At 35.6% G+C, this 144,179-nt stretch overlaps 4 protein-coding genes and 1 long non-coding RNA gene across 7 annotated transcripts in view; all 5 read left to right on the forward strand.

The window, feature by feature from the left end:
- The window catches only part of LOC142354401 (uncharacterized), a 10,378-nt gene extending 6,395 nt beyond the window's left edge, over nt 1-3,983 (forward strand). The window contains exons 2-3 of the long non-coding RNA XR_012761084.1: nt 1-711; nt 3,300-3,983. The exon at nt 1-711 is cut by the window's left edge and continues 322 nt beyond it. This is a non-coding gene — a long non-coding RNA (uncharacterized LOC142354401). The remainder of the gene's footprint in view (nt 712-3,299) is intronic.
- Nucleotides 3,984-8,746: 4,763 nt separating this feature from the next.
- On the forward strand, nt 8,747-37,272 carry LOC142354773 (atos homolog protein A-like). 2 transcript variants are annotated; one of them, XM_075407157.1, is made up of 6 exons: nt 8,747-9,074; nt 26,169-26,962; nt 27,270-27,508; nt 35,161-35,348; nt 35,801-35,935; nt 36,298-37,272. In XM_075407157.1, the coding sequence occupies exons 2-6, from the start codon at nt 26,758-26,760 to the stop codon at nt 36,452-36,454; spliced, it is 924 nt and encodes a 307-aa protein (XP_075263272.1). In that variant the 5' UTR covers nt 8,747-9,074; nt 26,169-26,757; the 3' UTR covers nt 36,455-37,272. The 2 variants fall into 2 exon arrangements, with proteins under 2 accessions (XP_075263272.1, XP_075263271.1); XM_075407156.1 differs by lacking the exon at nt 8,747-9,074 and adding an exon at nt 11,394-11,568.
- Nucleotides 37,273-40,749: 3,477 nt separating this feature from the next.
- On the forward strand, nt 40,750-73,053 carry LOC142354295 (uncharacterized). The gene is made up of 14 exons (XM_075406558.1): nt 40,750-40,946; nt 41,399-41,533; nt 41,896-42,016; nt 44,584-45,381; nt 45,706-45,824; nt 48,765-49,069; nt 53,349-53,847; nt 58,657-58,798; nt 59,073-59,354; nt 62,695-62,774; nt 63,878-64,163; nt 67,120-67,236; nt 67,531-67,599; nt 72,315-73,053. Exons 1-14 carry the CDS (start codon nt 40,789-40,791, stop codon nt 72,744-72,746), a joined length of 3,543 nt encoding a protein of 1,180 aa, XP_075262673.1. The 5' UTR covers nt 40,750-40,788; the 3' UTR covers nt 72,747-73,053.
- A 22,714-nt stretch (nt 73,054-95,767) lies between these two features.
- On the forward strand, nt 95,768-105,421 carry LOC142354339 (uncharacterized). Of its 2 annotated transcripts, none has more exons than XM_075406612.1 (4): nt 95,768-95,887; nt 101,010-101,123; nt 101,536-101,756; nt 105,184-105,421. In XM_075406612.1, the coding sequence occupies exons 1-4, from the start codon at nt 95,885-95,887 to the stop codon at nt 105,395-105,397; spliced, it is 552 nt and encodes a 183-aa protein (XP_075262727.1). In that variant the 5' UTR covers nt 95,768-95,884; the 3' UTR covers nt 105,398-105,421. The 2 variants fall into 2 exon arrangements, with proteins under 2 accessions (XP_075262727.1, XP_075262726.1); XM_075406611.1 differs by lacking the exon at nt 95,768-95,887 and adding an exon at nt 95,931-96,065.
- A 7,626-nt stretch (nt 105,422-113,047) lies between these two features.
- Nucleotides 113,048-122,705, forward strand: LOC142354168 (uncharacterized). Its single transcript, XM_075406430.1, has 6 exons — nt 113,048-113,071; nt 113,489-113,625; nt 117,426-117,528; nt 118,172-118,261; nt 120,255-120,481; nt 122,421-122,705. The coding sequence occupies exons 1-6, from the start codon at nt 113,048-113,050 to the stop codon at nt 122,662-122,664; spliced, it is 825 nt and encodes a 274-aa protein (XP_075262545.1). The 3' UTR covers nt 122,665-122,705.
- Nucleotides 122,706-144,179: the final 21,474 nt, after the last annotated feature.

Below are 144,179 nucleotides of genomic sequence, written 5' to 3' on the forward strand. Positions count from 1 at the left end.
GTTCCAGCAAATATTCTTGAGTGTTTGAATAGCCGGTTTAATTGGAAATGCTTTCAGCTAAGGATTTATTGTCATTACCACGTGAAATATCTGATAGAAGAAATCTTAAAGTACTCGAGCATTTTTCAAAATCTAGAGCTAATACGTTTTGATCACATTTCTACAGCTGATATGGAAGACTTCGTCAATTCTGGTGTGAAATCGTTTTTTTCTCCATCGGTAAATTTTCTAGTATTTTTTCCTGAGGGCTTTGAGTACCGGACGGTTCACCCGTTCGTTGCTGAGAGAAGTTACGAAGTGGCCTTTCGCACGTCAGATCATATTCAGTGGGCGCTCGAAGCGAGAAAACTGGGAAAGTCTGCAATGCAATCTGACCAAAGAATCAACTTGACTGCTAAGTTCAATAATCTAACAACGCTTTGGCTTTTCTGCAGACTTCCGGTCAAATATCGTGTTTGCTTACCTACCGTCAAAAATCTGTTTGTGCGAGATTACCATTTTCATGAAAAGAGTTCCCCAAGATTTGGTTTGTTTCTATCTGCAACTTTTCCCAATGTTATGTATCTGGACTTCTACGTTGGAGCACAGTACTGGTTTGTCACAGGCGATGTTGTCCTGCCTTCATTGGTATCTCTTAATACTGATTGGTATGTGCTTCAAGCGTTCCAAAACTGTACTAATATTCAGCATTTAAAACAGAGGAACACACAGGTGTCGTAAATAAATAGTATTGGACAGCCGAAAAAATATATAAAATGCAAAATTCGACTTGAATTCTAAATTTCTCTCGAACGAAGCTCGTAGTAGCTATTATAAACGTGTTAGTCTTTTTTTGTGCGAATTTTTCGCTTGACCATTTTGCGCTTTTCTTCTGGAATTATCTTTGACTTCTCGTGTGACTTTTTCACGCTTTCGTTCTTCATTTTTGAGTGATCTCTATTGCTCTCACTCCGAAGTAAAGCTTGTTGCTAAAGTAAAATTGATTGCAAATCGAATCAATCATAGCAAATCGAAGGGCTTGAAAGCCGAGTGGGCAGTGTTTTTGGTGAGCGAGCGGGAGGTCAATGGTTCGAATCCCGGCGTGGTAAACTATTTTTGCACCCGTAAAGCCCCTGAATTAAATTACATCACCTGTCGTTCGAGAGCAGTTCTTCCGACATTAGTCGGTTTATGTTTAATTGCTCTTGAACGAAGTTCATAGCAATTATTGTAAACGTGTGTGTCTTTTTTATGCAAAATTTTTGCTTGACAATTTTGACTGCTCCAGTGACTTTTACGCCCTTGACTTTTTGCGTTTCGCGTGATCTAAAATTCTCTCTCAATCACAATTTCAAGCAGCTTAACTCAATTGGCGACAATTTAATACTAAAAGTCAAATGAACAGTGCACCGAAACTGGTGCCATTTTTTACTTAAAATCTTAATAGTGGTATATGTTAACCTCTAATGTGGTTATTTGGAGCCCCCTATTGAACTTCTTAGTCCCATTTCAGCTCTTCCTCCCTCCCTCCTCCCCCTACCCGACTTAAGCAGGCTGCATTTGATTAGAGCTCCCACTAGTTGTCCGAGAGCAATTCTTCCGACGCTTAGTCGGTTATGTTTAAATTGCTAGATTTGCGCTCAAGCAAAGTATGTAGTAATTGTTTGTCTTATGTTCTTTTTAATGCATTTTTGCTTCGAAATTTTTTGTCTGACCTTCTGACTTTTTGTCCTCAAAAACGGGATGAACAAGTAGCGCTCGGAGGGCGTTGAGGTCTTTTATAGCTTTTCGGCTTGCTTATCTCTAAATATGCGAATCGCCGAAACTGTTTTGAGGAGACAATATCATGGTTTGAAGGGCGCTTTTTAATCTTAAAAGTGTGACCCCCAGTCACCCCCCCCCAACACTCCCATGCATCCTCCTCCACCTGGCGATTTGGTGGACCTGCATCTCGTCCAGCCCTCCCAACTCTACCCCACGTCCTCTGCCCTCTCTCTAATGCTAGCATCCTTGAGCCCCAACTGGCTACTACTAGATGAAGGAAATTTTCAAAGTAAATATTTCGTTTTCCACCCTTAGTTTGACTGACTTTTCACAATTTGCATCGGACTGCAAGTTTATTTGAAAAGTCTAGCACCGAAACCAGCATTTCTCAACCTCTATAGTATGGCCAACTATAATTTCAGCTGAAGCTGGTCTCTCTGATCTTTTAACTGCGAAAATACGTTCCATCACTAAACGAAATCTGAGTTATGAAAATAGCAGACATGGGCTCAAAAGCATCAATTAATTTAGTTTAAGTCTGTTAGAAATGAAAGCAAGATTGCAACGTTTTTGGCTGGTTAAAGCCGAAGATACCAGAGGAAGAGCGGACACTTCCGAGCATTTGCCGTATCCGACTGGCACAATTTAGCACCGGATACTGCCCTATGCCACATCATCTTGAGCATATCATTGTTTAGCCATATCTCCCGTCGATGTCAAGAATCGCTGTTCTAAACATGATAGACCACACGTCATACATCACATCTTTAATGGAAATTGGATAGACTTAGTAACATAAATCCAACTCGGCTGAGAGTAATCCACGTTCCTTGCCGCTTCCCCGAGAGCAAAGATGCGTCGCCTGCCCGCCTAACGTGTGGACCGCTGTCATCCATCACGGTGTTCTCAAAATAGCAATTAGGCAACCAGATGAGAGTGAAACCGAAGATTAAAAAAGCCGAACGCGGTTCTATCTAGCAGCTGAAACAATCAACTGCAATTATTTTTAAAGATTTTTTTTCCTTTACCGAACTGCAACTCTCCTATTTATAATTTGTCACTGGTTCCCTTTGAATTACTTCACGTAATTTTATCAATACACGTTTAGAAATGTTTAACACAAATGTTTGACTTGAAACTTGCAATATAGTACCGAATATATTGTAAACATCAATAGAAAACGTGCTTTTAATTTTTCTGTAGCTAGGAGCTTTTTAAAAGTGTCTCATTCTCGTTTTGTTGGAAAATGTATCTTATTTCGTTGTCAATCTTGGATGCCAGGGCCGTAGTTATGAAGATACGTAAATTTTTTATTTGGGGGCCCAAAGTGAAGGTGGTCGTTTTTTTTGATAGGGCGCCGGCATTTTAGCAATTTTGGACAGAGGATGTAGCAGAAGAGATTTTTTGCCAGCTAAATGTTTATAACAAAGTCAAAATTTACTACATTTTATATGAATAAAATTGTTTACGGGGAAGGACTAGATGCAATTTTTGTTTATTTTCGGCTGTCTGGATGAACTCCGGCACTTATGAAGACTTTGACAGATATATTCCAGGGCGCAGCAGAGATTTGGTGTTTGAGTTGATATCACCATCGGGAATTATGAAACCGTTCTGGCAGAATTTGAAGGTGTTTGTTTTTGAGTTCTACGAGGGAGTACATTTTCAAAAGACGCTCAACGAAATCGTGAAAGAGTTGAAAACACTATTGATACACAATCAAGTCATTCAAGTTCTCAGAGGTTACGAGAACAGTCGTTATGCGTTGGATTCAGGCGCTCAAAAAGTTATCAAAAATACCTTCAAGAAGCAAGACTGCGCATGGTATCTTCAGCACACATCATTGAAATATTTCAAAGTGCATCATGAAATTTTGATGATGAAACCATTGGATGAAGATTTGAATGATTGGATCTATCAAATGGATTATTTCGGAGGAGCTTCTAAATACAGCTGGCAAATTCAACGAAATTTAACTTATAACGACAAATTTTCTGATTACTGATTCATATCTGTATTAAACGGGTCTTTCCCATCATACTACCTTCCCAGCGTAGTGCTCATATAACAGGTTTTTCTCATTATAGCCCCCCCCCCCCGGCGAAAATAGCCCCCATTATGGTATGTTTGTATGATTACCATGATTGGCTGTCTATATCTTCTATGATCACTAAGCGGGGACTATGATGGGAAAAACCCATAAAATATACCCCAGACCGAAGCTTAGTTTGCATCTAAGATATACCCACCCCCCTCCCCCAATTACTGTAAATATACCTTAATGGGAGCTATAGTGCGGAAGGCCCGTATAAATAAGCGTCTGCAATGCAATGAATCTTCGCCATCAACTGTGTTTTAATTGCTGTACAGATCGGAGTTGATGCGTGAATAGCGACGAAGAAGGAATTTGAACAAGCTCTCTTTATATTTTTAACGACTTTCAAGCTAATTTTGTAGTGGTGAGAATTCAATATTTAGAGTTTAATTTTTGAGAAAAAAAGTTGAACTTCACTTTTTCATTTTGTAATAATTATACAGCACGTGATAAAATCATGAGCTTGTGATAAAAGCACATTCGATGTCTAGGTACCACATATTTAGATAGTGAAAATTTTCTTCGCAAATATTGTATAACTTATTGTGATTTTGTGTTGCCAATGAAAAAATGGATCTTTTCCGTTTGTGCCCCCCCCCCCCAAGCTTAGTGGGTGCATATTATTTCCACTATATTTCCATTCCCTATTATGTTGCACAGAGTTTAAAAAAAACAAAACTGAAATAAACAATTTTTCTTACCAGTTTTACTTGACCTATCAAAAGCTTTTGATTCAATGAATTACGAAGTATGGGATATCAAGTTGGACAACTTGGGTTTTGATGAAAGCTCAAAAAATCTAATGAGGGTTAATTACGCACAGTCGTCAATTTGTTATCCTACAAGAGTGCATATCCGACGAAATAACGCCCCATAGAGGTGTACCACAAGGAACAGTACTTGGCGCGCTCTTATTTAATCTGTATATTAATGACATGGCAAGAAGAGCTGACAATGAAACTGAACTTATACAATATGCTGATGATACTGATATTTCATTTTTTGATACCTCCATTGACAAAAGCAAGGCCAAGTAATCACAAAATGTTGACACTAATTCGATATTTTCATGAACACCAACTCACAGTAAGTACCTTAAAGAATTCATGATACTTGGTTAGAGCAAAAGACTTTTGAACAGATATTTATAAATTGAATTCCATTAGACGAGAAACCTGAAGTAAAATATTTAAGAGTTCATCGACAGCTATTTAACCTTTCAAGGGGAAGTTAAACATGTCCTAAAAAAGCGGCACGAGGAATAAAAACAATTTATGCTATTAAAAAAATTTTTCAACAAGCAATTTTCCAGTCGGAATATAAACGCAGTCGGAATATACTACGCGTAAAACTCTTTTTGCGAACCAAAAGATTACATTTTTTGAAAGTTAAGACCTGCTTTTACTCCATCAACTGGACTTCCATTATTCACTTGGAGTCTTCATGAGTCTAACAGGACAACGTTTTCGGGAACCTAAAATTGGTTTCTCAAATTAAAGAGAACTCATTTATGAGAATGGCGATACTAGAACGGAATAAACTACCAAGTAAAACTAAAATCAAACAAGACAAAAATTTCCCAAATCTAATTAATTTTTTCTGCTCAGTTTTTAACTTGAAGTCTTGTTTGTGGAAGGTTACTTAATCAACTTGACGTGACTTTGGAAATATGAATTAGACTTACTGTTGTTGGGTTGCGTATGAAAAAGTATAAACTTAATGCGTTTTTTTTTCGTTTCATATGCCACAAAATTTGAATTCACATAACTTATCTGTTGTACCCTTAAAGTAATAGGAAATTTGTAATTTTTTACACTGCCGGACTAACATCTTTTGTATACCCCGTGATATGGTTCGGAATTCAGTGTTGCTTTTTTACAACCCCCTCCCCCAAGAAGCAAGCGCCATATTTCTACATAATGATTTACTATGTAATGTCACGTGCTCTATAAATGAGCGTTGAATAACGCACTGGGGGCGCAAACGGAGAACATCCGAAACATTTCATCTATGCTAGGAAGTCATTTACGACAGTTCGATTTTCACAGGTTTGAATGGATTTGGCCTGACATTAGTTCGTATTCTAAAGACAGTTTTGAAATAGCACTTTCATCTCTAGTATTTGTAGTTAAGAATCCCGACGACTCCCGCCTAATCGGAGAGATTTGAAGTTCTTAAAATCGCATATTCTGTCGTTAGATCTTCAAGAGTTTTTCAATGCAACTGAGAATCTGTTAATCTTTTCATTATTTTTTCTTGCTGAATATCTTATAGTTTATTTTCCAGTGGTTAGGTTGATAATTCAGGCTTGAATGTTTCGCAAAGACAATTTAGAGTAATTCCGTAGTATTTCTTGATAGTGTAGAGAAAGATGTTTTATCTAGAAATCTAGTAAGTGCAAAGGTGAGAAACTGCGAGAAAATTTTGAATTTTGTGGTTTTTAATAGCCGTACAGCAATAGCTAGGGCTATTAATGGCCTTCACTTTGGTTTTTTTAGCGACTCGAAGACGACTATTGGTTTTCTTGAGGTTTTTAAGACTGGAAGAGGAGAAATTCGAAGAGCAGAGAGTGGAGAGTGGTGCCTTTGCTCGTGACTTCTTTTGAAACAGAGCAAGGAATATAGGTGTGAAAAAAATTTGCTAAGCGAGCAAATTTTTTTTACGTGCGGCTTTTTCAGGCGTTTTTTTTTGTGTTTTTTGAAATTTCTATGTTTTCTAAGCGGTTATTTCAGACTGAATTTATCATTTTAAGGTTTTTTGATAGCGTTTCGAAGGTTTTCGGTAATTACAGGGGGTTTTACTCTAATTTAAATGTTTTTTCAACTAATTCTCCGGTTTTAAGGCTATTTTAGCGTTTTCTAGCCAATTATTGTATTATATTGCTTTTACTTGTCGCTGAATGTAAGTACAATGCTCGCTGGCAGTTTCTATTACCAATTAAATACAGGTTCTTTGGTACCAAGCAAATTGTTTCTTTGAATTTTGACAAAAAATTGCGAAAAATAGTTAATTTTTTCAAAATCTCCTATTTATCGCTTTTTAAATTTAGAGATATTTTTGTGCTTTTTTTCGGCTTGTCCAAATTTGTGCGAGCAATAAAATTATCTCGCGTACTTGAAATATTGTTTTCCTTTTGTTTTTGTACTTGTACAATTTGAAAAAAAAATCAATCGAATTTTTGTTTTGGTTTAAATTAATTTTTAGTTAAAAATTGTTTTTCATTATTCAATTAAGATAGTGTTCTCTTATTTGATGCTCACTGCGATCAGATACTTGAAATTCGACTGGCTGCTTTTTGGGGAAGGTTTGTTTGAGTCTTTTCCGGAGTTCTTCCGTCCTTGTTTTTTCACCGAAAGTATGTTCATTCAGACATCGTTTTCATCTAAAAGCGAAAGTGACTAAAATTGCCGTCTGAAGAATATTTATTTGTCTGAGCGAGAGACGTTTTTCGATCATGCGCTGTGTTCAGTGAATGATTTTTTGACTTTGAGAATTTTTTTTGACAGAATGTTGCATATAGATAACCGTTTTTTGCCGCTTTTTCGTCCAGTTGGCAGGCACAGTATTTTCTCTCGGAACTTTTATTTTGCGGAAATAATTTTTATTTGATACTGTATTGAATTTCGTTTCGCTGAATTTTGTAACCAGTGTTCTAATTCTTTTTTAAAATTGCAATTGAAGTATATTTCTTTAGTCGCGTATGTGCGGCTATCTTTTTTGTTGTTAACTCTGGATTGTAATTCGAGACCTTGCTTGCTGTGATTCTTTTTATTTCGTCGTCAAGTGTTGTTGCGACTTCTGGCTCACTTCAAATCAGCTTTTGCTCATTTATGCATGCAATTTGTGCTTGATTTGCGTGCGTAACGTCATTATCATTCTTACATAAGCTATTTTTGTTAAATGGAATTGAAAAGGTTTTTGTCACACACATCTTTCCTGCTCAAAAATGACTGCTCAAAGGGATTTCTGCTCACGTTAATTGAAGGAGTGATAGTGAAATGAGGATTGAACTTCACTCTGAGTGGACCTAGTTCGATGGCAGTTATACAGTAGGTGATCGGGCTAATTTAAGGAGAGCTCAACAATTGTTCAAAAAATTCATTTTTTTTCTAAGTTTTCTACCTTTTTTTAACTGCATACAAGTGTTCGTAGCTGTTGCTGCTTTTTCTGGCAACTGGCAGATATGTTTTTCTTGTAGAAGATATAAAATTTTGTAGAAATTTGACCTTTATGGAAAAAAGATCTTGTTAGCTTCATCTAATGCTCATCAGATTATTGTTAATTGTTGATATAAAGAGGCTTGGACAATCGAATTTCTTAGAGGGTATCCTAATTGATGAGCATAATATATCGATAATCTGCAGATTTTAAGCATGCTCAAATTAGTTCAGCTGGGTCGTTTTCTCAGATTGTCTATGATTCTGGACTAAACTTGCGAATACCCCATTATATTAGTGCTTCAAGCAAACTAGAATGCATTACTTTTTTTGCGTGTGCGTAATGAAGTTTTATCAGCCTTGAGATATTTGTGAGCGTGTTGTTGAGTCATACCATTTTATCAAATATAAGGCAAATTTTCAGCTTTCACTTGTTTATTGCTTTTGATAGAAAGAACAGATTGAAAAATCAAATAGCTTTACATTCATTGAAAAACAGTATTCCATCAAACATAAGCACTTTGAGGTCGTTTAGTAGAGCGCTTTGCTGTGAAGCATTTTGTTTCTTTCTGTATCTATCTATCTTTCTCGGTGATATATGTTCTGTTTTGTTATTTTGTCCCTACGTTTATTATTTCTTCTCTCGCCTATAACCTCAAAAATTGAAGGAGCCTTCTTAAGCTAGTGATACAAAACGCATAGCGTGCAAAATTACAATATGGTTTCTCTTTTTGTTAGCTCGGAGGAATAGAGCTATAGAAGTGCATATTACGTATCAAATAGAAGGTCGATCACTCTCGCAGTTCTTGTATCCTTATTTCCTCTACAGCTTTTTGTCAATTGAAATCTAATAATTCGGTCGATTTTATTTCTAATTTAATGCGACATTCTGTGCACATGCGTGTGTGTGTGTTTGTGCGGTGCAAGTGAACTAATCTGAAAGGGAATTACGTAAAAGTTAATTTTGGCCTGGCGACCTCGGCTAACGTAAAATTTAATCCCCAGCTTCTAACTTCGACCTTAATTTAGCAAGTGCAATTTTGACCACCATTGTTTGCCACAATAGTGACGGCGGAATGGTAAGACGCTTTCATTTTTAAGCAGCATTTTTGATTAATTTTGTTGTATTAGGGGTTACAGAATTCTATGACGCTTTTTGACCAATTCATTCAATCTTGGTTATAAAAGGGACATTGTCTTCAATTCAATTTGCATTTTTCTTCCCATTTACAAATTTACCACAACAACTTGTTAGTGGTAATAACGCCGATCGAATCGAACATAATAGTAATAATAATAAATTGTTTCCAGAGGTCAATAGAAAAAAAAATCTTATGCATATTTACATCAAGACAATCAATATCACTCTGGGAGATCACTATTAGGGTATGAAGGCCTGTTTTCAAGTGTCTCAAGAGGACGAGAAATGACTATGGTAGTTGCTAACAAGAAAACCAGGAAAATTACCGCTGTCAATAATAATAATACAGAACTCATTAGTTATTATTAAACTTAGATAGTAACCCATAATTGTCTATGATATAATTATCAAGGAATATATGGCAGAAATCTTTAACTTGGAAGTTCCATTTAGTACGAATGTTATTTACAAAGTTAGGAAAATAGATTACTAAGCAGTTTATCATCTGCCTGATTTTAGGTCTTAAAGAAAAGTTTTTGTTTGTTTTTGAGTAGACAAAGTTTCCTTGATCTCGTTCGGCCATTCGTTATTTTGAGAAACTCATCTTCGGAACATGAAATGCTTGTAGATCTATTCCCAAAACGTTCAATTCAACTTTAACGAAGTGGTTTTCTTTGTGGATTTAACATTGCTTTCGGTATCTGAGATATTTAGTAACAGCATTTTCGGCGACAGGTTTTTGGGTGGCTTCAATTAATTTATAAAAATTGTTGATACAATTGGTATCTTTTGATACTTTACATATGGATTTTCCAGTTTTAACTAAGTACACATGTATGAAAATTTAAGAAATTATTGAATGGAACAATTTTTTTTATTTCCAATTAGTTTTATCCAATTAGTAGCGCATCATTATGCCTTTAACTGTTTGAGCGTCTAGTACATGCGTGTATAGTTTTCGTACTAAATTGTGAAAACGTCTCAGTCATTGTCGTTCCTTTATTTCATAAATTGCCCGAAAACTGTCTGTTTTCCAAAACACTCTGTCGAAGTTGCTTATTAATTATTAATTGATTTCAGTCATACGGTATAATTAGAACTCAACTAATTCCCACTCGGTTTTTTTTGAGGAAATTTGATTTTTTCCACATGTGTGTTTTTGTATAAAAATATTGCTCTGTTTATATGATAACCACCAACAATCAGGTCGCAGCAGATTTGATCTGTTGTCATAACGTGATAATATCATTTTTTGGAATTGTGAAGGATTTCAAGTCATATTGATGCGCCATTTTGATCAAAACTCTGCTTTTCTGCGAGCTCACGTTTTGGCTTCATGTCTAAAATTTGTTTTTCATTTTTTCTTAACTAGAAATTGTATCGTGGCAGTCAAGGTTATGGGTCGCTGCGTTGCAGGTCTTTTTTGTTTTCTACTGATTGTTTGCCAACATATACGTTTTTTGTTTGTATTGCTAATCGTTCTTTTGTTTTTTGTCGATTATCAGTTTGATCGATTGACTACGACGTGGTGTTTTTTACTACACGATGTTTTATATTCAATTCAGTTTAAGGTACTGAGAAGTTCACTGTGTCAGACTGTAGAAGACTGTGTCCTATTAGGCTTCACAGTAATTTTATATTGCCATACATCCTGCTCTCAAAAATTAAACTGCTCTCAAAAATGTTTACAAAACTTCTAATACTGCTACAAAAAAAATTTATTTGTGCATAAAAGGAGTTTTTTATATAATCCAGCTGCAAATAATGGCTTTTAAAACGTTTAATGTCTTTTTTGATGTGTCATTCTACCACGTGTCTTGAAAATAATAAATAATAATGGTTATAATAAAATTTTTTGTGGAAAAACTGCACAAAGGGGGAATTAGTTCCATCTCTTTCAGGAATAATTGAAATGCTACCTTTAACTTAGTTAACTGACATATTGGTATATTTTGAAGCGGATAGGCTTTGAATAGTGGTTAAGCACGATGGCTAAGTATGGCGCGATTGGTTCGGATACCGAGTAATGATTAACTATTAAATCATTGGTTAGCTCGCACTGCTCGAAAGCGGAAATAAAAACAGTCTACTTAGTTACCAAAAGAAAAATATTCCAGATTCATTCGCCTAATTGAGCTTTAACTTATGGTGCGCACTACGATTATATGAAAATATAATAGTCGGCCGGTGTGTTTTAGGCTTATCGCTACACTTTTTTTACAGCTAGCTTGCCTTAAATGCTTCAGTGCGTCATAAATTGGGACTGCACATTTGAATTAGAGTTCAAATGTTGTCCTGTTCTCTCATTTGAGGCTTCTAAAATTGTAGCTAAGAGTTAAGCCGTGCTTTCGTTTTTCCTTCCGACATTCTTCCTAATTCTTCACTGCTTTTCCATTTTGAACGGACGGTTTACACCTTCTGTTGGATGAAAGGTTAGTAAAGTTCAAACATAACGGTTAACGAGTTCAAGCTGTATTTGATTTCCATTTCGAAGTTGTTTTAGGGTAACCGCAAAGTTTAAGTTGCAAATTGAATACCTCTAAATTTTAGTCCCAAGTTTAATGTGTAGTTGTTCACAATGTGTGAACTATATCCCCGTGGGAATGCGGGACTACGCATTTCATGGTTTTATATAAGAAGAAAAGAACTTTTTAGGCTATGTGATTTAATATTAATGAAAAACGCCGCAACTATGAAAATGTTAGGGATCATTTTGTTTCGCCACCCCTCCCCCTCCAAGCTTAATGGGCTTATAATTTTACGCCGCACAAGGCGCTCGTATTTCTTTCACGGTTACTTGCTACATAACAACACAAAATTTGTTATTGGGTGACAGAAAAGCACGTTGGGGGGGAATAGATCCGATGTTAGATACGACACTCTTGCACAGATTTGAGAAACTGAAATTATTTCTGAGAACATTTGTGACTTAATGTAACGTTAAGACTGACTACTAGTTCTTTAGCTCTTTGCTATAGTTTACCTCTGAAATTTTTATGCTGGGCAGTGTGGGCCTTAGCTTAACGATTTTTTCGCGTCGTGTTTTCAATTGCTCTCGAACGGAGTTTGAAGCAATTATTGCGAATGTGTCTTTTTTGTACAATTTTTGCTCGAGTGACTTATTAACGCTCGACTTAATATTTGACTGATATAAATAGCCTTCAATCCGAAGTAAAGGCAATTGTAAGTCAAAGTAGCAATGCCGGTATACTTTAGTGGTTAGGATGTGAGACTTCCGTCAGGGAGGTCAAGGTTCGAATCCCTCTTAGTTAGTTTTTGCACTCAAAGAATTTCCAAGCTGCACCGACTCTTGGGAGGGAGGAACTATATGCTCAACTGTTTTTCGTTTAACATTTTTGGGTATCTTTATCGGAGATAATTTTGAGTGGTAAAACTAGAAAGCTCTTCAAACGAGTATGGAGTCAAAGCGTTTTTTTGTGTGTTTTTCTGGAACTTTTTAGTGAATATTTAACTTTTCAGTGGTTTTGGTCACATTTGTGATCTTTGTTTAATTTTTGTCAATTTTTCCCTCAATTGTGTTAAATTTTTGAAAGCCGCCGCCAGGTTCATAGTCATTTTTTAAACGTTCTACATTTTTTAAACGCAACTAAAAAATTCAGATTGTATTGGTGCTCTGTCTCTTTTATATCAGTCATGTTCAAACATTTTTTCGTGTTTTTGAGCTTTAAAAACGGGATAAACAGATAAACATGTAAAAGCCAGTTTGCATTGAGTTTCATTAGAGGCCCTCAGCTGTCCTTAGAAGCTTTGAAGTGAACAGTCTGCTAAATTTGCTGGTAATGCCTAAATCAGGATGAAATAGTCTTTTCTTGAGCTTTTCGAATCCCAAAATTTTACTGTTTTTCATCTTTCTCTTTTGAGTTTTTTTATTAAATATGACATGAGTTGGCGCTGGGAAAAATTCATAAAGGAATTGTACATGATTGAAGTTTTCTCATGTATTTTAATTGGTATTGTTGACTCAAAACATGTGAATTTTTCAAAATTATTGGGGCCTTTTGGGCCAAAAACAGCATCTATTTGGCTTTGAGGATTTTATTGTCAAGCACTTGTGCCCGATCTTTTTGTTTTTTCATACGTCTATTAAAATTCTTTATTTACAGGTTACATTCGTTTACAGATTTTCACATTGAAGTTCGTTATTAATACATTGACGCCAAGATCTATCGAATATTGAGTTTTTTTGCGATCGTCTTTACGTAATATGATTCTAACATCCTGTTTTTTCACTGCCCCTGCTGGTTTTGATATGTTCATCGCGAATTTTTGTAGTTGGAAAGTTTTCTTTTTTGCATTCTTCCTATTCATGAAATGAACATCTGTTCCCATTTTTCCTCTAATTTTGGTGAACTGCTTGTCTATTTAACTTGTAATTTTTAATTGGCCAACTCAATGAGTAATTGATTTTTCAATCACTTCGCGGGAATGGTTTCCAGGATTTGTCCTGGTATTTTTTTTATCTTTCAAAGATTTCAAATTGATTTGGTGTGCTGTCTTTTTTTCTTCACACTTGTTTTTTTGTCAATGTGAATTAAAATTAGAGTAGGGATTATGGTCTAGCTGGCTCAGTAAACAGAGCAAAAAAGGCAGTATTTTAAGGCGTGCCATTTTTTCGATCTCCTTTTGAAGTGGAATGTGAAGTGGAATTAGAAGTTGGTGTTCGAAGATATTTCCGTTTTTGGAAAACAAATGTTTTTAAGGCCCGCAAATTAACTTATATTTTGCTGGTTTTCTCCTGACTTTTCTAACTAATGTTATCAAATTGTCAAACACGTTTTCTAGAAGTGCACAGTTGTTTATTTTCGAGTTTATCAAAGAGCAGCTAATTGTTTATACGACTTAAATACTGTTTGTTTTATTAAAATATCAGTGTTTTAGTAATATTTTACGCGTTTTAGTAATATTTTTCTCCTGTTGCTTGATCTAAGCTTTTTTTTGCTTCTTTTATAGGGTGCAATGGAATATATTTAATGGTTTCTATTGATTGCTGAAGCAGTTTTCATCAAATGAAACTGTTTTAAAAACCTTGCTATTTGAACTTTAATTTGAAAAAGTTATTAAGGTCTTTCATTTCATGGTCAACCCCTCATAAAATACCCCCATTGTGGTATGTTTATCATGATCGAGGGGGCTATAGGTTGTCTGACCACTAAGCGGGGGGCTATAATGGGAAAGACCCGTTCAATTTGGTGAAATAAAGAAGTTTGATTTTCCGTATCCTATATTGGCCCTTTTTGTATTTTATCTCTTCCACGTGCTTAAAACTTCCACGTGCAAATTTTAAAATGCCGAAAGTCTGCGGTGCCAGACGTCAAAATGCCAGAAGTTGAATTTCGTTGACTTTCGTCATTTTCGTGTTTTAAGCATGGTTAAGTGACTCTGCAGAAGTCACTTCGAAATTCTGACTTAAAATCTCGAACCGCTTCGCGGTTCTCGATAAACGGCAGAAGTTCTCAGTGAGTTCACGCAGAGTCAGTTAACCATTACTTCATTGGATAGACAATTACGCCACAACGTTGGATATGGGCGTCGGAACATTGTGCCAATGCGCATTATTGAACCTCCTTGTTTTATTTTGTACTAGTAAAAATAATCAAATCTCCATGTTTCTCTAATTAGTTGAGGCACTGAGTACCCTTTCAATATTTCATCGAATAAACTCAATTTTGAAGCGTGTTTTTATCAGCTTCCTGAATGGCTATTCAGCTTAGTTTACCGATATATGTGATCTGCTCAAGGTGTTTTCTTGTTTATTTTCCTGTGAAGGAACCAAGTTGCTTTATATTTATATCCCACTTTTTTTTTTAAAAAAATGAAAGTGTTCTTAGGGCTCAAAATTTCTTCAACTTGTTTTTGAAATGAAGTGAGAAATTTAATAAGTATAAACAGATCTTTGAGAGCAAATTTTTTTCAGGTGCGGAAATTTGTCTTGTCTTTGCTGTTTCTGTCTTTTTCTGTATAAACACTATTAAAAACTAACGTGTGTTTGTATAGCGCATAGTTGCCGTTGTTTAAATCCCTAAAAATGCAACTGTTGGTTTTTAAGACTTCTATGCAGGTTTTTTTTCACGAACTATAAGTGTTTTTTTTTGCAATTCAACTGTTTTCGTAGTTCTTTTTGTTGTTTCAGTATTTCGTCTCATTGATAATAGGTCTCAAAGAGTCATTCTTAAGTTGATTAACTGATTTGAACTGTAGTTTTAAAGATTTTGACACCACTTGTTTTAAAAAATTTTACAATTTTTTCAATTATTCCAACTTTTGTAGTTTTTGTTCTGTCTCTTATTCTCTGTATTGAGAGCTCTAATTGAGCTCTCTTTTGATTCATATTTGGATCAATCAAAGGTTCCATTCTTCTTAAACGCTTTTCACATTGAAATTATCAAAAATTTTAGTGATTTGTTTTCTTCGAGCTTTTCTACTTACTTTTTTTGTTCTACGTGGTATCATTAACAACAGTTCTCTAGGCTCTCAAAAAGAGTCACATTTAATTCCATTCAACTGCTGGTAATTGCATTCCATTCAATTGCTCGTAATAGGTTTCACGCCTCTGACACTACTCGTTTTCAAAAATCGTTAGTGTTTTTTGGTTTTTACCAGTTCCTGTAGTTCTTTTTGTTCTTTCACTTCTTTTTACTAATGACAGATCTAATTGGCTATCTAGAGAGTCATACTTCATCCGGCTTGAATGTTATGTTCAACTCGATCGATTTTAACGTCTTTGACAGTTGTTTTTAATTGCTCTCAAACGAAGTTTGTAGCAATTATAATAGTCCTGTCGGTCTTTTTTTTATGCGATTTTTCGCTTGACCAATTTTTCGTCTGACGCTTTTGACTTTTCGTCCTCAAAAACGGGATAAACAGGTAGCGCCCAGCGGGCATTATGTGCTCTTAGAGCCTTTCAGGTCTGTTTCAGCTCAAACTGTCTTGGAGACTTATACTTATGGTGTGAGGGGCGGTTCTTAGAGGTTGACACCCCCCCCCCCCTTGTTGACCCCCACCCCCACTATTGGCTCCACCCCCCCCCCCCCACCGCGCTTTTGCCCCCCCACCCAGTGCTGCCCCCATCAGCCCCCGGTGCACCCCCCCCCCCCCCCCCGTGGCTAGCTACTGACCAAGCCAACCGCTCGCCGGTCGTTTGAGAGCAATTCGCCCGACGTTAGTCGGTTATGTTTGAAAAATTTGATCGATTTTAATCGTTTTTTGTTGTTCTGTCGCAGCGCTAGCCTCATTATTGACCGGGCTCCTTCGAAATCTGACGAGGAGTAACAATCGATTTGAGGATTTCAGTAGATTGCTAATGATTTTAATTGCCTTGAAAATATTTCTTTACAAATATTTTTGAACTTTTGATTGTTGCCTGAATTTGTTTATAACTTTTGTTACGTGGTCAATGAATTGTTTATTTAATTTGATATACGCTTTTTAATGAAAGATAATGCGACAGGTGGTAAAGATACTGATGTTACAATTGCGTGATCAATGACTGCTGCCACTTTTTCAAAAGACGTTTGTGATCTGCAAACTTTGTATTTACTGTCTATTTTTTTTTACATGCACTGCTGACCATGGGCAATTTCTTTTGATGTCTTGTATTTAGAAGCAATGAAAATGGGCTAGTTTTGCAATTTGTTTAAAGAACGAATAAATTAATTTACTGTTTTTAGGAATAGACGAGGTTTAAATTGTTTTGTTCTTTGAATTCAAAATTTTTGCGCTCAGTCCTCTAAAGCTCGAAAATATCTTTTTTCTTTGCTGAAACTTTGGCCAGTATTCTCCTTTATTTCAAAATTAAGACAGTAAAACTTTTTGTGGACAAATTTTTCTGTGTTGTCACAAAAGAGGTGTTTATTTTTTAAAAATGGAAAACCGCTCCTCCTCTTAAACAAGCGTCCTGTATAATTCAGCGTCCACTGCAAACGGAGCTGCTTGTTCACTTGCGTTCTTTTAGAAAGAAAAGAAGAATTCATTTCTCCGCTTCAAACTTTATCATCAATTTAAGTGTAAATACAAATAGTTCAATTAGGAATTGGTAGAGAAACGGGGCCGTATGCACCCATCTAGTATCTGCCCGTGTTAAAAGATAATTTTTGTCAACTTTATTCTGAAAGAAAGTAAAAATAATAAAAATCCTTTTTCCATTCGGATGCTACGATTGAATGTCTAAATATTTTGTTTAAAAGACTGTTAATCTTAGTTTGGTTTCTCTTTGTTCCACCTCGGTGATGTTTTTTTTTCATTATAAAAAAAATTAGGTTCCTTTGTTCTAGCAGAAAAGTGCTCGTTTCTCCTAAACTAAAAGAGCCAGAGGGGTCACATTTTCTGACTGGAATCAGGGCTTAGATTGGGTTAACATTAACAAACAAGCAAGGATCAGAAAAAAGAAAATCTACTGATCAAATATAAGATTTGACAATTCCTCATTTTTATCAGAAAGGCTTCCTTGAAGTTAGGAAAACTTTTTCAAGGTGTTTGCACCATTCAGTTCACCTGCGAGAATGTTGCCTATCTGAAGTATGTTGTGCAGTTTGATACATCTGTAGCAAACTGGAGAGGTTCTTGAAGAAAATATATGACTGAACGTCTTGTCTTTTTTTTCGAAATGAAATGAATTCTGCAAATAAGTTTCGTAATAATGGCCGTTGATTGATCTCAGCAAAAATTTCAAAATTCTGGGATAAATGAATCGTACAGAGTTAAGAGGTTGCTTTGGCGGGAAATATCATCATGTTTTCTTTTTTTCTGAAATGATTTAACTTCAAAGTGTTTTTTTTCTGGGAAATAAGTTTTGGCATTAAAGTTGGCAGCAGCAACATCCAAAAGCTATACTCCGTACTGTTTGATCGGATTGATGTTGCTTCGGTTTTAGTTCAGAAGTTGTTTACGGGGAACATAGTGTCCTAATTTTGCAACCAAGCAGCATTGCTTAATTATGATAGTACAAAATCGATGTGTGATTGAAAGGATAATTTTGGATCAAGAAAAACGCCAAGATACTTAAAAACTGGTTTAACTTCAACACTATTGCATCTCTGCTTAAAGCTCATACTGGAAGCACTTGATCCAATATTTAATTGAACTGTGTTTTTAAGGTTAACAGGTTAACAGCGCATTTGTTTGCTGTTAGCTATTTAGTTACTATCGCAAGATCTCTCTGTATAGCATAGTTGACTTTACCAATAGCTCTCAATTTTGTGTCAACTGCAAAGAGAAAAACTTCCTTTGTTCTACAACTCTACGGAAGATTTTTTATATAGATCAGAAATTAAAGTGGTCCAAGAACTGAATACTGGAGTACACCACAGGTTATTTTCCTCCAGGAAAAAGATAAACCGTTAACAACCACTTGTTGCTGTCTACCTAGTAAGTATGATGTAAATAGTTCTAAAACAATTCCTCGAATGGCTAGAGCTTTAAGAGTAAAATGTCGTGTTCAATGGTGTTGAACGCTTTTGGAGATCGATGAAGAAACTCACAACAGATCCTTTATTTACGTTGAGACGTACCTTTTCCTTAAATTCAGCCAAACCATCTGCTGTTCTGTGCTGTTTTTGAAAATCATACTGTTTGCAATACATAAGTTCTCAAGGAATTTTTCAAGGACGTCATAAATTATATGCAACATTCCCTTGTTGAATATCTTACTCCAAACAATCAACAAAAGTATTGTTCATAATTTTTTTCAATAGATCTTGAACCACTCTTGTGAAGGGGAATAAGCTTTTTGAGAAGGATTGGAAATCCGCATTTCTTAAAGGAGCTTTTTAAAAGATTAATAAGAATCTCCATAGTTACCGGTAATGTAGTTTTTACCAAAGTACTACCAAAGTACTACTACAAAGTACCCATTTTGACGTATTAACGGTTGAACAGGAATCAAGAACTGGCATTTGATTGTGACGATGTTGTTGTCTGCTACTTAGAGAATCAAGTGATTTATAAGTTTGTCTTGAGTCTCCAATACAAGATTTAAACTTGTTATAGTGTTGATCTCGTGGACTGCTTTACCTATTTTTCAAACTTTTCCTCAAAAAGCTGAAACGTTCGCTGTAGTAAATGTTGTTTTTAGTTTCTTTCTAAAGACAATGAGCTTTGTCTCTTTTTGTTCTAAGATTTTTCAGCCTATTTGAGAACCATATGCGTTTCTATTTGACGCCCATCTTTTTGTTACAGTGATGCATAGTTGTCGGCGATCCTTTAAAAACATTGTTCGATTAAATGGAAGGACTCGTTTTCAGAGGGAGCATTAACAAGTGAAACAAAGTTCAAGCTCAACTCATCGATAAATTCTGTAAGATAATTGTTTACTTTTTCCCTGTTTCGTAAAAGCGATTACCACTGAAAAAGGAAGTCGAACAACTTGTTGGTGATCTAATAGGGTAATTCGTACTGCTTGAGTAGTGATCTGAAAAATTGTTAGACTTCGAGGCTGATGGTTCACTATTTTGATAAATGAAATGATTCAAGCACGTTGATGAAGTTTCAGTGACACGAGTCGAAATGCGTTCCTGCAAATGGAATGAGTTAGAGCGGACAGCATTTGAATATTTATTAACTAACAATTTGTTAGCTAAGGTGTTTATATTGAAGTACCCCGTAAGAATAAAGGCTCATCATCTGTGTTTCTTCAACAAAGTCCATTTTATTCTGTCACGGTTTGACGTATGTAACAACAGTTTTGCGCAGTTTATGGCCTTTGAAATCTCAGCAACGTTAGACCGGCTCTGCTAGGTAAATGCTTTATTTTAACGCTCTCGCTGGCTTGGATCATCACGCCATCTCATTGTTCCTCTGTGCTTTTAATTAGATAACTCGTATTGCCATGCAATAGATAAACATTTGGATCATAGTGGTTGGATAACCATTTTTCTGTAAGCAAAGAATTGTCGGGGAGACGCAAGACTTAATACAAGTGCTTACAATTCATCTAGGTGAGCTTTAAGAGATCTAACATTAACACATAAAATTAACACAAAGTCAGAGGGATTCTTTGAAGAATGAGTAAAGACGGATGAGTGATCAGAAAAAGTTCTGTGCCATCACTTATTGACGAAAACAAATAAGTGTGTCCTCAATATCATATTGCGGATCAAAAGGGCCGTCAAATAAATCAAAATTTTTGTACATTTTAGTGTTTACTTGAAACTAATCGAGAATATTTCCTTCATTGGTTTATACCGATTTCATTCTGTTGTAGCTCTTCATCAAGTTAATGAAAGTGTTTCACGCTCTGCTGCGGTCTTCGTTATTTCAAATTCTTTTTTTCAATTCAGCACAGCGGACTCTATTTTCTCGTGACTTCTATTTTTGCAAACCTCCTAGAAAACCTCACAGTAACTGGCTCGATCCCACCTCTTGTAGGAAGACGATGAACAATCGAACTATCTTTAACATCTACTTTAGCTCCGATATTATTCGTAACTTCTAATAATTTTTAAATTGTTGCTTCAATTGATTGAAGACACTGGCAACCATTAACATCCGCCTTATTTGATACCGGAATATTAAATATCATGATGTTTTCCCTACGATTATAGGTTCTCATTGCTCAGCATCACAAACTTCATAGTTCCGCTGTTCATTCACTGTTGATTCGATAATTTTCTACCTTATTAAGAATATCCTCTTACAATTTGTTCACCGCTTTGGTCACTGAATTGGATCTCGAAGTTTTCAAGTCAGTCAAAGTTCGGTGCGTGATAGCTGGGAATGATGCTTGAATGGAACTTTTTATGGTTGCCTCAATTTTCTTGCATATTTAGATTGACTAATCCCGTTCGGTTTCTGATGACATTTCTGTGTAATTTAGCATTTGGTTGCAGTATGGGCGTTTGATCTTGAAATCGCAGAGTTAATAATATTAGTTGTCCCTTCAGGGTTTGGCTCAGTGGCCATGTTTTTATAATCATTAGACATAATACATAATCCAATCGGAAACTATTTAATAACTCTACCGCAACAATTAGGCTAATTGTTCCGACCCCACTTGTGGGGGAAGGAACTATATACTCAAATGGGTTTTTTTTTTTTTTTGTTCAGTGAATTTTGGCCGATCGATATATTCGTCGTAGAGAAATGTGAGTGGTATCATTAAAAAGCTGGTCCAGCGTAGAATTCAAAAGTAAAAAGATTTTTTTGAATTTCGTTTTTTTCGAGGAGTTATCGAGGATTGAAGTTTTGTGTGAACAATGGGATCTTTAGCATGATTGTTCACTTTTAGTACAATTTTCTTCAAACTAAGATCTTTTTTACGAAAACATTAATTCAAATTTCTATAAAAAGAATAAATTTTGAGTTCGTAAAAGTTGAATGCAAGGCGATAGAAAGACTAGTTCTGGTCTCATAGGGAAGTTCACTATCAAAAAAAAATCGAACTCTAATTGAGAGCCCTTTTTTTAATAAAACTTTTCTCTTTTTTGCTTTTTTAAGTCACCTAGAGACAAGTCACATTTTATATCGACGTTCTATTAATGACAAAACTCCTTTATAGTCGAATGAAGAGCAATGAACAAAAAACGTCGTTTTCAAGGAATTGCTCATGTTTTTTTTTGGCTTCGATTCTGAGTTTTCGTAATTTTGAATGAAATTTTGAATTTCTTTTTGAAGTTTTACTATTTTTTTTGGAGTCCTATGGTAGGGATTCATTGACTAACAGTGCAATATGTTCCATAATGAGCATTAAGTGAACATGTCTATTTCATTGAGGGGGCGGCTAATGGCTGTTAAGACTTAAAAAATAATTTTTCGAATTTTTTTTTGAATATTAAAGAATCATAATCTTATTATAGTGAATTGTAAGTCAGTCCAGGGGTGAGAGCACCCTCTTCCTTCCTACTGCAACCAAAATTAAACTGGTTAGCGGTTTTATCTTCTATCTATTGGTTATATGACTTCAATGACAAAAAATTTCAATTTTTTAAAATTTTTTTTGGATTTTTACGTATTATTGGTTACTTTTGAAATCTTATCACATTATCCAAATATTGACAGTTCCCATTAGCTTAAAAACGATGTTCTGTGGATGACCAATAAAAATTTTAAACAAAAATTTATGGTTTAAATGGCTTCGACACGTTCTTCTTGCACTTTTCTACTGATTTTTTGGTTTTCTCCTGTTTTTTTTTTGTTGTTTTAATAGTCATTATACTTACTGTGATCTCATAATGAATACCTATGCATGACAAACATAAATGTACTGCCACCGGGGCATCTTTGAGCGTTTTTATTGACTTCCGTTGAAAGCTATTGAATTTAATGTCTGTTAAAATAAAAATCATTTTTCGAAAATTTTATTTGAACAATAACAATTCCTAAATTTTTCTTGAACTGTTAGTGAGTTTCAGTATTGACTGGACCCACTTGCTTTTTACTGCGACTCAAAATATTCTGTTTAGCTGTTTTATCTTCTAGCTATTGGTTATATGACTTCAATGACAAAGATTTCAATTTTTTTAAATTTTTTTTTTGGATTTTTTGAATTATTGGTCACTTTTGAACTCTTTATCACATTATCCAAAGATTATTGTAATCCAATTGGCTTAGAGAGGACGTTCAGTGGATCACAGAGAAAGTTTTCAGAGAATAGCTAATGGTTTAATTGTCTTCGACACTTTCTTCTCGCATTTTTCTACTGAATTTTAGTTTTTGCTGTTTTTGTTATTGTTTTCTGTCATAAGACTTATTGTGATGTCTTTTTAACTATCTATGCATGACAGAAATCATTTTCCTCCCTATGGGTTATATCTGAGCATCGTCATTGAGCTCCGATGAAAGATTGAGTTTACTGGCTGTTAAGGGTTTAAAAATAATTTTTCGAAACTTTTTTGAAATTCAACCATTCCTAATTTTTTTTCGTGAATACTCTTGGTCATTGTTGGTTCTAACAGAATCCATTTCCGTTCTACTATAGCCAAAATTAATCTGGTTAGCGGTTTTATCTTCTACCTATTAGTTTTAAAACATCAATGCCACGAGAATTCATATTTTTTTTGGGTACTTTATTTTGTTTTTCGATCCTTTTGAAATCTTATCACATCATCTTACTGCTGAGAGTCCCTATTGGTTTAGGGAAGAAGTTCAACGGATCATAAATAAAGTTTTCAGGGAAGAGCTTATGATTTGAGTTGCTTCGACATTTTCTTCAGGCACTTTTCTACTGAATTTGTGGTTTTTGCCTCTCTCTGTTGTTGTTTTCATAGTCATTAACTTGTTGTAAGGTCTTATTGATGAAATACGATTGGCAAAAAAACTTATTGTCCCCTCGAGGCATCATTTATTGTATATACTGGCTTCCGTTGAAGGCTAATGAATTTAATGGCGTTGATAATACGTGTTTTCCCGCAATTTTCGTGCGTCTAATGTATTTGTTTATATTTGTTGATTTTTTGAAATTATATTGATAAAAAAGGTTTTCCCATTGCTCCTGAAAAATTAATTTAAAATTGAAGAGTGTTTAGTGAAAAGTTCATTTTTTTAATGCCTTCGACCCTTTTGTCGCTCAATTTTTTTTCCTGAATTCGCTGTTTTTGTTCTTTAGGTAGCCGTAAATTGCTCACAGATCTCATAGGCTTGTAATTGAGGACTGAATGAATGATGTTGCTCGAAACATTCAGTATATAGCGAATAGGTTCCTTTCGTCAAATTTAACTTCTATTCATCAATCAGATGTCCCATCGAATTTCGTGTATTTCAAGAAATAACATATATATTGATATTATGTGCCACTGTTGTTTCGTTTTTCTGAACGTTTATTGAATGGCCATTTTTTGCGTTTCTTTTTCTCTTCCTTCAGAACAATCGCGTAATAACAGATCCCAATGGTTTTTAAATGTGGCCCAAGTAAACTTATTTAATCTTTCAGTATAAATCCTTCAACTGAAATAGCAGAAATAACAACTGAATTAAAAATACATATTCAGATGATAGGTATTGATTTTAATGGTAGCAAAGGTTTGTGTTTTCGCAAATCGTTTGTAATTTTTTGAGTTTCTCTTTAGTTTGTTTCTATGGCATAGTCTGACCACAGACGGGTGCTTTTGGTTTTGTAATGACTTTTTAGTAATTTATCAAGGATTTTTTTTATTAAAAACCAATGTTTTTTAAGATTTTTGAATTTTCTTGGTGCAAAAAATGTTGATTAATTTTTAAGTTTCGCCTCACTGTTCGTTCTTTTTGTCGGCTTGTTACCTAGTCTCGTTAAGAAAACTTTTCATCTGCTGTATAGTTAGTAAAAGGTAAACTTGTGTAGTTAAGGTTTTATCTGACTGCATTTTGACGTTGTTACCAGGTGCTTTTAAATTTAGATATTCATTTTTTGCCGCCAAAATTTTGTTGGTGCTATTTTTTTTCTAGTCTCTTCAATGTCAGGTCACGTTGGTGCTGTAATGAAGCATGGCATTAGTAATTCAATTAGTAGATAGAATGTGTAACGATTGTTTTAAACTCAAACATCTATTTTTGTTATCTCTTGATTTGGTTGACATTTTAGTCAAAAATGTAGATGAGCTCGGGTCGGAACATCATGTGCGAACGCACATTAACGAGCCGCCTTGTTGTCTTCCGTTTCCAATAAAGACGACAGTTTCAGGAAATAGGATAGAAAACAAATTAAAATTATTGAATTTTCGTACTTTGTTTTGTCGAGTTTTTCTTACTTTATTTTGTCGAGCCTGCTATCAACTTTTATGCCTCTGCAACTAGAGTATTTAGATCAATCGATTTTTCATACGTTTTTCTGCATAATGATGCGTAAGCATCCCAAATATCATCTTATACCCGAGAACAGTGATCTAAAAATTCATTTTTGCGATGTTGTTTGCAAAAATAGGGGCGATAATTACAAGTTAACGATCGGATTCAGATTTTTTTCATTATTAATTGTTTTCCTTTGTAATGTCTGTTTTTATATTTTTTGAATAGCTATAGGAACAAAACCTTGGTTTGAAAAACTGATCGAAGATCTTTTTTATGTCTGAATTTTTCATTAAATTTTTGACATTAGCATTGTTGAGTGTTCTTTTACTCAAAATAAAAATTTTAATCTTGATATTAAATTGCGAAATGAGATGAAAAAAGAGATTTCAGTTGTTTGTTTTTGAAATTGCTCTCTATCACCATTTGACTTTTCGAAACATTTTTAAAAAAAAACTGTATGCATAGAAGATGAAATGTAAGTTTATTTAATAGCAAATTTGATCTCTTAACGGTTTGATCCAAAAGGTATTATTTTTTTGTACTTTAAGCCATCTAGATAGGACCATGCTAAATAAACGCTGGCATCATGTGACGTAATAATTTTTAGTCATGGTATTTTTTAACTCAGTCATTTAATTTGTTTTTGTCGATTTTGATCTGTTGTCCTGTTTGCTCGCTGCAGTGCGCAAAAACAGCTGTTAGACGTTAGCTCTACATAGAATGATCTGGCCGTCATATTTTGTGGCTCCGAATTCTAAACAATGAAAGAAAGCGACCACTGGTTAAAGTTACAAAGTAATTGAGTTTATAATCTGAAGTTATAACTTCAACCAATTCTAGTTTAAATGCTGTCATGTTATAAATATATATCAAATGTTGTGTCGCTGTGTGTATATATGCATATTAGATTTAAGTTATATTACGCTTGAAGTTACTTTATGTGGTAAACTTTGCACCAGGATACGAAGCGAAGTTTGATATTTATAATGGTTTTTGCACGTGATTCCGAATGAACTGTTATAGTTCACTAGAGGGCGAAAGGGTACAAGCGTTATTTCAACTCGCTTGAGGGTCAGAATGTATTTCATTCCTTTTCGCTTGTTTCGAAACTTGCTCTGATTTCTCCTCAAGCTTCACTGTTTGATTTGACTCACTTGTGCTTGTGGTCATTCAGAATATTTATTGAATTGTTCACCTGGACTTAATACGTTACCATACCATACGTACCACACTGAAAATATCTATAGATTATTATATTTTTGTTATGCTCTAATAACCAGTAAAACTAAATTTGACCCTTTTGCTCTTGCTACTTCAGATTAAACTTCATAGCATGTTTTGGCATCGTCACCTCTAAGATTTGAAGACGCCGAACATTTGCTCAAAATAAATACGATCAAATAAACGAGAGGTCGGCAAACGCAATATTGAGATACCGTTTGGTGCATTTGCGGACGACAGGATATGGATTTGGTTCTGGATCTGGTTGCCAAAATGTCAGCGGTGTCAGAACTTTGCAATTTGGTTGGTCCGAGAGGTAGTCAAACTTCCCTAATGTCTGCATAGCAATTGGGAACTTGCTTTGCTGCGTTTTTTGGATACGAATAGTTTACAGGAACCTTTCGAAGCAGCGAAGTAAAAGTGAAAGCATCAAGGTCTAACGATTGACCTCGAACACAATTGGACCTCTGGACAACCATCGAGAGAAGCGAAGATATTAGCTCTACCCAAATACCTTGACATCGGGAAAGACCTCTAGATCTCTCGAAGGCTATATACATCTATACAAAGATATCTCTATCTCAACAATCGCCTCGGAAATCGCGCGACCTTGAGACTTGTCTGGAATACAAAAGCATTATCAAGTTGAAAACTCGAAAGACATAATTTCAAGAAAGTTGATCAAAATGCGTCTTGGCTTTCCTGATTCTATCAGTGATCAGTCCCGTACTGCAGGCAGAGGTCAAACTGCCGTGCAGCGATACCCACTTCAAAAAATGGAGAATTTGGAACAGAAGCAACCGAGGATAATTGGAGGAACATCTGTTCGACCTTCAAGTAGTGAAGTGACAATGAAGTTTGATGATGCTATGCCCGAACAGATGATGGAAGGTGAGTTTTTGAGTAAGATGTTTTCCTATTTTTTCCAATTATCATGTCAGTAGTTTAACCGAGGCAGGTCGAATTTCCAATGTGATCAGAAGCTTTCGAAGAACCAAAGATGCAGTAATTTTTGCTCATAGTTTAATAGGACTTGGGATTTGAAGTGAATCATATCGTTCTTTGTTATGATTCTATGACAATAGTGGGAATAAAACCCTACTTCCCCTCCCCGCGGCGCAGTCAAGTTGTTATAAACTGGGGTCATGAACGGACCGGGGGGGGGGTAGAATCGGTCCCAAGACTATTTCTGTTTCAGGCGTGAATACAAAAACTACAGCTGATTCAGTTCTCCAAAGGGCCGCTCTGATGGTATGCGAATCAAGGTGTCCGGCTAATCAGAACCAGGTGTTCTCATCCTCCGTTCCCTCGTCCAACTCTCCACAAAATATAGCTGTTCCTAATAAGACAGCTACAGGATACACCCAAGGAGAGCATTTCCCACAGGTGGATCAAAGGAAGAGATTCAATCATCAATGCTCCACTGAAAATTCAGAGGTTAGTGATTTCAAGGACGAGACACCTATATTTGGCGGTTGTTACTGGGAAGGTTGCAGCTCTTTAAGATCCAAGGAAAGCAAGATTTGGAAACCATAACTCAATATTATGTGAAGGTGACAAATTCCCAGTTCGACTAAAAATAATTGAATTCTTCTTAGTACAAATACACACATAAATTGAGGAATAATCAGGACGGCATCTACCACATACACGAGATGATGTGATGTCGTTTTAAGTTATAAAGCATTAAAACAAAGCACAATGACAAACAAAATCTTTAAACAAAGTGACAGATTTGCAAACTGTTCTGAGTTGCAGAGTAGAAATTTTGGCATAGGTCACTTGTTTGGGTGACCTCTTGCGAATCTTAGAGAAAATTTCGTTTTTTATAGCTGTGATATCGCAGTTCGTAGTTGAGCAGCGCTGCTATTGGCCTCTCTTGGTTATGTACGACTCGAATAGGAATATTGGTTTTCTTGAGGTTTTTTTTAACCGGAAGTAGTTTCCAGGCGGCGTTTTGACCTACAACGAAGTGAGTAAAAGTGCTTTTTGAACATTCTTTTTAAATAGCGGCCCTCATCTTCTCAATTGGCTACTATAGCAGCCCTAATTTTTTTTTACAATTCAAAGAACTTGAATTGTATTGGGTGCTGTCTTTTCTTCAAAAATCTGTTCTTTTTCGCGATTTTTGAAGTAAAAATTGGCGTAGTGATTTTGATAACGCCAGAACAGGAAATTGAGCAAACAAGCGAGTGGTTTTGCCGTGTGAATTTTTTTACTCTAATTTTAAAGTGGACTGAGAAAACGGATATTTTTGGTTTTTGAGAATTTTGGTTTTTGAGAAATTTTTTTTACATGCGGCAATTTTACTTTTTACTTTTTTCTCGTCTTTTTTATTGAATTTTTTTAGGAAATGGTTTTCAAAGTTTTTGCCAAGTCAATTCATGGTAGAGGTTTTTTGAAATGTTTCGGGACTTGTCCAGCTTCTTACTTCGTTTACAAAAATTGTTTGCTTTACCTCACTTTGTCGCTTTTTTGACATTTTACATGAAATTGACTTCTCCGGATTCGTTTCATTTTTAATAGCCGCACAGCGATAGCTGGGGCTATTATTGGCCTTATCTTGGTTTTTTTATTCCTTCGTCTTGATTTTTGTTACGACCATATGACGTCACAGCCACTTTTTGTTCATTCGTTCATGCAATTTCAACTAAATTGCTTGCGTGACGTCATTTTTCGCTCTTAGTGGAGCGAGTTTTCTTTGTTCATTCGCGTGATTAAATTTTTGGTCACACTTGACTTACCTCACTCTCAAAATTGACTTCCTCACTTTGAAATTGACTTTTATTTACTTTAATTCAAAGAGATAAGGTCAAATGGGTGTGTGTCGCAAATGGGTGTGTGTCACTCTAAATGAAGGTTTTTTGAGAGCAGCTAATAGAGGCAGCAAAAACTTACACAGATTTTAAATCAAAATATAACATATCAGCCTTCAATGAAAAGACGAATTTTTTTGGTCTCTCGTTTTTACTGTTTTTCTTGAGACTGCCGATCTACGAATCTATTGCGGCTATTTTCTGGCAATCTGCCAGCTATGTTTTTAATTTCTGAATCGCAATCGGGATTATGGAAATCAACGGCTGCTATCTTCCGGCAATCTGCAGGGTATCTTATTACATCATTCTTGATTCATTTTTTACTTTTGTTGGAGCGGGTTGGTTTCTTCGTGATTAAGTGTTTCGTCCCTTGCCTCACTCCCAAAAATACTTTTCTCACTCTGAAGAGAATTTTTCCTGCTTCAATTGAAGGAGATAAGGCAAACTGAGTATATATTCTAATTGGAGGTTTTTGAGGTCAGCTAATATAAACAACACATAGGTCATACCAAAATCAAAATATGGCATCGCAGTAATTTGTAAGAAAAAAATCTTTTTTCCTTGTTCTTTGCTGCTATTTTCTGGCAGTCTGTCAGCTATTGTTTTTTTAAATAGTTACTGTTTCTGTACAGTTTTCATCGTACTAAGTTTCCGGCTCAAACAGTATCCATTATCAGCTCTAATAGATTTCGTCGAGTCAGCTGCTTCGAATGAATGGAATTTTACACCCCGAGCTAAAGCAAGCAAAGTTTTACCAGATGGCACTAATTAAACAGGTATTTGAAACGACTGCAAAGCGCGCAAGTTCCCTAAGCTTTGGGATTTTGCTTATTTTTAATGTTATTTTGGTACTTTGCCGGTTTCTTCTTATTAGCACTGAAAGCAAACCCCGCTTAAGTACGTCCCGTATTATCTATGGTGTCGCGTTGTCCGAAATTGTTAAACAACGTCAGTTGATCAGAAAAAATAAGGTATTAGAGTTGTAACTCAAAAATGATGTATATGATTTATCTTTTTTTTTGGAAAAAGAAAGAATTAATTTCTCCAATGAATAATATACAATTTACTGCACAATATATTGAATTGGAGAGGACAGAAAACGGGGCTATAGACGCTCACTTCTCAGTCTACCCCTGAATTGAGTACAAATACGAGAACAATTAATATAATTCGAAAAGAAAAAAATATACAAATTAACACTGTTTGAGAGATAGGCACTGTGACACACAAATTAAAAATCAAATACAAATCTTGCGAGTTCGTGATTGCAAACTAAAAATGAGCACTTCAACATATGGCAAAAATTAGCAATTTCGCCTAACGTCTTCGATTCAAAGTCTGCAGGAATAATGTCTAGGTTTTTCAATTTATTGTATAACTTTGTTGCACAAAATTTGATTGAACAGCGTTCTATTTTTCTTTTGCATAAAGGTTGTTTGAGTAACTTAATTGCCGATCCCGTAATTTCTCTGTATACGGTATAAGGTACTAACAAGTCATTACAAAAATTTTTACAATGAAGGCCACTGATTGCTTTCAGAGAAAACTTAATCAATTCATACAGGTGCAGATCATAAACAGTCCATATCGAGTGCCTCCGGAATATGTCCTCATATGAATCGGTTCTTTTCTTGAAATAAATGGACTTTAGAATTTGTTCTCTGTAGAAGATAAATAGGCAGAAGCAAACAGTAACCACAGCAGCCATAGACTAAGACTCCATATTGAACAATAGGCCTAAAGTTTGATTCGTAATACTGTATCAACAGTTTCCTAGGCAAAAAACGTCTCAGTTTTGCGATAATACCGCATTGCCTACTTGACTTCTTTTTAACTTCTTCAATGTGACTTCCAAAAGAAAGCTTGGAATCAACAGGTATTGCTAAATACTTACAAACTGGTTCCTTTTTTCTTTCCCTCGGGTTAAAACAGAAACTGTCTGACGCATTAGCTGCTAAAGTGACACCCTTTGGTACCGTTTTATCTAAATTGAGCCACTAATTTATTTGAATTGAGCCACTTGCTAATATTCTTTAATTCTTGTTCAACTTCATTTACCTGCATTCCTACAGCAGTTGGATTTGTATCGTCTGCAAACAGAATAACATAAGCTTTTTGCAAACTAAAGGTAAATCATTTGGTGAATAAAAGAGGACCAGTAATAGATCCCCGTGATACACCACATTTAAGTTCTTGCCAGTTACACATAACTCCGTTTAAATGAAAACGCTTCACTCTATGCTCGAGGTATGATTCAAATCATTTTAATACCTTTCCTCTGATACCGTAACATTCTAGCTTCTTAATAATCATTTTGTGATCAATTGTATCAAAAGCTTTCCTCAGATCCAAAAAAAATTAAAAACGTTTCCTCTTTTAGAGACAGATCTCAATTTTTCCGCAAATTCAACAAGTGCATCATTTGTACGATGTTTGTTTCGAAATCCCAATTGTCTATGATAAAACAAAGAAAGTCTTTCAAAGTAAGAGTACACCCGATTTAACATAATTTTTTTTATAAACCTTGCTCCAAACAAGTAGTGAAATAGGCCTGTAATTATTGTCATCTAACTTTGAACCAGATTTTTGCAAAGGAAAAACTTTTGCTTTTTTAAGCTCTTGCGGCAATTCGCCCCTGTGCAACGAGAGATATTTTAAAAACGTAATGTACTCAATAGTTACAGGCGTTGACATTTTTACCAAATGATTATTAACAAAATCCTCACCAGAGGATGATTTATTATCCAAATTTGATATTACGTCTTTGACTTCCTCCTTTGTAACTTTTAAACAGAAACATCGATTGTTGACGTCTTACAACTTCCGGTTCATTTTCAGCACTGCGATGCTTGCTGATTTCAAACGCAAATTTGTCAAAAATAATTATTAAAGGCTCTTGTATTATCTTGATCATTCGGCTGACTAATACTGTTCGCCACTGTTCATTACTTTACCGCTACTTTAAATCGTTTATTAATTCATAGATTTGTCTTTTATTACCGCGGCAAGATAAATTTGTTTAAAAAGATGTATTTTTTGGCTGCAGAGCACTGTTTTTCAAAGCTGAATCTTAATCGTTTGAACTTTTCTAGCCAACTATTATCATCACTTCCTTTCCAATAACGATGAGCAATGTTCTTCTTATTTTTGAGATTTTGTTTGTTGCTGAACCATTTAGGATGTTTATGTTTCTCTCTACCCAGCTGTATTAAGGGAGCAAATCTGTCTGTAACATCCAAAAACACACTACTAATGGCATTGAACGCATTTGAAGGATTGTTTCACGTTGTTATTTTTTTGTTAATGCCAACTCTTTATCTAATTCATCTAAATAGCGTTTAACTTTTTCTGGATCTTTTGCAAACTTAGTATCTCTAAAAAGTCTCTATATGTTTTTGTTCGAACTCTCCAACTGAGTTGAATCGGGTAATGATCTGAGAAGCTTTGACGTAGCAGTACCTCGGTTTCAGAATCAGGTACATTTCGATAAATAAAGTGATCTTAGCATATTGAAATACTATGCGTTACTCTAGTTGGTTCGTTTACTCCGAATACAAAACCATTTGAAGCTATCATATTTATATAGTCGTTTACATAATGATTCTGCTCAAAAATGTTGATACTGAAGTCACTGCAGATAATAAAGGGTTTTGCATTGCTGCTCCATGACTCCAAGAACTCATGAAAAACCTTTAAAGTCCTCTTGGGCATGCTAGGTTTATTGTATATGACCGCTACAAAGAACCGTAAACTATTTGCTCTAATTTCGATAACAGCAGCTTTGTTGAGAGGATTTTTGTGTATTCTTATCAAATCATAATAACTTTTCAACTGTATCATAACACCACCACCCTTCGAACTTCTGTTTGTTAGTGCATACTGATGATAGCCAGTAACAAGTAAACTATTGACGTCATCGCCGCTGTTCAACCAAGTTTCGCTCAAACACTAACAGTCAGGCATTTTTTCGAGTCTGTGAATTAAAGTTTCTAGTTCACCGAAATTATTCTTTATAGATCTCACATTTAAATGAAGCACAAGTATACATGTGTATTTTTGGTTGTTATCTTTATGATGTTGAACTTGAATAGGAGTATTAGTTCCTTTAGGAACCATCGTTGTCATTCCGAAATGGACCGGAAATTTGTCCAGTCTCGTGAAATGAATTAAACTGTTTCGAAAATTTTTGGAAGCATTCCAACACGTCTCTCAAGCCGTATTTAAGATCTATCCCACCCTGGTAAATGTTGCTGATTTCATAGATTAAGCCATCTTGCCTGCATTCATAAAAATTTGTACCCTCTCTTGTCCCAGTTGAATTGACTCGTACATCACTTTTTATCATCCTCAGGAAGTTAAGCCTTGCTTTCGTTATATCTTCAAAAACACGAACATCAGACTCGTTTTTCTTGTTTCTAAGAACTCCATTTTTTGCCATACGTCGAGAAAATTGGACTATGACTGGTCTATTTTGGGTTCTAGTTGAAGCGGGAAGCCGGTGTGCAATTGAAATGTCGTTTGTTGTTACCGATACGTTTAGTATTCTCGCTAAATCTATGACAGCCGCTGTTGTTTGCTGGTAAGACTCCCTTTTTCCGCTCTGATGGCGTTCAGGCAAGTCCAGAAGTTTGATGTTTCTCTTCTGTTGTAATTTTCGAGAACTTCGGCTTCAGATAGCGCGATTAATTTAAGCTTTCTATTCTCAAAATTAGTTCGCAGCTGCATCTTCTTTCATTTGCTTCAACTTGTCTTCCTCAATCTCGTTTATTTTTGATCGAAGCTCCGATCGTATACTTTGGACTATCGTTGGAATCAAACTTCCTACCGCTTTTTGCACCCCGACTTAATTGCTTGGGTGATGTCTACATCATTGAAAGCGTTATCAGCTGGGCTTAGAACATTGCAGCCACGTTTGTTATTTGGTTTATCCAAGGAGTTTGGCATTGATATTTAAGAGTAGGGATTCTATCTTTATCAGATTTCTTTTCTACAGTGAACGACTCGGGCTGAGTATGATTAAGTACTTCGTTGTTCATTTTTGAGAAATAGCTGAAAGTCTTGATATGTTGAGGATTGATAGAGGTTAAAGATGTACTAAATGATGAAAAACCGCACAACAGATAATCAAAGATCAAGCACGTCGAGAAAAATAAATTAAGGCAACTCCCTGTAAATATCACTTCTCCGATCGTACCAAGATGAAATCTCAAATGCTACCGATCGGAGAAACTCAAAGAATTTGCTGAAGAGATGACGCACCATCATATTGCTGACGTGCCTCCAAATCGCCTTCACCCGTCTGTTTCTGCCTTTTCAACTTCTTATTAATTTCTGATTTTCGTGTTTGTGATATTGATCTCTTCTTCAAAGTTAATTGCCGTGAGTCCTTTTCGTGATTAATAACAATCGACAAAAAATTCAATTCTATATTAACGTCTCGATGTACTTTACGTAGTGCGTCTTTGAATCAGGTTAATTTCTGTTTGCGCTTAGATAATAGGTGTTTCTCTACTGAAATTATTGAACAAACTTTTGCGTTACACAGCTTTTCAAAAATATCTGGATTTCCAATTCGTGTATTGTACACAATCGCTCAAAAATGCTCTCCAATAAATGTCAATGTTTCCAATAATTGTTCAACAGTCTCTGGTGAGAAAATATTACTTCGCTGCCCACTTAGTGAGTTGCTTAACACATCATGCCATAAAATTAAATCTTTTCTCCGCTGAAGATTTCCACTTAATATCAAAAATTTTTTTGCGGTGAGATAGTATTTGGATTGAAACTCAGACCTGGTTTAGCAAAAGTTGATATCCGAATTTTCTTTTTCAACCAACTCGGAGATTTTTCCATAGCTTGGTATAGACAGCTGGCGCCAACAATAAATAAATACCATTGGGTTCTTTCAACGAAGGAAGCGAGCAGTTCAAATTCGTCTATTTAAACAAATTGATGACGGACAAAGATAACTTTCGATTCTTCCACCGGAATCTAAAATTCCTTATGAGCGGGGCTACCCAATAAAAATCCGGCCACTATCAACATGCAATAACTATTCAGGACAAAGCTGAAAATACAATTAAATAGCCTCCCGGGTACAATTGGAGACTATTTAATAAGTTTAGCAAAACAACTAGGCAACAATTTTTTGACAATTTTTTTGATATCCGTGAAAAGCAAGAGTTTTGAGCAGATGAGAGATTGTTACCTGTTTGTCCTCGAAATTTAGATACGAGTTGAATTCTTATATTCTTTTGAATTATATTGTTTTAGTGTGTGGGCAATTACCACAGACTGTGCGCGATGCGATCCATTCTGTCTTCGAATGCTCCCCTGATTGTAGAAGTGTGGCTATTTGCAGACTGTTGCTGCAACTTCACCAGTGAACAATTAAACTGGGAGAATCTATGTTGTGATGCGGTTCTCATTGAAGTGTGGACTTTCCAGAAGATTGTGAAACGGTCAGAGTTTGTTTCTCTCAATTTGTGAGATTGGATATGAATAATTGAAATGGGACTAAGAATTGAGGCGTAAATTGCATACGGTTTTGTAGCTGAAATAAGACTGATTCAAATTTCACTGCATATCGAATGTGAAGGCAAACATCAGAGAAAATTCTGGAATATACTGGAATAATTATGGGTCACAACTGTTATCTATAGCAAAAGTTTTGATGCCTCGATAATATCGCATCCTCGTATGCATTCCGCCGGGAACGTTTCCTGTCTGTGAGTTGTTTAATAAGCGTTTTAACCACATTAGCAGTGTATTAACTAATGAATGGGAGAATCGTGATTACCAGTTAAAAAGGTTTCCTTTTAAAACTATGGGTGCTGTAACTTTCCACAACCGTTCCATTTTTCTCCAGAAAATTCCAATATGATCCAATAAGTATCTTTCTTGCTTCTTCAAGGTGTGGTGAGTCGGTATCTGGAACGCTGGACGCAAATGCACTGTTCCAAGCCATCAGATCCCATCTGTCCTTTTCACAACTGGCTTCCTGGTTGGTCAGTAGTCGAGGTCAAAGTCCTAGCTCCATTCACTACAGGTTGGATTTTAATTTTCTCTCGAATTTTAAGTATAGTTGATTAGAATGTTATTCTGCTCCTAAATGTGGGTGGATTATTATCAATTTTCAATGTAACACAAACACCGTCTAAGAACCTAATAAACTTAATAAACCTTTTTACCTTAATAAACTCAGTTCTACAAATTCTCCGCGTTTGCTTTTCAACAATCTAGCTCCTACATAGTCTAATCTACATGCATGTACTGCTGCTTCACTACGCAAGGAAAAACAGATATATGTAAACCCTATTGTCTGAGCTTTGTTTTTTTTGTTCAGATCTATTTTTTTGTCGTATTTCAAACTTATTAAATTGATTTATAAATTACTGGTGTTCTTTGCAGGTTGTGCCCGGGTGGAGATGTTCTGTCTCCCAGCTCCAAAGTGACTCAGAGAAGTTTCCACTTCCACTCTTTCCCCTCCTGTGTCCCGCAACCCAAATCTGAATTCCTTCTATCCGCTCAGGTAGGCGAAGGCAGTCTTTTCGAGCTTAGCATTTAGCGTTACATAAGGATGAATTGCGCTTCATTGTTCACTCTACGAACATCGCTTCATTGGACTCGAAAATCGGAACATTAGATTAAATGGAATCATGGGAAAACCATTGTGATCTGTTATTACGCGATTGTGTTGAAAGAAGAGAAAAAGAAACACAAAACTGACCACTCAAAAAACGTTTAAGAAAACGCATATTGTCCAACAAACAAAACGTCAGTGACAAATCCAATAAATAGGTATGTTATTTTTTGAAATACAAGAAATTGGACGGAACCTCTCAATAAAGAAAATAAAGTTAAAAGTTGACGAAAAGAACAACAAAACCTGAAAAATTTGAAAAAAATTGAAAATATAAATAAACTTTCAGACTATTCGCTATAAACTGAAAGTTTTGGGTAACGTCATTCATTCAATCTTCAATTACAAGCTTATGCGACCGGTCAGCAATTTGCGGCTACCTAAAAAACAAAAAACAAGAAAAAACATCAAATTCAAGAAAAAAATTGAGCGAGAAAAGTGTCGGAGGCATTAAAAAGTGAATTTTTCAATTAAAACTTTTCTAGTTTTAAATAGTTTTTTTAAACAGCAATGGGAGTCTTCTGTTTTAACAATATAGCTTCAAAAAAATTACCAAATATGAACAAATATATTAGAACCACGAAATTTTTGAAAAAACTCGTAGTATCAACGCCATAAAATTCAATAGCTTTCAACGGAAGCCAATGAATACGCTAAATTGATGGGACGACAAAGGTTGTTTGCTTTTCATACCTCATCAATAAACCATTACAACACGTCATTGACTATGAAAACAACAACGAATACAGGCAAAACCAAAAAGTTCATTAGAGAAGTGCCTGAAGAAAGTGTCAAAGCAAATTAAATCATTAGCTCTACTCTGAAAACTTTAATTATGATCAATTGAACGTCTTCTCTAAACCTTTTCAGTCGGCTGACTAATACTGTTCGCCACTGTTCATTACTTTACCGCTACTTTAAATCGTTTATTAATTCATAGATTTGTCTTTTATTACCGCGGCAAGATAAATTTGTTTAAAAAGATGTATTTTTTGGCTGCAGAGCACTGTTTTTCAAAGCTGAATCTTAATCGTTTGAACTTTTCTAGCCAACTATTATCATCACTTCCTTTCCAATAACGATGAGCAATGTTCTTCTTATTTTTGAGATTTTGTTTGTTGCTGAACCATTTAGGATGTTTATGTTTCTCTCTACCCAGCTGTATTAAGGGAGCAAATCTGTCTGTAACATCCAAAAACACACTACTAATGGCATTGAACGCATTTGAAGGATTGTTTCACGTTGTTATTTTTTTGTTAATGCCAACTCTTTATCTAATTCATCTAAATAGCGTTTAACTTTTTCTGGATCTTTTGCAAACTTAGTATCTCTAAAAAGTCTCTATATGTTTTTGTTCGAACTCTCCAACTGAGTTGAATCGGGTAATGATCTGAGAAGCTTTGACGTAGCAGTACCTCGGTTTCAGAATCAGGTACATTTCGATAAATAAAGTGATCTTAGCATATTGAAATACTATGCGTTACTCTAGTTGGTTCGTTTACTCCGAATACAAAACCATTTGAAGCTATCATATTTATATAGTCGTTTACATAATGATTCTGCTCAAAAATGTTGATACTGAAGTCACTGCAGATAATAAAGGGTTTTGCATTGCTGCTCCATGACTCCAAGAACTCATGAAAAACCTTTAAAGTCCTCTTGGGCATGCTAGGTTTATTGTATATGACCGCTACAAAGAACCGTAAACTATTTGCTCTAATTTCGATAACAGCAGCTTTGTTGAGAGGATTTTTGTGTATTCTTATCAAATCATAATAACTTTTCAACTGTATCATAACACCACCACCCTTCGAACTTCTGTTTGTTAGTGCATACTGATGATAGCCAGTAACAAGTAAACTATTGACGTCATCGCCGCTGTTCAACCAAGTTTCGCTCAAACACTAACAGTCAGGCATTTTTTCGAGTCTGTGAATTAAAGTTTCTAGTTCACCGAAATTATTCTTTATAGATCTCACATTTAAATGAAGCACAAGTATACATGTGTATTTTTGGTTGTTATCTTTATGATGTTGAACTTGAATAGGAGTATTAGTTCCTTTAGGAACCATCGTTGTCATTCCGAAATGGACCGGAAATTTGTCCAGTCTCGTGAAATGAATTAAACTGTTTCGAAAATTTTTGGAAGCATTCCAACACGTCTCTCAAGCCGTATTTAAGATCTATCCCACCCTGGTAAATGTTGCTGATTTCATAGATTAAGCCATCTTGCCTGCATTCATAAAAATTTGTACCCTCTCTTGTCCCAGTTGAATTGACTCGTACATCACTTTTTATCATCCTCAGGAAGTTAAGCCTTGCTTTCGTTATATCTTCAAAAACACGAACATCAGACTCGTTTTTCTTGTTTCTAAGAACTCCATTTTTTGCCATACGTCGAGAAAATTGGACTATGACTGGTCTATTTTGGGTTCTAGTTGAAGCGGGAAGCCGGTGTGCAATTGAAATGTCGTTTGTTGTTACCGATACGTTTAGTATTCTCGCTAAATCTATGACAGCCGCTGTTGTTTGCTGGTAAGACTCCCTTTTTCCGCTCTGATGGCGTTCAGGCAAGTCCAGAAGTTTGATGTTTCTCTTCTGTTGTAATTTTCGAGAACTTCGGCTTCAGATAGCGCGATTAATTTAAGCTTTCTATTCTCAAAATTAGTTCGCAGCTGCATCTTCTTTCATTTGCTTCAACTTGTCTTCCTCAATCTCGTTTATTTTTGATCGAAGCTCCGATCGTATACTTTGGACTATCGTTGGAATCAAACTTCCTACCGCTTTTTGCACCCCGACTTAATTGCTTGGGTGATGTCTACATCATTGAAAGCGTTATCAGCTGGGCTTAGAACATTGCAGCCACGTTTGTTATTTGGTTTATCCAAGGAGTTTGGCATTGATATTTAAGAGTAGGGATTCTATCTTTATCAGATTTCTTTTCTACAGTGAACGACTCGGGCTGAGTATGATTAAGTACTTCGTTGTTCATTTTTGAGAAATAGCTGAAAGTCTTGATATGTTGAGGATTGATAGAGGTTAAAGATGTACTAAATGATGAAAAACCGCACAACAGATAATCAAAGATCAAGCACGTCGAGAAAAATAAATTAAGGCAACTCCCTGTAAATATCACTTCTCCGATCGTACCAAGATGAAATCTCAAATGCTACCGATCGGAGAAACTCAAAGAATTTGCTGAAGAGATGACGCACCATCATATTGCTGACGTGCCTCCAAATCGCCTTCACTCGTCTGTTTCTGCCTTTTCAACTTCTTATTAATTTCTGATTTTCGTGTTTGTGATATTGATCTCTTCTTCAAAGTTAATTGCCGTGAGTCCTTTTCGTGATTAATAACAATCGACAAAAAATTCAATTCTATATTAACGTCTCGATGTACTTTACGTAGTGCGTCTTTGAATCAGGTTAATTTCTGTTTGCGCTTAGATAATAGGTGTTTCTCTACTGAAATTATTGAACAAACTTTTGCGTTACACAGCTTTTCAAAAATATCTGGATTTCCAATTCGTGTATTGTACACAATCGCTCAAAAATGCTCTCCAATAAATGTCAATGTTTCCAATAATTGTTCAACAGTCTCTGGTGAGAAAATATTACTTCGCTGCCCACTTAGTGAGTTGCTTAACACATCATGCCATAAAATTAAATCTTTTCTCCGCTGAAGATTTCCACTTAATATCAAAAGTTTTTTTGCGGTGAGATAGTATTTGGATTGAAACTCAGACCTGGTTTAGCAAAAGTTGATATCCGAATTTTCTTTTTCAACCAACTCGGAGATTTTTCCATAGCTTGGTATAGACAGCTGGCGCCAACAATAAATAAATACCATTGGGTTCTTTCAACGAAGGAAGCGAGCAGTTCAAATTCGTCTATTTAAACAAATTGATGACGGACAAAGATAACTTTCGATTCTTCCACCGGAATCTAAAATTCCTTATGAGCGGGGCTACCCAATAAAAATCCGGCCACTATCAACATGCAATAACTATTCAGGACAAAGCTGAAAATACAATTAAATAGCCTCCCGGGTACAATTGGAGACTATTTAATAAGTTTAGCAAAACAACTAGGCAACAATTTTTTGACAATTTTTTTGATATCCGTGAAAAGCAAGAGTTTTGAGCAGATGAGAGATTGTTACCTGTTTGTCCTCGAAATTTAGATACGAGTTGAATTCTTATATTCTTTTGAATTATATTGTTTTAGTGTGTGGGCAATTACCACAGACTGTGCGCGATGCGATCCATTCTGTCTTCGAATGCTCCCCTGATTGTAGAAGTGTGGCTATTTGCAGACTGTTGCTGCAACTTCACCAGTGAACAATTAAACTGGGAGAATCTATGTTGTGATGCGGTTCTCATTGAAGTGTGGACTTTCCAGAAGATTGTGAAACGGTCAGAGTTTGTTTCTCTCAATTTGTGAGATTGGATATGAATAATTGAAATGGGACTAAGAATTGAGGCGTAAATTGCATACGGTTTTGTAGCTGAAATAAGACTGATTCAAATTTCACTGCATATCGAATGTGAAGGCAAACATCAGAGAAAATTCTGGAATATACTGGAATAATTATGGGTCACAACTGTTATCTATAGCAAAAGTTTTGATGCCTCGATAATATCGCATCCTCGTATGCATTCCGCCGGGAACGTTTCCTGTCTGTGAGTTGTTTAATAAGCGTTTTAACCACATTAGCAGTGTATTAACTAATGAATGGGAGAATCGTGATTACCAGTTAAAAAGGTTTCCTTTTAAAACTATGGGTGCTGTAACTTTCCACAACCGTTCCATTTTTCTCCAGAAAATTCCAATATGATCCAATAAGTATCTTTCTTGCTTCTTCAAGGTGTGGTGAGTCGGTATCTGGAACGCTGGACGCAAATGCACTGTTCCAAGCCATCAGATCCCATCTGTCCTTTTCACAACTGGCTTCCTGGTTGGTCAGTAGTCGAGGTCAAAGTCCTAGCTCCATTCACTACAGGTTGGATTTTAATTTTCTCTCGAATTTTAAGTATAGTTGATTAGAATGTTATTCTGCTCCTAAATGTGGGTGGATTATTATCAATTTTCAATGTAACACAAACACCGTCTAAGAACCTAATAAACTTAATAAACCTTTTTACCTTAATAAACTCAGTTCTACAAATTCTCCGCGTTTGCTTTTCAACAATCTAGCTCCTACATAGTCTAATCTACATGCATGTACTGCTGCTTCACTACGCAAGGAAAAACAGATATATGTAAACCCTATTGTCTGAGCTTTGTTTTTTTTGTTCAGATCTATTTTTTTGTCGTATTTCAAACTTATTAAATTGATTTATAAATTACTGGTGTTCTTTGCAGGTTGTGCCCGGGTGGAGATGTTCTGTCTCCCAGCTCCAAAGTGACTCAGAGAAGTTTCCACTTCCACTCTTTCCCCTCCTGTGTCCCGCAACCCAAATCTGAATTCCTTCTATCCGCTCAGGTAGGCGAAGGCAGTCTTTTCGAGCTTAGCATTTAGCGTTACATAAGGATGAATTGCGCTTCATTGTTCACTCTACGAACATCGCTTCATTGGACTCGAAAATCGGAACATTAGATTAAATGGAATCATGGGAAAACCATTGTGATCTGTTATTACGCGATTGTGTTGAAAGAAGAGAAAAAGAAACACAAAACTGACCACTCAAAAAACGTTTAAGAAAACGCATATTGTCCAACAAACAAAACGTCAGTGACAAATCCAATAAATAGGTATGTTATTTTTTGAAATACAAGAAATTGGACGGAACCTCTCAATAAAGAAAATAAAGTTAAAAGTTGACGAAAAGAACAACAAAACCTGAAAAATTTGAAAAAAATTGAAAATATAAATAAACTTTCAGACTATTCGCTATAAACTGAAAGTTTTGGGTAACGTCATTCATTCAATCTTCAATTACAAGCTTATGCGACCGGTCAGCAATTTGCGGCTACCTAAAAAACAAAAAACAAGAAAAAACATCAAATTCAAGAAAAAAATTGAGCGAGAAAAGTGTCGGAGGCATTAAAAAGTGAATTTTTCAATTAAAACTTTTCTAGTTTTAAATAGTTTTTTTAAACAGCAATGGGAGTCTTCTGTTTTAACAATATAGCTTCAAAAAAATTACCAAATATGAACAAATATATTAGAACCACGAAATTTTTGAAAAAACTCGTAGTATCAACGCCATAAAATTCAATAGCTTTCAACGGAAGCCAATGAATACGCTAAATTGATGGGACGACAAAGGTTGTTTGCTTTTCATACCTCATCAATAAACCATTACAACACGTCATTGACTATGAAAACAACAACGAATACAGGCAAAACCAAAAAGTTCATTAGAGAAGTGCCTGAAGAAAGTGTCAAAGCAAATTAAATCATTAGCTCTACTCTGAAAACTTTAATTATGATCAATTGAACGTCTTCTCTAAACCAATGGGAACTATCAGTATTAGGATAATGTGATAGTATTTCAAAAGGAACCAAAAATCCGAAAAAGTATCCAAAAATTAAAATTTTTTGAAAACCCGTGGCATTGTAGTATGAAAACTATTAATTAGAAGATAAAACCGGAAACCAGATTAGCGTTCTATGCAGTTGCAAAGAGGGGGGTCCTATCAACACTGAGACTGACTAACAGTTTACGAAAAAAGTTCAAGATTGGTTAATGTTTAAAAAAAATTTTCGAAAAATTATTCAATAGCTTTCAACGGAAGTCTATAAAAACACTCAGATATGCCGTGATGGGAGGAAAAGGATATTTTTCATGCATAGTTAATCAATTAAGCATCGCAATAAGTCTTATAACTATGAAAACAACAACAAAAACAGGTAAAAACCAAAAATTCAGTAGAGAAGTGCGAGAAGAAATTGTTGAAGCCATTCAAACCATAAGCTTTTCTCTGAATATTTTAGCAGTGATCCACTGAACGTATTTTCTAAAACAATGGGAGCTATCAACATTTGGATAATGTGATATGAGTTCAAAAGTAACCAATAATACAAAAATAACCACAAAAATTAAAAAAAAATTGAGATCCCGTGTCATTGAAGTCATATATCCAATATTTAGTAGATAAAACCGCTTACCAGATAAGAATCGGTTGCAGTAGGAAAAAAGAGGGTCCTTTCATTACTGAGACTGACTTACAGTTCACGAAAATAAGTTTATGATTGGTTAATGTTCAAAAAAATTTTCGAAAAATTATTAAATTCTTAACAGCCAATAGCTGTCCACTCAAAGCGCTAAATATGTTCCCTTAATGCTCATTACGGAACATATTGCACCTTTATTCAATAAATTCGCGCCATAGGACTCCAAAGAATTAGTAAATCCTCAAAAAGAAAATCACATTTTCATTTTAAACTACGAAAACTCAGTGTCGAAGCAAAAAAAAAAACATGAGCATTTCCTTGAAAACGAATTTTTTTTGTTCATTGGGCTTCATTTAACCGTAAATGAGGTTTTTTGTTAACAGAACCTCAATATGAAAAGACTGGTCTCTAGGTATTTTTTTAAAAAAAAAACAAATAAAAACTGAAAAGGTTTCTAAAACAAGAGCTCTCAAACAGAATTCTTTTTTTTTGATAGTGAACATCCCTATGAGACCAGAACGAGTCTTTTTTATTGCCTTCAGTCTATTAGGAACACACAATTGGTTCATTTTGCGGCATGAAATGTAAATTTGAAATACTATTTTTATAGAAAATATCTTAATTTGAAGAAAAATTACAGTAAAAGTGAACAAAATCATGCCAAATATCCCATGTTCACACAAAACTTCAATCTTCGATAAATCCTCGAAAAAAAAACAAAATTCAAAAAAATCTTTTTAATTTTGAATTTTGCGCTGGAAGAGCTTTTTTTATGATACCACTCACATTTCTCTACGATGAATATATCGATCGGCCAAAATTCACAGAACAAATAAAACCCATTTGAGTATATAGTTCCTCCAGTATATAGTTCACAAGTAGGGCGGAACAATAAAAATCGGGCTCATATATAAAAAGCAATTTGTTTTCAGGTACATTTTCTGAAACGCGACATCTATCCCAATGGAGCGCCCAATATCAAATGTAAACTACACTCCAATAACTACACCGACTCAGGAATCCAAGATACAGACTACCTTGCATCCTCCCCGGACACCTCCACCCTAAAATCTAGAGGTGCAGCTCCTAGACATCATGATTCCTGGTCAAAATCTGAGGAATCGGTTTTGAAGAACAAGTTGAAAGAGAAAATACAACAGTCTCAATCCCAGCCAAGGGAAGCTTCGTGTAGTTCGGACTTGTCCAGCAGTCCCGAAAGTGTTATTTGTGGAATTATTCCTGATAGCAAGAGGCCGTACGAGCGACCTAGCGAGATGGTGAAGCCGATTCAACCGGTGAGAAAGAAGGAATCTTCACAGAGTCCAAAATGGTATGATAAACCTCAAATTTTGACCGACCGGAACAACGAAAAGAAAGAAGCATCAACTGGTGCTGATTCGAAAACAGTAAAAATTGACCCTAGTACAAAGCTTCGCGGTGGATTTGCGAGCTTCAACTCAAAGTTTCGGGGTGGTAAAAACGGGAACAAGAAACCTTTTGGAAAACTTTTTGGCGGATTTTCAACTAAACTTGGATCAGGTAGTGGCGACGTCGGTCATAATGACGTAATGCAATGTGAAAATGTGGGCGTTGATGAAGTAATTGGGTTGGAAGAAGATGAAGGGAGCGATGTGGGTGGCGAAAGTGACAATAGCAGCCTGTCTGATTACCAGGACTACCTTAGCGAGACGTTGCGGTTCAACCGAAACCAGCAATGGAAAGAAAGCAGTGTTAGTATTGAAAATAGTGAAATATTTCTTGCAGTCACGCGAAAATTAAAAAAAGTGATTCAAGTTTCAAGTTAACAAATATTACAATAGTTATGCTATCTGATGACAGATCGTGCTATTGCATTTACGATGATGCAAAATCTGAAGAAATATTAATTTCACCTCAAAAAGAGATACTCAAAATATTCGGATGCAAATTTATACCAATTTGCTGCAGTAACTTTTTAAAAACCATTGCTGTACTAATTATGATATAACCGCATTTTACTATTATTGTAAAGAAAGTTCAAAATGTGGGTCCTGTAATGCTACTTATTATTTCAGGAAATCGAGGACATTATTTCGAAGAGTGATGAAGTGTCGAGTAGTAAGGAACAGTCTCCAAAGCCACGAAGAGGAGACCCAGCTATTCTCGTATCAAAAATGGAAAGGGATGTCGTCAGGTCAGTGCTCAGAAAAAATTTAAGTTGTTAAATGAAAAAGCGGATATATACTGTTTCGAGGAACAGCAGTACTCGGGTTAAAAACTATGTAGTCATATAGCGCGTATATGTTTAAAATTGTATGCCCTCTAAGGTGTATCCAATAAATCAAACGCCTATTATTCAAGAGTGTTTCTTTTTTATCTTAGGTTTGTTTAATAGCCGGAAAGCGATAGCCTAGGCTATTATTGGCCTTCTCTTTGTTTTTTTAAAATTCAAAGATTTTGATTTTTATTGGTATCTTTTTTGAAAGATCTGTGCACACATTGTCATGATTTTTGAAGTCAAATTGAAGATATTTTTGGTCACACCGAAACAGGACGTGGAGAGAAAAAGTGAGTGGCTTGGCGGCGTGAACTTTTTCGCTCTAATTTTGAGAGCAGAATGAGAAAACGGTGTTTGAACAGAAGTTCGCTTTCTCGCTTTTTTATTCACATGCCGCATTTTGACAATGATTTTTGCTGTTTTTTTTATAGCTGCGAAGCTGTTAGCTGAGCGAAGCTATATTGCGGTGCTCTTGGTTTTTTTTGTTTCGTCGTCTGACGCTCTTGTTTCGTTTTACATTTGTTCACACAGCAAAGCTGAAAAAGTCGAATTTTCTGAATTACTTTTTCCTCACACTAACGGAATTTGCGCGCGTGACGTCATTTCTCACTCGCTTTAGCAAAAGTTTTTAGGTTATTTGCGTGATTAGATTTTGATCATACGTGACTTACCTCACTCAATAAAATGACTTGCACTTTAAAACTTAAGTTTTATTTGAATTTGTTTAAGGTCAAAGGAACTCATCTGTGCAGTAAAGGTCCCTAATAAGAGGCTTGCGTGGAATGAATATTAACAAGCTTTACTAATTTATCGCTGAATGTTTTTTAGCCTAGTTTTTTGAGCGGCGTCGATTTTTTTTCAGTTTAGATCTGTATCTGTTTCTATCTCTATTATATGGCACGCAGGTCTATTCTTTCGCAGCTATTCCGGCAATCCGCAGGCTATGTTTGATTTTTTTTTTCAAAATTGATTTTCCAATTGATTCATATTCCATTCGAGGTCTAATTTTTTGTTTAGTCAATGAAAATTCTTTGAATTGTTATTCAAGACTTGACCTGCTGTTTTATCATTTCGTCAAGATTTTTGTTACAAACATATGACGTCACAATCACTTCAAATCTGCACTTCAAATTTCATTCGTTCGTGCATGCGATTTAAACTGTAATGCGTGCGTGACGTCATTTGTCACTATTAGCGGAGAGTTTTTTTGTTAAATTGAGTGATTAAGTTTTTGGTCACACGTGACTTACTCACTCTCAAAAATGACTTCCGAACTCTGAAATTTATTTTTCTTTACTTTAATCAATGAGACAAGGTCAAGTGAGCTCTTGTCACTGTAATTGAAGGGTTTTTGAGGGCAACTAATAGACGCAGCAGAAAGTTAAACAGATTCTTAATCAAAATATAATATCTTAGCATTTAAAATTTACAGATCTACAAAGCTAGTGCGACTATTTTCTGGCAATCTGCCAGCAATTTTTTGTTTCCCTCTTTCGCGCTGTTCGCTTTTTAAAAATCATTTTCACGTTTAACTTCCGACTTACCTCACTCTCTCTATTTTATGACGCTTTCGTACTCGACATAAATGAACTCGACATAGTGAAGTTTTTATCAGGTAAAAAAAGCAAAATCCGAAGAAACTGATAAATTGATTCCCCATATGTATGCGATGCGATGGTGAATGAGTGACATTGTTTTATCATTTAATGAGGTAAATTCCTGTAAAAACAAGTTATCAATATCAATTAATGTTATAGGATTCCACATTTTAATCGCGGACTTTGAAAGGTAGATTGATATCGTTTTGTGTTATGTCTGTTTTTAGCGCTGTAACTCGACAAATTCGACTGCTCTGAATAGACAGCAGTTTACTGTTAACTCTGAGATCAGAATTGAGCTATAGTTTTTAAAAGTTGCAGTTGTAACGTTCAATAAGCTCTATTAACATCATTTGAAAGGAAAGTTATGCACCCTATAAGTGCAGTTCATCCGACGTAGTCAGTTGTGTTCTAGGTCCTTCCGGTATTTTTATCCAATTTTAGAGAATCCGCTGTATAATCTCGGAAATTTTCAGTTGTGCTCGAACAAAGTTTGAAGCAATTACTGTAGCTGCGTGTGTCTTTAAATCATTGTTTTTGCTTATTTTTTTCAATTCTACGAGTAGGTAGCGCTTGACTGCTTTGTTTGCTTAATCTAAATTGCGCACTGGTGCACAGTTTTAAGCAACTGAACTAGAGTGGGGGTAGTTTGCTACTAAAAGTCAAATGGAAAGTGAGCCAAAATTGGTTTGATTTTTTCCTCTTTCTATCTTACTAGTGGTCTTTATAAGCCCTCGGCTCATGCAGGCCTGAAATAAAATTGGGTGTATGTCAATCGGTCGAAATTAATCTTCCGACATTATTCGGTTATGTTGACAATCTGTTACTATTAAGCAAGGAGTTATAGGTTCAAAAAGAGCTCTCTAAAATAAGTTTGATCTGTTTAATTACTCTCGAACGAAGTTTGGAGCAATCTTTGTAATCGTGTGTGTCTTTTTTTACAAAATTTTTACTAGACGGTTTTCTTCTCGAACATTCTTTCGATTTCACCTTTTCACGCTGGAAATCTTAATTTTTGCGTTATCTAAATTGCTCTTATTCAGAAATTGAGTCTGATGGCAGTTTGGTAAGTGCTGAAGTCTAGTACACCCGAACTCACGGGTTTGAACCGCTCCCTAGTCGGGTTTTTTCACCCGTAAAAATTATCTAGGCTACAGCCCCCTCTGAAACAAATTGCCCCGCCTGTCGCGCGAGAGCAGTTTGTCCGATGCTAGTCGGTTGATATTGATTCACTTGAAGTTAGTTTTGCATTTTTCAGCCCAGTGAATCTGGAGCTGGAATGCAGTTTGGAAAATCTTTGCCTTCAATTCCAAATGCAATCTCTATCTTCACATAGTTTGTCAACTGGTGACGCTCCTTTGCTTGACAATGATGATGAGCGACCTGTGACTAGCAGCACTTGTTACTCTGACGAGGGGTTCGCCTTGAGTAACCAGTTGCGAGATGTCATTATGGCCAAAAAGGTTTCAGAAGATCAGAGGAGCGACTCGGAAAGTATTCCGAATCTGAGAGGAGACGAAAGCAACACAAAGAGAAGATTGTTTACAGTGGATTCGAATGCAGGTTAGCTATAAATAATGAAATTGAAAAATTGTCTAGCTTCAAATTGAAAGAATGCCTTGGAAAGTTCTCGTATCAACTGTAAGAGATATTATTTGGTTCTGCTAGTTGATATTATGTATATCCTGACATTTTTTTATTAATCTGAAACAATTGTTCTATGGAATTGGAACCCGTTCTTCTGTTTGCCCCCCCCCACCACACGCTTTTTGCGCTTATCGTCTAAAACTTGTTCTTTGAAGTTTGCTGATTAATTGCTCTCGAAAGCAGTTTGTAAGATTTATAATAAAGCTGCTGTTTTTTTAAATGCTGCGATTTTTCGTTTGATCGATTTTCAGTCTGACCTTTTTAACTTCCGGTTGATTTTTTTTCCTCATAAACGAGATAAACAGTTAGCTCCCGGCGGTCATTAAAGTATCTCAGCCTTTCGGAGACATAAATTCATGATGTGAAGTGCGGTTCTTTGGACTTCCTCCCTTTCCTTACCCCCATCCCCCATGCTTACCCCACCTCACCTCAATTAGGCCAAAGCCAGCCTCCCTAAGCCGCAGCTAGTTACAGGCGAATCGAACTGCCTGCCATTCGTTTGACAGCCCGACGTGAAACGAAGTTTGAAGCAATTAGATTAGTCCTGTTGGCCTTAATATGCGATTTTTCGCTTCACAGAATTTTCGTCTGACCCATTTAACTTCTCGTCCTCAAAAAGGGAATAAACATGCAGCGACAAGAGGGCAATAAGTTCTCTTAGAGCCCTTCAGCTCACTAGTCTCCAAGTATGGAATTCACAGAAACTGTTTTGGAGACTTATACTTATGGTGTGAAGGGCGGTTCTCAAAGTTTGCCCCCCCCCCCCCACAACACCCTCCCCCCATAAAAACTCGCCTCACCCCCCCCCCCTCCCCAATCCACACCCCTGCACATCGTTAAGGTCGTAAGGGCCCCGTGCAGCCAAAGACCCCCGCCGTTGCCCCACGTCAGCACCCCCTCCCCACCGCTGCGCTCATCTCATGCCTCTTCAATTAAGCTAATGCTAGCTACACTAAAACGCTCGCCATTCGTTTGCGAGCAATTCACCTGACGTCAGTCGGTTATGTTTATGTTTATAGCTGCGAAGCTGTAAGCTGAGCGTAGCTATATTGCGGTGCTCTTGGTTTTTTTTTGTTTCGTCGTCTGACGCTTCATTTTCGTTTTGCATTTGTTCTAGAACATTCTGTCTCGTCACTGCTTAAATGGCTTTTTCGCGCTTGATTTCACGCTTTCTGCGTGACCTAAGTTGCTGTTCCTAAAACAAAGTTGATTGTAAGAAAACAGATTGTATGGTCCGACAGCCGAGTGGTTAAGGCGACTGGCTGTTAATCCGGAGATCGCCGGTTGGAGACGCGACAGTGAAACTTTTTTTGCACCCAAAAACAACCTCCTTTGAAATAAACTTGTAAGTTTTATAGGCGGCGGCGATAACTATTATCAACTCACTTCTGTATCTTTTTCCATCTGTATTTTACGGCACGCAAGTCTATTTCGCAGCTATTCCGGCAATCTGCCGGCTATGTTTCTTAGTTAGTGACTTTTCGATTAAACTTTTTGCTCTTGTCTTAAATTTTGAATTTTTCCTGACTTATTCACAGTTTTTCAGGTAAACTCAGTTTCGTGAAAACAGCACTACTAGCAATTACTAGTCTAGTCTCAGCTCAGTTTGTAGGATTTATGATTGTGCTGCGGGTTTTTTAAATGCTGCGATTTTTCGTTTGATCGATTTTTAGTCTGACCTTTTAAACTTCCGGTTGATTTTTTTGTCCTCATAAACGAGATAAACAGGTAGCTCCCGGCGGTCATTAAAGTATCTTAGAGCCTTGCGGTTTATTAAACTCTAAGTATGCGATCCACCGAAACTGTTTTGGAGAAATAAATTCATGATGTGAAGTGCGGTTCTTTGGACTTCCTCCCATTCCTTACCCCCATCCCCTATGCTTACCCCACTTCACCTCAATTTGGCTAAAGCTAGCCTCCCTAGGCGCAGCTAGTTACAATCGAAGCGAACTGCTTGAGAGTTGTTTGATAGCAATGCCCCCGCCGACGTTAAATGATGTTTGTAGCAATTATTTTAGTCCTGTTGACCTTTAAATACAATTTTTCGCTTCACAGAATTTTCGTTTGACCCATTTGAGTTCTCGTCCTCAAAATTGGAATAAACTTGCAGCTACCAGAGGGCAATAAGTTCTCTTAGAGCCCTTCAGCTCACTAGTCTCCAAGTATGGAATTCACAGAAACTGTTTTGGAGACTTATACTTATGGTGTGAAGGGCGGTTCTCAAAGTTTGCCCCCCCCACAACACCCTCCCCCCATAAAAACTCGCCTCACCCCCCCCCCCTCCCCAATCCACACCCCTGCACATCGTTAAGGTCGTAAGGGCCCCGTGCAGCCAAAGACCCCCGCCGTTGCCCCACGTCAGCACCCCCTCCCCACCGCTGCGCTCATCTCATGCCTCTTCAATTAAGCTAATGCTAGCTACACTAAAACGCTCGCCATTCGTTTGCGAGCAATTCACCTGACGTCAGGCTGTTATGTTTGTTTCTTAGTTAGTGACTTTTTGATTAAACTTTTTGCTCTTGTCTTAAATTTTGAATTTTTGCTGGCTTATTCATAGTTTGTCAGGTAAACTCAGTTCGTTAAAACAGCACTACTAGTAATTACTAGTCTAGCCTCAGCGCAACACAGAAATGCGATCAAAAGCGTGGATTACATATGAGTCTATTTTTCCTCCTTGTCCCAGATATTTTCTTGATTTTGGATTTAAGATTTCTGATTGTGGAACGTGTCGATAATATATTTAAGAATGATTTCTGAGAATGGGTTGTTTTTGTTGGACGAGTGCGAGCACGACAAAACTAGAGGTGAAGCTGAAGCTAGCAGATGTATGGCGTGGAACCTTTTCTCTCAATTGTAAGTGCTGAGTTAAAAAACTGCGTTTAAACAACTTTCTACAATTTGATTGACTTTAATGTAAAATTTTTGTTAATTAGAACTATTGTAAAAATATGTTTATTAATGCCCATTTTTGTCACCATTATTGCAAATAAAATGGCTACTGCTTTGGTTTCATTCCGCTATGGATTGCTTCGACTTTTTACATTGTTGTGATATGTGTTTTTGCTCTGTGAAGGAAATTTTGACTAGTTTTGATGTTTTTTGTTTTTATTAAATGCAATATTAATTTTTAAGTTCTTCCGGTAGCGTTAGATGTTTTAATTCTCTTTTCTAGTTTATAATTTTTTAAGTTCCGATGTTTTTAAACTCGACAATTTTAGTTTGTCTTTTAATGGAATTTTCATGCATGTTGTTTGATGCATCTTCGTTACCAATTGAATTTGTTTTTTGTTAGTATGAGTAATTTTCGGAGAAATATGCGAAATTGTGCTGAATTTTGTCAATCTCTATTTTTTAATCTTCTCTTAATACTCTGAGCTGAATGTTGTGCTTTGGCTTGTGCACATTTTGATGTATAGAAGCTTTCATTTAATAATAGCCGCAAAGGGGCAGCTGGGGCTATTATTCGTCTTCTCTTGGTTTTTTATTTCGTCTTCAAGATTGTGTACGACCATATGACGTCACAATCGCTTAAAATGTGCTTTTTGTTCTTTCGTTCATACATTTTCAACTGAAGTGCGTGCGTGACGTCATTTTTCACTCATAGTGGAGCGAGTTTTTTGTTCATTCGCGTGATTAAATTTTTGGTCACGCGTGACTTACTCCGCTCTCAAAAATGACTTTCTCAAGTTGACTTTTCTTTGCTCTAATTCAGGGAAATAAGTTAATTTGAGTGTGTGCCACCCTAATTGAAGGTTATTTGAGAGCAGCCATTAGAAGCAGCAATAAGTTAAACAGATTCTTAATCAAACCATAACGTCTCAGCATTAAATCAAACGAAGTTTCTTTTTTGTTCTTTTTTTACTATCTTTTTGAGACTGCAGTTCTACGAAGCCATTGCGGCTATTTTCTGACAATCTACCAGCTATGTTTATTCTTCATAGCTGGGCGTATTTCTGCTGCTCATATTTTTTATACCTAACCGCCTTAACAGATTGTTGATTGCACTGCACATCAACGTACTCATTCGCATGTGCTATAAGTTACCTAGTTATCAAAATAGATTTGGATCGGCGGTATAAAGCGGAAACAGCTAAGAGTGTTAAACAGCTTCTAAAAGGCGCAAAGGTTTGGTACAATTTGTACATGTTTTCTGTCAGTATTAATTTACAGAATAAAGTAAATTGCAATGTTTCAGATCTCTTCGCTGACTCCGATTCGGTGTTTGAGAACGACAACTACGACACTCTTCAAGCTCCGGAGAGGTCAAAAGGTCACAACAAGTTGAGTGAATTGTTCAAAGACGTTAAGGACGAAGCCGGACATGTTTTAAAGGGGAACAATTCCACTTCTCGGGAAAGTTCCGCCGGAGCGAAAGAAAACAAATTTGGTGACGGGAATATCTATTTATGTACTGCAGGGAATCTAAATGGTGCTAATACTACTACAAAAGACGACAAAAATATTCTATCTTTTGGCGCTCAATCGATTGCCAATGACAAGACTGCAAACGTGGTTGTTGTTACAAACAACGAGCAACAGTTGCAGTCGAATGTTGATTTGGGAAATGATGGTAAAAGTGGTGCTATTAATACTCAATTCGAAGTTTCTGTTGAGAACAAGAAAGTGCGTGATCTAGAAGTGAACGAAAAACCCGTGGTCGTGCAAGAACGAACTTCGAGTGTTCAGCGAAAAGCGTAAGTAGTATGAACGAGTTAAATATTTAATTCAACATGTTTAATAGCCGCCTCAGCTTCTCAGCCGGCTATTATAGCGCTCCTTTTTTTTACGACTCGAAGAGGAGTATTGGGTTTCTTAAGCTTTGTTTTTTTTTACCGGAAGTACTATTCGTTCAGACGATGTTTTGACCTAAAAGCGAAAGTGAGTAAAATTGCCTTGTGAACTTATTTTTTCTGAGCGAGAGAAGTTTTTTCATCATGCGCTGCGTTTAGTGAATGACTTTTTGACTTTGAAAAGTAGTTTTTGACTGAATGGCACATATAGATAACCGTTTTTGGCCGTTTTTTCGTCTAAATGGCCCAATTTTTTTGCTTGTAATTTGGTTTTTCGTAGAAATAATTTTTATTCGATACTGTATTGAAATGTAAACCTCGGAAATTGATACCAAAGTGTTTTGCAGAGCCTGAAAATGTGTTTGAAGTTCAAAATTGACACATATTTCTTTATTTTTTAGCTAATTTTTGGCTTTTTTTCTAGTAATATTCATTTTTGGATCAGCCGTCTTTCTGTCAAAATTCAGTTAATATAGCAACTTCCCTTTGATAATTTATATACTCAAGGCCTCCTTCTATCTCGATGTAATTTTGTTTTATAAAATTGTACATATGCTAATCCGATTTTGGTAGATTTTTTTCCAATTGTTCAGTTTTTTGTTTGTATTTTGGCTTTAATTACTAGAACTAGCCTTTTTGTACAACATGAGGGTCTTTAATTTCGTTTCAATAAAAATTCAATCATGTTTTGGCGGCAAGTTTTTGAAAAACAGTTTTTTTATTGAAAATTTTTCATAAATGTGGTCTCAAAATTTTATTTACATTTTTTTTTGCAAATTGTTTTGCAGGTTTGAATTCTGATTTTTCTTTTTTTGTTCCGGTCATGTAAATGGATCTTTGTCTCGGATGCCTCGTTGTCTTTACTATGTCTTGAGTGCTGAACAATAAAATGTACTCGTTTTCTTCATTTTTTAATTTGATTTTTAACTTTCAAAAATCAGGAATTAGTCTTTTTGTTACTGTGTTCCTTACATTGTGTCCATATTTTGCACATTCTAGTTTGTATCATTCTGGTTTTGTCTTTGCACCTACATTTTTATTCGTTATTTTGATTTTTTCAGTTCTTAAAAATTGAATGATTTCAGCTTTTTCTTAGATTTTCGTCATTTCTTTGTTTACAATTGATTTTATTCATCATAAATAAGTCCTGAGAGTTTGCCTATTCTAAAATTTCAACTTATTACTTCTTATTAGATTTTTCTTCAGTCCTTGATATTGTTTCTACACAATTTTTTGCCTTTGATTGTTATTCTTTTGCTTGTTTTTTCTATTAATTTAATTTTTGAAATAGTGTGAAATCATGTGGTCTGGAATATAGACATCAAGAAAGAAGTTTATGTTCTTTTTCTCTTAACTGCAGTGATTAGAAATCTAATGGTAGTGCTTTTCTGATTCTTGAATTTGAGCGTTCTTTTTTGAAAATTTAACTTATTTTCTAAGAATATTATCTGCCATTTGCTTTCGCATCCTTGAGATTAGAATTGTGAATCATTTCAGGGCAATCGATAGTCCTGTCAGGTTTTTCAGCCTATTAGTGTTTTGGCCATCCTAATAATTTCGGAATTTTTTAATGTTACCAAACGTTTTCAATAATATAAAATTTTGCTGCATTTTGTTTCTCTTGGTTATAGTGGTTTAAATTTCACCAATTTTTAGATCAGACCTGGGGAGGTAATGAGTGAATGTTTTAATACAAAACGTGGTTGCTTCAGCTGCAATTACGGTTTTTGTGTGAAGTTTTGATGCTTCGGGTTGCTTCCCTAATTCTTCCGGCTATGTTCTTAAGTTTTTTTTACCTGAAGTACTTTTTGTTCAGGCCGCGTATTGACTCAATAGTGAAAGTGAGTAAAATCGCCGTGTGAACTAACTTTTTCTGAGCGAGAGAAGTTTCCGTTCATGCCCTGCGTTCAGTGAATGACTTTTGACTTTGACATTTTTTTTAAATTTTAACTTGGTTTTTTGTAGAAGTGAATTTTGATCGATGCCGCATGAATGTGGAACTAGATAAAATTGATGCCACGGTGTTTCTGAGAGCTTAATTATGCGTTTCAAGTGCAAAATTGGCCCATGTTTCTCTTTTTTTCTGGTCAATTTTTGACTTTATTCATTACTTTCTTCATTTTGTTTTCGCCCTTTGAGCGGATTTTTTTCTACCAAATTAGTAAATATGTCCTTTTGATAATTCCTGAATTGGATACTTCGTTTTGACGTGAGGTGTATTTGTTTTATAAAATTGTACAAATACTAATCCGATTTTGGCGGTTTTTGTCAACGATTTCTAAGTTTTTTGTTTTTACTTTGAATTTATTTACTATAAAAAGTGTCTTGACGCACCGTCGATGTTTTTGATTTTTTTGTTGCTAATTGAATGGTTTTTGGCGATAACTCTTTGAAATTCAGTGAAAATTTTTACCATATTTAGAACATTTTTTTTTCAAATTGTTTCTGTTTCGCAATTGAGCTGTTTGCAAGTGAGAAAAGCTTTCATGATGAACAAATTTCTGCTGGTCGATAAAAGTTTTTTGATCATGGGCTGCGTTCAATGAATGACTTTTCGACATTGAAAATTGTTTGACAGAATGATGCATATAGATAACCGTTTTTTTTTCGTCCAATTGGCCCAATTTTTTAATTTGTAATTTTGTTTTTTGTAAAAATAGCTTTTAGTCGATGCTGATTCAATTTGAGAAGCTCTTAAAATGAAAATCGGGCTTAAATCGTTTTTAAGGGCCTAACAATGCGTTTTAAGTGGAAAGTGGTGACACATTTTACAATTTTTTAATTGATGATTGACGTTTTTTTTTCTTTTAATTATTACTTTTGGATCTTCAAGATGACCTACTTTTAAAAATTAGTCATATGGCAATTTTCTTTTGATATAGCATGCATTGAATGACGCTTTCTAGCGTGAGGTATCTTTGTTTCTATAAAGTTTTGTACATGATAATCCGATTTTGCGAATTTGGTCCAATTTTACTCCGTTTTCGTTTGTGGTTTGGTTTTAACTACTAGAAATTCTGGTTTTTGCACCCTCCGATGGGATCTTCATACTATTTCATTGATAACAGAGTTCGTTTTTCGAGTTGAGTTTTCAAAATTCAGTGGGAATATTTACATGCGCAATTTTAAAAATATTTCGACAGGTTTATTACAAATGATTTTAATTAATATTTCAAATCATTGAACTCTGTTGTCACTTCTTTTTTTCTTACAGGCTATGTTTTTTCTAAGCGTTGAATGCTTTATAATGAAAGTATTTCTTTTTCCGCTTCAATGTTTTTGAATTTGGTTTTAACTCAAAAATTAAAAACTTTTCTCTTTTCTATAGTATTCCACTGTGTATATTCTCCTATAGTTCTAATATATGTTGCAGCCCTGATATTTCGCTGGAATCTCGCGTGAACGATTTGGTTGATTTTACTTTCTGCGAAAAATTATTGGGCCTCAGTTTTAGTGTAAAACTATTTTTTACGTTTGTATGATTCCGTTTGTTTTGGTCTTTTTAAGACTAATTTAGTTTTTTGAAAATAGCTTGAACTCATTTAACCAAAGCTATTTCGAGCTCTTTTTTTGTCTTTCTTGTGCCTCCAAAACGAAAAAAATTCGAGTGCTCACCTTTTTGTCCTTTTTAAAAACTCAGTCCAGTTTCTATGAATATTATCTGGCTTATCATTTCACAATGGGTCTTTTGGTGCGAACAATTGATTGTGAAACTCTTTGGTTTTTTAGACTAGTATTGTTTCATTTCATCGCAGTTTTGATCCGTGTCAGTTTTTGCAATATGTCATATCACTATTTGACATTGTTTAAATCTGTGTGTTGTTTTTGCACTGCATTGGTGTCGTGTTTTTTACTTTTTCTAATGAGTCAAAGCACAAATTTTTCTCGCTACTTCTCGTTACGACAGCGGTGTAAATTTTTTGATCAAATCGGTTGAAGTAAAAAATCACTTGTTTAAGGGAATAGGTTTTGATTTCGGCTGTAAGTACGATTTTTGTAAAGCTCCGACGCTTTGAGTCGGTTCCGGTATTCTTCCGGTTATGGTTTTTACTTCGTCGAATAAAATTTTTTCGCTGTACCTTAATTCACAGCTTGCTCAACATTTTGCGTGAAATCTGTTTGAATTCTCTAGGCTAGTTTCACTCTTCTCTCATTCTGCTCAAAGTGCCTTTAGACAGCAGTTGCGGAGCATAGCAATTCAAAATGTACAGAGTCGGGATCAAAAAACGAAATCAGAAATAGAGACGGGATAAACCCATAGAGCCCAGTTGTAGATGCCCGTTTCTCGAAGTTGATTCTTATAAGTCTTAGATACCATCTCTAATGCTAATTAGTAATGATACTAGCTCCTGTATTGTCTCACTATGAAACAGGAGTATGTTCAACTACAAAATGACATCAAAATAGTTCGCACTTTAAAATTGTTTTTCCTACAAAAATATATTTTTCATTATTTTTTCTCTTCTTTCAATCCCAATTGTGGTTATGGGAATCAACGGCGGCTATTTTCCGGCAATCTACCGGGTGTGTTACTTTCTAGCGACCATATAAGCTATGAGCTGGTTTTTTTGAGCTTGCTCGCTCTCTGAAATCGAGGTCTGATTAGAAAGAAATTCCACAGGCATGATTCTCTTCTTTGTGTCAAATAGTTTGATCCTTTTCTCGGAGCAACATCGCATAGCAATCAGTTTTTCCAAATCTTGTCTTTTTCAGGAAGGACGGATCGTCAGTAACAAGACCTCCAAAAGCTTCCAGAAATCGCTCCAAACTTCATAAGTTGTCCGAAAAATGTAGAAAAACAGGCAAAAACGACAGCGATAGTCACTTGGAAGCAGTAGCCCAATCGGCTCCTCAGGTAAGTTGGTTTGAAAAGCAAAAGCAACTGACTTTTTTTCCCTTTCCCGTCAAAGTAAAGGGTCAGCAATTGGTACTAGACGAGAAAGGGTGGTGGTGATTTGGATTATGTTGGGAAAATGAGAATTGAGCTGGCACGTAGAAACTTAGAAATTATTGAAGGATGTGCTGTGCCGCAGTGTTTTCCGTTCGTATTCAAAAAGGTTGTATTTTTATCAGCGTGCAAAAATTGGGTCGAAAGTGATTGATGACCTCCGGGAGTTCAAATTTTCTAGCCCGAAATTGATCACCTCAAACTAATGACGTCACAACTGCAATGTCTGGCGTCGCAGTCGTCGTCAGCTCCGAAGTCGCCATTAGTCGACTGTGGGAAACTGGCGGAATCGGATGGCGAGAGAGGTGGATGTGGAAGTGAAATGAGTGAAGAAAATGGAGTATCAGTGGGAGAGCAGTATGGACTTGAAGTGGATGCCAGCGTGATCAAGCGGGCATTCTCTTACTGCAGTCCTAATGTGGTGTTCAACCCTAGTACTGGGTTGCCACTATCAAGCAGCCCTGTAAGACACTAATGATACTTTTGAATTGTTGAATAATTATATCAGGGCCTGTGATTGTGTATGGCACAGTGTTGCCATACCCGGTGTTTGCGCATCAAATTCTCACAAGTTATGGGAAAAAAACGTTCAGAACTTTTTGCACTTCTGAAAATTAAAATCAGGTCAACATTTTTAACTGACGTTTTTTTAGCGTTCTAACTCTGACTTCAATTCTGTGTGGATTAGTAGAATAATGCAGGAACATATGACGACTTTTAATTTTTATTCAAGATTGTTACAATTTCTTGTCCAGGTGGTAAAATATCTACTATGTGCTCAGAAAGCGTCGTTAAGGAAATTTGTGACAGATGTACTACAAGTTATTGTGATGGCAGGAAGTAATAATCTATCTGACAAGAAAAATGAACGGTTGATGGGCCCGGTAGAGACATCCGATGAAATGGCCTATCTTATTCTGAAGCTGAAATTTTACCGTTTTCTTGTTTCAATTTTTAAACTATTAGTCGACGTGGGAAGCGGACACATTTGCTTGAGTGAACTACTGTTACAGAGAGTTTGCTCGAGAACTGGATGTTCCCTTTATATCATTGAAGAAATTTAAGGCTGCGAAACACCTCAGTAAGGACGGAATCCATCGTAAACCTGGAGATATTCGAGCTCTTGCGTCTGATTTCAGACGTGCTAAAAAGCACACTGAACTCTATTACGCAGCAAAACGATATCAATAAGAGCACTTTTACTGGTGAAGATTTTAATTATTTTAACAACATTTAAAACAGATATTCAAGATGGTCCTCGGTTTTACGAATATAACGGATTTCCCTGGCCTGGTTAAGGCAGAATTAATATCTTGTATTGCCTGGAGATGAACATTCCTGGATGCCCGGTACCCCCATTCCTGGTATAGAAAAGGCAGATAAAGAAAGATGAGCACTACTGCTACTAGCACATACTACTACAAAAGTAATGAATGGGCTCCTTAAATTTAATTTATTTAGTTCGTTTTAATTCCAAGAATTTTAAGAGTCTTTTATGAGTTGTTGTTTTTCTAAAAATTAATTCCCGTGAGACAGATGTTCTCCGTTTTTCAAATAAAAAACTGTTTTTTTTTGTGTTTTAAAATTGATTGCCAACGAATAAAATTCGATGGAATCCAAGGCCGTTTTTAAGCCAACGTTGTAAAGAATGGTGTAACTGTAATACACGGGTGAGCTGGTGTGAAGACAGCAGTCTCAATTATAATATCTGAGAAAAAGTGGAACAGCACTTGAATTCTACTTATAAAAAATTCAGTTTAGGCTGGCTATTTACGCACTGTTGGCTGTCAGTCAGTGCAGTATATTTGGGAAGTCTTAGCCCACTATTTCCCATCCTTCAATTACAAAGTTTCACCAATATTGTACTGTATGACTTCGTCTAGTGATTTCTTCAGATCTGTGAATACTGTGTTTGAAAATGTTTTCCCGGTCTCCGTTGACATCTTCCGAAAATTTTCCACCTTCTTGCTGAAAGTCGATTGTGTGCTTTTTGTTAAGTATTCTGAACCTCTCTTGAAATGTTTAATAGCCGCACAGCGATAGCTGGGGCTATTTTTGGCCTTCTCTTGGTTTTTTTTATTTCGTCGTCGCGATTTTTGTTACGACCATATGACGTCACAACCACTTCAAATCTGCTTTTTGTTCATTTGTTCATGCAATTGCAACTGAAGTGCGTGCGTGAAGTCATTTTTCACTCTTAGTAGAGCGAGTTTTTTTGTTCATTTGAGTGATTAAATTTTTGGTCACACATGACTTGTACATATTTTAAATCAAAATATAACATGTCAGCCTTCAATGAAAAGACGATTTTTTTGGTCTGTCTTTTTTACTGTTTTTTCAGACTGCATATCTACGATGCTATTGCGGCTATTTTCTGGCAATCTGCCAGCTATGCTATTAATTGCTCTCAAACGAAATTTGCAGCTATTATATCAGTCCTGTTGGTCTTTCTTTTTTGATGCGATTTTTCGCTTGACCGATTTATCGTCTAACCCATTTGACTTTCGTCCTCAAAAACGGGATCAACAGGTAGCGCCCAGAGGGCATTAAGTGCTCTTAGAGCTTTTCAGCTCACTAGTCTCCAAGTATGAGATTCGCAGAAACTGTTTTAGAGACTCATATTTATGGTGTGATGAACGGGGAAATAGCAAAATATTCCCAGAAAAAACAGTTCCAGACAAAATAGTCCCAAGAAAACACACAAAACTCTCCCAGACAAAGTAGTCCCAACTAAATATAGAGTCAAATATTTGCACATCATTTAAAAAAGAAACACCCAAGTTGTTCAAATGATTGTTTTTCTTTGAACAAATATTAAGCTCATTAAAACATAGTTTTTGCCAAATGATGTATTTTGAAACAAGTTTTTGGTTTAGTCCTAATTGATATCAATTAAAAACAAAGCATTCAGAAGCTTTAGTAACTCTTAGATTATGTTTTGTTAATTGTTTCCAGATTATATTTGCAATTGTTTCAATATTTTATATGGGGTTATTTTGTCTGGGACTGTTTTGTCCGGACATGGAATGTTAAATTTTGTTTATTTACAACCAAGAGCATCCTCTTAGCAATTCGTTTTAATTCCGCCTTCTTTCACTTGCATTAATTAGCAGCTAGAGTTTTACTTTTGGTTGTTTTTAACTGTTTTCCCCTTTGATTCTTTATGATAACTTTTTGTTTATTCTTTTGTGCTCATTCGTGTGTCATCTGTTTATCTGTTTAATTGCTCTGGAACGAAGTTTGAAGGAGTTATTGTAAACGTGTTGTTCTTTTTATAAAAAATTTTTGCTTGACCATTTTTGCGCTTTTGTTCTAGCACATTCTTTGACTTCTCAAGTGATCTTTTCACGCTTCTCTTCGTCATTTTTGAGTTATCTCAGTTGCGCTCATTCTTAAGTAAAGTTTGCTGGTAAAGTAAAACCGATTTTAGATTCATAGAGTGCTCCGGAGGTTGCGATTTTGAATCCTACATTGGTTGGATGATTTTCCACACATAAACAAAAAAAATTATCTAAGCTACAGCCCTTGAATTAGATTGCCCCGCCTGTCGCTCGAGAGCAATTTGTCCGGCGTTAGTCGGTTACCGGTTTTTTTTCTATTGTAGCAATTTTCAGGTAGAACGTTTTGAGCATAATTGACCAGAATATGTCACTTTTAATGTCAAAAGTTGAGGGGCTACATGCTAAAACAGTAAAAAAAATTGAAATATGAATAATTTGTTCTGTGCTAAATGGAAGCTTGTATAAGGATGCTTTGTACTGAATGTGTCATAAATTTATTAAAGTTTCTGATGTTGTTTGCAGGTGGCTTTCAGGCGCATTAGCAAGTCAATTTCGTTTCACAGCAAAGATGGACTTCTTGACTTCTTGGACAAGGAAAAAGGGTAAATAGTTTCATTCTATTAAATAATTCGGATGTGTTTTCTCCCGTTCACAATGGTATCTAATATTTTTAGTGGCTATCCTCGCGTCTTATCAGGATATGCAAACCATTATCAGTGCAAAAACACATAATTCAACATCTTTCACAATGAGGGAGAGCAATTCCAATTAGTCCACTAATCAGTTCTCATCACTTTTTTGCACAGTATTTTTGAATAATGAATTGTTCATGTTATGGTTTAATATGGTTTCACAGAAATCATTACGTGGCAAATGTCCAAATTGCTGTTTAATTGCTTGAACGTTGTTCATAGCAATTATTGTAAACGTGTGTGTCTTTTTTATGCAAAATTTTCGCTTGACAATTATGACTTTTCGAGTGATTTTTGCGCCCTTGACTTTTTGCATTTCGCGTGATCTAAAATTCCCTCTCAATCACAATTTCAAGCAGCTTAACTCAATTGGTGGCAATTTAATACTAAAAGTCAAATGAAAAGTGCGCCGAAACTGGTGTCATTTTTTACTTTAAATCTTAATAGTGGTATATGTTAACCTCTAATGTGGTTATTTGAAGCCCACTAGAACTTCTTAGTCCCATTTAGGCTCCCCCCCCCCCGACTGAAGCAGGCTGCAATTGATTAGAGCTCCCACTAGTCGTTCAAGAGCAATTCTTCCGACGTTTAGTCGGTTATGTTTTTAAGTAGATTTGGCGTTTCATAGACAAAACTGACAATACCCTGCCACCAATTTTTACTTTGCGTCTCTTTTATTCACAGTTAATTGCATTGAATGTAGTGTACTGTCTTTTTATTAAACATCTGTCATTTTGAATAGAGTTCAATTCAGTTCTATTTTCCGTTGGTTAATGTAAGCTTTACATTTTTGGGTTTTTTTTCACTTTTTGACTTGGTACATTATTGTATACATCACCCACTCCACGCAACCCCCCCCCCCCCGCGTGCAACATGAGGCTGCGATAGGGCGAAATGCGCGGCTTGCTGTCGTTGTTATCCCAGTTTTACAGTTGTGTTTTACAATTAGAGTTTCAATTGAATGAGATGAACCATTGACTTCAATTAATTTAAAAAACAATTGTTTTTTACAGTTCTCAATCTGGGCTCCTCGATCAAAGTCCGGCAAAGCGGCCCCAAAATTTTGGAACAGAAGCAGAGAAAAACAATTTGGATACTCTCATGCGTAAGGAATCGGATGCTAAACTGCCGACGTCACCAGACGCAACTGGAGGACTGTTTCGACCGCGGTCTTTTTCCAATAGGAGTGTTCCTCTGGGATCCAGCGCGTCGAGCAGCAGTTCAAGTCAACTGAGTTTGGTGGTGAATTTCGAGGAAAGCGTTCTGAATGGCAGGATGGAACCATTTGGAATAATCGAGGTGTGCCAAAGAATACGGCGGTTTTTTGTACCTTTTAGATTATAAACTATTTGAAATTTATGCAATTTGGAATCATCATAAAATTTTCAACTATATGCAGAATCAACTATATAAGTGAATTTTGTTATTTTCTCCGGCCTCAATTTTGTTTTCTTATTGCCTTCCAAGATTAACGTTACCAAGTTTACGCCATGGAACTACTGCTATGGTTGGTGACAAAGATCAATCGTTATTTAAGCGAAACAACGTAAAAATGGCGAAATCTAAAGAATGGTGTTAGCTTGCAGACGGGATCCTATCAGCATAATTGTGACCTTTATTCTTTTAAGATGGATTGAAAGAAATGAAAATCTTAAGAATTGCATGCAATTTGCTTTAGAAACAATTTTTTTCATAAGGCTGAACCATTTTATAGAACTACTGAATGTTTAATGAACAACTGTTTCCAATTATTCCGCTTCCCTCATAAAATATTGATGTCAAAACCCAACAAATCTTCATTTACATTTATTAATGCTCTCAAACGAAGTTTAGCAATTATATTAGTCCTGTCGTTCTTTTTTTATGCGATTTTTCGCTAGACTGATTTTTCGTCTAACGCTTTTGACTTTTTGTCCTCAAAACGTGATAAACAGGTAGCGCCCAGCGGGCATTAAGTGCTCTTAGAGCATTTCAGCTCAAACTGTTTTGGAGATTTATACTTATGGTGTGAAGGGCGGTTCTTAGAGGTTGAAGACACCCCCCACTGTTGACCCCCACACTATTGCACCCACCGCCCGGTTGCCCCCAAAACACTGTTGCGCACCAAACCCCCCCCCTCCGCTTCAGCCCCCGGTTGACCCCTCCACCCGTGGCTACTGACGAACAACCGATCGCTAGAAACAAGCAATTTTATACCAGTTTTCACAATTTTTTTTCAAACTTTTCGAAAATTTTTGTCATTTTTAATAGCCGCCCGCTTTTTCGACATTTTGCGTGAAATCTTTTTGACTTCTCTAGGCTAGTTTCTCTCTTCTCTCATTCTGCTAAAAGTGAATTTGAACATCAGTTGCTAAGCAAAGCAATTCAAAATGAACAGAGACGCTATAAAAAATTGAAGTCAGAAATAGAAACGGGATAAACCCATAAAGCCCAATTTTAGATGCCCGCTATTTGAACGTCGTTCCTATAAGTCTTAGTTACCACCTCTAATGCTTATTGGTGTTGATAGTAGCCCCTGTAGCCTCTCTCTAAGAAACAGAAGTATGTTCAACTACGAAATGCCATCAACATAAATCGGACTTAAAAAATATTTTTGTACAAAAACCTTTTTTTTTCAATATATTCTATTCGTTCAATCCCAATCATGCTTATTGGAATCAACGGCGGCTATTTTCCGGCAATCTGCCGGGTATGTTTTGAGTTATTTCAGCCTTAGGTGTCAAGGAACCTCTATGGTTTTATAAAAGGTTACTGCATATTTTCTAGTTGTAGTGGAATGGCTTCAACATTTTAACTTCACGAGTTTTAAGCATTTTTTAATTTTTTTGACCTTTAGTTTTCATTATTCACGTTTTTCCAGACGCAGGGGTCAGAAAATGTCCTTAATGGTTTGATAATAAGTTACTGAAAAAATTTTTTGCCGTGGAATAGGTTTGAATTTTTTAATCTGATTAATATTAGCAATTTTTTAGATAAAACTTGCATTTTTTCAAGTTTTTTTGAAAACGTTTGTCGATTTTTAGATTTATCCAGCCTCAAGAGCCGAGGAACCTCCTCTAGGGTTTGGCAATAGGTTACTGTATATTTTCTAAACGTAATGGGATGTTTTTTAAGATTTCAACATTTCTTACAAAACTTGCAATTTTTTTCATTTTTTTGGACCAGCCTCAAGAGCCGAGGAACCTCCTCTAGGGTTTGGCAATAGGTTACTGTCTATTTTCTAAACGTAATGGGATGTTTTTTAAGATTTCAACATTTCTTACAAAACTTGCAATTTTTTTCATTTTTTTGGACATTTATTGTCATTATTCAAGTTTTTCAAGCAAAGAGAAAATCTCCGTTAGGATTTGATACTAAGTTACTGGATAATTTTTTGAGACCTGGATTAGTTTTCAACTTTTATTATCACAAATTTTAGCAGTTTTTTATGCAACTTGCAGTTTTTCATTTTTTTTTTGAAACTTTGTCATTTTTAGGTTTCTCTACCATCAAGAACCACACAACATCCTCTAGGGTTTGATTATAGGTTACTGCACCAGGGTCCTAGAGACCTCCTCCATGGTTTGATAATAAACTGCTGCATAGTTTCTAGAGTTAATGAAATGGTTATCAATATTATAATTATTCCGGCTTTTGCAATTTTTTTGTTTAATTTCTCAAATTTTCGGTAAATTATTATCATGTTCGAAGTTTATGGATCTTTGAGTCAGTGTAACTATTTAAAGCTTGAAATAGGGATACTGGATAGTCTCTTCAGACAAGGAAGAAGATTTAATTATCTTGAATTTTAGCAAGATTTTGTTAAAATTTGCGATTGTTTTCAAACTTTTTGAATATTTTTGTCCTTATCTGAATTTAGCGATCATTACTGGCCAACGAAGCTTTTCAAGTCTTGCAGATGGGTTACTTGACATAACTCCAAAGACAAAAAATAGTTGTGAACATTTTCACTGCAAAATCTTGAAGCTTTTCTCTTAAATTTTTAAATTTTTTATTTGATTTATTTAGTAACAAGGCTAGAAAACAAAGTTGCAGAGTCGAATCAAGATAAAGCTAGCCTCACTAAACCGTGGCTAGCTACTGACGAAGCCAACCGCTCGCCGGTCGTTTGAGAGCAGTTCGCCCGACGTTAGTCGGCTATGTTCGTAATTGTACTACGGAGGCGGTGGTTATGCTAAATTTAAGAGAAGAAAACTAAAATAGGAAAGAGCCGAATGTCCTCGGCACATCACAGAGATGTCTGTTTGTGTTGTAGGGTTTCAAGGCTGACATAGGCGCTGCTGGAGCCAAGTTCTGTCCCCAACATGCAACAATCGACTTCTCAGCCTGTTATTACAATTTGTCCAATGATGGTTCACCTTCTCCATACTTTGTTAGTAGTTGTTTTTAAATTCTGTCGAAATTGAATTAAGGTATCAACCTGCTACACACTAAAAATGAAACACAAATTTAAAAATATAAAGACCTTATCGAATTAACATCAGTCAGTTTGCATCTGTTTCCTTTTCCCCTCGTGAACTCATTCTTGGATTTCCTAAGTATGTGTGAGCAAACTTATGAATGATGTTTGCCTTGATATTGGTTTTTCATAACCAGGGGTTAGTGGTTATATTTATTTTTCATCGTGAAGGTGTAGAGAAATCCACTGTGTAAGTGTGCTTTTCAGGGATACATAAGCCTACAAAAACTGGGAAAACGTGGCTACCGTGTGCCGAGAAGAGGACAGATACAAGTGGTTAGTTAACATTTTGGATGAGACGTAATCATGCAATTTGCTTTACAACACTCATGTGCACATTTTAAAATGCCTGCCGACAGTTGGCAGTGCCAGAAGTCCTTCTATACTTAGCCAGGAGTTGGCTTCCATAAATATTCGTTATTAATAGCCTCCCTCATCTTCTCAGCCGGCTATTATAGCGCTCCTATTTTTTTTTACTTCGTCGAACTTTTTTTCGCTTTACCATTTTGCCGCTTTTTCGACTTTTTGCGTGAAATCTTTTTGACTTCTCTATGCTAGTTTCTCTCTTCTCTCATTCTGCTAGAAGTGAATTTGAACATCAGATGCTCAGCAAAGCAATTCAAAATGAACAGAGTCAGTATAAAAAATCGAAGTCAGAAATAGAAACGGGATAAACCCTAAAGCCCAATTTTAGATACCCGCTATTTGAACGTCGTTCCTATAAGTCTTAGTTACCATCTCTTATGCTTATTGGTATTGATAGTAGCCCCTGTGGCCTCTCTCTAAGAAACAGAAGTATGATCAACTACGAAATGCCATCAACATAAATCTGACTTAAAAAAGGTTTTTGTACAAAAATCTTTTTTTTTTCAATATCTTCTCTTCTTTCAATACCAATCATGTTTAGTGAAATCAACGGCGGCTATTTTCCGGCAATCTGCCGGGTATGTTTCGACATTTTGCGTGAAATATTTTGGATTTCTCTATGCTAGTTTCTCTCTTCTCTCATTCTGCTAGAAGTGAATTTGAACATCAGATGCTCAGCAAAGCAATTCAAAATAAACAGAGTCAGTATAAAAAATTGAAGTCAGAAATAGAAACGGGATAAACCCTAAAGCCCAATTTTAGATACCCGCTATTTGAACGTCGTTCCTATAAGTCTTAGTTACCATCTCTTATGCTTATTGGTATTGATAGTAGCCCCTGTGGCCTCTCTCTAAGAAACAGAAGTATGATCAACTACGAAATGCCATCAACATAAATCGGACTTAAAAAAAGGTTTTTGTACAAAAATTTTTTTTTTTCAATATCTTCTCTTCTTTCAATACCAATCATGCTTTTTGAAATCAACAGCGGCTATTTTCCGGCAATCTGCCGGGTATGTTTCGACATTTTGCGTGAAATATTTTGGATTTCTCTATGCTAGTTTCTCTCTTCTCTCATTCTGCTAGAAGTGAATTTGAACATCAGATGCTCAGCAAAGCAATTCAAAATGAACAGAGTCAGTATAAAAAATTGAAGTCAGAAATAGAAACGGGATAAACCCTAAAGCCCAATTTTAGATACCCGCTATTTGAACGTCGTTCCTATAAGTCTTAGTTACCATCTCTTATGCTTATTGGTATTGATAGTAGCCCCTGTGGCCTCTCTCTAAGAAACAGAAGTATGATCAACTACGAAATGCCATCAACATAAATCTGACTTAAAAAAAGGTTTTTGTACAAAAATCTTTTTTTTTCAATATCTTCTATTCGTTCAATCCCAATCATGCTTATTGGAATCAACGGCGACTATTTTCCGGCAATCTGCCGGGTATGTTTTCAAACGTGCACGTTTAGTCTATTAAGCAAAGTTACGTGACTCTGCAGAAGTCACTTCGAAATTCTAGCTTAACATCCCGTACCACGGTTCTCGATGAACTCCAGGTTTAAGCACAGAAGCGTAAACTGTACTTAAAACTTGCCTGTGCAAGTTTTAAACTGCCGAAAAGTATGCAGTGCCAGAATTTAAAATCACAGAAGTTCCTCTTTACTTAGCCAGAAGTTGACTTCCCCGAACTTTCGTCGTTTCAAAACGTGCAGGTTGTGTAAACAAGGTAACGTCTCGAATGGTTCTGCGGCTCTCGATAAACGCCAAAGTTCTCAGTGAATTCTAGCCGAGTCACAACCTATATTTCAGCTGCAAGCAAATACTATGCGTTGGAGAGGTTTTCTGTGATTTTATGCGGGGACACGTTAGCTAAACGTTACTTGGAACACTGCAGGTATCAAAATGCCGTAGCGTCATCGTATTAAACTTTGTTTTATAAAAAGAACTTTAAGAAACGTCCGAAATTGCATACTTTTGGCTTTTAAAAGTTGCGGAGCTACGTGCGTGTTTAATGGCTCTTGAACGAAGTTCATAGGAATTATTTGAAACGTGTTGGTCTTTTTTATGCAAATTTTTCGCTTGACCATTTTGCGCTTTTCCGGAACATTCTTTGACTTCTCAAGTGACTTTTTCACGCTTTCGCTCTTCATTTTTTGTGTGATCTCTATTTTTTTTCACTAAATCTTGTTGCTAATGTAAAATCGATTGCAGCAAACCAAATATATGGGCCTGATAGCCGAGTGGGCAGTGCGTCTGGTTATGAAGAGGTGAGTCAGTGGTTCGAATCCCGCCGGGGTCGAAAGTTTTTCCAACCGCCTGTTGTTCGAGAGCAAGTCTTCCTAGTCGGTTTATGTTTTTTAATAGCTGCAAGCTGAGCGTAGCAGTATTTTGTTTTTGTTGGTTTTTCGTACCAGTAATGAAGTCAATTTTCTAGTAATTTTTGAATCTTTTTGTCTCGCCGTGTTATTGGGAATCGATATTTGTGTTGACAAGAGAATTTAAGTTGCTAATTGCTAGCGTGCTATATAACAATTTGAAGTTGGGGGCTTAAACGGAACTCATGCCGCCGGTTCGAAGATCTTATTACGATGATACTCGTTGTCCGGCTAATACTTCCGTATTGCAGCAATAAGGCATGTGTTAATGCCTTGGAAACAAATAGCTTATTTAGGTGCGCGTTGTATTTTTGTAGTGTTATCGAGTAGTTTTTCTCCTTACCTAACTAAGGAACGATCCGATGCTATGAACGGGTGCAGCCTGAGATCATTGTCAATAGCGGTTAGTCTCTGAGTTTACAAATAACCAAAATTGACGTGAGGAAATATATTTATTGTGCTTGTGCTACAGTTTTAAAACATAACAGATAAGTTGTTTTTAATGGCCTCAAAGCGACAGCTGGGGCCATTATTGGCCTTCTCCTGTTTTTTTTTCGTAGCTAAGATTTTTGTTACGACTATATGACGTTACAATCACTTCAAATCTGCTTTGTGTTTATTCGTTCATGCAATTTCAACTGATTTGCGTTCGTGACGTCATCTTTCACTGTTAGTGGAGACAGTTTTTGTTCATTCGCATGATCAATTTTTTGGTCACACGTGACTTATCTCATTCTCAAAAATGACGACTGAAATTGACTGAAGATAGATAAGGTCAAGTGATTGCCTGAGCGACTTATCGAGTCAATTTTTCTCGTGACCGATCTGATGTACGATCCGACACTATGAATTGGTACAGCCTAAGATCATTTTCAATTAGCGTTTAGTCTCTGAGTATACAAATAATCAAAATTGCCGCAGAGTCATTGATTTATTATGCTTGCGCTGCCGTTTTAAAATGACAACAGATATAAGTTGTTTTTAATACCCGCAAAGCGACAGCTGAGGCTATTATTGGCCTTCTCTGTTTTTTTTTATTTCGGCGTCAAATTTTTTATGTTACAACCATATGACGTCACAATTACTTCAAATCTGCTTCGTTCGTTCATTCGTTCATGCAATTTCAACTGAATTGCGTGCTGGACGTCATGCGACTCTCAAAATTGACTTCCTCACTCTGCAATTAACTTTTCTTTACTTTAATTCAAATAGATAATTTCAAGTGAGTGCGTGTTACTCTAATTGATTGCTATTTGAGAACAGCTAATAGAAGCAGCAAATAGTTCGACAGATTCTTAATCAAAATTTAACATCTCAGTTTCTTTCGGTCCGTTTCTTTTACTATCTTTTTGAGACTGCAGATCCACGAAGATATTGCGCCTATTTTCTGGTAATTTGCCAGCTGTTTAAAAGTTTGCGAAAAAATTAATTTTACTTTTTGAATTATTCATTGTGACCTCAAATCATTATTTGAAGTATGTCAATTGTCCTTTTAAGTGCCGTGCCCAATTTCAAATTGTTTTTAAATAGCACTTTGGTTTTTAACTAAAATCAGTTTTTGTCAACACAACTTTTATAGATTCTCTGTAACACGATCAGACAAAATGGATCAAAAATTGTTAGAATAGTGACTTTGTTTAAAATGGCTTGCTTGTAAATGTCATTAAAATGGCCGGCTATCTATTATTTATTATACAGTTAACTGAAAATTCAGTGGAGACGTCTATATTTGATGGTTTTGCTACAGGTATTAAAACAACATCTATAATTAGCTTTCAAATGTTTGCAAAAAAGTAATTGAAGGAGTTGTTTTACATATGCTTTGTGACCGGAATTGTTTTTTGTAATGTTACTTTATGAATTCTTCCTGTTGTTAAAACCTGTCTTCATCTACTCAAACCTTTTTTAACGTTTTTGTGCGCAAGACACAAATGTGATCGCTGATTTCTGACATATGTTATGCAATGTTTGAACTCCAGATTTCTCAGTGATTTACGCGAGTAGCAAAATCAATCACAAAGACGCCAAATGGGATTTGAGTGAATAAAGTGATCAAACTTTATTAGAGTAAATTCTAAATAGTATTAGAATAAGTGAAATTTAAAGGCTGCGTTGAGAAATGAAACTGCCGAACAAATTAGAACATATTTTGACACCTCAGCGCTGAGTTTTTTCAATATCTATTAAACTTTTTTCATTTTCATAGACTTTGTTTCGCGGTTTCACTTTTTTTTCTATATGTTTTAGACGCTCTTTAACCCGAACGGCTCTGTAATCAAAGTGTTCATAGTGATGTACGACCTTAGCGAAATGCCCTCCAATCACCAGACCTTCCTTAGACAACGCACCTTTCTAGTGCCCAAAGAGTCCAGGAGTAAATTGCCACTAAATCACAACAACTCACACACTAGCCGAAGGTCAACCGGAAGTATAAGCAAAAGTCTTGTTGACAAAAAGAATTCAGTCCTCAAATATCTGCTTCATCTAAGATTTCAATCCTCAAGCGGCAACAAAATTTATCTTCACACTGATATTCGATGCATTTTTTCACGCAGTCAGGGCTACGACTCTGCAACGGCCGGAAACAAAGTTGACCAGAGTTCGTTCGGAAACGATTTCGAATTGAAGACGTTCACTGAAATTCCCCAAAATCCTCAGTTTTCACCCTCAAAGCCATAAATGGTGTCTGTATATTAACTTAAACTTATCTTTATTCGGCTGTCATAAAGCGTGCGTACAATTGTGGGATAATTGTATGGGTTATGAACTTATGTACACAAAAACTTAAAGGTGCAAACTTTCATTTCAATAATATTGGTGCGAATATTTTCAATGACATAATTTTACTTTCAATGTAGAATATTACGTAGTATACTGTTTGCTAGTAGTAGCGGTTAAAGCTTTTAGAGTTCTTAGTTGGATATATTTCTTACTCAACGTATAAAATAGTAATTAATAGTTCTTTAATTTAACAATTTAAAATTGACCCTTTTATTTATTATAGCTGCGAAGCTGTAAGCTGAGCGTAGCTATATTGCGGTGCTCTTGCTTTTTTACAATTCAAAGAATTTGAATTGTATTGGGGCGCTGTCTTTTTTTTAAAGATCTGTTCGCACATTTTCATGATTTTTGAAGTCAAATTGGAGTGGTGATTTTGGTCACGCCGAAACAGGAAGTGGAGCGAAAAAGCGAGTGCTTTTGCGGCGTGAAATTTTTTCGCTCTAAATTTAAAGTAGAGTGAGAAAACGGTGTTTGAACAAAAATTCGCTTTCTCGCTAGTGGTTTTTTGTTCACATGCTGCAATTTCACTTTGATTTTGACTGTTTTTTCGATTTTTTGGATCGGATTTTTTTCTCAATGGTTTTCCCAATCCATTCATAATCCGTTCAAGGTCTAGTTTTCTGTTTAGTCAATGAAAATTCTTCGAATTGTACGTCAGGACTTGTCCTGCTGTATTTTTTGTTTCGTCGTCTGACGCTCTTTTTTCGTTTTACATTTGGTTCACACAGCAAAGCTGAAAAAATCAAATTTTCTGAATGACTTCTTCCTCTCACTAACGGCATTTGCGCGCGTGACGTCATTTCTCACTCGCTTTAACAAAAGTTTCTAGGTTATTTGCATGATTAGATTTTGATCATACGTGACTTACCACACTCAATAAAAGTGACTTTTGCACTTTAAAACTTAAGTTTAATTTGAATTTGTTAAGGTTTGAATTTGTTTTTTAATTTGAATAAGGTCAAAGGAACTCATATGTGCAATAAATGTCCCTAATAAGAGGCTTCTGTGGAATGAATTTTAAAAAGCTTTATTAATTTATCGCTGAATGTTTTTTACTAGTTTTTTGAGCGGCGGTGATTTTTTCAATTTAGATCTGTATCTGTTTCTATCTCTATTATATGGCACGCAGGTCTATTCTTTCGCAGCTATTCCGGCAATGTGCCGGCTATGTTCAATGTTCTTCTCCTGCTACTATGCTAAAGGCTACTACTTCAAGAAGGCTACTAAAGGTAAAATACATGCTTTAATTGGGGTTTGTTGCTTTTTTAAAAATACTTGAGCAGCTAGTTATTATTTAATAGCAGCCCTCTTATTCTCAGCGGACTATTATTGTGCTCCTTTTTTTACTTCGCATAAAAATGTTTCGCTTTACTTCATTTTTAAAATTTTGCATAAAATCTTTTCGACTTCTCTGGGCTAATTCCTTTTTTGCGATCAGAAAACGAAATCAATAACAAAAAAACTTAGAAAACGAAATCAGAAACCGAAACAGAGCCCATAAAGACCAATTTTAGATGCTTGCTCCTTCAACTTTGTTCTTAAAAGTCTTAATTGCCATCTCTAACTCTTATTGTTGTTGATAGTAGCCCCTGTATTCTCATTTAAGGAACAGGATTATGTCTAACTACGAAATGAATTAAATTAGTTCGCACTTTAGAAAAATCAATTTTCATCAATTACTCTCGAACTAAGTTTGAAGCAATTCTTGTAAACGTGCTGGTCTTTTTTATGCAAATTCAGTCAGGTTTTTTTTCAATAAATTGATCAAAGGGTTTTTGAATTGTTGCCGTGTTTTATGTTAAGTTAATTGCCAATTAAATGTAATTTTGATCACATTACTCGATTGATTTTAGAAGTTGCTTAAAGTTTTGCAGTTCAAATGTTTTATGACAAAATTATTGATCCTTCTAAAATAACTTTTATTTACTCTCGAACGAAATTTGAAGCAATTATTGTAAACGTGTTTGTCTTTTTATGCAAAATTTTTGCCTCAATGTTTTGGTTTTTCTGGTGACTTTTGCTCCCTTTTCTTTTCATTTTGATTGATCTCAATTTCTCATAAGTGTCAGCAGCTGATTTCAAATTGCGGCAGTTCCGGCAGTTCGCTTTGCAAAATCAAAAAAAATTGCACCAAAATTGGTGCATGCAATTAAAGGAAAATTTAGTGGTTATAGTGGTATTAATAGCCGAACAGCAATAGCTGGGGCTATTATTGGCCTTCTCTTGGTTTTTTACAATTCAAAGAATTTGAATTGTATTGGGGCGCTGTTTTTTTTTAAGATCTGTTCACACATTTTCATGATTTTTGAAGTCAAATTGGAGTAGTGATTTTGATCACGCCGAAACAGGAAATAGAGCGAAAAAGCGAGTGGTTTTGCGGCGTGAAATTTTTTCGCTCTAATATTAAAGTAGAGTGAGAAAACGGTGTTTGAACAAAAATTCGCTTTCTCGCTAGTGGTTTTTGATCACATGCGGCAATTTCACTTTGATTTTTATTGTTTTTTTTTCGATTTTTTGGATCGGTTTTTTTTCTAAATGGTTTTTCCCATCCATTCATAGTCCGTTTTAGGTCTAGTTTTTTTAGTCAATGAAAATTCTTTGAATTGTACGTCAGGACTTGTCCTGCTATGTTTTTTGTTTCGTCGTCTGACGCTTTATTTTCGTTTTGCATTTGTTCTAGAACATTCTGTCTCGTCACTGCTTAGATGGCTTTTTCGCGCTTGATTTCACGCTTTCTGCGTGACCTAAATTGCGGTTATTCAGAAACAGAATCTGTTCCTAAAACAAAGTTGATTGTAAGAAAACAGGTTGTATGGTCCGACAGCCGAGTGGTTAAGGCGACTGGCTGTTAATCCGGAGATCGCCGGTTCGAGACGCGACAGGGAAACTTTTTTTGCACCCAAAAACAACCTCCTTTGAAATAAACCGCTAAGTTTTATAGGCGGCGGCGATAACTATTATCAACTCACTTCTGTATCTTTTTCCATCTGTATTTTACGGCACGCAAGTCTATTTCGCAGCTATTCCGGCAATCTGCCGGCTATGTTTTATCAATGATGTTATAGGACAATTGGAAGTAGAAATAAAGAGTAAGTCTCGCTTGTTCTGTACGTTATATGGGAACACAGAGTGTTCCCATATAACGTACAACATATTTGAACGTATAACATATATCAAAGCAATACATCGAAAATGATATTCCAGAAATGTTTATTATGGCACTAAACATTAGATTTTTTAATCACGCTGCTACGAAAAGAGCCTAAGTTATTTATCTGAAGTTTGACGCAGAAGCAACACGGAAAATATTTGAGTTTTCGATGAACCAAAAAATCTGAGTAACCTTTAATTACGAAAAACGTATTTGCACTTAAATTATTATACATTTCATCAAAAAAAGTTTTTCTTAAACGTGTTGTAACTAAACACAAACCCTTAAAGTTTGAATTCTTTTGCATTACTGACGATTTTGATTGAGCTTCATCAGTCTTTTTCTATACCGGTTTGATAAATTGAAGATTGTTTCTAACAATTTTAAGGTCAAATTGATGACTTCCGATTCCAAGTTAACTGTTTTCAGAATCACAAATTTTCTCAGCAAGAACGTTTTAGAAAACAACGCGGGTAAATGTTGCTTTAGAAGTTAAATTTAGTATAATAAAAGAAAAATGTTTTCATTTTTGATCTAGATAGTTGTCAACTGAACTTAAAAATAATTTGTGAAAATAGCGGCTGTGACGTGTATTCATTGAAACCCTTCCCATTTCAAGCTGCTTGTAGCCGGAACATTTCGATTCAGAAATGCAGAATACTAGAAACTGAATTATTTCTTTTTCTAATAATTGTCGTTTTTATTTTAATTACCATCGCTTACTTTATCAACGCCACAAAGCTCAAGTTTCTCTAGGTTTTGCTTGCAACATCCCCTAGAAAATTTTGTACAACGAAGGACTTTAAGAGCATGTGGAACTCAAAATAATAAAAATCAGTTGTATAAAAACGCGGCAAAAGTATGGTAAATTAATCAATCTGCTTGAGCAGTTCATAAACATAGCAGGATAAGTCCTGGAATGCAATTGATTCAAAGAAACAACAAACAAAACGCACGTCTCTTTAATTGATTGAAATTTTGTCTAGTGACGTGTTCTGTTAACGATGAAGCAAATGGTGTTACACAATTGATAAAGAACGGTCTGACTTATTCGCACATGCTTATTTCCAAAACTTTATAGTGGAAAAATGAAAAAACCGAAAAGCTTATTTTACATATAAAACTGTATATATAATATTCGATAACCTATGAAACTTTGAAGTTAAACAAAAATCTGCACGATTTTTTTTCCAAAACAGTAATTGTTTATGCTGTCGTTTTGGTTTAAACACTCCAAGGTCGAATATTGTTGTTGCAATAGCAGCAAATCTGAAAAATTAAACTAAAAGAATATTAGTTACGTAAATAATATGAAGGGTCAAAGGAAGACGATATACTTAACTGGAGAGCATTTCAGGCCTCCTAATTGATTTTTGTTTTGGAAAAAAGACAAGATGTTCATCATTAGCAAATTGAAAAAAAACTTTCGTTCAAATTAAAATTGCAAAAATTATTTTTCTGGAAAAAAACGAAGTTAGAAATATTAAAATTACAATGAGACGGAACAATGGATGTCCATTTTTTTAAATTGGCTCCGATTTCCTTCAAATTGCTTCAACAGGAGAAAGCAGATCGAAACAGAGAAAACATGTCAGAACCAAATTTAAAACGTAAAATAAGCTGTTTTGCGAAAAAAACTTGTTTCTATGTACGTAATCTCCATGAGTATAAACGAAACTGATTGCACTAAAAGATTCCTCTTTCCAATACGAATTGTCATCATTGAAATGATTAATGACAATAAGGCACGCTGAAATAAGGACTGTGAATAGAAGAGTAGAATTAAATAAAATCGACAATTTTTTTGAACTCTTGATTTCAAAATCAAAGTTATTAGAATCCTAAAAAGTGATTCACACAGTGGAAGCTAAGTGCAAACGGAATCAACTTGTAAATCATTCGTGAGGAAACTTGATATTGAACAGGTGATAACATCAATTATGATCTTAATGATCACTCGTTCTTATACCTGATGTACCATCTCCAGTTTGACTTCCATTTCAGTTGAAAATCGTCAAAATTTATGAGTTCTCCAAAATAGACTACACGCAAAAACATCTAAATTAGATAAAGTTGGAACTCAATAATAGATGACTGAGTACGTGGAGTTGCTGCTCATAATTGCTGTTTTTGTTCATTTTAATGACACAACTATGAGTAAAAATTTATTAGTGGCATTTATTGTGATCAATGTTTAAAAAGTTGAAAAAATTATTTGATTTTGATTTCAAACCTCACTGTAGTTCAAAAATTACAATAGCAGAATGAGTCATTGTTGATTGATGTTCAGTTCTCATACGGATAAAATTGAAAAATTCGTTTTTTTTATGTTCGTAAAATATATTTATTTTTTTTTTATTTTTCAAGCATCACGATGTAAACAAAGACTTAAAAACGAATTAAACATTGGATGGAAAGTTTTGTAACAGTTTTCTAAGCCTTGTGACATTTTTTTTGCAATTTTGCGTTTAATGCTTGTAAATGTTGTCCTCTAAATGTGTTAAACAGGTAAAGAGCAGAAGGAATTAAATCGTTAAAGAGCTTTCTTAGAGCTTTGCCGTTCTCTAAGTCAACAATTCATCGGACTGCTAAGAAGACAAAATCTTAGTGAAAAGGGTGTTTCTGACTGTTTGGACCATAAGTCCCTCTCCAACCCCCTTCACTCATGCATATACGTCCACTGCATCTGTGATGTTTTGCAGCAATTTTAATTTTTTGTACGAAGTAACTTTTCGAGTGCCATTTTCCTTCTTTTGATTTTTGTGTGAGCGTCAGTTTTTAGACCATTAAATCAATTGACGGCAGGTTAAGTAAATTAAGTGTAATACTATGAGCACTCTGTATTTTTAAACCCAATCAAACATAAAATATTGTAAGACAAATTTCAGTTTCCACTATATTCGTATTTTCCGCTCATAAAGATTTACTGAACAAAAATTTACTGAAAAGATGGGAGTTGAAAAGATAAATGAAACTAAATTAAAAACGATACCAACGTAAAAAGATGCTTTCGTAAGATTGATTCATTTCGTTAACGGCTCTCGAGTGAAGTTCGAAGCAATTATTGTAAACATGTTGGTCCTTTCAAAAATTGAAGAGAAAAATGGGTACTACACAGGTTTTGTTAAGCGGAAGCAATATCGTTCGTAAACCCAATTTTGACATCGTTTGTTTTGGACATTTACCTATGTTTTTGAATGTTGATCACTGTTTTCGAACCTTAGACTTTGACTGTAGCTTAGTTTGCAATGTATGGTATTTAGGGACTGCTGGTAATACTCAAGAAGAAATGCCTTTTGAGAAATATAAACCGCACATAAAAACCACCAACCTGTCTAAACTACAGAGAGAACACCTGCCTATTGAACTCTTTCTACCTTTCTCCCAGCTAGCTGATCCGCCCCCCCCCCCCCCCAACTAACCACCCACCGAAACCTCACCTACTACTCATTCATTTCCCATAATACCTACCCCCTGAATTCTACCCCCTCCGAACCTAACTACACCATGCCTACAACCCTCCCCCATTTTCCTTATCACCCCGCACCCCACATATCTATCCCTACAACTATCTAACCCGCCTCAACTAACTCTCTACACCTAACTTACCTCTTATCTACCCCCCCCACTTTACCTACTCCCACGTTCTACCTATCCTCCACCTCCTACCGACCGCCCCCCCCAATTTTTTTGTTATTTGTTACTCATCGTGTTACACATATTACTTACTGTTTAGTTTTTTATGGTACAGAAGCTGTCGGACGGGCTTGAACCTGAAGTAGAAAGGCCAATTTCTGAAGTTCTGAAGCCCCGAAAAAGTGCAATTTCAATTTTTTTCCATTATATTTTCGGAGTTATTTCCAAAATAGTTTCTGTTATTTCCAGTATAGGACTGCTAAGAAGACAAATTCTTAGTGAAAAGGACGTTTCTGACTGTTTGGACCATAAGTCCCTCTCCAAACCCCTTCACTCATGCTTATACGTCCACTGCATCTTTGATGTTTTGCAGCAATTTTAATTGTTTGTACGAAGTAACTTTTCGAGTGCCATTTTCCTTCTTTTGATTTTTGTGTGAGCGTCAGTTTTTAGACCATTAAATCAATTGACGGCAGGTTAAGTAAATTAAGTGTAATACTGTGAGCACTCTGTATTTTTAAACCCAATCAAACATAAAATATTGTAAGACAAATTTCAGTTTCCACTATATTCGTATTTTCTGCTCATAAAGATTTACTGAACAAAAATTTACTGAAAAGATGGGAGTAGAAAAGATAAATGAAACTAATTTAAAAATGATACCAACGTAAAAAGATGCTTTCGTAAGATTGATTCATTTCGTTAACGGCTCTCGAGTGAAGTTTGAAGCAATTATTGTAAACATGTTGGTCTTTTCAAAAATTGAAGAGGAAAATGGGTATTACACAGGTTTTGTTAAGCGGAAGCAATATCGTTCGTAAACCCAATTTTGACATCTTTTGTTTTGGACATTTACCTATGTTTTTGAATGTTGATCACTGTTTTCGAACCTTAGACTTTGACTGTAGCTTAGTTTGCAATGTATGGTATTTAGGGACTGCTGGTAATACTCAAGAAGAAATGCCTTTTGAGAAATATAAACCGCACATAAAAACCACCAACCTGTCTAAACTACAGAGAGAACACCTGCCTATTGAACTCTTTCTACCTTCCTCCCAGCTAGCTGATCCGCCCCCCCCCCCCAACAAACTACCCACCGAAACCTCCCGTACCCCCCCTTCATTTCCCATAATACCTACCCCCTACATTCTACCCCCTCGGAACCTACCTACACCATGCGTACATCGTGTTAAACATATTACTTACTGTTTAGTTTTTTATTGTACAGAAGCTGTCGAACGGGCTTGAACCTGAAGTAGAAAGGCCACTTTCTGAAGTTCTAAAGCCCCAAAAATGTGCAATTTCAATTTTTTTCCATTATATTTTCGGAGTTATTATCAATATAGTTTCTGTTATTTCCAATATAGGACTGCTAAAAAGGCAAATTCTTAGTGAAAAGAGCGTTTCTGACTGTTTGGACCATAAGTCCCTCTCCAACCCCCTTCACTCATGCTTATACGTCCACTGCATCTGTGATGTTTTGCAGCAATTTTAATTGTTTGTACGAAGTAACTTTTCGAGTGCCATTTTCCTTCTTTTGATTTTTGTGTGAGCGTCAGTTTTTAGACCATTAAATCAATTGACGGCAGGTTAAGTAAATTAAGTGTAATACTGTGAGCACTCTGTATTTTTAAACCCAATCAAACATAAAATATTGTAAGACAAATTTCAGTTTCCACTATATTCGTATTTTCTGCTCATAAAGATTTACTGAACAAAAATTTACTGAAAAGATGGGAGTTGAAAAGATAAATGAAACTAATTTAAAAACGATACCAACGTAAAAAGATGCTTTCGTAAGATTGATTCATTTCGTTAGAGGCTCTCGAGTGAGGTTCGAAGCAATTATTGTAAACATGTTGGTCCTTTCAAAAATTGAAGAGAAAAATGGGTACTACACAGGTTTTGTTAAGCGGAAGCAATATCGTTCGTAAACCCAATTTTGACATCTTTTGTTTTGGACATTTACCTATGTTTTTGAATGTTGATCACTGTTTTCGAACCTTAGACTTTGACTGTAGCTTAGTTTGCAATGTATGGTATTTAGGGACTGCTGGTAATACTCAAGAAGAAATGCCTTTTGAGAAATATAAACCGCACATAAAAACCACCAACCTGTCTAAACTACAGAGAGAACACCTGCCTATTGAACTCTTTCTACCTTCCTACCAGCTAGCTGATCCGCCCCCCCCCCCCCCAACCCCAACTAACAACCCACCGAAACCTCACCTACCCCCCATTCATTTCCCATAATACCTACCCCCTACATTCTACGCCCTCGGAACCTACCTACACCATGCCTACAACCCTCCCCCATTTTCCTTATCACCCCGCACCCCACATATCTATCCCTACAACTATCTACCCTGCCCCCAATTAACTCTCTACACCTACCTTACCTCTTATCTACCCCCCCCCCCACTTTACCTTCCCCCACGTTCTACCTATCCTCCACCTCCTACCGACCGCCCCCCAATTTTTTTGTTATTTGTTACTCATCGTGTTACACATATTACTTACTGTTTAGTTTTTTATTGTACAGAAGCTGTCGGACGGGCTTGAACCTGAAGTAGAAAGGCCAATTTCTGAAGTTCTAAAGCCCCAAAATAGTGCAATTTCAATTTTTTTCCATTATTTTTTCGGAGTTATTTCCAATATAGTTTCTGCGCAAAGTTTGTGTCCTCTATGTTAATCTGGAAAAAAGGCCTGAGACGTTTCATTGTAGTTTGATGCAACTAACAGCTGGTTTTGAGCAACATAAGATGAGCACTGCGTCAAAAAAATGGAGAACAGACTTTTGTTTTTTCTTTAAATTTCTTTCTCATTCTAGTCTTCTTTTGATCGCAGTCATTTAATATTAAGGATATGAAAATTAAAATAGTGTCCCTTCGGGCAATTTTTGCTGTTTTTGCTTTTCTGTTCTTTTTAAGCAAAACTTTTATTAGATCTCCAGTTCTCTTTCGTTGCTTTTATTGTACTTCAAATTTTTGCAGTTTTTTAAATTAATTTTTATTGTTTACGAACCTAATAGGTAAAATTAAACTTATTTAAATTTTGTTGAATGGTTATGAGTAACTTGATAGCAACATAAGATGGGTTCTTGAAGATATCGCTCAACACAAAGCGAACTCCAAGTCAGTTTTCAGGTTTATGCAGTTTTTGTCCCTGTTGCTTCTGAATTTATTGTACTTGGCCCGTGAATGTTTGTTGTTCCGTAAATTAGTAGTTTCATAGCTTATAACGGAGAAGAGTTTGTCCGAAGATTCAAAGGAATTTTAAGTAAAAAGAGCCATTCTTTTAATTAGATTTTTTGACTTTTTTTCTCTATTTAGACTTGACATTTTCTTTTCGACATTTTTTAATTCAGAATTGAATTGCTCAGGAATGTTAGTGTAATGTCAACTTGCATATCTGGATTTTGGCATCAAAAATAAATGTTTTCGGTAGTTTTGTTAGTTTGCCATTTTTTAAAAAAATATATTGAAATTATTGAAACTGTGCGCAAAATTGTCCACACCCAGTGGAACAATGTTAATTCTGAACAAATTTTGTCCCTTTTTTCAGCAGGTACTGTATTGAAAGTGTTCTGCGGGTTTCTACCTATGGTTAAAAAAACTGCCATTTTTAATTTTAAGCCTAAGAACGTGAAGTTTCATTATTTTCTTTTTGCAATTTTGGTTTTTTTTCTGAGATATGTCTGATGCAGTAAAAAATCGTTTTCTTATGAATTTCATGATCTGTGTAGATTGGCAAAGTTGATTCTAACAACAATGATTGTACTCGCAAAACATTATAGTGCTTTCTGAACACTTTTTTCAACAGCTTTTGTTAAAATTTGTGGTCCCAAGGTACATCAGGTATTGTACTGGCCTAGCTGAAGCCCAGTTGAAGCTCTAAAGAGATTTTCTTGCCCAATGCAAAAAAAAGCAGCATGAAAAAAAATTTAAAATTATGCAAAAATGCACTTTGGTCTATTTTTTGACACTGTGCCTTGTATTATAGCGTTATGCAACTAAGAGCTGTATTTGAGAGCAGAGTGTCAAAAAATAGACGAATCTGCATTTTTGCATATTTTTTCATTCTAGTTTTTTTTGCAATGGTCAACAAAAGCTTTTTAGAGCTTGAGTTGGGCTGTTGTGTATCTTTAATGAGGGCAATTTGTTTTGAAAATATAGTATTCCAGAGAACTGATTTACTCTGCAGTGTTTAAAACATTTTGGTACTTTGTGTTGTTTTTGCCTCTGCCTACTTTTTTGTGTCAAATAATATCTTCATTTCATGTTGTAGTCCTTTTACTTGCTTTCAGTTGGATAAAAAAATTTTAATTGCACAAGATTTTTCGGTTTTTGATACATTAACACTACCAATACCCAAAAATTTCTCGCTTTGACAAAATGTGACAATACCGATGATAACGCTATGATCTTGATAATTGAGCTCTCACCGAGACTCAGCAATTTTAACAAAAAAGAAATTTTAAAACGTGATTCTAACAATGCTCAAACAAACTCTTCCACGAAAGCTTTCATTTCGATTTGGTTGTTTTTTTTTGAATTTTTAAAACTCATACAAAAAGGTGACATTTTTTAAGCATTGTAGTTGATTGGAAAATTTTAAGACCTCTCGTTTTTAAAAAACAATACTCCGTCGAAACTTAATTTTGAAGATCCGTTTTAAAAAATTTACTGGAGATTGTTCCTATCTTAATTTTTAAAAAAGCGCAAATTCTCCTGGCTTTCGACAGCCTTGTGGTGGATTCACAAACGTTGGATCTACAATTTTTCTTTCACAAATGGATATTGATTGTTGTCAATATTGTTTCTTTCTTGCGCTCCTTTTTATTGCATATGCTGATATTGGAACTCCGATTAATTGATGGAGGTGGTAAGGTTGCATGAAGCTATAAGGGATCTTTTCAACAATTGGCTACTTTTGCAAAAAGGGGGCTATTCTTGAAAAGAGTTTAAGCGAGCGGCTCATTCACCAATCAGAAACGACAAATAGTTTTCCACGTATGCGCATACTGTGTTAAACTGAGTAGAAAAGTACTCACCATTCTATTTCAATTAGCCGAATTGAAATACAAAGCAACAAAAAATTCCGAACAGTGGCTGCCTGGGAGCGCTTCTTCGCGGCTTTGGTGAACAGCGATCTACAATTGTGATTAGATTGATATTGGGCTATCTCAACCGTAGACCAAGTAATTATTTTGGTAAATTTTACCACAAAAGGGGGCGATTCTCTACTAGGTGCCGAGGGTGGGGGGCAATTTTGGAAATATCCGCTATGAGGTCGCGGAGATGCATCGGGTTTACTGACGTGTTGACCGAAAGCGCAATATGTCATAGGATGTCAATTTTACTTGAAAATTTATTTGATTATCGTTATCTATTTTTATATTCGTTCAATTCCTTAGGAAAGTGTTAAACGTAGTAGTACCATTAGATGACATAGTTGGATATTGCTAGTTCGCAACCGTTATTTAGAGCAGTTGAATCGGATTTTTTTTTCTGTAGTCTGCGTTGAGGGTTCCGGATAGAGATATTGAGTCAGAAGTTTTGAATTATACGTGAAGATTAGTTTTAAATTGTTTACTGGAGATTGTTCCGCTCGCCAGTATTAAAACTGCGCAAACTCTCTCTGACTTTCAACATCTTCTTCAATTTACAAACGTTGGATTTTTAAGATTTTTTCATAAGTTGATATTGATTGCTGTCGTTATTGTTTCGCGCTCCTTTTTATTGCATTTGCTGATATTGGAACTGCGATTAACTGATAGAGGTGGTAAGGTTGCATGAAAGTATGACGGATCTTTCCAACAAATGCCCTTTTTGCAAAAAGGCGGGGCTGGTCTTGAAAAGAAGTTAGGCGAGCGATTTATTAACCAATCAGAAACGACTACTTATTTTCCGCGTTTGCATACTGTGTTCAACTGAGTAGAATAAAATTCAACATTCTATTTTAAATAGCCGAATTGGAATACAAAGCGAAAAAAAATTGGCCGGCGAGTCGGTAGGAGCGCTTCTTCGCTCGTGTCCCGGCTTTGGTGAACAGCGGCCCGCATTTGCGCTTAAATTGATATTTGGCTATCTAAACTGTAGGCCAAGTAATTATTGTGGTAAAGTTTAGCAGAAAAGGGGGCCATTCTCTATTAGGTACCAAGGGGGGGGGGGCAATTCTTGAAAAGATCCGCTATGAGGTCGCGAAGACGTATTGGGTTTACTGACGTGCTGAGCGAAAGCGCAACATGTCATGGGATGTCAATTGAACTTGAACATTTACTTGATTATCGTTATCATTTTTTTATATTCGTTCAATACCTTGGGAAAGTGTCAAACGTAGTGGTAGCATTAGATGACATTTTTGGTTTTTGCTAGTTCGCAAAGTTTAATTATAGCAGTTGAATGGAAGTTTTTTTCTGTATACTGCGTTGGGGGTTTGGGATAGAGATATTGAGTCAGAATTATACGTGAAAAACGACAGGCAAAATTTGAACAGAATCTCACCCTAGCCATACGAAGATGTGTTGCAGAATTTTTTCAAGCCATTATCACATTGTTGGTACTGAATGAAATCTCCCCAGGCTGAGGTGCCAGACAAAAGTCGATTTTTCCAGACCAAAATAAAAGCACAAGGGGGCGTCGTGCGTTCAAAATTACGCGGTATGGAAACAAGTGAACGCATTAATGTCTGACCATTGGTAACTTTAACGCACGAAAATTTTAATATGCGACTCTCGAACTCACGAGTTTTTCGAATTAAAACAAAATTGGCAAAACCTGTTGAACTCATAGTTGATTCAGTATACTCTTATTACAGTGCTAGATCAAGTAAAAGTTTTCTACGTAGAAAATCTCAACTCACTTGTTCAAAAGTTGCACAGAGAAAAAACTATCCAACATTTTGTCTGGGGTTGTCTGAACATAAGCATGTTCCGTCCCGGACGCGCTCTGGACATGCCTACTTTTGTCCTGGCACCTACTTTTGTCTGGGTGTTGTGAATTAAAGTACAACCAAATTTCAGAAGGAACTTCCAACCCAGAACGCATCGCAATCAGAAATCTAATACCTGCATTCAAATAAAAGACATGCAATGATCCTGGCCACATTTTCATTTAATTCAATTCCAAGGAGGACTTTTAGTCTTTCCCATTATAGCCCCCACGAAATTATATGATTATATGATATTTGATTCAAAAGTGTCAAACTTTCCAAGAAATTAAGTTTTTCTTCAGCTTATTCAATAATTAATTATTTTAATATTCGTTAATAACGATGATTTAGTGAAATACATCTTTGAATAATGTTTCTAGAAAATTCCTAAAAAAAGACGCCTTGGATAAATGCTATCAGACATCTGCTTTGGGGATGGGATTTCTGTGAAAAAATATGAGCTCTCAGTTCCTTCTGGTTTCCGAGTTATCGCAATTTTTCAAAAATTTTTGAATTTTTCCGGCTAAAATTGCTTCTGAAAAACTTAAAACATTTTTTTAAACCGAAAAATTTTGGAGGCCTGATTTATGCCTCCAGGTTTAACGAGTTTTGAGCTTTAATTAGGCTGCTGTTGATTTTTGTCGAATGTAGCAAAAATATTTTAAAATTTTAAAAATTTTTTTAAAATTTTTTTTTCCATTTCTTCATTTTTCTGTTTTTGTTATCATAGGAACTTCTTTGTTGAAATAGTCCTACTGCCTAGTTTACAGAGTCTCTAAGGGCAGGGCGTGTGGGTTTAAATACCCCGTTGCCTGTCCACTTTGATCATGTTTGTACGAGTCAATATTTACGTTTATTTTTGTAATTGCTGTTACTTATTTGGTACTTGATCAAAGAAATAAATTCTTTCTTTCTTTCTTTCTTTCTTTAATAGTGAATATCATACCCATTGTGTTATTGATTTATGGGGTCTTTTTCATTATAGCCCCCCGACGAAATTATAGCCTCCCCATTATGGTATTTGTACTATGATGGGGGGCTATATGTTATGACCACTAGTGAGGGGGGGGGGGGGGGGGGGGGGAGGGAGGATATCGTGGGAAAGACCTGTATCAAGTTTTGCTCAATTGACATTTTTCAGTTCATTTATTGCATTTTCTTGCGACAGCTGTTTTGAAATTCTCTCTCGGTCTCTCAAAACCTTCAGCTGAACTAAAACTGCCAGAACCACAAAAAAGATTCCGATTGCTGAAGTCCAAACCACTCGATCAGGAAACAGAAAATATTGGGCCACAAAATTCAAACTTGGTGCTAATAATTGCATAATCGATAATGCTGTAATAGTCGTCAACATCGAACCATGCATGCCGAAGTATGACGTAAGGCTTTGAGTTCCTGCAGCAGCAAGTGACATAATTAATGACGTAACAGCACACGATGTTTCACCGCTGAATGGTCGATATGACGCAATACCGAACGCGAAGTTACCAATCATTTGTCCTAGACAACTCCAAGTTGGAGAAATCGCATGAAACCTTCTGACGTTCGAGTACAGCATAGTCAACGAACATCCGCATAAAGCTGCAAAAATGACCCCTTTTAAGGTGTCAGAACTAAGAACGAAACTGTTTATTTTTCTTACTAGTGGATTATGATCCTCCTTAGTTGAAAAATTACACTTTCTAATGGTTACATTTAATGGATAGTCACCTCCTATATGTCTAGCTGCGCCATTATCAGTACAAAAAAATTTGGATCTGTCCCCCCCCCCCCCCAGCTTAATGAGCATAAACCTTTTATGAGCCCCCAGGCCCACGTGCTATTTTCTTACATAGTAACGTGCTATATAACAACATATAATTTGTAACTGGGAGTCATAAAAAACACTGGGGGGGGGACAGAATAGATCCAAAAATTTATCTGTAAGGGGGGGGGAACAAACGTAAAAGATCCAAGCATTTAATAGCTTGTTAGCGCATCCCCGCACTTGGCACCCAGAAAAGTTCAGTACTGAACCATAGTTTTTCAATCCTGTATTTTAGCCCTGACATGTGCTATGATCATGTAATATTTTAGACTTTTCATTGTAATATACAGAACAAAAAAACGATCTCTGATTTTACTATGAAGCATAGTAAAAACGCAGTTTGAAAATACTCTGGGCATACAATTGTAATGATAACAAAATCTTTTTCACTTGGGAGAAAAAGAAACAGCTCCCTAAGAATGTCTGAAGAAACAATTTGCTTGGGGTTGCAAATAAAAATAGTCCCAATAATTCCTAGTAACATTGACATTAATGTCAGAATTGTCGGACATCTTTTGTCTTCAAAAGACTGCATAAAAACAGACATTACTAAAATAACAAAAACTCCAACCATATTACTATCAGAGGGTAATATATAATGCAGTGAATAAAAATTAGTCTATATACCGAAACCGCCGAAAACGAAAGCACTAAATAAACTCAAGTAAAGCTCCTTAGTTTTGTAAAGATTTCGGGGTTTGAAAGATTTTTCCAACGACAGTAAAGCTATTGTGATTGGTAAGCCAAGAATTCCGACCCAAGTCGTGATTTGAGCCGAGTTCGCTTCGGATAGCACGAAAGCGAGGCACGACGCCGAATAGAAAATCGAGTTTGCAAACAAAAAGAAAATACCTTTGTTCATCATAGTTGTAAAATGTACATAAATAATAATGCTAATATACTAGAATCTAATCAAATCATGTACGCATAACTGTAAGCAATAATAGTGGTTACAGTGTGTTCAAAAATTCAGTGCTAGCCTTAGCAGTTTTGAAAATTGAGTTTTGTGTACACACGTTATAATAGTAAATTAATTTTTTTCTGCTTAAATTCGTAAATGATTGGTGTTTTTTGTAAAAGTGTTATATGAACTGATTTTGAAAGGTCTCTCAGATGTCTTCAAACATTGAACAAAGAAAAAAATTTTATGAAAGTTTTCCAGTAATTTGAATAATTTGGGAGCTTAACCCTTATGCTCGTTGCCATTATGACGGTTCAATTCTCAGACTGAGAAGTATCATCAGCAAATTATTTTCAGAATAAAAATTCTGGTTAATTTTATTGATTTATCATATTTATTGAAATATAAGAAAATTAGAATTGCTTTTATTTTTATCAAAACCTGGTAGAACTTTTGGCAGGAAAACGTCAAGGTACCCCCGGGTCGATGTTTTTGGCTGATTTTTTGTAAGAAATGCGGTGAATGCGGTGATTTCTTGTAAGAAATGCGGTGATTGGGGTAAATGCGGTGAAAAAAATATTTCACCGCATTTCACCGCATTTCTTACAAAAATTCGCCGCATTTCTTACGAAAATTCACGGCATCGACTTTTGTGGCAAATTAATGTAAGAAATGCGATGACTGCCGTGAATGCGGTGAAAAACAATAATTCACCACATTTCACCGCATTTCTTACAAAAATTCACCGCAAAATTCACCGCATTTCTTACAAAAATTCACCGCATTCGTTTGCCAACGTTTACTTAAATTCACAAGAAATATGATAGAAGTAAGTGACAGTTGGCGCAGTGGAATACAGAGTTGAAGACATGTAGGAGGTAAGAGGTTCGAACCCGTTTATGGAAATGTCTTTTTTGTAAGAATACCGAGAACGCGGTGAAAATAATTAATTCACCGCGATTCACTGCGCCCACCGCAAAAAGATGTAAAAAATACGCGGTGAAATTTCTTTTTCTTTCACTGCATTTCTTACGAAAATTCGACCAACCTTCAACAAAACTTGCAGGATATTTCTGTATGTTTACTGAAATTGGGCGTTTCACCGCGCTCCTCAAGATGTCATGAATTCGTCTAACATTCACAGAAAACAAGATCTGGTTAAGGTAGCACAAGTGTCCTTAAAAATCAAGATTTTATTTCAAGCTTTGGTTCCAATCAATTGGACAAGATTTGAAAACTTTGCTTATTTCAGTAGTTCAGTTGTTTTTGACCATAACGATGCAAAACCGTGAACAACGAATTATGGTAAAAAGTTTTCATATCTATATTTTGCATCTGTAAGTATATAAATCGTATAAGAAAACAAGAGGAGTCATCTGGTACCGGGCATTGCACAGAAATTTCCAACATCTATTATTAAAGAAGAGGGATACATTATCATAATTAGCCGAGAAACTAATAAAACTTTCAAACAAGACTGGTGTCAGATAAAACGCAAGTTAGGATTCTTATTGCATTAACAACAAGAAAAATTAGTCAAAGAAAAAAGTCAAGATTTGTAAAAATTTTTAAACACTAGAGTTTTTAGATACATTTTACAGTCATTAAATGCATTTAAAAACACAGATTGTTTTCGATATTCAACAATTAAATGATTTCACATGTATTGATAAAATTCGAAAAAAGTTTTATTTTTTAAAGTTTTAAGAAAAAATTCAGCCCAAACAAAAAAGTTAAATAAGAATGGTCAGATTATTCCCACTAATGTAGAAGTAATTCAACAAAACCAAAAACAGTACAGTACTTTTTGTAAAAGCCGCAATTTTTTGAGAATTCATTGGCCACCGTCACAAAGTCTATTATATAGAACCGATCCTTCATTAACGAGCCGGAAATTGGATTATATTGTGGTATTTAATAGCCGTCATCTCAAAGTCTATTATATACGCACTCTCCATTTTAATCATCCAATAATTTGATTGTTTTGGTGCGCAGTCTTATTTTTACAATTATTTCCCATAACTTTGATGTTACGTGAAACTTTGATAATACTTCTGAAGTTTTAAGTTTCGCCCACCTTTATTATTATTTCTGTTCTATTACAACATATTTTTATCAATAATGAGAACAATTGATTGCTAGGGCGGAATACTTATTTCATATTAATTTTTTCAGTTCATAGATAATGGTTTACTTTGAAATCAGCACTAAATGTTTAAAAAAATTATTACCGAATTTTTGAGTTTTGCCAAAATACGTTGTTATTTTTCCAACTAATATCAATTAGTCCCATTGAAAGCATCTGATTGACTGCCATTTTTGAGCTCAAAAAACCGTTTAAATTAATGTTTAGCGGTTTTTCAGACTCGTACAATATACGTGCTGCGAAAAGTATTAGATAATTTAGATCACAGAAACTGATCAAAATTGATCACATTTATTTTTTGTTAATGGGTCGTAAAACAATTCAATTTTTATCTTTAGTTCATGCCGATGTTTTTTATGACTGCGGCCATATTTGTTTTCATATAAATTTTGTAAAAAAAATTGAATTTTGCTCATTTTTGCAGTTATAAGGGTTTGTGGTCCTGTTACTTAGTCTGATTTTGAACAGATCTTCCATGTTTTTTTTCACCGTAATTTTGTTAATTTTTATCTTCGTATTTTATTTATTTCATAATTTTGCTTTATTAAGCGTAGATTTTTCATAACCTTTCGTTGAAACGGTCGTTGATCTTACATAATTTTGCGTTGAATTTATGATGGATCTTACATTTTTTGTGTTGCATTTAGCGTGGACATTGAATAATTTTGAGTTCAATTTAGCGTTGATTTCACAAAACTTAAAGAAAATGTGGTTATGAAAAGAAATAAAGTACAGTGGCACTGCAGTATAAGAGGACACACACAAGCACGCAGGAGGTGTGTGATTCGAGTCTCAAAAACAGAGCTCAAAGAAAAGAATTTTTGAATGACCTACGCTAAAATGAACGCAAAAATACGTAAGATCCACAGTAAAATTCAGCACAAAATTAAGTAAGTTCTACGCTTAGAAAAGCAACATTACGTAAGATCTACGCTTAGAAACGCACAATTCAAGGAATTCATCGCAAAATTATGTGAGGAAAAAAGGTGAATCTTCTGATTTTTCAGCGCTAGTCTTGCATAATTTTGGCCCGGGAAGTTACTGATCTCATAGTTTATGATTAGACATGTCTCAGACAATTTGCCTGAAATCGTCGTGCGCACTTGGTTTTTTCCCTGTATTTGTGGTCTTTCACTTTTTGAGGACCTAGCTCAGCCTGTAGACTCTAGTTTTCTTATTTTAAAAGTGCTTCCCTTTCTTGAGCAATTTTTCTCATTCTTTAAAAGGGGAGCTTTTAAATCATTTAAAGAGTTTTAGAAAAAAACGAGATGTCTTGGTGGAGAAGGCATGAACTTTTCCTTCGAAATAAATTCTCAGCAACATGCTGACAAAACTTCTTACAGAAATATGAGAAACGATAAACCTAATTCAAGGCTTACTACAGGGACACATCAAAGCGAGCCAATGCATAAGAAAGAGGCTTTTAGATGGTGTTCAATTTGAATCATTGACTCCTATGGAGACGGCAAAGAAAATGAATATCATAAAAAAGACCATCGACGGAATATCACATTGAAAGTAAGAATTGACATAATGAATTGATAATAATGAATGCAAAAACAATTTTTCAAAAATTTCTAATTATTTTTGGGAGTTTTTATTTTTTAAATGCCGGACGTTATGGCAGGGACATGAGAGGTATCTTCCGTGAGCTAAGAGTAAATGCAAAACGCTCAAGTGAGAATCAAGGAGGAACGAAAGGCTAATTTTGTGAATTAGGATGGCAACTTTTGTCATCATCTTCCATATTTTCTGCTTTGTGGAGAACGAGAGTTTAAGGCTGTGGAGTAGGGGGACAAAATGGGTCACAATATTCCACAATTAAGCATGTGAGCTTGTTTTTGAGACATTAAATTTAATTGATTGGCATTTGGCGTTAACTTTGCTGAAGCGGCATTACTCCATCTTCAAAGCTAAATTGCCGCCCAAATCGGATCCATAATTTTTAGTTGCTGAAAATTTCAAAAAAAGCACATTTCCAACTTACTGATCTTCCAGCAACAGGACATGAATAACGGAATGGAAGGTATTTTCAGTTCTAAATTACGTTTCTGCAAACGTAGCAACATAAAGTTTTGTTCGAAATTGGCTGTTGTAGGTAAAACAGCAGAGGGAGAAATATGAAATATTTTCTGATTGTTTTTAATACAGAAGTTTTGTTAGAAAATGGCAATTACTGATCACTTTTCATTGTGATTTTTCAGAAATAAACAATTATTGATTACTTTTCATACAGAAGAAATTTTCTCAAATAATAAAGCAAATACTCATTCTTCATCGAATTTTCTTCCAGTATACTTTAGCCCATTTTGCATTCTTTTGCAAGCTTTACAGGTTGGTCTCTTTTAGTTGGCTCTGAATACTTATAATATTGTTATGGCGGTTTTATCATAATGTATTCGAATGTAGAAAGTACATAATTTTGATTCATTATGTAGGATGTAAAACTATGCACAAAGTTGTTTGAATATTCCGATACTGATGGCTCACTTTGTTGTTCTCAAAGCGTCCTTGAAGTCTTATTCTTAGCTAATTAAACGAACATTTTTTACTTTCTTGTTTGTGGATTCTAGGGAACGTAGACTGTGGAATATGAATACCGCAAACTGCGGAATTTCTTAGTTTTAAGATGCAAAATTTGAGGGACAAATTTCGTCACCAAGTGCGAACAATTTTGTCGCAACTATATTTCATATTTTAATTTCATATTTTAAGCCAATTTTACAATTTTCTGATACATTGTGTGGAGAAGGGTGGGTGAAGTGGACCGCATGATCCTTCTTAATTTGGTGGGGGCGCTTGTCTCTAATGAATAAACAAGCCCAAAATACCAGAGATGGAGGCAGATGGAGACAAAGAACTGGCACAAAAATTTAGTTTCGAAAAAGAATTACTGTTTGTGGTCCTATAGAGAAATGATTGGTTTATGGATTGAACTCAGTTACAAGACGGAATCCTGAAGCGGTAATCTCATGAAAACGACAAACGCAAAAGTTCCCGGGAACCACATTAGTTATGCCTCATCAATAAATATTAAAAACGTAAAAGGAAGGGAAAGAATGGATATATGATTCCTGTTAACGGTACTAGGATTGTATGTGATTTCTTGGTAATCGTGCACGTATCATATATGCATGATTTCTTTGGTTTCATAGAAGGATCGTGCAGAAAACCTAAGTATGGACTGTATGAAATCACACATTATCCTTGTAGGAAATCGAAAAAAACCAGCAAATCTCAGTAAAACATCAGCATCAAAATGAACGAAACCGTCCAAATCAGAGTTCACACGGAGAAAAACTTAATTTTCTCCTATTCAGCTAGAAAATCGAGGACATGGCGATCACTTAAATTCCCCTCGTGTCTATTCTACAGCCAAAAGGACGTTTGACATCCGCATAACCAAAGGAGGAAAAAGGGCCCGGGAGGAATTGATTATCCCCGGGAGGAATTGAGCACAGAACCAGACCTTGCTATCCTCATCAAAACTAAGTGTATTTTTTACAGCAATTTCACTCAATTATTCGCACTTATGTTTTGAAATTATTGCATTTTTCGTGTCCTGAGTTTGGTTTATTTTTAAAAAGCTATTTAGAATCAAATATAACAAATTAATGGTTGTGAGATGGTTGTAAGAAAAAATGGAATTATGAAATCTGAGTATGGACCGAAATTTTCATTTTCTGAGTCAGAAAACCGCAACAAGCAAGATTGATAATGTTTTTGGCTTCGTGCATTAAAATTAGGTTGAAGGTTGAAAGACCGAATAAATACTTATTGCGCATAGGAAAAGATTGACAAGAAACTTTAATTGTCAAATGGAAACTTGTAACTAGAAAGATGACTCCGTCCGGAACACGAAAGGAGTGGAGTAAACTTATCGTAGGAGAAAACATGTATAACTTAAGATCATAAGTTTAATGATGTGACAGAGTTTGCCAGTTAGTTCCGACATGCTAGTTCGAATTCAGTCTACACCATTTTGACATTTTGACTATAGTGGGGTATAGTGGGGCCTGCTTATACCCCCCACCCCCACAAACAAGTCCAAAACGGGGATTAGACATACTAATGCGACAGGGCAAAATCGAGTATCGACATTGGTTTTTGTTGGTAGAGTTGGGCTCAACTTCAAAGAACCCAAATTCCAGTAATTAGTTGATAATATTGCCGAAATAAAACTACCATGGATCGATTGAACTGCTGGTCTGAAGTGATTTGTTGTACGTTTTAAAGTGTATTCAAAAGTGACCTCGGAGTTTCTGACCCGTTTGTCAGAGATTAGCATCTTTGAACGATGTCTATGTTTGAACTGTTAATCAACGTTCTTTCAAATCTGTTCACAATTGCATCTGATCTTGCAATTCGAAAATGATCATCAGAGGATAGTTTATGGGTGGCTTGAAAGCGATTTTGATCTTTGTGATAAGATTTACTATCAGGAACTGCAGTGGTTGCCAAAATGGTAAGTTTTTATATTATTTAATTCCACAATTACTGAGGATATATTAGTTTCTTCTAAAAACAGCCAACCAATGATATAAGAAAGAAAAAAAACAGAAAGATCAATTGCAAAAATGAGTCATATTGATATTGCTTTTGCAACTTCTATGCAATCAAGGTACAGGGGCAACTGCTGTCAGGTAAAAGTTTTTGCGAGTAGTATTTAAGACATTTATTTTCGGTAGTCAAGATCTTGAACAATAAAAAAAATCGCCCTCATCCAAATTGTTTGTGAAAAGTTCCTCTAGGGCATGAAAAGACTTTCCGTCAAATCTAAGGACTATTTTGACTTTGCTGGACAATGTAAACATAAAAACTTTATTGCTCAAGTTTTTGCATAGACTAAAAAATGATCAACAATTTTCACACATGAGCAGCATTTTTGTGAACAAAATCACTTTTTTGGTGCTCGAAAAATTTGTTTACAAATCGACTGATAAAAAGATTTTATAAAGTTTGAAAGTCACACTTTTGTGCCAATGACTTTTTTAAACTACATTCCATTATCGTGGATTATTCTTTGTCCTGAAAAAACTGAAGCTGCATGGTGTTCACGTTTGGCTACCATATCTTTAGTGTGACTTTAATCACTAAATCAACTTTTAAAGTTTTTCTATAAGGTTTTCTCCCTCCTCCTCCTCCTCCTCCTCCTCCTCCTCCTCCTCCTCCTCCTCCTCCTCCTCCTCCTCCTCCTCCTCCCCTCCTCCTCCTCCTCCTCCCTCCTCCTCCTCCTCCTCCTCCCTCCTCCTCCTCCTCCTCCTCCTCCTCCTCCTCCTCCTCCTCCTCCTCCTCCTCCTCCTCCTCCTCCTCCTCCTCCTCCTCCTCCTCCTCCTCCTCCTCCTCCTCCTCCTCCTCCTCCTCCTCCTCCTCCTCCTCCTCCTCCTCCTCCTCCTCCTCCTCCTCCTCCTCCTCCTCCTCCTCCTCCTCCTCCTCCTCCTCCTCCTCCTCCTCCTCCTCCTCCTCCTCCTCCTCCTCCTCCTCCTCCTCCTCCTCCTCCTCCTCCCTCCTCCTCCTCCTCCTCCTCCTCCTCCTCCTCCTCCTCCTCCTCCTCCTCCTCCTCCTCCTCCTCCTCCTCCTCCTCCTCCTCCTCCTCCTCCTCCTCCTCCTCCTCCTCCTCCTCCTCCTCCTCCTCCTCCTCCTCCTCCTCCTCCTCCTCCTCCTCCTCCTCCTCCTCCTCCTCCTCCTCCTCCTCCTCCTCCTCCTCCTCCTCCTCCTCCTCCTCCTCCTCCTCCTCATCCTCCTCCTTTTCCTCCTCCTTCTCCTCCTCCTCCTCCTCCTCCTCTTCGTCATCTTAGTAATAAATTTTTATCATAGAAAGCCCAGACAAAAGAAATAGTAACCACAAAAACTGACAGTCTTTACCAAAAAATAAAGAAACGCATGAAAGAAATAAAGTAAATGACTTATCTTGCGTCGGTTTTATCACTTTTTCTGAATAAGGAGTAAATGTTTTACTCTGTAAACATCTACAGTTTGAGATTTTCTTGTTTTTGGACACTTCATGTTTTAAAGAACATCTATGTATTGTTTATCTTTCGTTTTAACAGACCTTTCTTAAAATCGAAATCAATATTTCCGTAGGAAAATGAATATCACAATTTTCAGTGAAATCGATTGAAAATCTACCTTTATTATTTAGTCAATAAAGATAAACAAATTCTCATCATTTAGACCCTTTGCGGATAGCACAAGGTCAATATTATCTTTAAAGTATACTATTTTTGAAAAAGGCAATTGCAAAATGTGTTGAAGAAGCTTTTGAAAATCTAAATTGATTCCAATGACAATCTAAACTACAAATGCTACTTGATTTTAGACTCTACTGGTTTCAGAGTTTTTTTAGATCAAGTTTGATTCTACTTGAGCTATTTATTGAATCTATTAGAATACTAACTCTATTGACTTTTTTGTTATCTTTCGAGCATCAAATATGGGCCGGTTTTGAGAACTTGTACTTGCGCCAAGCTAAAGTCGAGATGGCCATAAATATTAGCCAGAGCTTTTTCGTGGACAATTTGGTTCGAGCTTTGTCTGTTCATACTAGTTTTTGGTCAACCGAAATGATTTCAAAATCCAAAGCCTGGACCAGCGCTCATAAATTAGATTTTTTTTGATAATCAGAAGAAATGGAAGGCAAAAAATTGAAAAGATTTACATTTAACTTAGTTGAGGTCTAGGTAGGTTATTCAAACTGGTTTTCAAGCTATGATCTACGAATCAAAGCTAATGCTATATTCTCATAAATCGAGCATAGACTGACAACTTCTGCCGTTAGCTTTTTTCAACGTAAAATCCATTTTTTGTATCAACCCCTTTTGGCGTTGCTGGCCTACTCTGATGCCCACCTAATCTGATGCAAAAAATTTACACTGCCGAATACAACTGTTACTTTTTTGAAAAAGAAACTACTTTACATATTAGAGCCGGCTTAAAAAATACATTTCTTGACAAAACTGCACAGAAAAATATAGGGCAATTTTTGCTGTATTTGTAGTAAAGAGGTCTTGATTAGTTTTATTTTTACATAATGCTATCGAATATAGAGGATTTAGATGTTTTCAAGTTCATTTTCAATAGATACGGTTATTCAGTGCAAAATTACGGCTGAATTAAGTAACACATTTGCTTTTTAAATAAATGGTTTCCTTTTTTTCACGTCCGTAACAGGCACATGCCCCATTTTCCGCAGCTGCATATAGAGAAATTTCGAAATGAAACAAATTTGAATTATGTTTTTTAAACTAACCCGTACTGAGCCCCCAGAGACCATCAGGCCTGATTCAGAAAAAAATCAGGCAAGGTCGCAGGCCTGATTCAGAGTCTGATCATGTCAAATACAAAGCTGCCAAGAGAACACTCCAGAGTTGATCTCTGAAGTTTCTATTGACAGAGAAAAATCAAGAATTGGTGGTCTCTGCCCAGAGAAATACCAAGTCTTAGTTGTACTCTGTGCAGAGTACAACCAAGACTTGGTGACCTCTTGGCAGGCAAGATACAAGACTTAGAATATAGGTTCATGGGCACTTTTAACATAAGTTTGAGTACCCTAAAGTACAAATAAATCACCAATTATGATTATGAATGCTATTTAAACTATGTTCGTGGCTCTTGGTAAGGTATGTTCACCTTTTCAAGGCCAAAGAGGTCCTTAAAAATACAAATTCAATACTCACTGTTGAAGAGACATGAAGAAATATAGCTAAAAAAAGTCATTACAATACCAAACATTACAAATACACATAAAACAGCAACCCAAAGCAAAAAAATTGAATTGGATTTTAAGAATATAGGGGAACTTTGATTTGAAGTAGCAAAAGAATTGAACAACTCCTTGACTAGCTTGACAAAAAAATATATTCCAAAAATACATTTTGCAAAACAACGAAAAAACCGTTCAAAAATATCTTTCTACAGAAATTAGAGCAGAATTATTTTAACCGACCGCAAATGAAATAAAATAATCTTTTTGTTACTTTCCTAAACAATTATGGCTTGTATTTTAGAATCTATTTTTGAGCTGTGTAAATTGTAAAGACTTTTTATTGTTTAAAAAGTCCACAAGATAATTTGATCCAGTTAATCCGCAAACGTTTTTTTTAACTTCAGTTTGTAGCTATTCTTTTTCTGAGACCTAAAATGCAAGCAATGATCCAATGTGACCATGAGTTCTTCCGTTTTGATTTTCTAATTGGTTTTTCAAAACTGAACGTTTTTCTTCGTCATTAATAGCAATAACAATAAAAAATATCAATATTGAGAGATTGAGTTACTTAAGATTCTGTGAAATAAAAAAATGTACTTCTCTCTATTAGAAACCAAATGAAACTCAGCTTATAAATCCTCAGTCGTTGATACACAAAAAACAAAGACTCACAGAAAAAGATATGGGACAAAAATCCTTCTTTATTTCTTGAAGGTGACAAAAGTTTTTCGGAAACTGGAATAGAATTAGTTGAACCGACCGCAATTTTATTACATTAATTTTTTTTCCTTTTTTATAGGTTTAGGATTTCATTTTGGGATCTAGCCACCAGTTCTGCAGGTGGTATTGAGAGTTTTATGTGTGAAACAGTTAAAATTTTATTTGATGCACCTAACCTGCAAACGTTTCGTTTTTCTTTTGAACTTCAGTTTGCAGCTAATCTTTTTTTGAGAATCAATACATAAGCATGGGTCCTATTTGGAAATAAAACACTCAGTTTTTATTTCTATCATGGCGATATTTTGTAAATCAGTAAACGTCAAGAGAAGAAACCGATTATATGACTTGGTAGAGGAACCCAAGACTTGGATTTTCTCTGCCCAGAGAGGCCCCAAGTCTAGGGGTGAAGTTCACGAATTTCACCTGCAAATGATTTTTTTTGACAGAAAACGTATACTTGGGCTCCAAATTTATAAAAAAAGTTGCCCTCATTTAATTAAAAACATCGGATCCTCATGATGTCAACCTTAACTCTGCTCTGAGAAACCCAAGACTTGGGGTCTGCGCTGCCCAGAAAAACCCAAGTCTTGGCCTCTCTCTGCCCAGAGATGTCCCAAGTCTTGGCTCCGCTTCCCAAGGCTTGGCATCTCTCTGCCAAGACTTGGCCTCTGGAAAATCTCTGAATCGGGCCTGATGGGCTCTGGGGGTTCGGTACGGGAAATTATTTAACAGGTTGTTCTTATTAACGCTACGTCATCAGTTTTCCAGATTGAAAAACATATTTAACTCTTGCTTTTTGCTTGTATAAAATTGGCCTATTGCAGAGATGATTATGGTAGGTTCACAATTTTAGATCAGATTAGAGATGAGCTTTTTACAGAGAGCTAAATTTTATCTCAAGGAAAGGGATATTGATAACAAATATTTTTGATGACATCCGTGTAAACTGGAAATGAGGCGCGCTTTTCTTTCTATATATACACCGTGTCTATAAGTCTGTTTGTGTGTCGTTAATCAGTTCATACTAAACAATTTACATGAAAATAACAGCGGCGACCTTCGCTTATGCTCACGCAGACGTGTCCAGTAGATGAATAAAATAGTCACTGAATTTCAATATCAGATAGCGTTTTGAAAGTTTCGATTCCCTTTCGTGTTTCAGCATTGTAAATACATGACAATTTCTATGGGCGGTCTGCTTGTGATAACCACAATATCATTTCTGATTATTATGTCTCCCATATTTTGGAAATTCCTGGCCAGAAGCGCTTTTACGGTACGTGCCAGCTGATATGTTTGTGCTTGAATTTCTTTTAAAACTAAACTTTCAATTTTATGGCAGTACAATTAAATAAACGTGACTTATTTCATCCAATCCGTGAATATTTTTTTAAAAATAGTTGTAATAACTATTTGTTTTACAAACGGATGTTCTTTTTTACACTATTAAGGATGGCTTGTCTGGCCATATGAAAGGTGAGACTAGACATTGCAGTTACTACACACCACGTATATAAAAGGTTCAATATGTCAATTATATGTCAATATGTTTTTGTTATCTGCGAAACTTTCAAATATTTTTTTTCGTAACAATTCAAAACTGTTCACAAAACATCACTTCAAATATTTTCCATCAAAATTGTCCACAGCACAGATATATCCACGTTTTGCGTGTTTTTGCGTTCAAGTGCCCCAAACACTTCAGACAATATGAAACTCTGGATAATCCGGAAAATGAGAAAGTGAGATGTATTCATGCCGCTTCAACAACTGTCAAATCAACCCAACAAGCGGTCCACGAATGCGCCCAGGAACATTCCAAATCACACCCTCCATTACCTACTTCATACTTAGATGCGGATAACTTGTTTGAAGCAGTGAAAGACCAGTTGCAACCCTATGACAAGAGGTGAAAATTATTAAAAATGAGAAAATGCTGCAGCCCATCTGCTCGTGCCCACACTCCCCCGTATCCGACCTTTTTTAAAAAAAAAATTGTTTTCTAGTCAAATGTGATGAACTACTGAGCGTTTTGCCCTAATAATAGTTATTAATGACAATTGATGATTGCAAATTTTCAAAAGCAGAAGAACGAACCAAGTGAGTTGAAACATCTTGATAAGAAGCACGATAAAACTTGACAAATCTTGGTGAGATCTTGGTAAGATTCTTGGCAAGAAAAAGTCAAGATTTGTAAAAAAATTATTGGTTTAAAGCTAAATTTTGCAACTGATCCGCTTTATCCTTATTTGCTAGTTAACAGAGATTTTGTTTTCTTTTCTTACGACAAGATATATCGATCAGCAATTCGAAATGATAAAAACTGTTGTCAAGATTTATCAAAATATTATCAGGAGCTGTCATGTAATTTTCTTAGTTTATCTTGGGTTATGAAGTCTTGATATTTTGAGATCTTGGCAAGATTTTTTCAGGTTTTGCAAGATATGTCAAGATCATGAATGAGCTATCAAGATCCATCAAGTTCCGATTCAATGGGTATCTTCTTCTGGCAAAATGCAAAGCGCTTTACTGATTATAAGTAGATAAGAATTCTACCATATAAAAATCTACATCTTGTAGATTTTGTATTTTAAAAGAATTTTTCTACAAAAATGCCTAAGAGCCAAATATTCTTTTCGAATAAATTCTACATAACAATGAGCAAGCTGGACAAGCATCGTTTTCATTGAAACTAGTTTTGATTAACTCTGATTAAAAATCATTAGTACTATATGTTATTCTAACTTCCATTTTGGTCCATTTTGGCATAATTGTCATATTTTGTTTCTGATGATGATGTTAAAAAAATTCAAAGCTTTTCAAAATAGGCTCTTTTTTCATCTTGACAATTTCTAATTCTGTCAACAGAAATCTTTCAATTAATTTATTATGATTTCTGAGTTTCTAGATTTTCGCCTAGACCTCTTGATTTGTTGGGTTTGAAATTAACTTCAAAAAGTTATATTTATTTCATTTTCGAATGCCAAAATGCTATTTTGCTGCTTTTTTCCTTTTTTCTTGTCATTAGTCACAAACAATTTAAATTATTTCACAATTCAATCTATTGAAGATTGTGGTAGAATGCATTTATTTTGAAGCATCCACAGAAACAAATAGTATACGGAAAAAAGTTTTACCAGTTTTTTCCTCAAAATAATTTTTGCTTTTTATTTAAAATTGGGGCCTAAGGGCCCAAAAGCAACGCTTGAGGACTAGCAACAATGTTCTTTTTACAATTTACAAACAGTTTGAAGAGCGATAGTTTGAATAACAATGACCTCAAGCTCCTCCATTTCGTTCTAAGTTGACGTAAATTTGGTTCCGTCCATTTTTTTTGCTGCTGATAGCTTTACATTTGTTTTCATTTCCAACATTTCAAGAAAAAAATTTATTGAATTGAGTTTATTTCAACTTTTCTCATTTTTTTGGATTATTTTTATCTGATTTTTCAGTTTGTTTATTGAGAATCTAAAATTTTCAAGTCTCTATATTAAGAAAACTGGCAAAGTTTCCCAGGGCTTTTGAAAAACACTAAATCTCAAGAAAAGATATTTTGAATCTTGTGAGGTTTCACTCTCACGTTGAAAAAACTTTTTATTTTATTGTGTGTTGATGTTGTTTTCGTAGTTTTTGAGTTAAGATGCATCGAAATAAAAGTTTAGATTTTGTTTTCTCGTTTATCAAGTTTTTTTAAACTTATTTTTCTGTAATACAGATTTATCAGAAAAAAATAAAATTATCAACAAAAGGGGTATATTTTTTAGTTTTTGTCTGTTGGTTTGTTCTTTAAGAACCTAAATTTTGGTTGTAATTGAAATTGCCTCATACCAAGTTTTCATCTACATCTGTGCTCTTGCGTCTCTTCTGTTTAATGGCCTATATAGAAATTCTCGAGGTTCTATAGCAATTAAAAGTATTACATAATTCGAATTGTACCCATTAGGTTTTGGTCTGGAAAGTGAAATGAAGATATGCTTTTAAAAGTTAGAAAAAAAACTATTTAACTTAATTTTTTATGGTCCATTAGAACACTAATTAGTTTTTGTTTTTTAGTGCCTTGCAATTTCGGTGCTTTAATGCATTAAAACGGTGCTTTAATGGCAAAATGTTTTTAAGAAAATCAGTGACCCAAAATCTTCAATTAATCCGAGCAAAAATTGAGGAAGTTTTTCAAGAAGAAAGGAAACTATGTTTTTTTTAGTGTTAGAGGTTTGCTTCAGAGATCTGCGAAGCAAGATTTCAAACAATGTTAAGAGAAAAAAGATTCTCGATCAGGGTAGAAACTAAATCCAAATCCTCCCACCCCCTTCACTCTTTTTGTTCACGCCTTTTTGTTTCTGCAAATACAAACGTTCATGTGATAGGTTTCCGCAAGATTCTAGTAAAATTAACCAGATTTGAATCCGCTCAACGGTAAGACAGAACCCTTGGTCCCTAAAGCTCGGTTCAAATAAGGAAAGGGAATGATTGGGAGGGGGGGGGGGTGGATTAAGAATTGGATTGAGTTTCAACTTGAATCAAGGAACCTTTGGGAAATACGTTGGGGAGAATTGCGGTTATCTAAAAAAAAAGGGAAACCAAATTTTCATCGTGGAATGAAATTCGAGTAAAAGAACATGGGATTAATGTACATAACACTTCCTTTACTGCCATTTTCTTTCACAACGTGATTAGCCTTCAGCAAACGTCTCGCAAAATTTGTCATATAGCTTGTTTCTTATAAAACAGTGCACTGAAAACGCACGTACAACTCGACCCTGGATGTGAGATTACAGCGCTACCCAGTTTTAGTTACCAGACCAAATTGACTTCTTATCAGACAATCCAAGTGAAAGATGACCTTCGATCGGGCCAAATTGACCTTTAATCAGACTAAGATGACTTTTGATCTGACCCTCTCTGACAGCGTTGGTCGCTGATCAGACTTTCGTGCTCTTTTTTCGTTTGGAGTGCTGATAACCTCTGGTGACCTCTGGTCAGACCAACTTGACCTACATGTCCTTTGACCAGATCAAGATGACCTTTGATCAGAACAAGATGACCTTTGATCAGACCAACGTGACCTTTGATCAGAACAAGATGACCTTTGATCAGACCAAGATGACCTTTGATGTGACCCTCTCTGACAAAGGTGGTCACTGATCAGACATTCGTGCGCCTAAAGAGTTTTTTTTTGTCTGGAGTGCACTCGAAATCATCTATGATAAATCATCTAGAGCCAAATGTCATAATATAGAAATAGGCTTGCAAAAGCTGATGCTTTTCTAGCAGACTTTGACTGACAGGTTCGATAAGAGTTCTTTCAGCAATATCTGTCATTTGAATTTTTTGCGTAGGTTTGTGTTGGGTTTTGTCAAAGACCAGTTCACAAAACGAAACTCAACAGGATGGCACGCAATCAATGATCCATCCTATTTTATGAATCTTGACATCTTCAGCGAAGGAGAACCGACCAATGACGAGGATATTTGCGTGGGCGTGGACGCTTTCGCCCACTATTCATACAACTGTCTCGATATGCACTCTTTAGTTTGTGAAGTATACGTATAGACTTGAATAAATTCTAAGACTGCACTTTCTTCTACCTTTAGACAGTTGAGAATTTATGTTCCGGATGAAAGTGACCTCTCAAACTTGTAGTTCAAAAAATAAAATCCTGCAATATAGTATTTCTTAGTTATTTCAATTTTTTTGAAACATTCTCGATCTGAGTGGAAACTAAAAATCTTAACACCTCCTCAAATCTTTTTCTTTTTTGCCGCAAAACCAAACGTTCAAGCGATAGGTTTTCGCCATGGGATGAGGGGATCCAAATATATGATTCATATGATTCTTGCAAGATGATTATTCAAACCTTTTATCAGTTTTTTAGGTCGTCTTGTAGTAGTCCTCAAGATTCTAGAAATTACTAACCAGACTTAAATCTGCTCAACGCAATGGAAGAAAGTTTAGCCCATAAACCTTGATATTGGCATAACAAATAGGGAAATTGGTTATTGAGTAGGGGGGGGGGGATTACGATATGGATTTCGTTTCTTTAGGGGAAACGGCGGTGAGAAATGAAATGTGGTGAGCTCCTAAACACTGAAACCAAATTTTACTCGTGGTACAAAACTATATGGGTTTAATTCATGCCAGGTTTTTTCCCAATCAACGCATTAGCTTTAGCTCACACGTTGAATATTTGTTCATGATGGAAATTTAATTTATTATTTGGTTAATTTGGTCCAGAAATTGGATTATTTACAATTTTGGTTCCGTAGAATGTTCATTATGCACTTCGCTAAATTAATCAATCATTTTAAGAAGCTTATCCGTAGTATAGAAAACTAATTTAAAAAGCTAACTGTAGAATTCATTTTGTGAATGGATGAATTTAATGTGAACGGATGACTCTCATTTGAATACAATCAGTGTATTTTTTCCAATGTTTGATTCAATTTCTCTTACAATTTCAATTATTTAAGAACATCTAATCAAAATATTTATCTAAAGTAACAGTATCAGCGTTGCATTTTGATCACCAAAATTTTTTTATGAAGAGACCAGCCCTTTATATTTCAAGCATGCTAAAATTAATTATTTAATTCAATACGAATGAATATCTAGAGTTTGATCACTTTTTGATAATATCAACAAAATCTATAGAAATGAACAAAGGTAGCCCGTCAAATGAAATTTTGAGCGCTACATCAAAAGTTGTTTTAGTATTGTTTTATCTCTAGAAATCTTTTTACCAACAAATGTTGGTACCGCTTTTTTTCTATTATCATAAAATTTACTAAATGTTTCGGCCTTTTGTAATTCAGATTGCTTTGATTTACAATTCTCGACATAGAACTTAAAGTTTGGTTGTGGAGTTGTTGGACAAAGTCTGGTTGTTTTTCAATTAATTTTACAATTTTTCGATTACTGATACAAGTTTTTACATGTAGGACTCAGTCATTATTGAGTCACATAACACTTTTTCGACGGCCGCAAAAGGATTTTTAACTGCACTAATCTTGTTTATGTTTCAATTTTGCGGGACCATGCCAGATTTGCGCCTATGACTGTGTTTTTGTCTGATCATGATCGAGGTTTTTTGAAGCAAATTCGCGCTACATCGAATCGTCGCCTCGTCGAGTCAAAGTATCATATCGTTTAATTTCGAGAGGTAAACGCATTGCTTCCAGCTAATTCTCAATACTTCGAGTAATAGCTAATTTTTTGACTGGATTGTCTGGTCATGGCAAAAAACCGCATTCCCGGATCCACCACCTCACTCTGGGTTGCTTACAAACAAAACTTGCTATCTGTCAAAAGTTATTGCCATCTTATTAAAATACGTCAAGGAAAATTCTTGACCTGTCTTGATAAGATCTTGTCACGATCGTATCAATATGTACAAAGAAATATTTGTATATAAAGATTTGGCAAAATTTTTGCAAGTTTTGCAAGAGTTATCAAGATCATGCATGACATGGCAAGGTGTATCAAATTTGGTTTCACTGGGTAGTTTATATTGCACATTTTTTGTTTAGTAATCACCTGTAAAAAATTATGCAAAACAAAATTTGAGACCATAGTATTATAATGTCAAATCTCTTGATTCTCTTGATTAGTATTATAACATTCTAAAATTCCTTCGCGTGAGAGCACTCTTGTTCTGTTTGCTGAGCAATCCTAATTGGATTTTACATGTGAAAAAATAATTTCGCGTAATTTCACACGAGAAAACTGATCTAAAAACTTAAATTTTCTGCAAATTTGGGCCTTTTCAATGCTTGGAACTAAAGAAATTACTCAAAAACTGTCAAGTGGTTTAAACGGCCACGTTGAGTAATCTAGAATAAAAACAGCAGTAATAATTCTTTTTGAGTTGCCTGAAACCTGTCCTCTTCAACATGAATATTTTGTTTTCCTTTCTTGTTTCTAATATAAGTCACAATTATCATATTTGACGTCTTACATAACTAAATCACTGTTTAGTTTGAATAGAATTAAGAAAGTTTCAGGCAAAGATGCAAACAAATCGTCCATTTGCACATGAGTTATCGTCATTTGTGGTTAAGCCCAAGTATATCGTTTCACTTATCGCTAATACTAAAACATATGGCCTTTTTCAAGTGGGTCTGTTTCTACTGAAAGCGCAACCCAAGTTATGCATTTGCAAAACCTGAAACATTTATGTAAGAAATATTGATCTGATATGTATAAACTTGAAATCTTAATCTACGAAGAGTGTTTCCTGCCAATGATCTGCGCAAAAAATGAAACGGTATTTGCTTAAAGCTCTTTAAGATAACATAGAGTTCGACCCACTTTTTATAAGATCAGAACTAAATTAAAAACCCTTCGTTTTACATCGCCAGAAGTTACATATTAGTTACCGGTTTGTTTGTTCTTTTTGAATTTTTGAATAGCTTTCAATGAAGAAGTTTGGATCTATTCCGTTTCTTCCCTGCGTCCTTAGCACGCTACTAATTAAGTAAATAGCGTGTGTGGCTGGCGGGAGAAAAAATATATACCCACTAAACCGGGGGACCGAAACAGAATAGATACAAAAATTTTCATAATAACCAAATTTCAACCTCAAAAACCACTTCAATATTATTTGTGCTTGCAACAGATGAAATAATCTGTGATTTTAGCAGAGTTTTTTTTATTAATTTATGTATGAATTAATGTTTTTCAAATGAGTTATTTTGAAATTCAAAATCGTCCGCTGAAATTATGCCCTGAAAATTTGAAATTTCACAAAATTTTCTGCTCGTAAGCTTACAAGAATTCAATTCAGTAAAAATTGATTGTCCCAATATTTCCATAATTTTGCAAAATTAGTATGAAGTAATTTTTTGAACTTTTTAAAACTAAACGTCTCATTCCTTGTTCAATTCAGTTGAGCTTACCCTCAAAAACTCAAGTGAACTCGTCTGCAGTGGGCTGTCATTTTTTGCATTCATAAAACTTTTTCGATTGAAAGATTAGCAAATATATTTAATATTCCTTTTTTTCTCTACTTCTCCATTAATTAATCATTATTGAAGAGCTGCAAAGTCTAACACCAAGCTGATGAACCAACATCGGATGATGACGGAGCTTCCCACAATCATTTTTATGATATTGATATTGAAATCGGTTCTCACTGTAACTACTCAAGCAAAGAATATATGTTTTTTAAGCTGCTAATTCATAATAAGTTGAGACCCATTTGAGCCATTTTCAAAATTTCACATATTTTACGCTATTTTTACAACAAAATTCAATTCATTTAGATTGAAATTCAAGTTGTAAAGTCATCATATTTTCTCTTTTGTCAATCCTGTAAATATTTAGATTATTCAGTTTTGTCCGTCGGTAGTTTGCGGTTGTTATCATTTCAAAATTGCGATGCATTTTCAGGTAAAGGCAACTTCTCTAAGCTGTTGGAAATAGCTATTGCAAACAATTGTTGCTTTCAGAACGATTGACGCAATAGTAACTATGAAAACTAATTATTGAAGCAGTTGTAGATTGAAATTTTATGTCTGGTAATTTCTTATGATGTCGAGCTCAAACTGCATGTATGGCCTCATTTTTTTAAGTGTGGTGCCAAAATAATACAAACATATAAATCAACAGCTAATGATTAAATTCACATTACTTAACTGTTTGTTCATTCTGGTTCAAGTAAACGGCAAAAAAATCAAAAATTATATGAAAGTTTTAAAGATTTGAAGATTGTTTACGTGAAAGAAAGCTCATTAGTCAATAGAAGATGCCAAAATATCGATGACATATTTGAACAAAGTTTGAAACCTAACGAGAGATTTCCTGTCAAATAGTAAATAAGTAAATGATAAATTAGTAAATGAGTTGTAATCTGCAAATATAACTGAATTATAGTTTATCTCTAATCCGATAGCCAAAACTAATCTTTAGACTTCAGGAACTTTAAGGTCGGTATAACAAAGAGTATCATTATCCAAACAAACTTCTTTTTGAAAGTTCGCAGCAACGTTTCAATAAAATTGAAGTACCATCTACATTATAAACGTGTTTGCAACTGAAATTACAACCTTACCAACATGGTACGTAGACTCACTTTTGGGAATATTTGCGTGTAATAACTAATTTCGAATGAGTTACTTATGAAAATTTGAATTTGTTAGAAAAAAGTGCTATTTGAACTGAAAAAATTTCCAAAAAAACAAAAACTAATTTGAAAAAACATTGACAAAAACGTTAATTTAAATGCCAAAAATTATCATTCCGCTTGACCGTTTGAATTTTCGTTCTCATAAACGGGATGAACAGGCAACGCCCGGAGGGCATTAAGAGCTCCTTGAGAGTTTCGGCTCCTTTGACTCTAAGTTTGAGAGACATAATTTTATCATTTGGAGGGCGGTTCTTCGAGTTTCTAAAAATTCCCACCCCTGGACATCGTTCCTCACGTAATCCAGCGAGCTCAGTCCCCCACCGTGCCCCCCCCCCCTACGGTTAGCTCCGGCCCCTCAATCAACGTCCCTTCAATTAAGCCAAAGCTAGCATCCCTAAGCCGCAGCTAGCTACTGAGGAAGCTAAACGTTTGCCGGGTCTATTCTGTTTTGGCCCCCAGTGTTTTTTATGACCCCAGTTACAAATGGTGTTGTATAGCACGGTACTATGTAAGGAAATAGCATGTGCGTCCGGGGGTCATAAAAAATTATGCTTACTAGGCTGGGGGGCCGAAACAGAATAGATCCCGGTTTGCCAGTCGATTGAGGATAGTTAACCCGACGTAATTCGCTTATGTTCAAAATCATTACTCCTATCTTGTAGCATTAACAGTTAGTCTGAAAGCTCTGCGAAAATTCAAAAATGTAAGCATTGTCTTTGTTTATACATTGAGTCTTGTATTGAACTTGATTTTGATCCGTTGAGATATTTTTGCGGCAAACTTTGGGATGAGGTGAAACAAAAAGAGTTGCTATAAAACATTTTTCAACTTTTCAACCTTCCAACTCAGTACCCCAGTTATGAATCAGATTCAAAATCTGAATAAACTTTAAAGTAAAACGTGCAATGACTAGCAAGGAAAAAAACAGATGTACAAACAACATAGTTAGGTCAAATGTAAACGAAAAAGACCCTGAGTAAATTTAAAAAAGCATATGAAAAAATTTTCATATCAAAAACCTTAAAAAAATAGTTAAATTTGTTAGAAAATTTAACCTGTAGGCATCAGCAATACAAAACCGTCCTTTTTCTACAGGAGACTGGAAAATTATTTCAATATCGCTATAATATACAGTTCAGATTTCGTGACAAGCTCTCTGTTGAATCGGCTTGTGATTTTGAACTGATATCAGAAAAAGAGACAAAGAACTTTCTAACTATTTAACAGAAAGATAGACTGATACCCGTTAACTTACCATCAAGTGTACGCAATGAGATAGATAACAAAAACATCACTGGACCCATCACATTTTAAAAAAACTCTACATGCTCGAATATATTCATCATCTCCTAAATGGTTATAGCATCAACCAGTCCTAAAACAATCAAATTAATCATGTACTGGAATAATTTAAAGAAGTACAGTCTGAAAAAAAATGATCGCAACGTAATTGGAAAGCCAAAGTTGCCAGGAATTACTGTTTTATGTCAGCACTCAAACAATCATTTAAAATATTTAATTTACAACTTTGAATTTCTGATAGCGTTGCCATTGTATTTCCTTAAGAATGTATTTCTTAAAATCGGCGAGTACATAGCTGTGTTGATTGATTTAAGGCTGGAGAGTTTTAAAACAATTGAGAGGAAGAACATTATGTGGAAGAACATAATTCCTCTCAATTTAAAACAATTGAGAGGAATTATGTGCATTTTTACTGATGTTTCCCAGTGATGTTTTTGTGATTTATCTCATTGCGTACACTTGATGGTAAGTTTATGGCAAAATTGTATTTGAACTCAAAATTGTACATAACTTTAAAGGCTTAGAATTATCTACCCTGCTCAAACAACCAAAGATAAAACGCAGCAACAAAACAATTTGGAGGGGACAACCATCATAAGAAAAAGAGCAGAGAGAAAAAGCTTTCCCAGGCTGAGTTCACAAACAGACAGTCGATATGACCAAACCGAAATGAACGCACAAGGGGTGTCGTGCGTTTAAATTTACACGGTCTGGAAAAACGATTAAACACACTATAGTCTGGACATAGGCAACTTTGTTCGCATGATATTCTGGACATAGGTAACGTTGAACGCAGGAAAATCTGGAGATAGGCAACATTGAACGAACGAAAGTGTGAACATAGTATCCATGCAGCGCACGAATGGAAACAAAATTGCCATAAACCTGTGAGCTCATATTTGACTAAACACTTTTACTAGAGTGCTCACTCAAGTGAACGCTTTCTTTAAAGAAAACAGGAACTCACTTGAATTCAAAACTTACAAAACGTCGAACGCAGGAAAAGTCGCATCCAACATCTTGCTCTGTATTGGACAATTTCCTGCCTGGAATTATAGACCATTGCTGAAGTCGCAAAAAATCAAGTTTTTATTACTGGGTGGCTGGCACCCCTACAACCAATACTTTCTTCGAGCACCTTTTATTTATTTAAAATGTAACAACTGCTGGGGCAATTCATCACAACCATCATCCTAAGATATCTATTCTTCAAATGAATACATTATAAAAACTTTGTCTACAACTTATATGAATAAAACTGGCAATATGTCTGGACATAAACGCACGAAAGTCCGCACATGCGTACTTCTGAACGCACGAATTACACACAAAAACTTTTGACCGCACGAAAGTGTGGACATAGGTGTTTTTGAACGCACGATATGAACATGAACGCGCTAATTTTTGATAATTTGAGCGCACGAATTTTTGTTTGGAATGCATGAAAGTCTTGTCATATGCGATTTGGAACTTACGAAAGTCTGGACATAGTGACTTTTGAACGCCCGAAGAACGCACAAATATTTTTGAAACCACGAAAGTCTGGACATAGGTACGTTCCGTCTGCGGCGGTCTGAACATAGAAATGTTTTGTCGGGGATGGTCTGGACATATGGACTTTCGATCTTGGACTTCAACCTGGGTTCCAATAAAAAGACCAAAGATTCAAATATTAGCCCACCATTGAGAATATAATGTAACTGTGGATAAAATCTAAGGTTTTATAATAACCTTTTTAACATGGATAACCCAAATAAAAACACAGCAAGTCAAAAGCAATGACAAAAGCACAGAAAAGTCAGGTTGGAAGCACAAAAATTCTATACAAAAAAGTCATCAAAAGGAAAACTGTAAGAAGAAGCTTCCAAAATTAAAAGCAGACAACGCAAATTTGGAGTAGCAGTATATTCAATGACCTCATAGTTGGGTGGAAACATAGAATCAACAAACAATAAACAAAGATCAGGATTGGGATGCTCATTTATGACCTTGATAGCCTACGCGTCAGTGACAGCACGAAACTGGCAGCAGTAACCAGACTTTTATGCGCTCAAAAACTTTTGTGCGGTTCTCAAAAGTCCAAAAGCACCTATATTGACTTCCGAACACTCATGCCCAGACTTCATAGTGTTCCAAATTAAAGATTTCAAAGTTAAGAAACTTAAAAAAAAACAAATAAAAAATACAAATTGAATTGCTTGGATACGGTTTTGTTACAGGAGAGAAAGAAGTGCATGGCTTTCGTCTTGGCTCTGATCCTAATTCTTCTTATTCTGTCGGTGGTTGTTGTGTTGTGTATTCTGTTCATTCCGACTGATGATGGAAGTGGTAGCAAAACTTCCATAGTTTTCACCCGGTAAGTGGTGACTACCCAGAATTGTCTGGTATCAGCTATATAGTCTTGACTGATCTGAGACACGTCCGGACTAATTAGGTCAAGTACTCACCAGACTAAACAGACTTTGTCCCCCGGATAAGCTATGGACCTGTACTTAAGGCTCAGTGACAATGAGTACTGAATCAGAACACTTTCAGAGAATTTTCAAGTTTCAGTACTGATGCAGAACGCTTTCAGAAACAACTGTGAAGTGATTTCTGAATTTATCTGAAACAAAGCAAAATTCTGAGAAAAAATTCACGTGCAAATTTTAAAATGAGGAAGGTCAAAAATGCAGCGCCAGAAGTCAAAATACCAGAAGTTGCTACTTAGCCGGAAGTTGAAACTCGTCGACTTTCGTCATTTTAAAACGTGTGCGTTTCGTGTTTTAAGCATGGTTAAGTGACTCTGCAGAAGTCACTTCGAAATTCTGACTTAATATCTTGAACCGCTTCGCGGTTCTCGATAAACGCAGAAGTTCTCAGGACTTCAAGCAGAGTCACGTAACCATTACTTATTTACACCATTTCTATTAAAAACACTAATTGTAAAATGACTATTTTAAAACTATAAAGCTTTGTCATTCAGCGTTGTTATTCGTTTTTTAGAGAATACCTTACTGGAGCAAAAAATGGGAAACTAATAGTAATCGCTCAAAAATTTTCAATAACTCGTCATTTGGTGCACTACACAATTAATCGTTCTCATTTATTTGGGTGAATTTAAGAATCTATGTATCCACGTGGTTACAATAAGACATCAGACTGATCTAAAAGTCACGTTAAAACCAAAAAGGTCATTTTCTAGACTTTTTAAAGCTCTGAGAATAATTACAGACAGAAACCAACGTCAAATAATTGTAGTTTTGCATTTGGAAAAGGACAACAGAATGTAAATTTCTTATTTTATGATAGAATTTTTTTCTTTTAGTATTGATATATTAAAAATCGGGTTTGAAGAAAGAATGTTTAATAGGTTAAATTGTTAAATTGGTAAGTTGTTGCTCAGCAGGATACTTTTGTGTCGCACCATCAGAGAAGAAAATGTGGAAATTTACCTTTAAAGGATCTTAACGATCAATTGTTACCGAAAACTTAAGTCGGTGGTGCCATTGCTTTCAGAAAAAAATGTCAACAAAAATTATCAGTTTTAAATTTGAGGATTTTTTAACAATTTTCAGTTTTCAGTATTTTTAAGAAAAAACCCGGGGCCAATCTTAATGGCCCGTGTGAATTTGTGTGAAAATAACACAACCAAAAAGTAATATTAATTGAAGCTCAATGTTGACATAGGTTTCCTATTATAAGCCAATTTTGTGTTAGTTTCTGTGAGAATTCATTTTCTAGACAGCCCAAAACTGTTTTAATGTGAACAAAACGGCAATCATTATGAGGTTAGTTTAAAAATACGATATAATATGCGTAGAACTATTGCAAAAACTTCATTTCACCTAATGTTAAGATAACCTAACTACATAATGTATCAATTAAGTCGAGTTTAGGCTGCATATTTTAATGTTACACAAATGTAAAATGTATCGGTGACCGATCTGAGCCCAAAATCGGCTCAGTCAAAAAATCTGTTTACCAGCTAATTCGATGGCTTTATGTTGCTTTTGATCGATATTTTTTCCTCATGGTTATGTGGAACAGTTGCTTTCAACTTAATTATTATCTTGCCTATCGTTGTATGGAAAGAGATATAAATTTAACGCCGAAAGAAGCCTTAAATAAGGATAAGCCCGGATACATTGATTCAATTGTTGATCATTTTATTTAAGCGGTAACATCTTCCTGGGTTCCGTAGGATGTTATCGCGTAAATGGAAAGAGCAACAAATAAAGCAATTGTGAAATGGGCTATTCAATTAAAGCTTTGTAAATCTATTCATCGAGCAAGTTGAATACTTCATTTTTTAACCATACAAGTAGCTAAAACGCACATGAAGTACGTTCTAATATGCGTAGAATAACAGCAAAGATCTCAATTTACCTTATTTCAAGTTAACCTTATTATATAATTAATCAGAGAAGTCAAATTTAGTCATTTTTCTATTTCAAAATTCGATTGGAACCAAAATGAGCCAAAAATAGCTCAAATAAAGACCTGTTTGCCGGCAAAATTTGTGGCTTTATGTTGCTTTTGATTGCTGCTTTTTGTCTTCACGTTACGTAGAACAGTGCTTTTAACGTAATGATTATATTGCCTATCCTTGTGTGGAAAGAGATTTGATTTTACCGTCGAAAACTGTTTTTGTCAACGTTTTTTGTGGTGCGATTAGTTTAAAACGGGGGATGGAACGGCGGAAGCGTGTACTTGTTCTTGTGACGGATTCAGCACATTAGCTGTTATTGGAGGATTGCCCAGTGCATTGACGGGTGGCAAAGGAGAATTACCGATTAGGTTTAACTGTACCGGCACGTTTGACCTACGACCAAATTGTTTGTCCCACTGCAGACTATTGGAATACATGGGAGCTTGAGGCAACTGTCGGTATGTGTTCGGGGGCGTTTAATTGAGGTGGCATACTGCGAGATGTTCTTCGAGAATTTATTTTCTAGACAGCTCAAAACTGCTTTAATGTAAACGAAATGTCAGTCCTAATGACGTTATTTAAAAAAAAATTGTACCCGTAAACCAGGGGCAGTACTTTTGCTAACGGGAACGTCTAAGAAATTTTAGTAGAAAGTTAAGAAAGTCTAAGAAAGTTTTCTCAGATAATATAGAACACCTAAGTTTTAATTGAAAATGAGTCATTTTAATTATTGTTGGAAAATGTTCTGAAGAATTGGAATAATTCATTTTACTCGTGACCCATGTCTGTTTTGATTAAAAAAAGTGAATTGCACGTTTTTGATCACTAAGAACTCCGCAATGTTATCAAATAGGTCAGTTAATATCTTTCGAACTGAGTCTCAAATCTTGCTTCCCGGTATCTTATTCGTTATATAACTTAATCTGCTGCGCCATTCCTTCCTTGACTTCTTCCCATTCAATTTGATTCTGCAATGATTAGATGTTGTGAAAGGAATGCGCTGAAATGCGTTGAAAAAGTAAAAGGATGCACTGCATTTTCAAAATTGAAATCTATAAATTTCTGAAATGCAATAAAATTACTTGAAAGTTTTTCTCTAATTGGAGCAATTTTTTTTTACAAAGATGCACCCGGACCTGAGTCTCATGATATTTCAGTACTGAATCATAAAAATTTCATTATGACTTTTATTATGGCCAGAGTTCTGATCATGGCACTTTATAGACTTTTCATGGTAAAATTCATAGTAAAATCCTGAACTTATTATAAACATAATGAGTCTTAATTCTGAATTCTCAATGAACATTATGAACATATGTCTATTTTTGGACTGCACAGAATGAAAAAAATCGTTATCTGCCAGAACTTTTGGAAAAAAAAACCACAGGTAAAAAAATGATTCATGAAAATTATGGCTAAATAAAAGGAACATAATAATGATCACGAATAACCAAATAAACATCGCAGTTTGAAACAAGTTTGTTACAATTTGCTTTGTAGATTGTGTCTTGCACTTGGTTCGGTGATACTTGGGTGATAGTTTGGGTGATACTTAGGTTTGACATCAGTTTGGGTTTGACATCAGTTTGGGTTACATACTCTCTCTCTCTCTCTCTCTCTCTCTCTCTCTCTCTCTCTCTCTGTGTGTGCGTGTGTGTGTGTGTGCGTGCGTGTGTGTGTGTGTGTGTCTGTGGGTTCGGCATACTCAGTGTGTGAGATTGAAGATATGTCTTCATTTCCTCAAGTCATCTTCCCCCTCCACACAACAGATTCGAAACTCAACACGAGAAGGTGAAGGTGTCCGAGTGTCCATCACCATCGTTCCATCATACAACAGAGACCCACCTCGTCAGAGCCTCTTTCCCAGATTGACCTGCAGCTTTTCCACTGTCACACTGGATAGTCCCGAGTCGCGACAGAATATTCCTAAAGCAAATCTAACGCAGAACAAAGTTTTTAGAAAACTACATTCTAGAAAACATTTCAAGATTAAATAAAACATTTAACAAAAACATAATAAAATAATAAAAATATCATTACCCCCCAACAATGAACCCCATGGACAACAAGGTTGACCCCCCGAACCACGCCGATGACCCTCATGGACCACCAGGATGACCCCCAAGGACCACTCAGATGACCCTCTGGACCCCACGGACGACCCTCATGGACCACCAGGATGACCCCCCAACAACACTCAGATGACCCGCTGGACCCCACGGACGACCCTCATGGTCCTAAAAACAAAATTAAAAGATTTAATAATATTAACATTTATAATTATACCATTTATAATTATAACATTCACCATTCATCTGAACTAGCCACATATTGACATATGTCACCATTCACATATGTCATATGCCACATATACCCCCCTCCCATACCCCCCCTGTTATATTGCCACTAAGTTGGTTGGGGGGTCTCTCTCATCTTATCTGAGCTCAGTCGTTCATTTAGACTCTCTGTATTAACAAAGGAACATTTGCAGGTCAATTTGGGAAAGAGGCCCGGACCAGTTGGGCCACTGTCGGATGATGGCAGGATGATGATGGACACTCGGACACCTTCACCTTCTCGTGTTAAACTTCGAAACGCTTATGTGGAAAGGGATTGTGTGTTCGTGAAAAGGAAAATTCCTCAATTATCATAATCGACCCCTCCCCCCTTCTTTATCTGTTGTTGAAAGATGCCTGGATGAGTTGGGCCGGATGAGTTGGATAGATCGTGACAACTGTTCTGGTTACTGGTTGGGGTCGGGGTGTATTAGTTGGGCATTCAGCATTGGGCAGGGCATTTGGCATTGGGCATTCAGTGCACTCCCAGGTCACACAGGGCTCTCAGGTCACACCCTCCCTCCCCCCCACCACACCACCACCACCACCGATTAGTTGCAGTTGGGGGTTCTGTTGGAGGCTCTGTTGTACTAAGAGGCGTCGCACGAACAACGATGGGATTTGGCATTGGGCATTCGTTCGGCATTGGGCATTCGTTCGGCATTGGGCATTCACAATTGTGGTCACAACCCACCCCCCCATCACCGGTTAGTTGCAGTTGAATATGGTGGGTGAGTGGGGGGGGGGGGGTGAATTATTCAATCAAATCAATTGATTGGGCAGTCAGTGCTGGTTTTCATGCTCTTTATTCATCATGCACATTTCCAGATTTTCGAAAATTTCAATTTTTCGATGAATTTTTTATGAACATAATGAGGAATCAAAAACATGATGTTCAGTAAAATTCATTGCAAAAAACCATTCTGAGTTTATTCTGTACATACTGGAAAAGAAAAAACTCTTAGATTATCATGTTTCAGTACTGATTTGAACTTTTACTATTGGATTATGATGAATCAGTACTGATTTACTATGGCACTCGGGTCCGGGCAGCAAATTTCAGCGCATTATTTTTTAGGATTTTGAGCACAAATTTGTGAGCGCATTTAGCGGATTTTTAGCTAATTTGTAAAGTAATTTAACCGCCTTAAGTGCATTTCTTATAAAATAATGCGCTGAAACGACGTTGAGATATTGACCGGGAGTAATTTGGTCAAATTCAAGTGCTCTGCGAGTTCCAATGCTCAGCAATATTTGAAATATATACTTTAATTTGCATTTTAAGCATGATCATCTGAAAATCGAACAACTAATTGTTTCGTTTCAGAGGACGGGGAAGTTTTTGTGCATCACATTAGAACTCACATTGAAAAACACGTTGGAAAAATCTCTACCAATTAAACATTTTATAGCGTTTAGGAGGATAATTGTAACAGAGAACATTATATACATATAAAAATTTCTGAGAGAGTAATAATTAAATAAAACAGTGATGAGCTGAAATGTAGAGAATTAGGAAACTAATTTCAGAGGTCAAAAAATCCATTGTCTCAAGACATTAATGGGATATTTACCAACAGTCAAGACAACCGAATTTGAAGAAAAAATCCAGAGCTTGAGACGCTGTTGTTGTCGGAATTACCTTCCCTCCTTTTCTTGAGACAACTGCGTGAGCCCCCCTCCCCCTCCCTCCCTCCCCCCCCCCCCCACGGAAAATAATCAATATATTTGTTGGTTAGAAATTAATCCCAGTTTGTCAATGTTGAAGACCATTTATACTTCAGCATGCATTGACCATAACTCAATTGAAGTTATTAAAAATAATCTCAAATGGTTACTAGCGGGATACTGTTTTGTATTTATTTGCACATAATGTTTCTACGAAAAAAATTTTCGACGGTTTTTGAAATTGTGTCACAATGTATGTTATCTCTAGTATAGACTGCATTTGTACCGCGGAACGTCCAGAACTGTTTGCCGTAAATTTTCTCCAAGCAGTTTTTTTACATATTTTGCTCGTGGGACTTTTTTATGGACCAGTTTTTTTTTACTTATGCGGCATCTTTTAGCTGCCAATTTTTAAAAAAAATGTTTGTACAGCTGAATCTAATTAGAAATATTTGACTTTTTTGGGAAACTAAATCCACAACTTCAGTTTGAAAAAAAACAACGAAAACTGAACTCAACCCACTCTAAATACCATATAATAACATGCACAAAAACTGTCCATCAAAATAGTGCTTGGACGCACCAGGGTACAACTTCCTGGAAATCCCGAACCCCAAGGATCCGAATACAGCCAGATGTCTCTTTGGAATGAGCGAATTGGCCAGCTCAATACAGGATGCACAAACACTTTGTAGACGAAAGTATCCCGCGTCCGTTCTGCCATTCCCACATGACTACGATGATGCGCGACTTTTCTTTGATGCCATGGAAAATGACTTGAACCCGCTGCACAAAAGGTGAGCCCCCTATAGCCCTTGACTAAAAATTCAGAAAACAATCAGAGTCTAGTTCACTGAAACAGAGTAGATCAGAGACTGAATCAGAGAATATAAGAGCATAATGTGCCATGAACAGACTCTGAATTAGTACTGAATAATTACTGGAAAAACTTTCTGATTCAGTACTGAAGTATTAGTTACTTGACTTTGCTTGAAGTCACTGAGAACTTCTGGCGTTTATTGAGAACAACGAAGCGGCTCGAGACTTCAAGTCAGAATTTCGAAGTCACTTCTGCAGAGTCACGTAACCATGTTTAAAACACGAAACCAGCAAGTTTTAAAATGACGAAAGTCAACTTCTGGCTAAGTAGCAACTTCTGGCATTTTAACTTCTGGCACTGCAGAAGTTCGGCATTTTAAAATGTGCACGTGCGTGTTTTAATTATTCTGAAAGTTTGGCACGGGCGGGCAGTTCAATTTCAACATGCCAACAATTTTGTACAGTTAAATCAGAACACACCGAACACTCTTAGCAAAAATTCCAATTCTTTCAAACATATTTTGTCGTTCTTGTTGTCTTCCGAACTAAGAGTTTGTTACACATAGCTATGAGTATTTACTATGTTCCTGATAGGATCCTGACAAGTATTTGAGGTTTTTATATGATTTTTTTGGTGAACTATCTCCAACCTCAGACAATCTCATGACACAAAACATCGGAACCTAGTACCTCGAAATTTAACTTGTATTTTATATTTGCTGTAATATATTGCAAATGAAACCGCTATTGCCAGGCCCGTTTAACGGGGACAAAAACAAACCCACAGATTTTATCGATACTGAAGAGCCAGTGGGCAAACTGAAAACCATCAGATTTTAAGCCGCTATCGAAAGCAAATCTCGAGGAAAACGTCAAATTCCCAGTTTTCAAAAAGTCTGCGTTTAAAAGTTGTCTCTCTGACTTCTTATTGTTTTTCCGCGATTAGAAAAAAATTCCGTCCAAACACAAAAAAAATTTACTTTCGAAAATTGGGCTCACCCTATCGACACGAGCAAAACTTTTGTTTCCTTTCTGACATAATATCAAAATGTTAAATAGCGAAACGTATATTAATGAGCAGGAACGCGTTGAATTCATTACAAAAAACAATAAAGCAGCATTCACTAAGTGTTTTTTATAATAAATGCATTTTAAATTTTTGAGCCGGTGCATAACGTTCGGTGGACTTGAACTCGTCCAACCCCCGTTCAAACAGGTGAACAAGCGTGTACACCTGCTCTAGTAAGGCAGACCAAAGGTGGGCTCCTTTTACAGCCTTAAGGTATAAAGAGCTAGGGTTACTTATTTCTGCGCGAAGTAGGTTTGCCCATATCTCTAAGACTAACCGACTCTGTAAAACACTGAAGATGAACTTCTATTAATACGGTGGTAACACAATAGAGCACCGGAGTCAAGAGTATACACATGGTTGATCTAAACTAGACTGACTAGAGTTAGTGCTGCATAAGCTTTTTATATAAGAAAAGTGTCTCAGTATCTGATTGGTTGGAAGTATACATCCAGTTATTTTACTGCTATAACATATAACATTCTACTGCTATGTATACAACTGCTCTCGAGCAGGGGGACTGGTGTTTGTGCAACCCAAGTATCTAATGCTCGCTGGGGACACAAGCGAAAAAATCAAGAACAGTTTACAGAATGAATTCTACTATTTGGAATTATTTACATTTTATGCTTCAGGGTACGAATTATCACAAATATTTATAAACTATCCGTTATGTTTCGACTTGGGTTGACTGGTCTGCAATACCATTTAAGCTGATATGAGAGGCTATCTAAACTGTTGGCCAAATAATATTGTCGTAACTCATTGCACAGAAAGGGGGAATTCTTTACTATGTACCGGGGGAGGGGGAATTGTTGAAAAGATCCCAATGTTGATTTTGTTCACAGATTTCTGTTGGGTTTCATAAGGGACGAAAAAACAGACGACATTACAACTGGTTGGTATCTCTATATGATGAAAGACATCAAAATGAGCGACAATTTCTTCTCGCCCGGAGAGCCGAACAACGCATTTAAAGACGAATACTGCTCAGCAGTCGACGCAAATATCAACTACGACACCAGGTGTGCGAATGGGGAGGAATTTTCCGTTGTTTGTCAGTCAGATGCCTATTTTCCACCGTCATCTTAGGGAAAGAGAACTATGATCTTGAGAGATCCCTTAATTCTTGATAACCATGGCCATACATTCAATTTTGTGAAACAAACCTTGATATAGCTAGTCAAGATTTTTCATAAAAACGAGCGTGCGAACAAACTTGCTGTATTTTTTCATCTGTTTCATGGGTGTCCCACATTTTCACCACCTTTTTATGTAAACGCCTATCATTTCACCTCGATTTGTTCACCCCTCTATCAATAGATTCGCCCGTACTAATAGACTCTCATGCGCTAATAGACTCTAATAGACTATTGCGCTAATTTGCCGAATTTCTAGATAAAAGCATTGTAAATTATATTACTAATTATAATGCTTCACTCAAGTAAAAATTAGTATAATTTTGTCTAAAACTCCAGTTTTTAGCATACGTCTTGTGGCAATAAAGAAGTAAACTGGACCAAATTGTCCATTTTATTTGGTATGGTCTCTGGCTCCCAAGGGGATATTTTTCATCGTAATTACTAACAAAATTCTGAAAGATTGTCTTATCATCACTTGACTAAGACTTTTTAAGACTTTTTACACAAACTTACACGTTATAATTTCAAATTTCAAATCACATCTCGCACAAAAAAACTCAACCCCAGTCGAAAGCGAGTGGTTGTCTTGCACGATAACCATTCATCATACAAGTTGCTAGATAACAGTTTTTCGCAAGATTCTTACAAGATGTTGAAAAATAACCATCCGGTCTCGCATGGGAACCTCAAAAAAATGATGCACGATAAAAAGTTCTGGAATTATTGGGGAGGTTTATGAGCAACATCCTGATAAGTTATATCAAGAAGCGGCTTAACAAATGGACCAATCAAAATCCTGTCAACTAATCTCAAGTTTTCGTGAAAAAAAATTCAGAACTCGCATGTCTTGGCTAGGTTTGCTGTCAAGTTTTGTTTCATTTGCCATATATTTCTTTATATAGAAGGAGAAACTCCCAAAAACAACGATATAATACATTAATACTCCTTGTTTTTTTTCAGTTAATGGATGATAATGCAAAGCCAATAGACTATAAATTCAGTTGATAATCAGATTTGTTGTTTTTTGTATATATGGAACAAGGCGGCTCGGTAATGTGCGATCGCACATAATGTTCCGACTCCGCTCATCCACAATTTTGGCATAATTGTCTACCATATGAGGAACAGATAGAAAAACACAAGAAATTCAAGTATTTTTCAAAAAAAAAACTGGTGTATGAACGAAAAGATAGCCTCCAAAGCAAATAAATCAGTGGAGCAAAAAAATGATGCATTAGATTGATTTGATATGACGATATTCAGAAAGCGAGCGAAGACGAAAGGCAAAATCAAACAACAACAACAACAAACATTAATTACATCACAAAATTTATGTCAGTTTTAAAAAACAAAACTTAATAACAAAGCGTCAAAATGGCGTCAGATAAAACTGAAAATAAACAAATTAACTTGTAATTCACCACAAAAAATGGTTTTTCACCAGTTCATAATAAAACTTGGTAACAATTAGACAAAGAAGAACAGAAACTTTAAAGTTAGAAAATTCGCTGAATTTTTTCTAAAAAAAAAAACAATTAATTTCAAAGTAATGAAAACCATTAGAAATCAACTAAAATATCCCATAGGTTTACAATTACCAATGCTTCTATAGAAGCGAATTAAGAACTCTTGTTATTGAATTTTTTATGCAGTTACAAAAAGAACAACAAAAAGACAACAAACTAAAAATCAATTAAAACTTGCCAGAAAATGCTTTGGAAGCCGTAAAGACATACTATGGACCCCAAAATATGTTCGATTACACTTTCGCTGAACACCGATAATGTATTACGTGGCCGCTCATTAATGAAATTAAGCAAAAATTAGACAAAAAAGAAAAAAATGCAAAATTATGTAATACTTTTTTTTCTTTCGAAAAAAATTTATTTCCAAAGACATGAAAGCCAATAAACACAAAATGAAAAAGTTGAATAGGTTCGTCCATTCTTCCAAAAGAAGCTCTTGAGACCTGAAATTATCCAGAATATGTCTTACGTCTACAAAAAGAACGTCAATTATGACAAAAATCAAAAATTAATTTATTTTTTTTTGTGAAAAACCTGTGTCGAAGCCAGTAAATTCATAACGAATTCTTTAAAAACATTAGATTTTGTGACACCAAAACCTTTCTACTACTACCTTCTTTGACCTTTTACTTCTCTTGACAAAAAAAGTCATTTTGAACATCTAATTAACGAGACCAGGCAACAAACAGACAATAAAGGGAAAAAAATTGCGAAGTTGAATTTTTTTTTTTCATTTTGGAAAACAATTGTTTTCAAAGTCATGAAAGCCATTATCTATCTTCTATTATCAGAACAACGCATTTAAAGACGAATACTGCTCAGCAGTCGACGCAAATATCAACTACGACACCAGGTGTGCGAATGGGGAGGAATTTTCCGTTGTTTGTCAGTCAGATGCCTATTTTCCACCGTCATCTTAGGGAAAGAGAACTATGATCTTGAGAGATCCCTTAATTCTTGATAACCATGGCCATACATTCAATTTTGTGAAACAAACTTTGATATAGCTAGTCAAGATTTTTCATAAAAACGTGAGCGTGCGAACAAACTTGCTGTATTTTTTCATCTGTTTCATGGGTGTCCCACATTTTCACCACCTTTTTATGTAAACGCCTATCATTTCACCTCGATTTGTTCACCCCTCTATCAATAGATTCGCCCGTACTAATAGGCTCTCATGCGCTAATAGACTCTAATAGACTATTGCGCTAATTTGCCGAATTTCTAGATAAAAGCATTGTAAATTATATTACTAATTATAATGCTTCACTCAAGTAAAAATTAGTATAATTTTGTCTAAAACTCCAGTTTTTAGCATACGTCTTGTGGCAATAAAGAAGTAAACTGGACCAAATTGTCCATTTTATATGGTATGGTCTCTGGCTCCCAAGGGGATATTTTTCATCGTAATTACTAACAAAATTCTGAAAGATTGTCTTATCATCACTTGACTAAGACTTTTTAAGACTTTTTACACAAACTTACACGTTATAATTTCAAATTTTAAATCACATCTCGCACAAAAAAACTCAACCCCAGTCGAAAGCGAGTGGTTGTCTTGCACGATAACCATTCATCATACAAGTTGCTAGATAACAGTTTTTCGCAAGATTCTTACAAGATGTTGCAAAATAACCATCCGGTCTCGCATGGGGAACCTCAAAAAAATGATGCACGATAAAAAGTTCTGGAATTATTGGGGAGGTTTATGAGCAACATCCTGATAAGTTATATCAAGAAGCGGCTTAACAAATGGACCAATCAAAGTCCTGTCAACTAACCTCAAGTTTTCGTGAAAAAAAATTCAGAACTCGCATGTCTTGGCTAGGTTTGCTGTCAAGTTTTGTTTCATTTGCCATATATTTCTTTATATAGAAGGAGAAACTCCCAAAAACAACGATATAATACATTAATACTCCTTGTTTTTTTTCAGTTAATGGATGATAATGCAAAGCCAATAGACTATAAATTCAGTTGATAATCAGATTTGTTGTTTTTTGTATATATGGAACAAGGCGGCTCGGTAATGTGCGATCGCACATAATGTTCCGACTCCGCTCATCCACAATTTTGGCATAATTGTCTACCATATGAGGAACAGATAGAAAAACACAAGAAATTCAAGTATTTTTCAAAAAAAAACTGGTGTATGAACGAAAAGATAGCCTCCAAAGCAAATAAATCAGTGGAGCAAAAAAATGATGCATTAGATTGATTTGATATGACGATATTCAGAAAGCGAGCGAAGACGAAAGGCAAAATCAAACAACAACAACAACAAACATTAATTACATCACAAAATTTATGTCAGTTTTAAAAAACAAAACTTAATAACAAAGCGTCAAAATGGCGTCAGATAAAACTGAAAATAAACAAATTAACTTGTAATTCACCACAAAAAATGGTTTTTCACCAGTTCATAATAAAACTTGGTAACAATTAGACAAAGAAGAACAGAAACTTTAAAGTTAGAAAATTCGCTGAATTTTTTCTAAAAAAAAAAACAATTAATTTCAAAGTAATGAAAACCATTAGAAATCAACTAAAATATCCCATAGGTTTACAATTACCAATGCTTCTATAGAAGCGAATTAAGAACTCTTGTTATTGAATTTTTTATGCAGTTACAAAAAGAACAACAAAAAGACAACAAACTAAAAATCAATTAAAACTTGCCAGAAAATGCTTTGGAAGCCGTAAAGACATACTATGGACCCCAAAATATGTTCGATTACACTTTCGCTGAACACCGATAATGTATTACGTGGCCGCTCATTAATGAAATTAAGCAAAAATTAGACAAAAAAGAAAAAAATGCAAAATTATGTAATACTTTTTTTTCTTTCGAAAAAAATTTATTTCCAAAGACATGAAAGCCATTAAACACAAAATGAAAAAGTTGAATAGGTTCGTCCATTCTTCCAAAAGAAGCTCTTGAGACCTGAAATTATCCAGAATATGTCTTACGTCTACAAAAAGAACGTCAATTATGACAAAAATCAAAAATTAATTTATTTTTTTTTGTGAAAAACCTGTGTCGAAGCCAGTAAATTCATAACGAATTCTTTAAAAACATTAGATTTTGTGACACCAAAACCTTTCTACTACTACCTTCTTTGACCTTTTATTTCTCTTGACAAAAAAAGTCATTTTGAACATCTAATTAACGAGACCAGGCAACAAACAGACAATAAAGGGAAAAAAATTGCGAAGTTGAATTTTTTTTTTCATTTTGGAAAACAATTGTTTTCAAAGTCATGAAAGCCATTATCTATCTTCTATTATCAGAACATCGGCTAATCTAAACTTCCAAGAAAAGTCAATCAAACTTGGTCATTGTACAGGAAATTAAATACGACTAAAAAGACAAAGGAAAAACGACAGTTAAAGACAAAATTAAAAAATTCAATTAAATTCTTCGAGAAAGTATTGTCGAAGGGGTAAAGGACCAAAACCTATATCTTTAAGGATTTAAATATTATCTATTGTGCGTTAATTTGAACACGAAAAATGTGATATATGAACTGACAATAACGTGATAATTTGACCAAATTGGAAAACATGAAAAATGGGCAAATACCTTAAAAGAATAAAAAAATTGAAATCTAGTAGTGTCAAAGCCAAAACACCAAAACTTAAGGCGTAAAACCGCAATAAAGACTAAATTTGAATTCAGCAGAAAGAAGGATAACTCGTTGATTGCTGACCCAAAGCTACAAAATCACCAAAGTAAGAGAAAAATGGAGGCAAATTTCAATAAGCCATTTTTTATTTAAAAATCAAAGTCCAAACGACCATAAGCTTTCAAGCAATCAACTAAATAAATTAATTTTGAGCTAAATAGGAAGCCAATAGGACCTATCACTAGTGAGCTTTGATTTGAAATGTTCTGTTATTTAATTAATATAAAAAAGATCGAATTTTTTTAATCAAAAATCGACTGATGACAATTCAAATTATTTTTGGAATGTAACGGTCCAAGATTGGTACAGAACTAGTCCTGCTAATGCTTGTTGTCCATTAGGAAAATTTTATATTTGGAATGTCCTTGATATAGATATTTTTTTAGTTAAAAAATCAAAAATAAATGCTGCGTTTTTGTTAATCAACGAATAAAGTTAGCAAAAAACGGCGAAGTTTTATTTACAGAGCACTCTCAACGGAATTTGAAGCGGAATTAGTCCCTTTTTCAGTCTACAAAGGCCGTGTTAGTGGTGTTGGGGTGTGCACTTCCTGCAAATTTAATCTGAGTGGAATAAAGAAACTTATTTCGTGCTGTTTTTGATGAAAAAGAATGATTTTTGTGAAATTTTTAGCCGGAATTTGTGACAAAAAAATTCAATGAAAATAGCCGACAATGTATTTTGTCTTTAAACGTAAAATCAACAACAGTTTCCTGAAATTTTTAAAAAAAATTTATCAAAATTGGCGAAATCTTTGTCAAAAATTCTGAAAAAAGGTGAAAGAAATCAATGGAATTCACTCAATTTTCTCGAAATTTTAAACCTCGATATCTCCCTGCCAAAAACGAAAATAAAAAAATCTTTTTAATTCCATATTCTACGCTGGACAAGATTTCTAATGGTACCAGTCTCAACTCTCTACGATGAATATATCGATCGGCCAAAATTGACTGAACAAAAAAACCCAGTTGAGTATATAGTTCCTCCCCGCCCCTCAAGAGGAGTCGGAACAATTATGGAAATTACATGGAAAATATACTTCCTAATAATTTTAAATTTGAATTTAGAAAATGGATGTATAAAAACCAACTATTGTAATGGAAGCATAACATAGATGTCCAGTTTCAGGGCCATATTGGTCCATCTACGCATAAAAAGTTCTTTTCGTAAAACTGACCTGAGGAAATTTGTTGCTTGACTACAGCATTCTACAAAAAAACCATGATTCGGCCCAGTAAAAGAGTAGCGTGACCACATTACTATATGACGAAAACCGTGCCTGATGGACCATCACAAGGCTTTATATGACTGCTTTATATGTATATATTTGTTCGACAGAGCGACTTTTGTCAATAATGCCTCCCGTTTCTGACACTCTTCATGGAGTCTTGGTCTGGACTGCAAGGGATTGATGTAGTTATGAATGATACATAATTGAGATATTGTTTTACAGTCTGATAACCTTTGATTTAGAACCTAAACGGTTTGACAATGAATCAAAACAAAAAAATGAAGTCAAACAAAACCCTTTCATAGGAAATGCCCGAAAACTCGTGCCCTAAGGCGGATGGTGGTTAATGACTCCCCGACGGCTTCGGTACGTCAAAAAATTTTGCTCGCGAGGGATTTTAAATTTAACAAGGAGAATAAATTAGAATATGCCTTTTCGTTTGATAGTTTGCTCAGTTTTTGCAGTAAACTTAGTAGACAACACTTCATTTGAAACAGTTTTTTTTGTAAAGTTAAGTATTTGAGACAGCTTTGAAAAAAACAAAGAAGTTTCTGGCGCCGTTATACTAAATAGCCAAAAATTTTGAGAAAAAAGCGAATTCTTAAACGCGTTTTTCAGTGAACTGAAAAATTGGATTCATATTTATATTTTCGGAAAAAATACTTTATTTGCTTTATTTTTTTAAAACTTTTTTTAACTGTCAGCAAAACTCTTTTAATTACGGTGAACATGTACATTTTAACAAACATTAAAACTTGCAGAACTATTTTTTTCAAAGAAACGAATACTTACAATGATTGTTTCCGAAAAATAGGAAGTCGTTTCTTGGTTACACAAGTTTTTTGATTTTTTTGCGCTTACAATCCGTTTAAAAATCCAGAAAATAAAAAAAATCTTTTTTTAATTCCATATTCTACGCTGGAGAAGCTTTCTAATGGTACCAGTCTCAACTCTCTACGATGAATATATCGATCGGCCAAAATTGACTGAACAAAAAAAACCCAGTTGAGTATATAGTTCCTCCCCACCCCTCAAGAGGAGTCGGAACAATTATGGAAATTAAATGGAAAATATACTTCTTAATAATTTTAAATTTGAATTTAGAAAATGGATGTATAAAAACCAACTATTGTAATGGAAGCATAACAGAGATGTCCAGTTTCAGGGCCATATTGGTCCATCTACACATAAAAATTTCTTTTCGTAAAACTGACCTGTGGAAATTTGTTGCTTGACTACAGCATTCTACAAAAAAAACCATGATTCGGCCCAGTAAAAGAGTAGCGTGACCACATTACTATATGACGAAAACCGTGCCTGATGGACCATCACAAGGCTTTATATGACTGCTTTATATGTATATATTTGTTCGACAGAGCGACTTTTGTCAATAATGCCTCCCCTTTCTGACACTCTTCATGGAGTCTTGGTCTGGACTGCAAGGGATTGATGTAGTTATGAACGATACATAATTGAAATATTGTTTACAGTCTGATAACTTTTGATTTAGAACCTCAACGGTTTGACAATGAATCAAAACAAAAAATGAAGTCAAACAAAACCCTTTCATAAGAAATGCCCGAAAACTTGTGCCCTAAGGTGGATGGTGGTTAATGACTCCCCGACGGCTTCGGTACGTCAAAAAAATTTGCTCGCGAGGGATTTTAAATTTAACAAGGAGAATAAATTAGAAATTAGAATATGCTTTTTCGTTTGATAGTTTGCTCAGTTTTTGCAGTAAACTTAGTAGAAAACACTCCATTGGAAACAGTTTTTTTTGTAGGGTTAAGTATTTGAGACAGCTTTGAAAAAAACATAGAAGTTTCTGGCGCCGTTATACCAAATAGTCAAAAATTTTGAAAAAAAGCGAATACCTAAACGCGTTTTTCAGTGAACTGAAAAATTGGATTCATAGTTATGTTTTCGGAAAAAATACTTTACTTGCTTTACATTTTTTCTACTTTTTTAAAACTCTCAGCAAAATTCTCTTAATTACGGTGAACATGTACATTTTAACATACATTAAAACTTGCAGAACTATTTTTTCAAAGAAACGAATACTTACAATCATTGTGTGATATCCCTGACCGTAGAGATACGTTTCGTGTCACAAATCCACTTAGAATTTGTAGAGTGGATTCGAGGTGCGAATCCAGGTTTTACTAAGTTGTGGGATTACCACTTTAAGATTTACTTTGCAATCTTGATGCGATTGCAGATAAAATTATTGAGTGTGGAATTCCTCCTCGAATCCGATAGGATCGCTCTTAGTGTAAAACAGAGTAGATTGAAGCAACTGAATTCAATGATGAGATTCTAGAGAATGAATAAATAATCAAAAGTAGGAGATATGAACAAAACTGAAAAGTTGACTTATTAGTCGGCGGCAAATTAATTATATGTGAAATATGACTTTTAGCCTGACAAGGGCAAACTTAAATTAATTTAGCACTAAGTAATCAAACATGAACTTAATATGGTACAACCGTACCACATATCCTCTGCTCGAGAGAAATTTTTAAACTGCAATAGTGTAAAAATTTGGAATGATATTAACATATGTACTGGTTAGTATAAAGGGTAAATAATGTGAGTAACTGCAAATGAATGATGAAATGGCAATGGAAATGAGCGGCTTATGCTTGAAGAAATGTAAACTCTCAACATTTACTTGAAATCGCAAACATAAAACATAAACTAAGGCACAATCGAAGTGCGAATCCCCGAAAGTAATAACATACAGAATATTGTTACATAAGCAGCATCAAATTTAGCTGAAGAAAATGAGACATAAACGCAAATAAATAGTGAACATTAACACAAAATGAGCGCACAAGTGGTGTGAATCCATATTTAAATTAAGAATGGACAATTAAATAATTCAGAATTAACACCAGCAACAATTTAACAAATTGAACATAATCGTTTGTAATTTAAATTTGATTTTCGGCGTCAAAGACGCTCATGCTTATCTCTCTTGTATAATCCTCATAGTCATAGCTCTCGGGTGACCATGTTCCAACTGGAGGGGATGCAGGAGGACTCACTACTTGTAACTCATAATAAGTCGCTGGTGCAGAAGGTTGAGCTGCCTCTTCTTGGATTATTTTCGCAATTACTGGATTTTCGGGCTTTTGTTTCTTAGGTGCAGGGGCGGCAGAGTCATCGCTTATTCAGCACACAGAACTTTCGAAACCGAAATAGTCGGGGGCGCGTCGAGTTCTTTTATTTCTGGACATTGAAGGTGAAGCGGCGGAAGATGTTACTGAAGACGCAGCAACAGAAGAAGCATTTAATGTGTTGAGGGTTGCAGAAGTATTTCTGGAACGTTTGCCTCCTGCTTGTGGCTTTTTAGGTTTTCGAGATGTCATCGTCTTTGAAATATTGCTATTAGCAGACGAGACTCCCGAGGCTGCGTCTGATTGGGTCGGGTGGTGACGAATTTTGATTTCCCCAAGGAACTTCTTTTTGAGCTCTTTGGTGTGCTGCGAAATCTTTTCCTCCGTGGTTTTCTCATAGGGGAGAGGACGTCGTTTTTCATACTCCCAAAGGTCTGTGTTGTGTTCAGCGCGAGTGCCAAATTTGGCGATATTACTATTTCGTACGCAAACTTCGGGTACTCCAGGTTCTTTAGTAACTGTGTTAGTATCAGATGGTCGTACGACTGTACTACCCGGTGCCAAAGTTTCCCATAATCCACGAAGGTCCCGTTTTGATCGCTTCGTTACTTTGCGTGCCAATTTGAGATCAAGTGTCTGTTTGGTCCGAGGAACTGGGTTGTTCAGATTGGGATGCACAATGAAACGGGAAATGGACTTATTGTGATCCCCATTGTAGCTGCGTCCCGCATCCACTTGTGCTTTCTGCATTGCCTCTTCTATGAGGATATCACTACGATCACCTGTTACCCAACCGTTTTTGTCAAGGTAATCTTCTACTGGGACGGTATCGGCATCTAAATAGTGGTGAAGAATATTTTCATATCAAAGATTGGATGACTTTGGTACTGTACTTATATTACTTAGCGGTGTGTTTGGCTTTCTTCCAAAATGTGCTTGGAAAGGTGCTACGTTTGTTGTCTTTTGCTTGCAAATACGTAATTGATAGACTATTGACTTTATTGCTTCTTTAATTGTAAATGATTTATTTCTATTATCTAATTTCTTGCAGCTTAAGCGTCTTTTAATTGTTTGTATCAGACGCTCTACTAATTCTATAGCTCTATGATCATTAGCAGGGGCAGTGAGTATGTTATTGTTATGTTGTTTACAGAAAGTTTTTATTTTGTTACCGATTAAGCAACGTGCTTGATCTAGTCTATTATTACGGCGGCCACCGTGTATGTGAATGTGGTCATCTAAGAATTTAAGAACGTTTGGTCCATTAGCTTTTTCAAATACTTCTACAGTGGGGAATTTTGAAAAACGATCAATACATGCAAGAAAATAAATATCTTGATCTTTTTCATTTATAATGGGTTCTCCAAAATCAATTTGTATTTCTTCATTAGGCTCTGTACATGTCTTCAATGGTTTCCATTTAGACGCTGGAACAACGGGCTTAAGATTCTTACCAATATCAGTAGAAGGCTTGCACTGATCCGCCTTGTTGAGAATTTCTCGGTGCATATACGGCCAGAAAGCGTACTATCCGAGTGTTATCATTCCCCAACTACCAGGGTGTGTTAGATGAAGGCTTTCCAAGACTGCGTCCTGAATAGAATGGGGAATTGCCACCCGTTCATCTATACAGACACAACCCGAGCGGATATGAAGATCTCTCGAAAAAGAGAACGTTTAAGGATTCACTTCCTTACATTTTTGGGGGTCGTTCTGGAGGATGCAATCACGCACCTCTTTAAGGACGGCACCTTTGCTTGTTAGAACAGCCAAAAGGCCTTTAGTAAATAACTGTGTAAAGTTATTTTCAAAGATTTCTTCTTTCGACAAGTCCAAGTTTGTTGAGTTTTGACCCTCGTTAGATGATCTCGTCGTGTTGACTGCTGAATTGGGGGTAGATTGAAACGTGACTCGGCTGTGTGTAGGAGGAGTTTGTGGGTTGGATGTTATGTTGCTCAATGTGTGAGGTGAAATTGTATGGATATGTGATGCGTTTGTAGGGATTTCTGAATGATTAGAGATTGAAGTTGAGTTTGAAGAATTATTTGAACTAGATTGGATTGGTGCTGCGTTTGCAGAATTCTCAAGAAGCAACTGAGTTGTATTACGATTTAGGGCAGAAAGCAAATTGGAATAGTTTGTTAAGCGAGGATGCGAGGCACGTGTGGAATGTGTGTGAGTGATGCTGTTAAAGTGCTGTGATTGGCAGTTCTGTGGTGTGGTATTTACGAAAATTGCAGCAATAGCGTCACGAATGCGGGTAATTGTTGCTACCGCAAATTCCTCATCATATTTGTTTGTAACTTTTGCTTCTTGATTTGGTTGATGGGAAATGTAATCTATCAGCCTCATTTTTGCAACCGGTATATGTTCGATGTTAAAGTCAAAAGGTAAAAGACGATCTATCCAACGTGTTAAATTACTATTTTAGGATTTATTTGATCAATGTTCTTTCAAAATTGAAAGTAGTGCTCGATGATCAGTAATGATTGTGAATGATTTGCCAAACAAATAATATTTGAAATATTCTACAGCCCACACATCCCCTAACAATTCAAGTTCATTAACACTATAACGTTCCTCGTTTGAGTTGAGGAAACGAGACGCGAATGCAACTGTATGCCAACCTGTAGGTGAGCGTTGTTCTAAAGCTGCTCCTAGTCCCGCTCTAGAAGCATCGCATTTCATTCGCCTTTCCAAGTGCGGATTATAATGCGCATTTTCTGTTGCATTTGCGACTTTATTTTTAATTGCTTGAAAGTGAGTTTCATGTTCAGTATTCCAAACAAATTTTGTATTCTTTTTAAGTAATGGTCGAAGAGGGTGGTACAATTATGATAGATTAGGAATGAATTTTCCTAAGTAATGAACAGAACCTAAAAATGATCGTAACTGTTTTATGTTTTTAGGTGCTGATAGAGAAGCGATTGCCGCTGTTTTTGACTCAAGTGGTGCAATTCCTGATTGAGTAAATTTATGTCCTAGCCATTCAATTTCTGTTTTTGTGAAATGACATTTAGGTAAATTTATTCGTAAATTATCCTCATCTAATTTCTTTAAGCTTTTATAGACTAAGTTTAAGTGGTCTTCTTTAGAACCACTGCTAACTACTATTATGTCATCCAGAAAAAAATAGGTATTTTGGAGTTCGACTAAAGTAGAAACCATTACTTTCTGGAATGCTGCTGGCATATTAGTTACTCCGTAGAAACCGGTAATAAAGCGATATGTTCCAGTTCTCTCACCGCTAATGATATTGAAGTTACAAAGCCGAGCCGTTTCCGGGTCTAATTTGAGTTGACTGTATGCGTATTTCAAATCCAAAGTTGAAAAATATGCTATTTCTTGTGATTCCGATGTGTTCAAGTTTTGTTGAATCGTGTCAATTAAATTATCAATATTTGGCATTTGGTATTCATTTTTATGGATAGATTTATTTAAAATTTTGGAATCTAGAGCTAGTTTAACTGTTTTATCTCTTTTTACTGTAATTACTATAGGCGAAATAAAATTTTTATCTGAACGACTGTTTAATTTTATGATGTGTTTTTCGTCAAGGAGTTTTTTAATTTCTATATTAACTAGTGGTTGTAAGTTAATTGGGACTCGTCGTCATTTTTGATGTGTAGGTGTAAATTTTTTGTGAAAAGTTGATTTCACTGAATGTTTTAAGGATTTACCGATTCGGGTGACGAGATATGGAAAATCAAATGCAATCTGTTTTTTGATTAGGCATTGGTTTTGATCAATATTTGCAACTTGTTTCAACTGAGTAAGAGAAAAACCTAGCTTTGGAAAAAGATCTCGTCCAATAATGGGTCTGTGACCGTCTTCCACTACTGTTACATCAACGCCCGTGGCTATCCAATCATTACATTTGATTGATGTATTGATCACGCCACCAATCTTGATTATATCATTAGAGAAAGTTTTCAAATCACGTATTTCTGGTGACTGTACCCAATAGCTTTCATTGCACTCGGACACCACTGTGTCTGCTAGACTTTTGTTTACAATAGTACACACGCTTCCGGAATCCACCAATGCCTTTGTTTTTGTATTCGCATTTCAATGTTCATAGCAATTTCAAGCTTTTTTAGCCGTTCGTGTTTCTTTTAACAATTTCCTTTGGATTTCGCCATCTTGCATATTAGCTATGAAGACGTCACGAATGATCGACTCCTCGTGGCTTCCTAAATTGCAATTCAAAGACAATTTCCGAAGGCAACCGTAAAACTTTTCCACAGGCTCTCCCTTCATTTGCTTTCTAGTGAGAAAAGTGTAAAAATCAAATGTGATGTTTCGTTGTTTAGTAAACACTCTATCAAGACTTTCCCAGAGAGCCTTTGTTGTTACTCGATCAATCTGGATATTTGATTCTTGGGAACCAAATATTCGTCTACCCTCCATCCTCATACTGAGATACGTTAAGGAGACGGCTTTGTTATCACAATATTTCCAGGGTTTTTCACCACATAGTATATCTACGAGTTCTATTTTCTGACAATGGTTTGACCATGAGTTCTTCAACTGCTCATTACGGATTGGTCGATCTCGTTCGCTTTGAGTTGTGCTGTTTTGAACGTCAGCCTCGTATATGGGCTCTGGGGGTAGAATAACTTTGTCTTGCGGATCTCCAAGAAGAATATCAATCGAAATGCCTTCTTTAGCCATGATAGCTAATTTCAGCTTGATCTGCCATCGATCCCATGGCAATGGAGGTTCAAATATTGGTTTTTCCCAGTAGGGCTCGATTCCAAGGAGTTCACGTGCTTTAATTGTTGCTACCGCAAATTCCTCATCATATTTGTTTGTAACTTTTGCTTCTTGATTTGGTTGATGGGAAATGTAATCTATCAGCCTCATTTTTGCAACCGGTATATGTTCAATGTTAAAGTCAAAAGGTAAAAGACGATCTATCCAACGTGTTAAATTACTATTTTAGGATTCATTTGATCAATGTTCTTTCATAATTGAAAGTAGTGCTCGATGATCAGTAATGATTGTGAATGATTTGCCAAACAAATAGTATTTGAAATATTCTACAGCCCACACAACCCCTAACAATACAAGTTCATTAACACTATAACGTTCCTCGTTTGAGTTGAGGAAACGAGACGCGAATGCAACTGTATGCCAACCTGTGGGTGAGCGTTTTTCTAAATCTGCTCCTAGTCCCGCACTAGAAGCATCGCATTTGATTCGCGTTTCCAAGTGCGGATTATAATGCGCATTTTCTGTTGCATTTGCGACTTTATTTTTAATTGCTTGAAAGTGAGTTTCATGTTCAGTATTCCAAACAAATTTTGTATTCTTTTTTAGTAATGGTCGAAGAGGGTGATACAATTGTGATAGATTAGGAATGAATTTTCCTAAGTAATGAACAGAACCTAAAAATGATCGTAATTGTTTTAGGTTTTTAGGTGCTGATAGAGAAGCGATTACCGCTGTTTTTGACTCAAGTGGTGCAATTCCTGATTGATTAAATGTATGTCCTAGCCATTCAATTTCTGTTTTTGTGAAATGACATTTAGGTAAGTCTATTCGTAAATTATCCTCATCTAATTTCTTTAAGCATCTATAGACTAAGTTTAAGTGGTCTTCTTTAGAACCACGGCTAACTACTCTTATGTCATCCTGAAAAAAAATGTATTTTGGAGTCCGACTAAAGTATAATCCCTTACTTTCTGGAATGCTGCTGGCATATTAGTTACTGCGTAGAAACCGGTAATAAAGCGATATGTTCCAGTTCTCTCACCGCTAATGATATTGAAGTTACAATGCCGAGCCGTTTCCGGGTCTAATTTGAGTTGACTGTATGCGTACTTCAAATCCAAAGTTGAAAAATATGCTGTTTCTTGTGATGCCGATGTGTTCAAATTTTGTTGAATCGAGTCAATTAAATTATCAATATTTGGCATTTGGTATTTATTTTTATGGATAGATTTATTTAAAATTTTGGAATCTAGAGCTAGTTTAACTGTTTTATCTCTTTTTACTGTAATTGCTATAGGTGAATAAAAATTTTTATCTGAACAACTGTTTAATTTTATGATGTGTTTTTCGTCAAGTAGTTTTTTAATTTCTATATTAACTAGTGGTTGTAAGTTAATTGGGACTCGTCATCCTTTTTGATCTGTAGGTGTAAATTCTTTAAGAAATGTTGATTTTACTGATTGTTTTAAGGATTTACCGATTCGGGTGACGAGATATGGAAAATCAAATGCAATCTGTTTCTTGATTAGGCATTGGTTTTGATCAATATTTGCAACTTGTTTCAACTGGGTAAGAGAAAAACCTAGCTTTGGAAAAAGATCTCGTCCAATAATGGGTCTGTGACCATCTTCAACTACTGTTACATCAACGCCCGTGGCTATCCAATCATTACATTTGATTGATGTATTGATCACGCCACCAATCTTGATTATATCATTAGAGAAAGTTTTCAAATCATGTATTTCTGGTGACTGTACCCAATAGCTTTCTCTGCACTCGGACACCACTGTGTCTGCTAGACTTTTGTTTACAATAGTACACATGCTTCCCGAATCCACCAATGCCTTTGTTTTTGTATTCCCATTTCAATGTTCATAGCAATTTCAAGAGCTTTTTTAGCCTTTCGTGTTTCTTTTAACAATTCCCTTTGGATTTCCCCATCTTGCATATTAGCTATGAAGACGTCACGAATGATCGACTCCTCGTGGCTTCCTAAATCGCAATTCAAAGATAATTCCCGAAGGCAACCGTAAAACTTTTCCACAGGCTCTCCCTTCATTTGCTTTCTAGTGAGAAAAGTGTAACGATCAAATGTGATGTTTCGTTGTTTAGTAAACACTCTATCAAGACTTTCCCCAGAGAGCCTTTGTTGTTACTCGATCAATCTGGATATTTGGTTCTTGGGAACCAAATATTCGTCTACCCTCCATCCCCTTACTGAGATACGTTGAGGAAACGGCTTTGCTATCACAATATTTCCAGGGTTTTTCACCACATAGTATACCTACGAGTTCTATTTTCTGACAATGGTTTAGCCACGAGTTCATCAACTGCTCATTACGGATTGGTCGATCTCGTTCGCTTTGAGCTGTGCTTTTTTCATTGTCAGCCTCGTATGTGGGCTCTGGAGGTAGAATAACTTTGTTTTGCGGATCTCCAAGAAGAATATCAATCGAAATGCCTCCTTTAGCCATGATAGCTAATTTCAGCATGATCTGCCATCGATCCCATCGCAATGGAGGTTCAAATGTTGGTTTTTCCCAAAAGGGCTCGATTCCAAGGAGTGCACGTGCTTTAGATGCTGACTGCGCCTTGTGATATCCCTGACCGTAGAGATACGTTTCGTGTCACAAATCCACTTAGAATCTGTAGAGTGGATTCGAGGTGCGAATCCAAGTTTTACTAAGTTGTGGGATTAACACTTTTAGATTTACTTTGCAATCGTGATGCGATTGCAGACAAAATTATTGAGTGTGGAATTCCTCCTCGAATCCGATAGGATCGCTCTTAGTGTAAAACAGAGTAGATTGAAAGCATATGAATTCAATGATAAGATTCTAGAGAATGAATAAATAATCAAAAGTGGAAGATATGAACAAAACTGAAAAAATGACGTATTAGTCGTCGGCAAACTAATTATATGTGAAATCAGACTTTTAGCCTGACAAGGGCAAACTTAAATTAATTTAGTACGAAGTAATCAAACATGAACTCAATATGGTACAACCGTATCACACATTGTTTTCGGAAAGTGGGAAGTCGTTTCTTGGTTACACAAATTTTTTGATTTTTTTTGCGCTTACAATCCGTTCATTTCAGCTTGGTAACAAAAAGCTACCAAATCTGCTCTTTTTTGAGGAGAATACAATAATATCATTGTTTTGAGATCAACTATTATAAAAAACAACTTGCAGACTGACGGAAAGTTGTCAGCAATGAACAAATTTTGATTGAAACAAGAAAAAAAGGTGGTTCCTCAAAAAATGACAAACAGCGCAGTTTTTTAATCAGAGTCTCTTGTTAGTCAACCTCTTTTTTGTAATAAGACGTAACAGTGATTAGTGTAATCAGTGACAAGCGTTGGAACTGGCAAAAAGGAATTAAAACAGAGAGCAAATATTGGGAACCTGAGTCAGCCAGTGCCACAAGCCTGAACATGCACGCGAGGTTCACGCCAGATCTTGAATTTCCCAAGAACCAATTATTCGTTTTCTAGATCCTCGAAAGATCTTGCCAGATTCTCAAAGTTATCTGATTTTTTTAACAAGAAGCAAAATACACTCAAAATACACCCAAAATAATGCAAGACTACAGTTAATTGTAGTGCAGTTGAGCGAAAATTTTTATGTTTGTATTTTTCTTTCGGAACCAAAACAAGGTATTTAAGGTCGCTTCAAAATCTTGGCATGAAATGGCGCGTTAATGAAAGTAATTTGAGTTCATTTTGAATTCCTAGTACCAAAATTGGGCGAAGCTCTATGTTGTAAATTGCTTTCGTTTCACATCCACAACATGGTTTCACAGATGTTAGCAATGTCTAGGCATGATCTCTCATGTTTTTCCAAGTCATAGCATTTTCTATCCAGGTCAAATAGACAAAATGAGTAATCAGTCAGATAACGGGTAATAAATTTTTGGTCTTCTCTTTAGCCTCAACAACCGTTATTCCTGAGGGAAATTATTGTTCGGCACAATGTAATTTTTTTCGATTCAAATGGTGACAGCATCTAGCCTATGAACTCTTTTTGTTTTTGTGCCGCTCCCTTTAAAAAAATGAAACCTCCTCAGGATCAAACTGAAAAATTTTTGTCTGGACCATGTTATGATTATTTTATTGCTCGAAATAATTTTCTTGTTCGCTATTTCTTATCTTTTGTTCATTTTGCATGCTTTTCGTCTGGTCTAATATAAGTTAACCAAGTTTTTTTAGGCTGACATTTCTTTTTCGAGTTCTTGATAGGAACATCTGGTATTCAAACTGCAAATACTAATAATGAAAAACTTTGCATGAAATATAAAAGGCAAGAAAAAACAATCCCATTTAAAAATTTCCGAAAAAAAGCTCAAAATTTGCTTGAACTGCAATGTATTTCTGTTTTCAGAACCATCAATATAATTTAAGTCTCTTCAGAGGGGCACAACTGGAAGATTTGAAAAAGTTCATTGATCCTTCTTTCAACTCATTGAACGCCAGAAAGAGCGAAACATCCCAAATTTTGATATAAGTAGACAAAATGATTTATTTATTAAGATTCTTCAAACTGATGTCTTTGGTAACAATTTTTTGGCGACTGGAGTATACCAATTGGCATTGAACCTGCTTTATAATACTTCCATTGGCCCCATAAAGTCGAACACTTGATAAAAGTTATTAGAATTATGAAACTATATATATCGAAAAATAGACATCGATATAATATATTTTTTGTAAAGAACACTGTGATATAGTATGAATTAGTATGGATGGGGCTATCGATTTGGGAGTACTAAATCCTTTTAATTTCAGTTACTTTAATCTAGTTCAATTTAATCAATTTTTAGTTCTTATTTGTTCAATTCCTGTTTGAAGATCAAATCTTCATCATTTAATGCTTGTTAAATTTGTTTACATATTTTCCTGAAATAATTGTCTGTTCATGCTGTCTAATCATTCTGTTTGCCGGAACATGTAAATTTTAGTTATGATCAAATTGCTGATCACGTTCTGTTAATCTTAATATAATCATTCTTGTCGAATCTGAATTCAAGTTTAGTTGCATCTCTTTCAATCCGAAATTCGCCTCGCGAATTGCTCAATTTCACAATATTAGAATAAGCCTCATTTCGCTGAGCGGAATACTAGTTTGAAAATTAAAGCTAACATAGCGGCGCTAATAGCACTCATAAATAGAACTCAGAAAAACGGATTTTCAAAACACAAAATTAATAGTGAATTCGCTCCGCGAAATAGCCAATAATTTTGTAGTGCTTAAACTCTTAATTTGACACCGCAAATTCAATCTGAGTACAGTAACAAACTCTGTATGACATGGCACAGTCAGCTCGCGAATTTCGGAAGACACCGTTGTCAACAGAGCCATTTTGGGAACGGCCTACTTCAGATCCTCCAATCCGTTGGGAGGAGTGGCGCATTCAAGTAACACTTGCAATCCTTGCACAAAAGAACATCACGCTAGATACGCTTCTCCAACCAAAACCAACAAATGTACGACTACCTGTTGAGCTGAAATATGAATTGGCCATCGAAGATTCGATAGAAGATACAGAAAGAGACCGACAAATCAGGAACAGTCAACTGAAGCTTCAATGGGAATTGAAATGCCAAAAAATGACGGAGGCAGGCGTTCTGTGTGGAGAACGACCATAGCATCCTTGTTATCAAAAATTTGTTTCACTCCTGTATCTCAGTATCGGAATAGAAGGAAGACGTCTTCTAACACAAAAATTTCCGAATGATAACATCTACGGCCTCACTACCCTCAAACTCTGGGAGATGATGGAAATAGTATTCATTCGTCCCAGAAATATCGCCTTTGATCGCTATGTGTTTTTGTCAAGAAAACAGAAAAAAGATGAAACTGTAGAACAATTCTACAGTATTTTGAAAGAATTGGTGGAAAATTGTGACTTTAAAAATTGAGAAGAGGTGATAATAAGAGACATCTTCATCACGAATATGTTGTATGACGATATTCAACGTGAACTCCTTCTTGACACAGTCGACTTATAAAGGGCCCTCAGTATAGCTGTAAATATGGAGATGGGTCATCAAAATCATCAACGGATCTCATCCAACAACAACAACAACAACAATAACAGCGCAACTGGCAGTGCAATCAATGCTATACAGTCTTTCTAAAGATTTCGCGGCGCGAATGCACGCGGAAATTAACCAGGCAGAGTAGCAGTCAATTTGGCAGCAATTGGTCAGTGTAGAGGATGTGGCCAAGTTTGGACTACAACACATCGTCAGGTTTGCCCCGCTCTGGGGAAGAAATGCAATCATTGTGTTCTACTGAACCACTTCGCAAAGGTATGTCGGAAAAAATTAAATAATACACGAAATTCTCCTCAAGATAATCGCATCAATAATGTAGAAACTGCTGAAACTACAGAACAAAACACATATTTGGAGAATCAAATTGTTAATTATATAAACTATAATTAACAATTTAATTCTGACTACGATTCTTCAGACGATAATTAGGTTGCAATGTTAGAAAGTACTAACACACCGCCTATTGCACTGCAAATTATGACTAAAACAGTTGCAAACACGGATTGTCTTTTGCTCCTCAATTCTGGCAGTGGTTGCACTATTATTAATATGTCACTTGCCAAGGAAATAATGTTTAATTTTGCGCAATCACAGTGGTCGGAGAAAAAACCGCTCGAACTGAAATCTTTTTCTAATGAAATAGTCGAAACATTACGAACATTTAAAACGCCAGTTCGTCGCAACGATTGGAAACTTCAAAAAGCAAAATTCACGGTTGTTGCAGATGGTTTTAGACCCAATCTTGTACATGAACTTTTTGATCAATTGGGGACAACAATTTCACAAAAGCCTTTCCCAAACATAGAGATAAACAACATAGAAACTCCTTGTGCAATAAAAAAATCACTGGCAAAAGAATTTCCGGATCTAATCTCAAGAATAGGAAAATCGAAACATCTTACAGTTAATTCAAAATTTCTCAGAAATTGTCGTGTCACGCACAAAAAGGAGAAACCTACCAATCCATCTTCAACCAAACGTAAAAATTGAACTCGAAAAAATGTTAAATGAACCAGTTTAACTGAATCAGTGAAAATTGTTCTGACCAGTTTTTCGTATCTCCAATAGTTATAACAGTCAAAAAAGGCCAATCACTCAAAATAGCCTTAGACTCCAAAATCTTGAACAAAGC

The sequence above is a fragment of the Convolutriloba macropyga genome, chromosome 15 (genome assembly GCF_964194025.1).
Source record: "Convolutriloba macropyga chromosome 15, txConMacr16.3, whole genome shotgun sequence".
NCBI classification, from domain to species: domain Eukaryota; kingdom Metazoa; phylum Xenacoelomorpha; order Acoela; family Convolutidae; genus Convolutriloba; species Convolutriloba macropyga.

Excerpts from the sequence above, each read along its gene's own strand:
- LOC142354773 (XM_075407157.1), top strand. The coding sequence starts at position 26,758 with ATGCGTCTTGGCTTTCCTGATTCTATCAGTGATCAGTCCCGTACTGCA. Across the intron at positions 35,349-35,800 it reads TTCCAGAAGATTGTGAAACG|GTGTGGTGAGTCGGTATCTG; the intron begins GTCAGAGTTTGT and ends TGCTTCTTCAAG. Across the intron at positions 35,936-36,297 it reads CCTAGCTCCATTCACTACAG|GTTGTGCCCGGGTGGAGATG; the intron begins GTTGGATTTTAA and ends TGTTCTTTGCAG.
- LOC142354295 (XM_075406558.1), top strand. The coding sequence starts at position 40,789 with ATGCGATCCATTCTGTCTTCGAATGCTCCCCTGATTGTAGAAGTGTGG. Across the intron at positions 59,355-62,694 it reads TGCCACTATCAAGCAGCCCT|GTGGCTTTCAGGCGCATTAG; the intron begins GTAAGACACTAA and ends TGTTGTTTGCAG. Across the intron at positions 62,775-63,877 it reads TTCTTGGACAAGGAAAAAGG|TTCTCAATCTGGGCTCCTCG; the intron begins GTAAATAGTTTC and ends TGTTTTTTACAG.
- LOC142354339 (XM_075406611.1), top strand. The coding sequence starts at position 96,000 with ATGAGTCATATTGATATTGCTTTTGCAACTTCTATGCAATCAAGGTAC. Across the intron at positions 101,124-101,535 it reads TGGCCAGAAGCGCTTTTACG|TGCCCCAAACACTTCAGACA; the intron begins GTACGTGCCAGC and ends TTTGCGTTCAAG. Across the intron at positions 101,757-105,183 it reads TTGCAACCCTATGACAAGAG|GTTTGTGTTGGGTTTTGTCA; the intron begins GTGAAAATTATT and ends TTTTTTGCGTAG.
- LOC142354168 (XM_075406430.1), top strand. The coding sequence starts at position 113,048 with ATGACAAAAGCACAGAAAAGTCAG. Across the intron at positions 117,529-118,171 it reads ATACAACAGAGACCCACCTC|GTCAATTTGGGAAAGAGGCC; the intron begins GTCAGAGCCTCT and ends GAACATTTGCAG. Across the intron at positions 118,262-120,254 it reads GGACACCTTCACCTTCTCGT|TGCTTGGACGCACCAGGGTA; the intron begins GTTAAACTTCGA and ends CCATCAAAATAG.